The sequence below is a fragment of the Coregonus lavaretus genome, assembly GCF_964263955.1.
Source record: "Coregonus lavaretus genome assembly, chromosome: 21".
Taxonomy (NCBI): domain Eukaryota; kingdom Metazoa; phylum Chordata; class Actinopteri; order Salmoniformes; family Salmonidae; genus Coregonus; species Coregonus lavaretus.
Window position 1 is genome coordinate 8,892,483 of NC_140008.1, and position 127,908 is coordinate 9,020,390.

Below are 127,908 nucleotides of genomic sequence, written 5' to 3' on the forward strand. Positions count from 1 at the left end.
TGCATACATACAGTGAGGGAAAAAAGTATTTGTTCCCCTGCTGACTTTGTAAGTTTGCCCACTGACAAAGACATGATCAGTCTATAAATTTAATGGTAGGTTTATTTGAACAGTGAGAGACAGAATAAAAACAACAAAATCCAGAGAAACGCATGTCAAAAATGTTATAAATTGATTTGCATTTTAATGAGGGAAATAAGTATTTGACCCCTCTGTAAAACATGACTTAGTACTTGGTGGCAAAACCCTTGTTGGCAATCATAGAGGTCAGACGTTTCTTGTAGTTGGCCACCAGGTTTGCACACATCTCAGGAGGGATTTTGTCCCACTCCTCTTTGCGGATCTTCTCCAAGTCATTAAGGTTTCGAGGCTGACGTTTGGCAACTCGAACCTTCAGCTCCCTCCACAGATTTTCTATGGGATTAAGGTCTGGAGACTGGCTAGGCCACTCCAGGACCTTAATGTGCTTCTTCTTGAGCCACTCCTTTGATGCCTTGGCCTGTGTTTTGGGTCATTGTCATGCTGGAATACCCATCTACGACCCCTTTTCAATGCCCTGACTGAGGGAAGGAGGTTCTCACCCAAGATTTGACGGTACATGGCCCCGTCCATCGCCCCTTTGATGCGGTGAAGTTGTCCTGTCCCCTTAGCAGAAAAACACCCCCAAAGCATAATGTTTCCACCTCCATGTTTGATGGTGGGGATGGTGTTCTTGGAGTCATAGGCAGCATTCCTCCTCCTCCAAACACGGCGAGTTGAGTTGATGCCAAAGAGCTCGATTTTGGTCTCATCTGACCACAACACTTTCACCCAGTTCTCCTCTGAATCATTCAGATGTTCATTGGCAAACTTCAGACGGGCCTGTATATGTGCTTTCTTGAGCAGGGGGACCTTGCGTGCGCTGCAGGATTTCAGTGCTTCACAACGTAGTGTGTTACCAATTGTTTTCTTGGTGACTATGGTCCCAGCTGCCTTGAGATCATTGACAAGATCCTCCCGTGTAGTTCTGGGCTGATTCCTCACCATTCTCATGATCATTGCAACTCCACGAGGTGAGATCTTGCATGGAGCCCCAGGCCGAGGGAGATTGACAGTTCTTTTGTGTTTCTTCCATTTGCGAATAATTGCACCAACTGTTGTCACCTTCTCACCAAGCTGCTTGGCGATGGTCTTGTAGCCCATTCCAGCCTTGTGTAGGTCTACAATCTTGTCCCTGACATCCTTGGAGAGCTCTTTGGTCTTGGCCATGGTGGAGAGTTTGGAATCTTATTGATTGATTGCTTCTGTGGACAGGTGTCTTATATACAGGTAACAAGCTGAGATTAGGAGCACTCCCTTTAAGAGTGTGCTCCTAATCTCAGCTCGTTACCTGTATAAAAGACACCTGGGAGCCAGAAATCTTTCTGATTGAGAGGGGGTCAAATACTTATTTCCCTCATTAAAATGCAAATCAATTTATAACATTTTTGACATGCGTTTTTCTTGATTATTTTGTTGTTATTCTGTCTCTCACTGTTCAAATAAACCTACCATTAAAATTATAGACTGATAATTTCTTTGTCAGTGGGCAAACGTACAAAATCAGCAGGGGATGAAATACTTTTTTCCCTCACTGTACATGTATGAATGTGTGTGTGCACATAACTGAACCTTTCAAATATAAAAGATCGATAATTCACTTAAACATCTAATAACCATGGCTAGAAGTTTTTCTGGACCTTGTGACCAGAGCGGGAAAAACTCTGGCCCTAGCAATAACATTAGAGGCAATGCAGACCCGCCAAAGCCTCCATGTGTTCCCTCGTAACACGAACCACCAGAACTCCCGTTTATATTTTGATCCCCCCCCCACCCCCCCCTTCTTTTTTAAAGCTCCCAATTTTTCTAGCAGGTAGTCATTTCCAAGCTGACGTGCAACCAGACACACTGAAAGGCTCATGTCCAGAAACAACACACTCCTCTTACCTTCCCAAAACCCATTTTTCTCCTGTGACTTCTCAGAGGAAGGTAAACACCATTTTGCCGTGTCAGAAATGTGATTTAATTCTGCTGCGATTACAAGTTCAGCCGTCTGGCTCTTTTCTTCTCCCCCTCCCTCTTTTCCCACATCTGGATCCTAGTTCCTCATTTATTTATGTAGTATGCCTTGTTTTTTGTGGGACTTTAAAAGTTATTTCCCTTTTTCCCTTGGCAGTTTCTCCACCAATCTGATGAGGTCTACAATTACATTTCACCATAACTGGTGAACACGGCAATTACATGCTCGACCACAGTCTCTTCAAAATAGAGCGTTGCCGCTCATATGGCACACCGAAATAGAATCGTTTTCATGTCTGTTTGGACGGCTGCCCAGCTAAAACTATGCTCAGCCGCTTGACTGGGGGATGTGGGCTTTTTCTACCCAAGAAAAATCTTAGGGTGACAAATCCTGACCAAAGACTGAGGCAGTTGGGCTCCCAGTTCCTCGGTTGGGCTGCGAGGAGAGAGGAGTTTGCAGGGCAGGGGCAGAGGCTTGCGCCTCGACAATGAAAACTCCAGGGGACACTTAACCTTCAAGACACTGACTTGAGGCTGGGGTAAGTCTGGCAAACACTCCCTCCTATTTGCTCACTGGGAGATCACATAAGACGGAATGGGGGTCTTGTGAGGTTGTCTGTACGTCTTTAAGAGAGTAACTTCAATATAACTTAATGATGGGTTAAACTTGAGAGTTGTCTATTACTGCCTGGTGTCTGGCTCTTAGAATCATTCGCCTCTTGCACACTCACCACTAAGCTCATCAGTAGAAAGTTGAGCTCATGGCATCTCACTGTTACTGCTGTTACTGTGTTGGTTGATGCATAGACTGCTGGATTAAAAACAACCCAGCGCTGGGTAAATAGTGGACAGAACACACGTTGGGTTATTTTGATCCAGCCACATAGTTGGGTTGTTTTCTTTGAAGACAGGAGGTGTGGCTTATAGTAGGGGCCTGGCTTTCAGGTAGTTATTTTGGGCCACCTGTGAGAGTAAATTGCATTCCTGTTCATCATGTTAAGTTTGTACTCTGCAAATTTGATTTTTCCTTAAATATTTTTGCATATTACATTATCTAATATAAAAGTAATAAAATATTATTATTTCAATATTATAACAAAGTGGTAACTCCCCCAACATCGGGACACACATAGGTACTCTATGAACTCATACTCTTGGGTAAGCCTCACAAAAGTGTCACTGCTCAACATACAGATAACAATACAACAAAACATATGAACCGGAATGACATTTACTCTCACGGGTGGCCAAAAATAGTTATCTGAAAGCCACTCCCTTACTAAGCCGTGCCTCCAGCTCAATAACCCATCATCAATAACCCAACAACCCAACTGAGTGACCCAACTGGCTTGGTCAAAATAGCCCAACTTATGTTCTGTCCAATATTTACCCAAATTGGGTTGTTTTTAACCCAGCATTTTTTGTGTGTGAGTGAGACACATTACAATGGCATCTCCCATGGCAATGCTATCCTCAGGATATTTAAGCCCTAGTTCAAACAGCGCTCTATCGCCGCTCTGAACTAAAAAATATGTAACTTTCTCTTTCGAAGAGTGGGGATAGAGTGCCAGCCGAAACAATAGAGTGGGCCTCGGACTTTGATGAAAGTTTGGCAGCTTCTGCCTCTCTTTCGGTGCGGTATGGGTGAAGCGCACCTCTGTTTCATGCACCGCGCCAGAGCAGTTCTTCCATGGCGGGAAAAATGGTAATGCATGTTAATATACATTAATTGCATGCAAATAAAGGTTTCTTATCTACCACACCCACAACGGAAGCACAATCATGGCCTCGGATTCGCAAGTGGAGGGCTTCTCTGAGAGGTCGCTGTTATGCCTGTATTCGAACCCAAAACCAACGAGGAAGTCTGCTGCAGTTTTGAGAGCGGTTGTATGAAAACAATCAGTATTTCAAGCAAAGCTCTTAACCGTGCCAGCCTGTTCTTAATTTATATTCAGTTCGACTCACCATGAATTCGGCGTCTGAACAGTGCGTAACTAGAGGAGTTTGTGCCCGTCTGGGGCACTGTGGAAGCACTGATACCGATATCAAAGTCCCCTTTATCATAAGTTTTAATGTAGCAGTCAACTTTTTTATAATTTCAATGAGTCTATACATTTCAATTTCCCAAATCACAGACTGGTATCACAGTTGTAAATACTATGTAATAACATTGTATCATAGTGTACCTTCATTGTATTTACTCTGTACTTACAACTTAAACAATGTTATTACATGGTATAAGGCTATGCATTGCAAAGTGGAACAGATCATGTGGGACTATCGCTTAAATGTCGTAATGCCATTATTACCAGGCAACCCATCGCACCTCTACAATTTCTATCATGGTATTGTCATTCCGATGGGTGAAAATATGATCACTTGAGAACAGCGTGTGCAGCCTAAGGCAAGGAAAATAGCATTTTTATTTTTTACTTTCTCAAATCATCAATAGCCTGTAGTCACACCATGCAGCCCATATTTGTTTTGATTTCTAAGACATTCTAAGGTTTGTATCATTCACAACTAAAGTTGGCAAATAACTCTAAATCTAGCATATAGGACCTGTTTAAAATAATCACTTTTATGCTGAACATAGCAACTTCATATGCGCACTCGCTCCATAAATGGGCAAAATATCCTTTCTGTTTTATTCAGCTAAATTCAATTATATTCTTCTAACTATAAAATCATATGATATATACTGAACAAAAATAATAACGCAACATGTAATGTGTTGGTCCCATGTTTCATGAGAAGAAAGAAAAGATCCCAGAAATGTTCCACATGCACAAAAAGCTTATTTCTCTAAAATGTTCTGCACAAATTTGTTTGCATCCCAGTTAGTGAGCATTTCTCCTTTGCCAAGATAATCCATCCACCTGACAGGTGTGGCATATCAATAAGCTGATTAAACAGTGTTATCGTTACACAGATGCACCTTGTGCTGGGGACAATAAAAGGCAACTCTAAAATGTGCAGTTTTGTCACACAACACAATGCCACAGATGTCTCAAGTTTTGAAGGAGCGTGCAATTGGCATGCTGACTGCAGGAAGGTCCACCAGAGCTGCTGCCAGAGAATTGAATGTTCATTTCTCTACCATAAGCCGCCTCCAACGTCATTTTAGAGAATTTGGCAGTACGTCCAACCGGAGGTTGAATACCAGGCAGTTAGCAAGTTTGGTAAGCTACCAATGACCATCAGCAGCCAGGCCAGACCACTCAGTGGATCATTGACCAATATGTGCCAGGCCAAACCACTCAGTGGATCATTGACCAATATGTGCCAGGCCAAACCACTCAGTGGATCATTGACCAATATGTGCCAGGCCAAACCACTCAGTGGATCATTGACCAATATGTGCCAGGCCAAACCACTCAGTGGATCCGATTCCCTCTTTGCGTCAAACAGAAAATATGCTTTGTGTGAGGTTTTATCCAGAGTCATGCCTGGGCTGCAAACCACTGAGAGGCCATGGCTGGTTGGAGTCTGTAAATCTGTGCGTTGGGTGCCAGATTTGTTTGCTGTGGAAGATGACAATGATTATAGTGGGGCTGATGATAATGATGAATAGGCAACAATGATTGAGTGTATGTTCATGGTTGTGTGTTATTTGTATATGACTGGCTGCTTGCCTGAGGCCACATTAGCAGAGCGTCTCACTCTCATTCTTCTCTGGCCTGTTGAACAGCTGGGAAGGGGAGTGGCCTGCCTGACTAACTAACATGAACCCCACATGTAGGTGTGGCCCCTAGTTCTGACCCAGTGGAGGCTGCTGAGGGGAGGAAAGCTCATAATAATGGCTGGAACAGAGCGAATGGAATGGCATCAAACACATGGAAACCATGTGCTTGATGTTGTTGATACCTTTACACATATTCTGCTCTAGCCATTACCACGTACCAGTCCTCCCCAATTAAGGTGCCACCAACCTCCTTTGCTCTGGCCCCTGATTGTACTCCCATACTGTTTAATTAGCTTCTCTCTACGGGCGGGGTAATTGGTGGATTCCACTATAAAAAGCTCCTCTCTCCTCCTTCACAACCCTCCACCCATAGTCACCACCCATCATAAGAGGGCCATGATGAGGTAATGTTTTGTCGTCGCCACTGTCTGATCATGAGTATAGCATGGTGGGTGTGGCTGAGTCCAGTGACCACTGCTATGCAGTGCATTCGGAAAGTAGTCAGACCCCTTGACTTTTTCCCAAAATATATTATGTTACAGCCTTATTCAAAAAATGGATTAAATTAATTTCCCCCTCATCAATCTACACACAATACCCCATAATGAGTAAGCAAATAGGTTTAGATTTTTGGTGTGCACATAAAAATAAAAATAAAAAACGGAAATATACATTTACATAAGTATAACTGTGGGACCTTATATAGAAAAAAACAGATTTAATCAATTTTAGAATAAGGCTGTAACATAACAAAATCTGGAAAAAATCAAGGGTTCTGACAAGGGCTCTGAATGCACTGTAGTTGGAACCCATTAAGCTTCAGCTGATGCATACAGTGTGTGTGTTTGATAGTAATGTCTATCTTGGCTGGAAGCATTGTGCTTGATGTAGCTAAACTAGCTGGATCTGTACAGAGACATAACATATAAAACATATTAAAATATCCTTGTAAGTAAAATTATACTAAATATACTGAACCATTTAAGGCTGGTTTCCCCAGACACAGATTAAACTTAGTCCAGGACAAAAAAAGCATTCTTAATGGAGTTTTTTTGGGTCCAACACTAGATCTGTGTCTGGGAAAGCGGCCCATAGAGTTAATGTGTTATGATTAACTTCTGTTGTTTTCTTAACCCATCACCATGAATATGTATGATAACATATTGGCCTACAGTTAGCATTTTGCCATGCATTTTTCCACCAGTGGCTACATTCCATCTTTCTCAGTTGCTATTGTTGGTCTTTCCTCTTCTGTCTGCATCTGTGTGGCCAAAATGTGAGTCAAGGCGAGGTCAGTTCGGGTTTTCGTTCCCTACTGTCTGGAGTCCCTTGGTTTAATCCATCGCTCACACGGTGTCGGCCTGCTCTCCTCCTAACATTTCAAACCCAAGCTTATAGTGTGTTTTTCTCAAAGGAAGTCCAGGGCCTGTATTGACAAAGCGTCCCAGTAAGAGTGCAGGATCTAGGATCAGTTTTTGCTTTTAGATCATAATAAACAAGATTACATGGACAGGGAGGGACCTGATCCTAGATCAGCACTACTTTGAGATGCTTTGTGAATACGTCTTTTGGTTGATGAAGCTAGCCCCCCCCCCATGGCTTTTATAGACTCTAAATGAGGTCTCACAGATTTCTCCCTCAACCCGAGCCCAAAGGCAGAATACACTCTAAAACATCAAGGCAAGTCCTCTTTAATTTTCTCGAGTTGTTTTTATGGAAACGTCCACTGCCAAAAGAGTAAGTTCGTGCAATCCCTGATGAATTAAAACTGAAGTGGTTGACGTGTTTAAAGACACAGTCATGCTGTCATTAGTAACTTTAGTCATGACAACACTTTGCCAGGTTAGCAGGACGTCCCTACGTGACACTCCAGACACAAAAACAAAACTTTGTCTTCTGTTCACTTTCATTGAGCTTCTCCGTGGGACAATTGAAAGCAGAGACGATGGCCAGGCCCATTTCATGACAATTTTAGAAAATTCCAGGCAGACGGTAGCATGACACCAAGCACCATCAGTAGCTGGTGCCGGCCGACCCCAGAGAGGAAGTCAATGAGGTCAATGAGAGAGTTTCGAATTTGGTTAACAAAAAATATAATGGCTTATTTGCTCGAATATAAGTTTTGTAATGATTAGGTTGTTATGAGATTACTGATATAAGTAGGACACGTGACATACTGGCAACTTTGAGAAAAAACACTTTATATGGGAGTTGTTCCTTGTTCTTCACACGCGCATCTGCCCTCTCATTGGCTAGACTGGTCCCACCTGATCTTGCATCCTCCCGACTGCCTTCCATTTTTGAAGACATTTACTTTCATTGTTAGAGTGGCCACTTGGGTGTCTGATCAATATAATGGATAATCTGTGTCGACTTCCAGCTGTTGACCTTTTAACCTGGGGATGGAGTTCAATATACAGCCCTCCATAATGCCTGTCTCTGTCACTAATAATAAAACAAAAGTGGGCTAGCGTGACATGAGATAGTCTCCACTAACATGCTAACCAATCCGGCCCGCGGGTGGTAGAACGTTTTTTTTTAGAGGGGGAAAGAAACTTACTCTGGGGCCCAATGTGTCAGCCACTCTGGGGCAGGAGGCTGGGAGAGAAATCAATAGCAGGTCGGAGGAATTAGAGCCTGGACTTGGAGCTTCCTCGTCTGCCACCCCCCCTCTCTCTCTCCTTTCTCTCTCTCTACCTCGCCTACCTCTCTCCATACCTCCCCCCTTTCCCCCTCTGTCTCTATCTCCTTTCTCTCTCTAGCTACCTCGCCTGCCTCTCTCTATACCTCCCCCCTTTCCCCCTCTGTCTCTACCTCCTTTCTGTCTCTAGCTACCTCGCCTCCCTCTCTCTATACCTCCTTCTCTCTCCTTAAGCTCTAATTGGAAAGCTGGAAGAGGTCTATGGGCTGGAAGGTCTTTAGTGTTAAACTATTGGGAGATGAAGTAAGGGGACTTGAGTTGTGTGAGTGGGTGAACATATAAATCCATTGTGTGTGCAGTACAAATAAGGGTCATGTTTATCTATCTCCTCCTTACAGTCAGTGTCGATGCAGTGGAGGGTTCCTCAGGGAACCTTGTGAGGGAACTCTTAACTGCGTCACAAATTGCAGCCTATATCAGGGATCATCAATTAGATTCTTGAGCAGTTTGTCAGGGGGTCAGAACATAAAACCTTTCAAGCATACATTTGTATATGATCACATATACAGGTAACTGCCAAAATAATGGAACCACGAGTAAATGAGGGATACAAAGTATATTGAAAGAAGGTGCTTCCAGACAGGTGTGGTTCCTGAGTTAATTGAGCAATTAACATCCCATCATTCTTAGGGTGATGTATAAAAATGCTATGCAGGCAATTATTTTGGCTACAATGGCTATGCACCCATAGGATGAACAGGCACGAGTGGTCACTGAATGATTTGATGAGCATGAAAACGATGTAAACCATATGTCATGGCCGTCTCAGTCACCAGAGCTCAACCCAATTGAACACTTATGGGAGATTCTGGAACGGCACCACCATCAACAAAACACAAAACGGTGTTACATACCGCCAATGCAGTTCTTGACACTTGTAGAATCTAAGCCACGGTGCATTGAAGCTGTTGTGGCTAGTGGCGTCCTATTAAGACCCTATGTCGGTATTTCCTTTATTTTGGCCGTTACACCTGTGTCTCTATTATGCATGTGAATACTTTGGAACAGATTTCCAAAATTAAAATCACTTGGAGCTGATATGCTGGTGTTTTTACAGTCTTTTATGTGGGGCGCTCCTCACTCTCTCTGGTTTCTGTGGCCTCTCACCACTTCCTTAACGAGCCGGTCTATCCTTTAGCGATGTTTGCCATGATCTCCATTCATGCATAACCTCCTGGGAATGTGTCTGTTTTAACGTAGGGTTTTGATTTGGTGGTGGAATCACACCAACAAAAACACCTCTAGAATTCCACTTCAGCTCTGAAGTGATGCCTGTTTTTTTGGGGCGTGCGTAGGGACCCAGGTCTGGGCACAGGACTTCCCCCCCTCTCCACCTGCACACACACACACAACCCACCACTTCCTCTAATGTCAACCAGCTGTAGATTTTAGTTGCAAAGGATCGGTACTCCTCCACCCTCTCCTCCTCTTCTTTCACTTTCATGCCCTCAATCTTTCTGTGTGGCCCTTTAATGTAGGATTGGTTCCACACCCACTGAGGCACACAAACCAGTATCCACTCAGTGAATATTAATGGAATATGAGTGCTGTTATTTACGTCAAGGCAGGTGTCAGTTGGGGGAGAAGGCTAGACAGCAGGTTGTAAATCCGGCCTATGGATTGATTGCATTTGACTCCTGTGTTTTGTAGGTCCGTCATTCTCATATGAAAGCAAAGAAGAGAGGCAGCAGACAGGGGCAAAGCCATTGCTAAGGCACTCCATCTAACTGGAGAGCAGTGTCACGGAAACTCCAATGACGTCACTGGGAAGAGATTGGCGGTAGAAGATTTAACCAAAACACAGATTATCCATTATATTGATCAGATACTCAAGTGGCCACTCAAAAAATTTAAATAAATATCTTTAAAAATGGAAGGCAGAAGGAAGGAGGCAAGGTCAGGTGGGACCATTCTAGCCAATGAAAGGGCACAATGGTTTCCAGTAGTTACTACAGCCACAAATATATTTTGTAAAAATTCATGAAAACAAATATTTGCTCAACAGAACACATCAACCGGAATGAAATTTTCTTTCACGGGTGGCTAGCTGAAAACCACGCCCTTGCTAAGCCACGCCCCCAGTCTTCTGCTCTGACCCGGTGGATCATAGCTCAATAACCCAGCATCAACAACCCAACTTCAAGAAATCAATGGTTTGTTTGTAACCCAACCGGCTGGGTCAAAATAACCCAACATGTGTTCTGTCCAATATTTACCCAAATTGGGTTGTTTTTAACCCAGCATTTTTTGAGGGTACGCAGCGCCTCAGACTTGTTTACATAAGACAACACATTGCCAATGTTATGTTGAAATAACCCTTGGCCCTAATAGCTCAGACACACCGGTAGGATTGTCAAACGTTTGCCTACTCGGCAGTCAATGTCTTTTGAGTTCACACAGCAAAGACCTTAAAGTCATCAGCCACTCAGCCTTGTTCAAATACTCCTAACCAGAAGGTCGCAGTAGTGTTGTTTGGCAATGCATGTCTGTCTGTGTTGCTTAGTGTCTTGTCTAGATTCCAATGTTAGTTAACTAGCTAGCTGCACTAATGTTGCTATTTTGTAGAAAGCCCTTATTGACACTAGCCAGATGGCTACAGCTAGATAACTACCTAGCAAGATGAAGAAACAATTTAATTCACTCTCCATAATCCATAATGCCAGCCCTTAGCCAAATGTTTAGCGAACGTTAGTAGCACAACATAAATAGCTAGCTCGGCAGCTAACACAGGCAGTTGTTTCATGGAAACTAATCCATTGTGATTTAATTATAATGTCAATACTAGCAACAGTGGTTAGCAGGCTCGGAGGAAGTATTTAGTGTTGAGTGCATTGCGCCTGTGCACTTAGCTACCATTCCATAGCCTACATTGCCTGTTATAAGTGTGACTGGCTCATGACATTTAACCGTGGATGTACGGAGAAAATGCCCTCTTTTTTCCTTTTTGTTGTTATTCCTGTTGGCTCCCCCACGTGGGGTTTGTGTTCTCTGATTGGCTTAAGTTGTTAGCCACTGACGAGCAAGTACAAATGGCAGGTTCGTTGCTACCGGGTCCGCACACAGCAGGTACCGCTTTTGTTTTAGCAAGAGAAGGAATGGCCTCCCACTGTGATAAGCACCTGTTGGCAGTATCGGCAGTGAGATTCTCGGTGTGTTTCATGTTTAAGCCCTTTATGCCGTGGCCACTTGCTGATGTGTTTGATAGTGTCAATCACTCGAGTCTGCCCCTTTTTGGGGCAAAATGAGAATTGAGACGATCAGAGTGCACTTGTATCCCAACTGCAACTTGTCAATATTCCCAAAACCATTTGCGAGCATGTTGTGTCCCCCCTCGGCCTGTTTTGTAACATGATTCCCTATGAAACACTGCCAGACAGACACACACTCTGGTAGTAGATAGTGAGAAAGTTGTAAAAAAACAAAACGGCACCGAAGCGCACGTCGCCACTCGCTAGTGACTTGATAAGCTGATTATGGCCTGGCTGCTCAATGTGCCTGCTAACTACTACTTGCTAGCTACTACTTGCTAGCTTCACAAGCAGAGTTGGAACTTAGCTATATTTACAATTGTTTGACAGCTTGCAGATGAAGTTGTAGACATGTTTTTGATCTCAGAAATCAGTCCTGAGCTCACAGCCAGAATTTCCCGACTCGATAGACTGTATGCAGTGCACTGACAAGTTTTTCATGCACATTTTTTCACTTCAGAAATACTGCACCAAACACCTTAGCTAGTTGTTACACGACTAAGACCTCCTCTGCAAAAACGTGAAAATAATTACATATTTCTTTATTTATCTTAATTCTGACTAATTTAAGGAAGTTACTATTTTTAGGAAGTGGCCATGTTGATGCTACAGTGACTCAGGAGGGAACATACAGTACCTGCCAGGTATTTTCAGTACAAAAGGTGTCAGGCACTGTTACCTGGCCACATTTCAAAGCCATCTTATCTCCCCATTCGTCAGGTGATGTCTTCATGACCAAAGGCCTTAATACCAGAATGTTCCAAGTTGACAATAGTGCCCCACTACATGACCACGTGTTTAACATGCCTCCAATAAGGACAGTATGATAATAAGGACTATAGCCATGTGTTGTGTCTTCTCTGCCCCTTTTCATTATTAATAAGAAGCTCCTGCTAGCCTCTGTTGCTCAGGTGTCGGGTATAGCAGCGATCTCCATTTGTTGAAAGAGGCTCAGTATCCAGTTGCAGCCTAAGAGTGCGTCCCAAATGCCACTATTGCCAAGATAGTGCACTTTTTTTTTTTTTACCAAAGCTCTATGGGTCCTGGTCAAAAGTAGTGCACTATATGGGGAATAGGGTGACATTTGGGAAGCAGACAGACTTTCTTAGTGTCCTTGCGACTGCCGCTTAGAACCATTCGGGGCCTCTATTAGCTGTGTGTCTTAGCTGTGGCTCAATCAAGGCTTCTCTCATTCATCATATTTATGTATTTAGCCCACTATTGTTGATGGACGAGGATCTTAGAATGCATTTGGATATTTCTCTTGGCTTACCGGTCATCTTTCAGGAGGTATGGCAATTCTATCAACCACTATTTATAAAGTAAAGGGAAAAAAGTTATTGCTATTTTTTATTACAGACAGTAAAGTATTAAAATGACAGTGAGTTCGTTTTAGCAGGCTTGTGGTAAAGATATTGGGATATTTAGGGGCCAGAGTTTGATTTGGAAAAAAGGGGGGATCATTGGCTCTTGGTGTCTAAGCAGATGAGCTGGTTGGGAAACACTTGGAGATTACGCTCACTTTGAAGCGGAGGTTCAATCATTCTAAGCATATCTGTCCACGCTTGTTACCATGATGTTTAACAGAGCAGCTGACCTCAGAGCGCACTTGTGTGTGTGTGCCTTTGTGTGTGTGTGTGTCTGTGTAACCTGACCCAGCCTGATCTTATTCCCCGAGTTACATAACGAGTGCGGGTTGATATGAGATCTGATGGAGAGAGCAGAGCCCTATAGGCAGCAGACCACTGGTCCTCTGAGGGAGAGAACAGAGCACAATACAATTTTTTGCATATCAGGAAGGGTTCTTTACCGCTGTGATGGTTGTGAAGAAGCATCCAGTTCTTCTCCTCTTCACCATGTTTTCCTTTTATGGAAAACTATAGGCAGCAGACCACTAGTCCTCTGATATGATGCCTTAGGAAAGAATGCTCCCAGGCGCAAATACTTGACATGGTTTCTGGTAGACCACCATCGCTCTGACTTGGCCTTACAAGGAAGTTCTCTTATTTAGTCAAATCAATCTCTGACTGGAGCGTCAAGTCATCATCTCCCAAACTGGTGACTGAAAAGGCTCCAGAGGGCAATTAGGGATTATTGTGGCATGCAAGAGAAAACCAAACTGAGGGTCTCTCTCCAAAGCCGCATTACTGTGTGTTTTTACATTAGGGGCCTCTCAGACCCTGTGTGTGCGCGTTAGGGTTGGGCGATATTTGGGGAGACCTCTTCTACGATATGCTACTCCAAATATCGCGATATCCGATATAATCGTTTTGCGCTGTTAATGACAAAATAATTCCAGACTGAGCAATTATTGTGCTTATTAACAACATTATAGTACATTTTCATTAAATAATCTTAATGCGGCGAAAAAATAAGGCTTAGTTCATTAATTTTGACTTAAAACTGCAGTTTTGATTTGTAAAGTTCAAATAGAGTATTTCACATCACAATATATCGTGTGTGTGTTTCATGTTTTATTAGTCGTATGTACAGGATACACATGGTATATATTGTCCAACCAAATATTTACTTGCAGGTTCCTTCTTGACAATGCAACAACAATAAGAAATGATAAAAGATAAGAATACGAACATAAAGTAAATGGCTCAGTAGAATAGAATAGACATTTTAGCACCGGTATAATACAGGAAGGCACAATTTATAGCCCAATATTTACACATGTATCAGGGAAGGGGGGATTAGGGGGCAAGTCAATTGTTTAGTATTAGCAATAGTAAATAAGAGTCTGGTAGCAGCAGTTGTGATGTGTGTGTAGCATGAATGTATACTGTATGTGTGTGTGTGTATGTGTGTATGTCTGTATGTCTGTGTGTGTGTATGTGTTTATATAATATATTATGTATGTCTGTATGATATAAAAATGTCAATAGCAGAGAAAGGAATGTTAAATAGATTTCAGGAGTGAAGGCGAGTGGCCTGGCTGGTCTAGCAGTAATGCTGCAGTACGTCTACTGGCCTTTGATGCGACCTCTCTCGCTCTGTCTGTTCAATAAACTCTGAAAATCCCTTCGAAAATATACAGTGCCTTCAGAAAGTATTCAACCACCTTGACTTTTTCCACATTTTGTCGTCTTACAGCCTGATTTTAAAATGGATTGAATTGAGATTGTGTTACTAATCTAAACACAATATCTCATAATGTCAAAGTGGAATTTCGCTTTTAGACATTTTTACAAATTAATTAAAAATGAACAGCTGAAATGGATTGAGTGAATAAGTATTCAAGCCCTTTGTTATAGCAAGCTAAAATAAGTTCAGGAGTAACAAATGTGCTTAACAAATCACATAAGTTGCATGGACTGCAATTATAGTGGTTAACATAATTTTTCAAGCACATATTCAACCACAAAGACCAGCGAGTTTTTCCAATGCCTCACAAAGAAGGGCACCTATTGGTAGATAGGTACAAAAAAACAGACATTGAATATCCCTTTGAGCATGGTGAAGTTATTAATTAGACTTTGGGTGGTGTATCGCCCAGTCAGTACAAAAGATAAAGGCGTCCTTCCTAACTCCGTTGCCGGAGAGGAAGGAAACCGCTCAGGGATTTCACCATGAGGCCAATAGTAATTTTAAAACAGTTACAGTTTAATGGCTGTGACAGGAGAAAACTGAGTATTGATCAACAACATTGTAGTTACGCCACAATACTAATTTAAATGACAGCATGAAAAGAAGGAAGCCTGTCCAGAATAAATATATTCCAAAACATGAATCCTGTTTGCAACAAGGCACTAAAGTAATACGGCAAAGAATGTGGCAAAGAAATTAACTTTTTGTACTGAATGCAAAGCATTGTGTTTTGGGGCAAATCCAACACAACACATCACTGAGTACCACTCTTCATATTTTCAAGCATGGTGGTGGCTACATTATGTTATGGGTATGCTTGTCATCGGCAATGACTGGGGATAAAATAAAATAAATTGTTTTATGGAATAGCGATAAGCACAGGCAAAATCCTAGAGGAAGACCTGGTTCGGTCTGCTTTCCAACAGACACTGGAAGACGAATTCATGTTTCAGCAGGACAATGACCTAAAACACTAGGCCAAATCTACACTGGAGTTGCTAACCAAGATGACATTGAATGTTCCTTAGTGGCCTAGTTACAGTTTTGACTTTAATTAGCTTGAAAATCTATGGCAAGACTTGAAAATGGCTGTCTAGCAATGATCAACAACTAACTTGATGAATAAAAATATATATAATCCAGCGGCCTCATTTATCAATACTATATCTATATATTTATCATTTATCAATATGTAGAAACTATTCTAAAATACTACTTACGAACAGAATTTAGAATGGTCATACGCATAAAAAAAAAGTGATTTATCAAACGATCCTACTAGCGCCATACACACACCGGTAGGGGATAACCATTAATAAATACCAATTGTTCTCAGCCTGAGTGCTCGTGCCGACCTTGGCTGTTTGCATTTCGAAACGCCCCTAATTAACCCTATATGGTCAAAATCATCCCTTTAAAGCCTGTGGGGAATATACAACGGCACAACCCCAAAAAGTGAAGAAAAAAAAATTGAGGTGCTAGTGTCAGAGATTGAGTACAACCAAAATATTTTTATTAGGCTCGCTCAGTTATGGCTTGACCAGTAAAAATAAAAACATAGCTACAAAGAGAGGACCATTGGGACAATTCGAGTTGCTTTAGCAATGGCATATATACTTTAAATGAGTAGGCAACACTCACCAATACGCCATACATCCTCAACAGCTCCCTCCTGTAGGCATATAGGCCAACATTACTGTTCTGCAGAATAAACGAGTTGCGAGTTCCACCTGGCCAACTTTCCACCACATTCAGCAGCGTCTTTTACACATCACATAACCTATCACCTGCACATAAAGAGTCGAATACTTTTCTGTTCACATAGTTCGTATTTGGGAACCCATTGATGGCATCATGAAAAATAAACCCCTCTTGACTTCAACCTGTTGTGCGATGGTGTATAAAAATTGTATGTGTTACTGTTCATTTTGCTGATGATTGCATCCAAAACATTGGCTCATCGAGGGCTCGCTGAAAATGATGTGCATCGGAATCGCATGTTTGCCTTTTTAAAGTAGGTCTTAGATCATCACAGAAATCCTATAAGATTGGCTCATCAGATATCGTTTCCCAAAACCAATCTGTACTTTCTGCAGAAAAAGTCCCACCTGTTTCTAAAAACGCGCTCTCTGCGAAATGCAACATGTGCCATATCTTCAAACAGAGCAAGATCAGACATCTCTCATTCGATTTCCAATTATCTCAGTCTTTTATAGTCTTTCAACAATGGTTTCACTTTCACACGTACAGTACATTCGGAAAGTATTCCGACCCCTTCATTTTTTCCACATTTTGTTTATGTTACAGCCTTATTTTAAAATGGATGCATTTTTCCCTCATCAATCTACGCACAATAGCCCATAATGACAAAGCGAAAACAGGTTTTTTGAAAGTATTCAGACCCTTTACTATGAGGCTCAAAATTGAGCTCAGGTGCATCCTGTTTCCATTGATCATCCTTGAGATGTTTCTACAATTTGATTGGAGTCCACCTGTGGTAAATTCAATTGATTGGACATGATTCACAACCGGCCGTGATTAGGAGTCCCATAGGGCAGCGCACAATTGGCCCAGCGTCGTCCAGGTTTGGCCGGTGTAGGCCATCATTGTAAATAAGAATTTGTTCTTAACTGACTTGCCTAGTTAAATAAATGTTACACACATACATTTGGAAAGGCACACCCCTGTCTATATAAGGTCCCACAGTTGACAGTGCATGTCAGAGCAAAACCCAAGCCATGAGGTCGAAGGTATTGTCCATAGAGCTCTGAGACAGGATTGTGTCGAGGCACAGATCTGGGGAAGGGTACCAAAAAATTTCTGCAGCATTGAAGGTCCCCAAGAATACAGTGGCCTCCATCATTCTTAAATGTATGAAATTTGGAACCACCGAGACTCTTCCTAGAGCTGGAAGAGTACTGAGTAAAAGGTCTGAATACTTAATGTTTATTTTTATTTTTATACAATTGCAAAAAAATCTGAAAACCTGTTTTTGCTTTGTCATTATGGGGTATTGTGTGTATATTGATTGGGAAAAAAACAAATGTGATCAATTTTAGAATAAGGCTGTAACGTAATAAAATGTGGAAAAAGTCAAGGGGTCTGAATACTTTCCGAATGCACTGTACCTCTAATTTAACAAATTACTGTACTTTCTATAGATGTTTATTGTAACAAATGCACTGACGTGGTCAAATTAGATAGCATGTAAAGATATGTTGCATTCATGAATTCACAATGGAAATACAATGAAATAGATGTTTTGTTTTATTATTACTCTCACAATGTCACACATTTTCAACGTATATGTTCTCCATTCTATGCTTGACAAGCGGTTCCTTTATTCCACCACTTGGCACTGTGTGTACGCATGGTCATGGCTGTGTACGTAAATGTACGCACACTGACTCTCAAGCAAAAGTTCATTTTGATAAATCTCGCACTTTGCGTGGAAATGATCGCACGCATGGTTTATGCACAGAGTTGTGCCTACGCATGATTGATAAATGAGGCCCCCAGGTGTGCAAAGACTTAGAGACTTACCCAAAAAGACTCAGCTGTATATATTAGTGTTTTATTATTTTTTTAATGTATTTTGTGTAGATTGTTGACAAAAAATGACAATTCAGTCCATTTTAATCCAACTTTGTAACTCAACAAAATGTGGAAAAGGTCAAGGGGGTTGAATATTTTCCAAAGGCACTGTATATTTAAAGGGCCAATTGTTTTCAATTAAGATTGTCAAAAAGAAACAAAAATTGCTTTTTTCCAAGCATGAATTTAGCTAGGACTGTGTGAGTGGTCTGAGTTGGGAGGGGAAAACTGAAAACTAGCTGTTATTGGCAGAGAGATTTGGTGAAGACACCAGGCAGGCCAAAACTCCATCCCACCAAAACAGACTGAGACCGGGCCTTTAAACAAAATAAATTGAGAAACAGGATTATGCAGGTAAAGAGAGACTGCTTCAGAGTGAGACGAATATGAGATATCAGATGCAGCGATAAAAGGTCATGAGACCAAGTTGATGAGACAATCGTGATAACATAACACGTGTGAGATGAGAGATGTTGTCACACCCTGGCGCTGGGACTCTATATGTTGAGCCAGGGTGTGTTCATTCTATGTGTTATATTTCTATGTTGGGGGTTCTAGTTGTTCTGTTTCTATGTTGGCCTGAGTGACTCCCAATCAGAGGCAACGAGTGTCAGCTGTGGCTGGTTGTCTCTGATTGGGAGCCATATTTAAACTGTCTGTTTTTCCCTTTGTGTTTGTGGGTTCTTGTTCCGTGTTGGTCTAAGTTACCTAGGACGTTACGAGTCGTTTGTTGTTTTTGTTTACTGTCCGTGTTTATCGCTAATGATAAATAAACATGTTCGTTCATCACGCTGCGCCTTGGTCCTCCTCTCTTAACGACGATCGTGACAGAAGAACCCACCATACAAGGACCAAGCAGCGTGTCCAGGAGCAGGCAGACTGGACATGGGAGGAAGCGCCGGGAAAGGAGATGGAGAGGTTGGCGATGGCCCAGGTGGGCAAATCGTGGTCCTGGGAGGATATGCTCGGGGGCAAAGGGCCATGGGCTAGGATTAAGGCCCTGGCGAGAGAGGAGCAGCGGCGTCAGCAGTGTCATCGTCGGACGGACGAGAGGCAACCCCAAAAATTTTTTAGGGGGGGGCACACGGCATGGTCGGCTGGGCAGCAGGAGGCTGCCACAGGGCGATTTGGAGAGGAGGCCACCGGGTTTGGGGAGCCAGAAGGCAGGTTGGCGGAGCCTGGATGGAGAGCGGAACCAACTTCCCGTACTCAGGCATGGCAGCATGGGACTGGGCAGGTTCCGCGGTATGCGGAGCGGCGTTCTGTGCCACGAGTGGTCCGGCATAGTCCTGTACATCCTGTGCGAGCACCCCGCACGTGTCGTGCGAAGGTGGGTATGCAGCCAGGACGGAGTGTGCCGGCTCAGCGCTCGTGGTCTCCAATGCCTCTCCTCGGTCCCGGATATCCTGCGCCAGTGTCACGTGCTGTTATGCCAGTATGGGTACACAGCCCTGTGCGTCCTGTGCGGATGCCTCACACAGAGTGTGTGAAGATAGGCATTCAGCCAGGACGGGTTGTGGCCGCACTTCACTCCAGGTCTCCTATCCGTCTCCACAGCCCGGCCCGTCCTGTTCCGGCCCCTCGCACCAAGCCTACGGTGTGCGTCGCCAGCCCAGTCCGGCCTGTTCCTGCCCCTCGCACCAAGCCTATGGTGTGCGTCGCCAGCCCGGTCCGGCCTGTTCCTGCCCCTCGCACCAAGCCTACGGTGCGCGGCGCCAGCCCGGCCCGGCCTGTTCCTGTTCCTGCCCCTCGCACCAAGCCTACGGTGCGCGGCGCCAGCCCGGCCCGGCCTGTTCCTGCCCCTCGCACCAAGTCTACGGTGAGCGTCGCCAGCCCGGCCGGGCCTGTTCCTGCCACTCGCACCAAGTCTACGGTGCGCGTCGTCAGCCTGGTCCAGCCCGTTCCTGCCACTCGCACCAAGCCAGGGGTGCGAGTCGTCAGCCTGGTCCAGCCCGTTCATGCTACTCGCACCAAGCCAGGGGTGCGAGTCGTCAGCCTGGTCCAGCCCGTCGCTGCTCCACGCACCAAGCCAGGGGTGCGAGTCGTCAGTCCGGTGAGGCCCGTTCCGGCTCCATGCACCAAGCCAGGGGTGCGTATCGTCAGCCCGGTCCGACCCGTTGCTGCTCCACACACCAAGCCAGGGGTGCGCATCGTCAGCCCGGTCCGGTCCGTTCCTGCCTCACGCACCAAGCCAGGGGTGCGCGTCGTCAGTCCGGCACAACCCGTGCCTGGGTTACCGGTGCCTAATCAGGTACCAGTCAACTGCTCCACAACGGAGCTGAAGCTATCCGCTCATACTACGTCCAGTTCGGCTCCAGCCAGCGGGGCCAGACCGGACCAGGGGCGTTATGGGGGGATTACTGGAGGGTGGTGGGCAAGCCCGGAGCCAGTACCGCCGCCGAGGAGGAATGCCCACCCAGCCCTCCCCTGTTTTGCTCTGGTTGAGGAGCGGTCGCAGTCCGCGCCTTTAGGGGGGGGTACTGTCACACCCTGGCGCTGGGACTCTATATGTTGAGCCAGGGTGTGTTCATTCTATGTGTTATATTTCTATGTTGGGGGTTCTAGTTGTTCTGTTTCTATGTTGGCCTGAGTGACTCCCAATCAGAGGCAACGAGTGTCAGCTGTGGCTGGTTGTCTCTGATTGGGAGCCATATTTAAACTGTCTGTTTTTCCCTTTGTGTTTGTGGGTTCTTGTTCCAGTTGGTCTATGTTACCTAGGACGTTACGAGTCGTTTGTTGTTTTTGTTTACTGTCTGTGTTTATCGCTAATGATAAATAAACATGTTCGTTCATCACGCTGCACCTTGGTCTACTTCCTACGACGATCGTGACAGATGTGTGGGAGAGGAAAGAGGGAAATGGAAAGAGCGATAGGAGGAAAGTTCATACTTTGTGCGACCTGTCAGCTACAGATACAGGCAGACTTAACATGTCAGACATCCATCTTTCTCTTTGTCTGATGGCAGGCTCAGACTCTTTCTCTCTTTCATTCCATAATGGACCACTTAAGTGAGGCAGAGAGGGGCACATATACCTTACTTCATCGATGTCCCAATATGCGCCCTCTCTTGCATCCCTTCTTCTCCCTATTCACTCTAGTTTTCTTATGATGTCACCAATGCAACTTGGTTCACTATACACTACCTATCCTACCTATACTACCTATACTTTTCCATTCTGCGCCGTCCTGACATTCCTTCTCCCTCACTCCGTCTTTCTTTCTCTGTCCCCCTCCTGATTTTCCCTGTCCTCCCTTTCTCTTCTGCTCTGTTCCATCCTCCCACCATCTCTTCTCCCCCCCTCTCTCTCTGTCCCTCATCCCTCTATCTGTAAGTCTCCCTCGGAGAGAGAGAGCGCACTGAGAGTTGGCTTTTACCCGGCTCTGGGTGAACCCCTCCCCTCCCTGCTGTGGAGATGGAGCTCTCAGAGTAGGGGGCCCTAATTAGCCCTGACACTGTGTATAGTGACTCACTTCACACAGGTCCTTCCTCCCTCCCCTGTCCCTTTAGCTCTACAGGAAGCAGCGACTTTCAATAACAGCAACTTCACCCCCCAAAAACTGCCACCGACCCCCAATGCATTCTCCCACCCACTCATTCCCAGCATTGATCCGCGAGTGTCTCAGCCTCTCACACCTACGACACCCCTGAACTCTATCCGTCAGCATCCCCAGGCAGGCAGAGACATCTCTCACGTTTGACAACTTTTTGTGTCATTAGCTGCACAGTGAGACTGTCTGTGGTTAGTGCTATAGGACATAAACTATAATAGCTATCGAGTTATTGTTTGATTGCGATAATGGAATTTTAAAGGGTGCACTTCCAGGACTATAAAATAGGTACTTGGTGAAAATACAGTGAATATGAGGGTATAACCCTTTACATTAATTCCAAATACTTTTCAATTCGACCATATTTGAATACCATCAAATATTTAATAAACCCCTTAGGCGTCAGGTAAAATGTTCAATTGAATGGTGTATATCTCCTTCTTGTTTAGCACTGGGGTAAAAGGTGGTGCATTTCACATTCAGGATCTTTTGTGTTTTACCCAAAAGGCTCAGACTTTTCTGTCTCACATGGCTCCGGCGGACCTGCTCTCACTTGGGGCCAAAGCCAGGCCACTGGTACTTTTCAGCTGTCATTTACATAACAATGGCCAACTGTGGACTTTAACACCTTCTCACAAAGCAAATGTTTTGATTCTGCAGAGGATGTCCTCACTGTCAGCCCTATAGCTATGGAAACACAATTTCTCTAGTATAACATAAGGGTGTATACACTAGTGTAACACTGGTGTTACGGTCAAAAAGTAGCTTGTGCACCGGAAAAGCTGATTACATGAAGCTAGGCTGACTGGGAGCTGTCACTGCTTCCCGTCGTAGGTCCCTTACTCTGTTTGACTGCTCTGTCTGAAATGATTGAGCTGAATTTTGAAGGCTATATTATTTTGACAGACCAACTTAAAGTCCTCATGTGGGAGGTGGGAGAATTAATAAAACATGGCAGTGTTGCTATTTCAACACAAAGCCAAATTTAGACACACTAATACAAATAGGGAGACATGTTGAATGCACACAACTGATAGGCCAGTTCCTGGAATTCACATTGCACACCTTTTTAATGAGAAGTGTTGGATAACTTTTTTTTTCGAAATTCTACTTTATTTACTTTACTGTACTTTATTAGGTTTAGTTGACAGGGACAATGCACAATTACGTAATAATAATAATAATATGCCATTTAGCAGACGCTTTTATCCAAAGCGACTTACAGTCATGCGTGCATACATTTTTGTGTATGGGTGGTCCCGGGGATCGAACCCACTACCTTGGCGTTACAAGCGCCGTGCTCTACCAGCTGAGCTACAGAGGACTACTACGTAAATGTGCCAGAGTTACTCAGCCATCTAATTTTCCTGGGCAGGAAGATAAAAATACTTCCTGTATTTGGAAAGAGTGCTGTTTAAATATTTGTTTGATTGGTGTGTTTGAGAACCACTTTAAAAGTGAAGTTTAAATACACTGCTCAAAAAAATAAAGGGAACACTTAAACAACACAATGTAACTCCAAGTCAATCACACTTCTGTGAAATCAAACTGTCCACTTAGGAAGCAACACTGATTGACAATAAATTTCACATGCTGTTGTGCAAATGGAATAGACAACAGGTGGAAATTATAGGCAATTAGCAAGACACCCCCAATAAAGGACTGGTTTTGCAGGTGGTGACCACAGACCACTTCTCAGTTCCTATGCTTCCTGGCTGATGTTCTGGTCACTTTTGAATGCTGGTGGTGCTTTCACTCTAGTGGTAGCATGAGACGGAGTCTACAACCCACACAAGTGGCTCAGGTAGTGCAGCTCATCCAGGATGGCACATCAATGCGAGCTGTGGCAAGAAGGTTTGCTGTGTCTGTCAGCGTAGTGTCCAGAGCATGGAGGTGCTACCAGGAGACAGGCCAGTACATCAGGAGACGTGGAGGAGGCCGTAGGAGGGCAACAACCCAGCAGCAGGACTGCTACCTCCACCTTTGTGCAAGGAGGAGCAGGAGGAGCACTGCCAGAGCCCTGCAAAATGACCTCCAGCAGGCCACAAATGTGCATGTGTCTGCTCAAACGGTCAGAAACAGACTCCATGAGGGTGGTATGAGGGCCCGACGTCCAGGAGTTGGCGGATGCTTTAGTCCAGGTCTGGGAGGAGATCCCTCAGGAGACCATCCGCCACCTCATCAGGAGCATGCCCAGGCGTTGTAGGGAGGTCATACAGGCACGCGGAGGCCACACACACTACTGAGCCTCATTTTGACTTGTTTTAAGGACATTACATCAAAGTTGGATCAGCCTGTAGTGTGGTTTTCCACTTTAATTTTGAGGGTGACTCCAAATCCAGGCCTCCATGGGTTGATCAATTTGATTTCCATTGATAGATTTTTGTGTGATTTTGTTGTCAGCACATTCAACTATGTAAAGAAAAAAGTATTTAATAAGATTATTTCATTCATTCAGATCTAGGATGTGTTATTTTAGTGTTCCCTTTATTTTTTTGAGCAGTGTATATTAATAGAATAGCACAGAGCAACACAAAACAAATATCCCTGTTGCCCTTTTAGCTGCCTCTTATACCCAATCTTCTCTGCCAGTGCCAATGGGCTGCCATCCTAACTACCAGAGTTGAGCTCCAACAACGTCATAGCTTTCCACTTCTAAATGTGAAGCTTCTCAGTTCTCCCTTGCATGATGAATCGGGAGGAATTTCAACTAAACAAGTGAAGCTTAAGCGAACAGGCTAGCTCTGTTCCCATGTGTCCATCAGACCTCATTCAAAAAACACAGTTTTAGCACAAACGGAATTTAGAGATTGTCCTTAGCTGAAGTATTGTGGCACTTTCTATTTAACATTTCATTCACATACTTGTTCTCACTCTCTTAATCCTACGGTGATGTGTAAACTAGCTAGCTATGCTAGTTATCCCTATGGCTCCTCCTGGACACAAAAGCTGTGGAAAGCTTGGCTGCTCTGTAATATCTGTAATATCATCATGTGACAGGGTAGGAATCTTAGTTTTGGTCAGTGTTTCCCCTAGGACCCTTAATAAGGAGGACATTCAAAAAGTATAAAATCACCCCTTAGACCTGTGTAAGGGAGAACTCTTATACCTGAAGTTTGTAGAGACTGTGTGTGTGTGTGTGTGTGTGTGTGTGTGTGTGTGTGTGTGTGTGTGTGTGTGTGTGTGTGTGTGTGTGTGTGTGTGTGTGTGTGTGTGTGTGTGTGTGTGTGTGTGTGTGTGTGTGTGTGTGTGGTGTTGCGGTGTCTGAGAACCATGCTGTTTTAAATAACTGTTTGGGGTGTGGTCAATTGTACTAAGGTATGTGTTTACTTTGATTATCAGTGTTTGTTTATTCAAATTTGACAGACTATTGCTATAAATGGGCCCAAAACCTGTAGTTGGTGATGGGGAAACAAAGCGTCCTGAAGCACTGAGGCCTTCCAGACAATTGTGCCAAAAATAAATTAATTACGCAAGGCTTTGATCAACACAGTGTAGAGTAGTGGCACCTTGTGGTCAAAAGAATTTAGAGCAGCCAAATTATTATAGATGATGTCCCACACGCTGTAACGTGTGCACAGAGTAGCCTTTTTGTCTTCTACCGAAACCAATACCAAACCAATCAGGTGGTTGTTCGACGAAACAAAGCTTCGGACATCATTGATCATGTGCTTCTGATAAAGTGATACAAGCATCGGCACACACTTCGAATTAAACTGCTTAGCGATTTCGATGCATGCCTCGGAGCTCAGGTATGAAACAAAAAATCACTACCTGTAGTTTGAATATACAGTTATGTTACAGACATCATAATACTTATGCTAAGTGATTTCATACACATAATTTGCTCAAAACCAGCCAGCAGTTAACCCAGTCCATGGGCCTAATAGAAGCTATTTCATTACATTTTAGTCATTTAGCAGACGCTCTTATCCAGAGCGACTTACAGGAGCAATTAGGGTTAAGTGCCTTGCTTAAGGGCACATCGACATATTTTTCACCTAGTCGGCTCGGGGATTAGAACCAGCGACCTTTCAGTTACTGGCACAACGCTCTTACCCACTAAGCTACCTGCCGCCCTCTGTTAGCATTGGCAAGCCTTAAGATAACTCAAAACTAAAATACCACTGCTACTGTTATCTGGGGAATGCACCACTTTTAGACTTACTTGAGATATCAGCTGGAGGGAACCTGTAGATCTTTGCAATATTCTTAAACCTAGGGCAGGTTCTTTAGCCTACTAGCTAGCCCACTGATTATTTGGTTGTTTACTATTTGGTGTTAATCTGCTTAGCCACCTCTAGCGTAGCTAGCACCTTATTTTGATAGGCTGTCTTGATTATTTTCCCACAGTTTCCACCTGTGGAGCTATTGCAAGGTTCTGTCAGTATAATGTCATTGTAGACTCAGCATTATGACGGTTGCCACGAGCAGCACCGCAGATATTGAGATGAACGCGATGCACGACTTTGCGCTCACACAGTATCTGTGCATGGGCGAGCTTCACGCTTCTACAACATGGTAGGTACGGGACAAAAACAGCAATTTAGTCTCTGGCTTCTAGGCTCGTTGCTGTTGTGGAAATCGGTCCGATATTCTTTTGACTTTGTGCATTGCTGAGTCTACCTTTAATTATGTTAGCATTTGCCTAATCTCTCGTAGACAGACTACGTAAACATAAATGGTACCATAGATCTGTCATGACACAACGGGGCATGCGTGAGTTCAAATAAAATAAAATGTATTGGTCACATACACATGGTTAGCAGATGCTATTGCGAGTGTAGCGAAATGCTTGTGCTTCTAGTTCTGACAGTGCAGCAATATCTAGCAAGTAATATCTAACCGTTCCACAACAAATACCTAATACACACAAATCTAAGTAAAGGAATGGAATAAGAATATATAAATATATGGATGAGCAATGTCATTATCATTACATTTTACATTTTAGTCATTTAGCAGACGCGCTTATCCAGAGCGACTTACAGTTGGTGATTACATTTTTTTTTTTATACTGGCCCCCCGTGGGAATCGAACCCACAACCCTGGCGTTGCAAACGCCATGCTCTATCAACTGAGCTACATCCCTGCCGGCCATTCCCTCCCCTACCCTAGACGACGCTGGGCCAATTGTGCGCCGCCCATGAGTCTCCCGGTCGCGGCCGGCTGCGACAGAGCCTGGATTCGAACCAGGATCTCTAGTGGCACAGTTAGCACTGCGATGCAGTGCCTTAGACCACTGCGCCACTCAGGAGCTCGTCAGAGTGGCATAGGCTAAGATGCAATAGATAGTATAGAATACATTATATACTGTACATATGAGATGGGTAATGCAAGATATGTAAACATTATTAAAGTGGCATTATTAAAGTGACTAGTCTGTATGTAGGCAGCAGCCTCTCTGTGCTAGCGATGGCTGATTAACAGTCTGATGGCCTTGAGATAATAGCTGTATTTCAGTCTCTCGGTCCCAGCTTTGATGCACCTGTACTGACCTCGCCTTCTGGATGATAGCGGGGTGAACAGGCAGTGGCTGGGTGTCCTTGATTATCTTTTTGGCCTTCCTGTGACATCGGGTGCTGTAGGTGTCCTGGAGGGCAGGAAGTTTGCCCCCGGTGATGCGTTGTGCAGACCGCACCACCCTCTGGAGAGCCCTGCGGTTGTGGGCGGTGCAGTTGCCGTACCAGGCGGTGATACAGCCCGACAGGATGCTCTCAATTGTGCATCTGTAAAAGTTTGTGAGGGTCTTAGGTGACAGGGCAAATTTCTTCAGCCTCCTGAGGTTGAAGAGATGCTGTTGCGCCTTCTTCACCACACTGTCTGTGTGGGTGGACCATTTCAGTTTGTCAGTGATATGTACGCAGAGGAACTTAAAACGTTCCACCGTCTCCACTGCTGTCCCGTCGATGTGGATAGGGGGGTACTCCCTCTGCTGTTTCCTGAAGTCATCGATCATCTCCTTTGTTTTGTTGACGTTGAGTGAGAGGTTATTTTCCTGACACCACACTCCGAGAGCCCTCACCTCCTCCCTGTAGGCTGTCTCATCGTTGTTGGTAATCAAGCCTACTACTGTTGTGTCGTCTGCAAACTTGATGATTGAGTTGGAGGCGTGCATGGTTATGCAGTCATGGGTGAACAGGGAGTACAGGAGGGGGAACCCTTGTGGGGCCCCAGTGTTGAGGATCAGCGAAGTGGAGATGTTTTTTCCTACCTTCACCACCTGGGGGCGGCCCGTCAGGAAGTCCAGGACCCAATTGCACAGAGCAGGGTTGAGACCCAGGGCCTCAAGCTTAATGATGAGCTTGGAGGGTACTATGGTGTTGAATGTTGAGCTATAGTCAATTGAACAGCATTCTTACATAGGTATTCATCTTGTCCAGATGGGATAGGGCAGTGTGCAGTGTGATGGCGATTGCATCGTCTCAGCAGCATTAGTTCCTGTGCTTGGGTTTTTAGTCACTGGTTATTTGGACCAATCACGATTTCGCAGATGTTAGCATCTTTCAAACTTGGAAGGGGAAGGAACATTTAGCGATTTAGAGATTGTCCTTAGCTGAGAAACTTGCCCATGAATTGAAAAGAGAAAAGGTGGAGTTCTTCGTTCCAGTTCCGATCCTTGTTCTCTTAACATGTATGGACCCAGAACTTATTCGAGCATCTGACCAATTACACAAGACTTTAGTTCTGGGTTAACCGAGATTAGCATTGTCCAAATACAGTATCTTTGTCATTATGGCTAGCTTCACCTTTAGCACTGAGATACAAAGACCAGCATGGTGGGCATGCTATCACTAAACCTCCCATAGCACTTCAGTAGTCTGTTCCAGCATTGCTAGCTTTTGTTGATAGCATGCACTGTGACCAGGCTCTGTTAGCGCTGCCTGTGGGTCTCAGAGGACAGGGCCCACATTGAGACAGCCCACTGTGTCTAGACTAGAGCAGAGCAAGGTTCCGTCATGTTCCCACCACCCACCCAGCAATCCTTCCCAGGCCTTCCCCTCCCCATGACTGGCCTGTGGCTGAGGTTGTGACCATGGTCTCCTCCTGTGAACCTCCTCTCACAGCTCAATGAGAGGACTGGTAAGACACTATGCTGTCCGGTCAACCCATAATGGGCATATCAGGTCTATTTAAAGTCCAGGGAGGGCAGATAGCTGCTTTAGTTAGATACTGGGAACCCACTCTCCCAAGGGAAAACAGGGCTGTGAGGGATTGGTTTGAGGACTTTGTCTTGCACCACTCTGAACTTTGACCTTCACAACAAAAACGTTGAAACAGGGTTATTTTATTAGATGGTAAGTAGGTTTGCTTATTTCTTCTTAAACTGCACTTTTTGTCCGTGCAGTTTCTTGTTTTGTTATATGCTATTTTATTTCCTTTGGCAACCTAATGAGGAGCTATAAGGCTGTATTTTCCTTTGTGTTTTTGGCTTGTCTTTTTGGACCTGATTGCTGAATCCAGTCAGTGGTTTCATGCAGAGACTCAAAAGGGCTTAATGTTCCCCCACAATGCATTAAAAAGTCCTGAACATTTATTTTTAACTGAGTCTGCAATTACTAAGACCACAGACAATGTTTACACTATCTTTCACAAAATAAAGTAAAATAGCAATGACTATGTGTGTGTCAATTGTAAGGTAGCTCAGTTTTTAAATGGCCGACATTCAGGATTTCTATAGTAATCAGAATAATCCTACAGTTAGGTTGTAACCTTTTGTGAAGTGTATGTCACATAGTTTGTTGTCACATAGTTTGTTACCCCATACTGTTAAGGTACTTGAATATGTTATTGTGAATTAGCTAGATGGATCTCATGTACGATGCGAGGGCTGGACACTACATAAGACATCACACATGCACGCACACAAAGTGCTGCAATAAATTCAAGTGAACACCCAAGTGATTTCCCTCTGCAGTCCTTAAGATACACAAGCCACTTGGTGGTTATTTTACCCCACGTGACATGGCAAAAATAGAAGTGTCCTTTGTTTCTGCACCTAAGCCAACCACCTTCTCCATGGCAGAAAGACATTGGGGCATTCAGATTTCCTTCTAGACTTGAAAAGAACTGACCATCCCAGGGAGCAAGATTTGTCACTTTCATTTGCAGTCAGTAAAATGCCTTTATGTCAGAACTTTGACATGTTCTAATAGTAGCATGTTGTGCAAGTAACAACCTAGCGACTGTGGTAACACATTAAAGATATACTGCCATCTTCAGTGTCATCGCTCAATATGTCTTTATGTTTATAGAAACACTTATGTTGTATACAAGTATATTCACTGAAAGTATATTTTAAAGTTGGATTTTATTAAAATATAGGGTAAGGCTTAGAAGGATTATTCAACAAGAACATGAATTGAGGTACTTTTCAACGTTACTGCGTTATAACATAGTTATTACATAGTTACTAATAGTTACATAGTTACTAAGTCCTTTTAAGGAGTGCAAAAAATGTATAATCTGTAAAGCCATGAGATTGACTACAGGCTCAGCCATAAACATTGCACACTTCCTCACGCATCATTGGAGATCCTGGCCACCAAAGAGATCACTTTCAGTATGACGGTGCTTGACTTGCAACTTACATACGCACCATGAAAGCTGTGACTGGATTGCTTAAATCGGGCACATTAGACTTCTCCCCTCAATTTGTATGATAATGCAGATGAGTGTTTTAACGAGACGACTGTCTATTTAAATGGAATGTCTCTCTGTTTTGATTTTCATGACCTCCTGTAGCAATAGCACAATGGTTCTGGTCCTTTTTTCGATTGGATAACAGATGTTCCTTAAATATTGCTCTTAGAGAGCTAAAGGGGAATTGTCTATATGTAATATCAACATTGTGTGAATTGAATTTATTTAATGTGTATTGTGAATTCCATTCTATTATTTTCTGTTACTATGTAAAATGACTTGTGCAATATTAATATTAGCTATTAAAGAACTAGAGCAATATCTTTGTCTTGTCATCATGGGTTGTGGTATTGACTGCATATTCATTTGGCACCGTGATGCTATCAGATTTGCTCTCTCTAAGGTGCTTAGACTGCAGAGAAACAGCTCCCACTCTTTTAGTAGATTTCCCTAATTCTCTTGTGAATAACACAATCTGTCTCTTGTGAATAACACACTAATTTTGCTTGTTTGCCATTTCACACACTAAAAGAATACCAGGTAAGCTGTGTTTTGTACAGTGTATGCTCATATGACGGGAACAGAGAAGAATTAAATAAATGGTTTAAGGGGTAGCAGAGGGATACAGCCCTGCTCTTTTATACTTTATGTTAGTAACATCTATTGATTTCAATAACACTCTCTCTCACCATTTAATAAGGCAAACCACTGCAGCTAAGCCTGTTCCATGTCACATGTTTACTGTGAGGCCGGAGAAGTTTTGGCTACGACTATGTATCTACTCTATGTTCTAATCATAGTCTCACAGCAGGATGTCATTAACTAAATGGATTATGAGACCTGCCTCCCTCATGCCTTGACAGGGTTTTAAAATGGACTAATCTCAATGGGATACATCAATAAAAATGCAGAATAAAGTTGCAGGCACTTAAGCGTTAGCTCCCTTGCTTAGACTCAAAGTGGAGAGTCACTGGCTGGAAGCCAGCCAATAAATTAGAAGATAAGAAATATTACTCCACTGGCACAACAGGGCCTGTAGCAATATAAAACCGGGGCTTCATTGTTTATTGAATTACTCAGAGAGAAAAAAAGACAAGACAAGAATAGAAGGCTTGGATGTAGATCAATAAGGAGCGATTGTAGTGGATACGGTGCCGTGGCAAGCTACACTGTGACGAGGTGTGAATGAAGGAGTCAGGCGCAGGAGGTAAAACACAGAAGTCCAGAGTTTATTCCGTTTACATAAATAAAACGCACCCAGCGTCAAAACAAAACTATCACAAGGGAAATATTCCACCTTGGCAATAACAACAGGAAGAGTAGCTCAACCGAGCTACTCGCTCTCACAATGAACCAATCACTCACAAAGACAAGGGGAACACTTATACACATACTAATTAGGGGAATGAGCACCAGGTGTGTGTGATTGACAAGACAAGACATGACAAGTGGAGTGATGAGAATGTGATCGGCAGTAGCTAGTAAGCCGGTGACGACGAACGCCGAAACCTGCCCGAACAAGGAGGGGAGGCAGCCTTTGCGGAAGTCGTGACATAAACAGCCAGAGAGGCAGTGTGTGTGCGTCAGCACGTGTACATATGTCTGTGTATGATCATTTTAAGTGTTCAGGTCTTTCCATTAAAAAGTTTGATTTAGGATTCTAATAAAGTGTCAAATTGTCAAGCCGATAAATGTTGCGATAAATTGTGTATTACTCACTCTACATTAGTATATGGTGGAATAGATAGAAAACAACGCGTGCTTTTGTTTTGTATAATAATTATCATATCTATTGTTTTTTATTGTAGGTGCTGTGCTGATGTGGTATGGACACAGATAGAATGGCTAGTTCTCAGAGCTCCAGGATGGCTAGTTCTCAGAGCTCCAGGATGGCTAGTCTTCAGAGCTCCAGGATGGCTAGTCTTCAGAGCTCCAGAATGGCTAGTCCTCAGAGCTCCAGAATGGCTAGTCCTCAGAGCTCCAGAATGGCTAGTCCTCAGAGCTCCAGGATGGCTAGTCTTCAGAGCTCCAGAATGGCTAGTCCTCAGAGCTCCAGAATGGCTAGTCCGCAGAGCTCCAGAATGGCTAGTCCTCAGAGCTCCAGAATGGCTAGTCCTCAGAGCTCCAGGATGGCTAGTCCGCAGAGCTCCAGAATGGCTAGTCCTCAGAGCTCCAGGATGGCTAGTCCACAGAGCTCCAGACACAGTAGCTCTGTTTCATCATCTCCAATGAGGTAAGTGCACACAATTAACACTATGCCCATATGACATAATAAGCTTAGTCTGTAGCTATGGGACTGTCAGCCTCCTATGAGACAGACACACACATTCAAGCACGCACGGATCTACACATACACAAACAAACAGGCTAAACAAGGGCACAATAATGTTGTGTACACCAATGCTACTAATAATACTGATGCTGGTAAGAAATAACCTCAGCCTTTTATCTGCAAATGGGTCTAATAAGACATGGGCTATGTCCGAAATGGCACCCTATTCCCTAGGGGCCCTGGTAAAAAGTAGTGCACTACAGTGCCTTCACACCCCTTGACTTGTTGTGAACCAAGTTTGGGAAACCCTGTTTTAGGTTATTGTCCTGCTGAAAGGTGAATTCATCTCCCAGTGTCTGGTGCAAATCAGACTGAACCTCTAGGGTTTCAAATCAAATCAAATCAAATTGTATTTGCCACATGTGCCGAATACAACATTACCGTGAAATGCTTACTTACAGCCCTTAACCAACAATGCATTACTTTTTTTTTATAAAAAAAGTAAAATAAAACAACAACAACAAAAAAGTGTTGAGAAAAAAAGAGCAGAAGTAAAATAAAATAACAGTAGGGAGGCTATATACAGGGGGGTATGGGTGCAGAGTCAATGTGCGGGGGCACCAGCTAGTTGAGGTAGTTGAGGTAATATGTACAAGTGGGTAGAGTTAAAGTGACTATGCATAATTAATTAACAGAGTAGCAGCAGCGTAAAAAGATGGGGTGGGGGTGGGGGGTCAGTGCAAATAGTCTGGGTAGCCATGATTAGCTGTTCAGAAGTATTATGGCTTGGGGATAGAAGCTGCCTTTTGGACCTAGACTTGGTGCTCCGTTACCGCTTGCCGTGCGGTAGCAGAGAGAACAGTCTATGACGAGTGTGGCTGGAGTCTTTGACAATTTTGAGGGCCTTCCTCTGACACTGCCTGGTATAGAGGTCCTGGATGGCAGGAAGCTTGGCCCCAGTGATGTACTGGGCCGTACGCACTAACCTCTGTAGTGCCTTGCGGTCGGAGGCCAAGCAGTTGCCATACCAGGCGGTGATGCAACCAGTCAGGATGCTCTCGATGGTGCAGCTGTAGAACTTTTTGAGGATCTGAGGACCCATGCCAAATCTTTTCAGTCTCCTGCGGGGGAATAGGCTTTGTCGTGCCCTCTTCACGACTGTCTTGGTGTGTTTGGACCATGATAGTTCGTTGGTGATGTGGTCACCAAGGAACTTGATGCTCTAAACCTGTTCCACTACAGCCCCGTCGATGAGAATGGGGGCGTGCTCAGTCCTCTTTTTTTTCCTGTAGTCCACAATCATTTCCTTTGTCTTGGTCACGTTGAGGGAGAGGTTGTTATCCTGGCACCACACAGCCAGGTCTCTGACCTCCCTATAGGCTGTCTCATCGTTGTCGGTGATCAGGCCTACCACTGTTGTGTCGTTGGCAAACTTAATGATGGTGTTGGATTCGTGCCTGGCCATGCAGTCATGGGTGAACAGGGAGAACAGGAGGGGACTGAGCACGCACCCCTGAGGGGCCCCCGTGTTGAGGATCAGCGTGGCAGATGTGTTGTTACCTACCCTTACCACTTGGGGGCGGCCCGTCAGGAAGCCTGTGCTTAACTCCATTTGGTTTATTTTTTATCCTGAAAACTCCCCAGTCCTTAATGATTACAAGCATACCCATAACATGATGCAGCCACCACTATGCTTAAAAATATGGAGAGTGGTACTCAGTAATGTGTTGTATGGATTTGCCCCACATTTTTGGAGTATTACTTTAGTGCCTTGTTGCAAATGATGCATGTTTTGGAATATTTGTATTCTGTACAGGCTTCCTTCTTTTCACTCTGTTAATTAGGTTAGTATTGTGGAGTAACTACAATGTTGTTGATCCATTCTCAGTTCTCCTATCACAGCCATTAAACTCTGTAACTGTTTGTCACTATTGGCCTCATGATGAAATCCCTGAGCGGTTTCCTTCCTCTCCGGCGACGGAGTTAGGAAGGACGCCTGTATCTTTGTAGTGACTTACAGATAACTGTATGTGTGGGGTAAAGAGATGAAGTAGTCATTAAAAAATCATATCAAACACTATTACTGCACAAAGAGTGAGTCCAAACAACGTATTATGTTAAAGCTGCAATACATAACTTTTTGATGGCTGACCAAATTCACATAGAAAATGTGTTATAGATCTGTCATTCTCATTGAAAGCAAGTCTTAAGAAGCTCTATTTCTATGCTTCACGTTCGTATGTTTCATTTTAGCGTTTTTTTATTTTTGGGTTTGTACACCAACTCCAAACAGCTGAAAATATAATATTTTTGATTATGGAAAATATATTTCACAGCAGTTTAGATGGTACAAGTATTATCTACACTATACTTGCTTGTTTGGTCACAAACTGAAATTAGGCGAACTATTAGAATTTTAGCAACCAGGAAATGGAGGAACGATTTCTGCATAGTGCATCTTTAAAAAATTTTTTACTACTGAACTTGTTTAGGCTTGCCAAGAGATTTTAGCTTTTCATTTGTAATTCATTTGTACAAAATTTGAATGTGTACGCTGCTCGACACACCTCACCTCCGTTTCGTCCACAAAACAAAAACAATAACAAAGGTGCTGGGGCGGACAGTGGTGCCATTTCCCATAATCTAGATTCCATCTTTAACTGAGATAAACCCTATAAATTAACAGAGGATATTACTCCTGCATGCAAATGGTTTGGTTGGTCACCCTCTACCTCAGGTTCCAGCCAGATGTGTGGGTGTATTTGTGTGTGTGTGTGCTTTACAGATTTTATTTTATTTAACTAGGCAAGTCAGTTAAGAACAAATTCTTATTTACAATGACGGCCTACCAAAAGACAAAATGCCTCCTGCGGGGACGGGGGTTGGAATTAAAAATAAAAATGTAGGACAAAACACACATCACGACAAAAGAGACGCCACAACACTACATAAAGAGACAGCTAAGACAACAACACAGCATGGCAGCAACACAACATGACAGTAGCACAACATGGTAGCAGCACAAAACATGGCACAAACATTATTGGGCACAGACAACAGCACAAAGGGCAAGAAGGTAGAGACAACAATACATCACGTGAAGCAGCCACAAGTGTCAGTAAGAGTCTCCATGATTGAGTCTTTGAATGAAGAGATGGAAATAAAACTGTCCAGTTTGAGTGTTTTTTTGCAGCTCGTTCCAGTCGTTAGCTGCAGTGAACTGGAAAGAGGAGCGACCCAGGGATGTGTGTGCTTTGGGGACCTTTAACAGAATGTGACTGGCAGAACGGGTGTTGTATGTGGAGGATGAGGGCTGCAGTAGGTATCTCAGATAGGGGGGAGTGAGCCCTAAGCGTTTTATAAGCATCAACCAGTGGGTCTTGCAAACCAGAGATGACCAGTTTACAGGGGAGTATAAAGTGCAGTGATGTGTCCTATAAGGAGCATTGGTGGCAAATCTGATGGCCGAATGGTAGAGAACATCTAGCCGCTTGAGAACACCTGTGGTATCTAAATAATTATGCTAATTATGCTGTGAGGACAAGGAATCCGCTGACACTGTCCTCGATTATAATAGTTTGTTACATCGAAGATTTCAGCCCCAATTTACAGACTTCTGCAGACATCTGGAGAACAACTGACCCAATCTCTAATATGTTGTTTCTCTCCGTCCTTTGTTTCAACCATGGTATTTATATCCTATGCCCTATGTAACATAATATGGGTGTTTTCCCATAAACCAATCCCAGGAGGCCACCTAATAGACTTCCTCTAACACACCATTTGCAAACATCAACAAAGTCATAAACTGTTTAGACACTACATATTTCCCCCCTTCGAGACTAATTAAGTCTCGAAAACAAAAATAATAGGATTATGACAAATAACAATTTATCTTATTGAGTTACTTTAACAATAAACCAAATTTTATGGAGAGTAAACTAATTTTTCTATGGAGTGTAAATACATTTCTATGAAATATGAACAAATCTTTATGGAGTGTGAGAGCGAAAAACCTGTCTGGCAGCTTTCTTTCCAAATATCCATCAATCAATCAAGATAGTAAAATTCTTTCACGGCCCCTATGCCCCAGGCGACCACCTACAGTGGGGAAAAAAAGTATTTAGTCAGCCACCAATTGTGCAAGTTCTCCCACTTAAAAAGATGAGAGAGGCCTGTAATTTTCATCATAGATACACGTCAACTATGACAGACAAAATGAGAAAAAAAAATCCAGAAAATCACATTGTAGGATTTTTAATGAATTTATTTGCAAATTATGGTGGAAAATAAGTATTTGGTCAATAACAAAAGTTTCTCAATACTTTGTTATATACCCTTTGTTGGCAATGACACAGGTCAAACGTTTTCTGTAAGTTCACAAGGTTTTCACACACTGTTGCTGGTATTTTGGCCCATTCCTCCATGCAGATCTCCTCTAGAGCAGTGATGTTTTGGGGCTGTCGCTGGGCAACATGGACTTTCAACTCCCTCCAAATATTTTATATGGGGTTGAGATCTGGAGACTGGCTAGGCCACTCCAGGACCTTGAAATGCTTCTTACGAAGCCACTCCTTCGTTGCCCGGGCGGTGTGTTTGGGATCATTGTCATGCTGAAAGACCCAGCCACATTTCATCTTCAATGCCCTTGCTGATGGAAGGAGGTTTTCACTCAAAATCTCACGATACATGGCCCCATTCATTCTTTCCTTTACACGGATCAGTCGTCCTGGTCCCTTTGCAGAAAAACAGCCCCAAAGCATGATGTTTCTAGCCCCATGCTTCACAGTAGGTATGGTGTTCTTTGGATGCAACTCAGCATTCTTTGTCCTCCAAACACGACGAGTTGAGTTTTTACCAAAAAGTAATATTTTGGTTTCATCTGACCATATGACATTCTCCCAATCCTCTTCTGGATCATCCAAATGCACTCTAGCAAACTTCAGACGGGTCTGGACATGTACTGGCTTAAGCAGGGGGACACGTCTGGCACTGCAGGATTTGAGTCCCTGGTGGCGTAGTGTGTTACTGATGGTAGGCTTTGTTACTTTGGTCCCAGCTCTCTGCAGGTCATTCACTAGGTCCCCCAGTGTGGTTCTGGGATTTTTGCTCACCGTTCTTGTGATCATTTTGACCCCACAGGGAGAGATCTTGCGTGGAGCCCCAGATCGAGGGAGATTATCAGTGGTCTTGTATGTCTTCCATTTCCTAATAATTGCTCCCACGGTTGATTTCTTCAAACCAAGCTGCTTACCTATTGCAGATTCAGTCTTCCCAGCCTGGTGCAGGTCTACAATTTTATTTTTCTGGTGTCCTTTGACAGCTCTTTGGTCTTGGCCATAGTGGAGTTTGGAGTGTGACTGTTTGAGGTTGTGGACAGGTGTATTTCATACTGATAACAAGTTCAAACAGTTGCCATTAATACAGGTAACGAGTGGAGGACAGAGGAGCCTCTTAAAGAAGAAGTTACAGGTCTGTGAGAGCCAGAAATCTTGCTTGTTTGTAGGTGACCAAATACTTATTTTCCACCATCATTTGCAAATAAAATCATAAAAAATCCTACAATGTGATTTTCTGGATTTTCTTTCTCAATTTGTCTGTCATAGTTGACGTGTACCTATGATGAAAATTACAGGCCTCTCTCATCTTTTTAAGTGGGAGAACTTGCACAATTGGTGGCTGACTAAATACGTTTTTTCCCCACTGTAAGTACTCCAGATCAATTCATAAATCTTTATCATTGCATTTTAAACTATGATACAATTGAATACATATGAAAGCCTCAGAAAACAAAATACAATCAAAAAATGTCCACATTCAGGCTGGTCGACCCATCGGACCCTCCTGTGGATTCTCTCTGTCCCTGCCTAGACCCAATATCCCTAAGCATCCACGAAATAAACAAAAACATCTGAGATCCCCACATGTACCCAACAACAGAAACCATCATTCTTCAAAAATTTATACAGAAAGAATATGACACAAATTATGTATTACACATGCAAATATGTCTATATATCATTGCAGACACTGGAATGTAGTCCACCACACTGCATCTCCTCAGCAGTGTCGACTTTCAATGAAACGTCGATGATGGAATCTGAACATTTCCACACCTTCCTTGTTCCACTTCCTCCAGTCCATTCATATTGTCCATGTTTGAGTAGATTGAATCCCCTCTACACATTCCCCCATATGCTTCTGGAAGAAAATAAAACACCAACCAGTATCTTTTGCAAAACAACACATGCAAATTAAAACATCAATATCAACAATAATATAAAAATGATATATAAAATGAATCACATTCCATTTCCCCCCTTTGATTCATAACAAAATACTAAATATCACTGCTCCCACTGGGCCTAACTGATCTTGCAACCAAGCCTTCGCTGACCATCCAGCTCCTTCAGATCTACCAAACGCATCCCTTATATTCTTCAATGCATCTATAACACTAGTGATATTATCAGAACTATCGGGAATCAAAGTATAACAATCATCCCCCGTCAAGTTCATAGCCAAACATAATCCACCTTGTTTTGCTAAAATATAGTCAAGAGCCATGTCATGTTTCAACAGCGTCAGTCTGTGACTTCTTTGAGTATTTGACAGAAGGTTAAACCCTCTTATCGTTTCATTTGCAAAACCCTGCAAAGTATAGGTAATATTATCAATCTGCCAAAAATGTTACACCATACCATGGAAAATGTCCAAGTCCCCACTTCTCTCCTAGACTTATCCTCCAATGGTAGGCTTCCAGACTATGAAATTTCGCCATATCCCTTTTCACCCTATTTCCAAACCTAGAATCAGATTTATCTGTTTCCGGTGCTTCCCCTCTTTTAATGGTAAAAACCTCATATGGAAGCTTCAACGTCGACATGTAACAACATCCTGTCCATCCATAGGGTAAGAATATATATGCTGTATCACCACAAACCCACCAAATATCTCTAAAATTCCCAATAGTCACATTACCAGGCAAAAGCTGATCTTTCACCATCAAAGTCCTGCTCTTCTTACTAACTGGAACATAAAAAGTTACATTATATTTCTCATTACTAACCTTACGTTCATGCTTATCCAAAGTCATCATATAATCATCACAATCTGATATTCCCATAAACATACCCTTTCCATCATATGTTTTATTTGAACAAAAACAGCTTTTAGCCCTCACGGGTTTCACCTCCAATGCTTCAGGAATCGCTGTTAACTGATTTTCCTTCCCATCTAACAAATTCACATAGGGTAATTAATTTAACCAAGAACACTTAAACCTAGGCCTAAACAAATACTTCGACAACGACATTATTATATCTGTTAATGATTGTTGCTGATACAACAGCCATGACAAAGCATAAGATAGAGGTTGAGCCACCGTCTCTAAGATTGAACCCCATGTGCCTGGTGCTGTAATTCTCAACAGACATGGACCCTCAAGATTCCTCACTGATCTTACAGAATGAGTTAACTGCTGGAACCATAGATTCCTACCTGCCCATCCATCTTTAATTTGCAAAACAGAAGAATCAAATCCATATGCCTTCCATTTAGTTTCTCTCTTCCCTAACGAGCGGTATTGATCAGATATATCTTATTGTCTTCCATAAAAATCACAGAACTCATCCTGTACCTCCAGGATAGTATTCTGCACTATTTCAGATGAATCTACATCATTCTCTACTACCATCTGCTCTCCTATTTCAACACTATCCTTACTACCATTCACAGCACTCTCCATCCTTATCCTAAACTCCTTAGTCACTCTTACTACATCCTTTAGTTTCAGAAAAGTTGTTGTTGGTGTCTGTGTCACATTTCCTAAATTTGTTATTGCCTTTGTAACATTAATCTCTTTCAAAGTTACTGTTAAAATAGTTGCTTTAGTTGATGTATTAACACTCTTAATTATTTCCAGTGGGAAAGTGACAGATGTCCTCTGTGTATTATTTACTGTTGGAGTGGCTACTGTAATATACTTCTCCTGAACTCTAAATTTCCCTTCACCACTGTTCTGTCTCGTGCACTTACATGGGAGCTGAGCTGACTGTCCTAGAGTTACTTCAACCCTAGTTTTCGTAACGCTTTTAGTCTGACTTTTTCCCCATTTTTTTCAAAAACCATTTCACTGATTTATCCACAAATTCCTTTCCCGCTAATTTGAGGATATGTGAGCCGGGCCCCTATAAGGGTTCACCGGTCCTCCAGATGATCTTGACTGGCACCTGCTTATGACTTTACACAAGAACTTGGCAACCGATTGAGCATCTTTTAGCTTAGTTGGACATCCTATGCACCTCTTGGTGTAGGAATGTAACCAGGAAGAACAGTCACACCCCTGAAAACATAATTTTTCAGACAGATTGTGCACCTGCCTATGACATAGTCAACCTGTTCAAGCAAATATGGTTCCCAAAAACCATACTCCTTTGTGATCTTTCTCCTAACCTCCCCCCTTGCAACATTAGCTAACCCATGTGCTTCCTAAATCATCAGACCTAATAGGTCTAGAGGCGCTACTATCAACCCCTCATGGTTTCTCCAATGACAACAAACATTCTGGAACTTGTTGCAACATCTCCTCTTTCATAGGGTCTTAATCCATCTTCGCACTGCAAATAGATTCATGTGTCATCCGTACAGCTTGTGGCTCTCCTTGTCCTTGAGCCGAAATCATGATTTTGAGAAATCGCTGATCTTCACTCTTCCAAATCGCCGAATTCTCTTTCATCGGTACGAAAACAGCTTTCTCTGCTTCTGTCATCATTTCTCCTATTTGCTTCTGCTCATAGCCTTCAGAAACCAACAAGGTCACATGTGGCACACTCTTCTCAATCTCCAATTCTTTATCCAGATAATCGTCTGTGTTTATCTTCATAGCTGCTCCTTGTGGTCCTAAAATTATGCAACATGAGCTGAGTTGAACTTTCTTTGGTTGATGACAACCATTCCTCTGAGTTCGATTGGGCAGCATTCTTGAAATACTTGAGCGTACAATGAAATGGATATTCCGGAAGCCTCGCATCTGGCATATTTGCCACAATAAATTTCTCACATATCTTAGCCTGCTTCAAAAAATCTTCACTGAGATTTCCAATCCAGAATACTGTAGAAGAATCCATCTCTGTCATCATCAACAATTGGTAAACCTTTTCCTTTGGCACTTCTACCAGACAGCCGTCTGGTGTACATGTTATTGTACCGTTCAACTTACACAATGCATCTCTTCCCAACAATGCAATAGGTGTATGTTCTGATACCAGTATGGGTATTGTAATTTTCTGATTGTTATAGCAGAGCTCAATTGGTTCCGTAAGAGGAATCAGCTGTTTCACTCCCTCAAATCCGATTGTCCTAATTAGTTGATTGGACATAGGGAGATGTGTAGCATCTTCAGGCCGAACACAGGTAAAAGCAGCTCCGCTATCCGCCATCACTTCCAATGGTCGGTTGATTATTTTCACCTCAATTGTAGGATCTTTTTCCGGTCCTGATGCTACCAGCTAACACCCCCCTTTCGGATCTCCTGGGCACCCCTAGAATCCTTGCTCCGGGCCCCTATAAGGGTTCACCGGTCCTCCAGATGATCTTGACTGGCCCCTGTATCTTCCTCTGAAATTCCCTCTGATGTTTCCTCCTGGCCCATTACACTCACGGGCAAAGTGACCAACCTGTCCACAATTATAACACACTTCTGAAGATTGCTGGAAGTATGGCTTGAATCTTCCTCCTCTTCCTCTTCCTAAGTCTTCTCGTCCTCTTCCTCTCCAATTCTGTGTCTGTCCAGAGACTGGCTGTGGATATGAAGCAACTGGTACCGCTATTGGTGGCTGGTACAATTGTGGTTGGAACTGGTCCGGTTGAAGCTGTGGCAGTGATTGTTGATTTGGTGCACACTGATTCTGCATAACCAAAGCTTGTTTCTTCTCCTTCTTATTCTCCACCAGTTGCATTTGATTGATTTTTCTGAGAGTTTCTTGGTCCTGTTCTTTCTGGTTGTGTTCCTTTTTCCTGTACAGATCCACTTGATGGGCTATATGATCTGTATAGACACCTTTTGTCATGCTTCCAAGTCCAACCACCTCTGCCAGTTTGCTCCTTACTGGTGAGGGCAGTCCCATCTGCAGTTTAGCTCTCAAAATGTACTGCTCAATTTGACTCACATCTGGATCATTTCCGGTAATATTTCTCCACACTTGATGAACTCTTGACACATAGGCTCTCGGATTTTCTTGCTGTCCTAGTGGGTCAATCAGAATGTTGTCAGGATGCACATTTGTTGGAAACGTATCTTTCAGTGCTCTCCACAGCCGATTTCTACTTGCAGCCAACAATTCAGGGTCATTCACTGCGGTCCCCACATATCTATTAAGTCCAGCTCTCTGAAAAATGTCTTCCATATCTGGAATCCCAAGGAGATTAGCCAAAAGTCTCTTAATGTCTCCTATGGCAGACTGTGTTCCCACCGTAATTTCTTCCAATTTTGAAATCCAAGGATATGCTGCATCTTGAAGAGTAGGCAGCTTCTCAAATATATCTGACATATCCGTATTCTGCAAAGGCTTATACTCTAGGTTCTGTCCTCGAATTATCACTGGCATCATCTTCTTACTTGTGCTCTCTTTCCTTGGCCTCAATGTATACTTCTTCTCCAATTCTTGGGATCCTTTTCTCAGCAGTTTTTTCTTCTGTATCTTCAGCTTCTTGAGTTGTTCTTCCAGTTCTCTTACTTCTTCTAAATTATTCGCCTTATCCAGGCATGATACGCATCGGTCTATATCTCTTTCTATTTATTTTGTGCTAATCATTGTAGGATAAAATCCTCTTGAATATGAAGCACCTTTAATCTCCAAATCTTTATCGCTGTCTTCATCTTCACTTTCATCAGAACTCGAATATCTTGTATCCTCCTCCTTCAAACATCCATCACCCCTTCTTTCCGCTCTGGCCAACCTCCGTCTGATCACAGGTTCATATCCACCCATGATCTCTTCTGAATCACTCTGATCATCATCATCATCATCTTCAAGTTCCATCCTCCTGAACCTCACTCCACCCTTAGTTTCCAGACATCTCGTTTTCTTCTTACTTTTGGAGTTTGGATTCATCTTTATGGTCGTTTCTGCTTGTCCTCTCTCTATTATTCGTTCATCTTCATCTCTGATGCAATAATCACCCTCCTGAATGATCATTGGAAGCTGAGGATAGACGTCCTTAAACTCTACTTCTTTCTCGTAAGGTGGGGGTCTTTTTGCTGAATCCGTATGTGAGAAAGGTGTATTGACTTCTGCCATTAGTCTTTCTGTCACCTTCACCTCTTTTACCATTTTCTCTATACCTCCGTTTCTTTTATCGTTGGTATCTTTTATCAGTTTTTGTCCTTCATTTTCAAACAGCTTAAGAACACCCAGCTCTCTTTGTCTCTTTTCTTTACGTTGTTCCCTTTTTTTCCCCTTCTTTTGATCTGCCTTATACATTGACAGAAGCACTTTCATTATGTTGATGACGTCAGGGTTAAGAGTCCCTTCCACTGGCCATGGTTGTTCAATGTCAGGCCAACGTTTATTCCATTTTCCAGATAACCTTGCAATACCATTAACTAGAGGATTACTATTTTCTACTACATCAACAGGAGTTATTACTTTCATAGTTTTTATGTCCTTTTTCCCCATTGTAACAACTCTTTTATATTCCTTTATTGTGAATTATTTTATTATTTTAGACTATGTAGCTTATGTTTCCCTCCCTTTTTTTGTGGGTTTATTATTAATTAATTAATTAATTAATCAATCAATAATTAATGTATTTTTTATTAATTTATTTATTTTTATTAATTTATTTATTTTACCAAATTATTAATTAGTGGCAATCTTACCACATCCGATCAGGAAAAGTAAAGGAAAGTAGTCAACTTCAGAGCAATCCAAAAAAGAAAGACCTCTAATCCAGCAACACTACAGCACCCACAAACCAATTGCTTAATAAGCACCCAATTACCTTAATTTTACAGAATAATGTCAGTGCTGGATTTCCAACACAACTCTAATCAAACCAACTCATGCACAAAAAACTCCAATATGCAATTCTTAATTACATCAATTGATCAGTCTGTTGCCAAGTCCCTGTCAAATTGTCACAACATGAAATATGCTAGGCACACAAAATATCCTCTAATGGGAAGGTAAGTTTTGTGAACAGAACAGTACTAGCCTTAATTTGACTTGATCCGTTGCAGCACACACTGTCGCGTGACGCACTTGTCAGCACCTCCTCTCTCTCTCTCTCTCTCTCTCTCTCTCCTCCTTCTCGTCTCTCATATGACAGAATAACAAAGGAACAGACAAGAATTTAGTATTTTATGCACTCACTGGGTTATTTCAACCATGCAATACCCCTTTAGTCATACTTATTTTCACACTCACGCTAAGAAATAAGCAAACAGCTTAACTCAGGAATATTATAAATAGCTCAATAACATTTTATTTTATTTATTTATTTAATTATTTTTATTTTTAATCCGTCACCATATCTCTCATTTATAAATTCAATAGATCTCAATCAAATAGTTTCATCGTTAAGCAACAGCCGATTTAACAAACAGAATACTTTATTCGTGTGTAAGTCTGCCCCTCCTTCTCTGTCTGCATGTCACAGCAGCTCAGTGCAGGCAGGGGAGTGGCGTATTTGCTCTACGTAACTCTAAACTCATAAAATCCCACACATGCGCAGTTTATTCACCAGTGCGATTTCAGAGTGAGAAGAGCTCCCAAGCAGCACTCTCCAAGCTAAACAACAGAAAGTAGACAGACCAGCTGTCCCTCCGTTATTTCCCCAACACAGACAAACAGTAACACTTAACAGAACTCACAAACCAACGCAAAACATAGAACATAAATCCCACTTTGAAGTTTCTTAACTTCACTTATCCTAATCTGCAGATTTATAGTTATTTTCTTATCCATTACAAAACATCTCTATACACTCTTGAAACAAAAATCCCTGTTCTCAACCAAAACATATATATGTATATATCTCTAACATAAATCGTATCCTAACATGAGTTGACACACAGTTTAAACACAACAGAGACGTCTTTATTTAAAAAAATAATAATTATCCCCCACACACACACAATTCAAGAGGAATGCATCCGTTCCTACGGTCCTCTAAAGCATGCTACCGTCGTTCCTTATTTTTCATTGTTCCTAAATTTATGCTACCTCGAGTTTGCAGATATTCAATGAGAGGTTACTTCGAACATATACCTCGTCAACTATAAGTCGAGGGGTAACTTTCAACCGAATGTATCTACCACAAACCCCAATTCCCAGAACTGACCTCAAAAATCAACCTAGTGAGTTTTCAGGATTTTCGGCCCATCCTAATGATCGCCTCGTTTGAGGGCTTTCCATAGATCAACGACGTCCTAATTAGTATACATTTTTCCTTGGCCTTATTCCTTCATTGTATTCTTTTTGAATTTTATTCAAGCAAAATATCCCTGTGTCCAGTACTTTCAATTCCTATAGACACTCCCCCCTGTTTGCGTTGTTGTCAACGCAAACAAATTTAGAAATTTAGAACGGACTCTTATCCCACAGCAAATAACAGCAAAGTGCACACATAAGTCTTTCAAACTGTACATCTCCTCAGCGCACACACCCACATAAGCAAATCTCACCTTATGTGCCGGCGTCTTGAGCGGGAGTCACTTCGTAGCTCATGAATGGAACGCTGGAGAGACGCAACACGTCCCAAAGGTCCTCGGATCAAGCCTTGGGGTACTCCCTTGGTGACAGGCAGTGGCTGAGACAGCAGATGTTCTGACTTTATACACTGCACTATTTGAGAGAGGTAGTTAGCAAACCAGGCCAAAGACCCCTCAGAGACACCAATACTCCTTAGCCGGCCCACAAGAATGGAATGGTCTACTGTATCAAAAGCTTTGACCAAGTCAATAAAAATAGCAGCACAACATTGCTTAGAATCAAGGGCAATGGTGACATCATTTAGGACCTTTAAGGTTGCAGTGACACATCCATAACCTGAGCGGAAACCAGATTGCATACCAGGGAGAATACTATAGACATCAAGAAAGCCAGTCGATTATTGCTAAGTTTTTCGGAAGACTTTTGATAAACAGGGCAAAATACAAAATTGGCCTGTAACAGTTAGGATCAGCTTGATCTCCCCCTTTAAATAAAGGACGCACCGTGGCTGCCTTCCAAGCAATGGGAACCTCCGCAGAGAGGAGAGACAGGCTAAAAAGGTCATAGAGAGGCTTGGCGATGATAGGGGCAGCAACCTTAAAGAAGAAAGAATCTAAACCGTCTGACCCAGATGGTTTTTTGGGATCAAGTTAAAGGAGCTCCTTTAGCACCTCAGACTCAGTGACTGCCTGGAGGGAGAAACTTTGTAGTGGGGCAGGGGAAAAAGAGGGAGGAGCATCGGGGCTAGTCGCATTAGAAGGGCTGGGAGATGACGTTATGTGTGCTAGCGTGCATAGGATTACTGTGCGAGGTGAGCAGTGGCGGCTCCTGAAAAAATTCTCAGGAGGGGCAATTTTTCTGATGATTTAGGTGACCTACACACATTTTAAAAAAGATATGTCCAGCAACAACATGAAGACAGGGGCAGCATATAAGTCAATACCAGAAGCATTTATTGACTGATCTGGGGAGATGGATTCCAGTTTCTGTGACAGATTATAAATAATCTCTGATGCCTTTGTTATATTAGCTTTTGGTTGAATGTACTGTCGTAGTAAATATATAATGTTATAGCTTGGTCTGACTAAAATCTTGTGCATGACCCATTTTGTGTTGGGCCTTTGTATTCAATACAATGAACAAGAGTCCTATCTTGTCAGCCTTGTCAGCAGGTGGCTAAGGATAACACCCACGCCATAGGTCTCTCAGTTCTTCCAACTCACGAGTTCTTGCCCTGAGGACACACACACACCCACACACACACACACACACACACACACACACACACACACACACACACATCATCACTGATAAACACACACACACACACATCATCACTGATAACAAACACACACACACACACACACACTGATAACAAACACACACACACACACACAAATCCTCTTCTCTTAGGCTGAACATCTGAAGACAGAGAACCCGACTCAGAGCCAATGCAACAGTGACACTAGCCTGGAGGTGACATCGCCCAACTCATCAGGACCAATCAGAAGATCAGAACTACTAGATTCAACCTACTTCATTTTATTGTATAAAATGTCAGCACACAATGTTTAGGGGCTCTTCTGATAAACTCCCTACGAGTTTGACGAACGGGTCCGTGCACGCGATTCCAGATATCTTTACCTCTGAATAAACTGCCTTATATTATACAATTATCCACCTTGTCCAAAAGTCTCTACTTTTTCTCCGTTCTCCAGTAAACTTGTTTTATCAACAATAGTAAGGTTCAATGACACAGAAAGCAGTTCAATGTCGGGGTACAGAGTCGCTCTCTTACCAGGATCGCGGTCCGCTCTGACCAGGGTGAAGGTGGCCGGCTCCACCTCTCTGTCCGGGACTCTGTCATCCAGTCAAGTCTCCCAGCTGTATTGGGATTCCGCTGCCAGCAGCGTTTTCATTATTTAGTCCGTTCGTAGCGGGTATGTACACGATCAACAAGATCAGTCCAAAACCGAAGATCAGTCCAAAGCAGAATGTTTGCAGAATGTTTGTAAACTAAGTCTACAAATTAAAAACATAAAATAACGCCACACTGCAGGTCGCAACATAGACGCTGGTAGCCGCCATTGTCTTAGTTACGTTCAACGTTACGTCACGTATGACGAAAGCGCGTAAGTGCATGCACACAGACACCCATAGAGAATGTATTGAAAGCTTTGAAATGTGAAAAAAATAGATTTTACATGACAGGCTATGAGAGACTTCTGGGCGATTTTCAACCTGACTGAAATCGCCCAAAAAACGGGCGGGGCCATTTGAAGCACGACTTTAGCCTGATTTGACATTTAGTGGCTGGCAGATCAGACGTGAACACTGATAACTGCTGTTGCCGTGATATAATTGATTAGAAAAAAAATCCCTTCCTTTTCCCGTTTGGCAGTGCGTCGCCCATATCGCCCTATTGAACAAGCCGTCCATGGAGGTGAGTATATAGCGCCCATTACAGCTGTCAGTCTGCTCTGCGCTGAAGGAAACATCTGGAAGTCTGATGTCTGCCCGGACCTCAGATCTCAATCACCGTCTCTTAGTCTAAGGCAGGGCATTTTTTTCCCCCATGTGCTCCTTCAGGAGGAGTGCATGCTGCAACCTCGATTATCAAAGCACAACAGGCTGTAAGTCACATTCAAAAGTACTTGACTTACTTCAGGATTCCTTTTGAAGCTCCTAGTGGAGAAAACAGCCTCACTTAGAAGTCTGGATTGGTCAAGATTTGGGAGCTGTGACAAGGCAAGTCGTCACCTTGTGCACTTAAAGGCTTTAAAAACACACTCTGTGTAAAACCTTCTAAATCCCCAAAAACTGAATTTAAAAGGAGTAAAACCTCTTACATATGCTTCATCTCATTTATATATAAGTGATATAAAACAATAAAACAGATTGACAGTCAGTTGTTCAGATGTTTAACCTCCAACACATTCTTCTTCAATTAGGTTTTATGGAGGTTTCTTCAATTAGGTTTTATGGAGGTTTCTTCAATTAGGTTTTATGGAGGTTTCTTCAATTAGGTTTTATGGAGGTTTCTTCAATTAGGTTTTATGGAGGTTTCTTCAATTATGTTTTATGGAGGTTTCTTCAATTAGGTTTTATGGAGGTTTCTTCAATTAGGTTTTATGGAGATTTCTTCAATTAGGTTTTATGGAGGTTTCTTGAGTTGAGTTTGAGTTTGAGTTTATTTTTACAGGGACAGTGCACATTAATCAACGTTTCAGTAAAAGTGCCGGTTTTAGCCAGCCGGCTAATTTTCAACCGCAGTCCCTGGGCAGGTTATTAAAAACAATTACAATATAGACAATAACAACATAGAACAAGACATAGCATACAGACATAGCAACATAGGACAAGCAAGACGTAGCATACAGACAGAGCAACATAGAACAAAAAGCAGCAAGACAAAATTCATAAAAGCAACAAAGTGTTTCCACACCTCACAAGTTACAGACAACAGACATGGAAAGCGGCAACACACAGCTAGGGACCATGTTCACAAATCTGATTGACCTTTAGCCATGTCTTCAAGCATTTTGTGAAAGTGTGATATGTGGTGCAGTTATGTGTGTCTGATGGCAGTGTATTCTAGACATGGGAAGCTCTCACAGAAAAAGCGGATTTACTAAAGGTGCTTTTCCTTAGGGGAACTACACAGTCACCTCTCATGGCAGACCTTGTGGATCTGCTGCCATATGTTTGGGTTTTCTGTTTAACAAAAATACTGAGTGGAGGGGGAGCCAAGCCATTTAGGATCTTGAATACAAGACATGCATCGGTGTATTGCACAAGATTTTCCCAACTCAGGAGCTCATGCTTTCTAAGGATGTGACAGTGATGATGGCTATTGGGCTTCCTATCAAGCACTTTGAGAGCCTGTTTGTAGACAGACTGAATAGGTCTTACTGTTGTACAGCAAGCTTGGGCCCAACTAGCCAAACAGTATGTTAAGTGGGGGACTATCATAGATTTGAAGTACAGTTTTGCTACCTCTGTAGTCAAACAATTTCGTATAAATCAATTAGGTTTTATGGAGGTTTCTTCAATTAGGTTTTATGGAGGTTTCTTCAATTATGTTTTATGGAGGTTTCTTCAATTAGGTTTTATGGAGGTTTCTTCAATTAGGTTTTATGGAGGTTTCTTCAATTAGGTTTTATGGAGGTTTCTTCAATTAGGTTTTATGGAGGTTTCTTCAATTAGGTTTTATGGAGGTTTCTTCAATTAGGTTTTATGGAGGTTTCTTCAATTAGGTTTTATGGAGGTTTCTTCAATTAGGTTTTATGAAGGTTTCTTCAATTAGGTTTTATGGAGGTTTGCGTCCAATGTTGCATTGCCGCCACAAACTGGACTGTTGTAATATATAAAAAACAAAATATAAAAACTTACCCTACCATCTAAGGGCCAGATCGCAATTTACTGGGGGGAAGGGGTGGTCCAAAATAGGGGAGGGTTGTCAAACTTATTAACAAATTAACCTTCTTCTGTAAGTCTATATCTGAAAGTAGCCATCTGTCATAAAGAAATGCATGTCGCTGGCATATCTCTTATCTCTCTCTCTTGGGATAGGCCTAAGCATCTCTTCCTTTACTGTATATAAACAGGAGACTTTGGGAAAAGGCCAGGCAGATATTTTTTTATTATTAATCTGGAACCTCCCAGCTTAACCACCGCTATTTTCCAATGTGGTGTAAATTTTTCATGTGTATTTAATGTTCTGAACCCAATAGGAATACATCCTTTTCCTCTGGTGCTCCAAGCCACAACGGCCTTCAAAATCTCAGCTCATTCAGCCCACATTTTCCCTTCGACTGTCCTTTTTGAATGTGGTTCTACTGTGGTATCTGCAGAATATTTACACTGAACAAAAATATACATGCAACATGCAACCATTTGAAAGATTGTACTGTGTTACAGTTCATATAAGGAAATCAGTCAATTGAAATAAATACATTTCATTCAATTCTCTGGCAACAGCTCTGGTGGACAGTCCTGCAGTTAATTCCACGCTCCCTTTAAAACTTGAGACATCTGTGGCATTGTGTTGTGTAACAAAACTGCACATTTTAGAGAGGCCTTTTATTGTTCCCATCACAAGGTACACCTGTGTAATGACCATGCTGTTGAATCAGCTTCTTGATATGCCACACCTGTCAGGTGGATGGATTATCTTGGCAAAAGAGAAATACTCACTAACATGGATGTAAACAAATTTGTGCAAAACATTTGAGAGAAATAAGCTTTTTGTACATATGGAACATTTATGGGATATTTTATTTCAGCTAATGAAACACGGGTCCAACAATTTACATGTTGAGTTTATATTTTTGTTCAGTATAAATGTGGTGCCAGACGTTACATGGTGACATTCATGCAAACCAGGCATTGACACACACATGGTACAATAGAGGTTCTTATTAGCAGAGGTGTGGACGAGTCACATGACTTGGACTTGAGTCACACATTTGATGACTTGAGACTTCGAGCATCAAGACTGAGGACTCAACTTTTACTTGAGATATTTGACTTGAAATTATCTGGCCAGGTTTTGTCACTCATTTTGTGGCACACTGTGGATTACTCTCCACGCAGCCAGAGACAGTAGCCGCAGCATGCGCTTGCAAAATATATAACGTGCAACTGATTGGCTAGTGAAACGCACACTTGGCCCTCTGATTGGACCAGCAAAGTGTCAATAAACACAGGTCGGGTGAGCTAGCGCGTGGTTCTCAAAGTGGGGAGTAGTGATGGGAAGTTCAGCTCTTTTTACTGACTGATCTTTTCGACTCGTACAGTCAAAATAAATAATATTTTCACTAATTTCATTCATTTGAGTCAGTAATGCCCAGAGCATGCAGGACCCCCTACCAACGAACGATGAACAGACAACTCAAAAGAGTCATGGTTTTACAAGCCTCTCGTTCATGTTGTTAACCACAGGGAACTTATTGGAGCTGTCATTTATAACTTGTTAACATGTGCTTTAACAGACTCTAGTCCATTTTTCGATTGTATCTATTTGGGATTGGAACCAAAAACCTTCCCATTTCAATCCCTTTGCTGCCCCGGATGTGATTTAGCTGTTATGCATTCACACAACACAGCTAAACTAGCCACATTTAATTCAATCTCCGAAAATATTTGTAAAACAGCCCAATGCATCAGTGAGTTACTGTAACGCACCAGGTGGAAGTTTCAAAATCGGTGCTGATGGTCTCTGTTGTGTTTTTGTGAAAAAAGTTACCTGGATCCATTCTCATGGTGTGAATGAATCAGCTGTAGCCTTCAGCATTCTATAGGGATTCATGTTACACAAAAACAAATGAGTTTCTCCTGTCCAATAATTCGTGCTGCCCTTGAGCGACGATAGGTGGTCTTCCCAGCACCGCTAGGCTTTACTCATCTCATCTGCTAATCGACGAAGCACCCAAGCATCAAAAGATAGTGATATACGCGCATCTGCAACTAAAAATAGTGTAGGTAGCATTGCCCTTGAAAGGTTAACTTATTTTTCTCTCTGTGCCTGAATGTGTCCTGACCCATAAACGGAGCATCAGCCACACCGGAGAGAATGCTAACGACATAGTAATGCTATGCTAGTACCGGACAAGGAAGCTTTATTTAGCTCTCGAAACACTGCGACTCACTTTGTGCGATGATGATGAATTCCCTCAAGAGTTACGTGAACAGTAAAGAAAACGTTTTCTTGGCCCCAATCACTTGAGGGTGATCTCCCTCTCTCTGCATCTGACGGGTTGTCCCGAGACCAGTGTTGCCAATTTAGTGACTGTCGCTATATTTAGCGAGTTTTCAGACTTCTCCAGAGACTTTCATTGTTAAAATAGCCTAGCGGCAAATTCAGCTACTTTTCAGGATGCCTTTGGGGAGTTTTGCCACTGAGGGTTTCTATGGCTTTGATAGCATTTAGCGACTTTTCCCACTCAATTCTGCCGATAACAAGAGTGCCATCAGGCCAGTGTAGGGAATATCTTCGAGATATAGAATACAATTCTGCTGGAGGTGTCGCATCAACCTGCGCAGATCCATCAGATGAGACATCCACACACAGTTTTGGCCCCAGCCATAGGGCTATATACAGTAACAGTGACCTCTGTAGTGGCCAAAACTACTCTTTCCCATAATACAAGCCTATCTATAGAATGACAGCACCAGCAGTTACCTACCAACAGCTGTCAGACATGTTTAAATTTGATTAGTTTTATCAGCGTTATTTAGACGGAAGACTAAATGCGGTAGCAAGCTCTATAACTAGCTAATGTTAGCATAGAGGTAGCAAGCTGGCTTTCACTAACCCTGTTCACTTCAATGCTCACTGAAACCTGTGATAATGGTCGGTCTCTGCTGGTGCTGCTGGCTGTTTGAGATGCTTTAGAACAGCGATTCTCAACTGGTGGGTCGCGACGGGTTTTGAATTGGTTGCGAGTGTCAGAGTAAAAACAAGAAACCCTGAAAAATACTCCAGTACAAACGATTAAAACCAGGTAGAAAGTGTGTAGAAATGATAATGAACCTACATTTCTTTTATAATTGTACCTCTAATACACCAGTCCGAACAATTAAAACCAGGTAGAAAGTGTGTAGAAATGATAATTACCTTTTAAAAATTTGTATAATTTTACCTCTGAACTATTTTTCTTCAATCACAGTATTTTCAATATAGTTATTAACGGATTTGGTTGATTTTGTGGTCTCAAACCTTAACATTGTTAATGAAGAATACATATATTTTTTATCAAGAATATGGGCTAAATGGAATTATTGACAATAGAAAAGGTAGGACTGTTGTAACCTTGTCATATAATTGGTACATTTACTATCAATATAGCATTAAAATAGTTACAATATTACAATATTATAACAATTTATTTAAGAGTTTGTAATTAGGGAATGTTTTCTTTGGGGGCTCTAAATTACTATTATATGCGTTTCTAGCATTGAGAAATAGGTGCTACACTCCCTTTAACATGGTGAGATTGTAGACTCCTAATGTCACGCGACGTGTATGCGGTCAGCGAAGTCAAACGCAGGACACAGAGCGGCTGGCAACGTACTTTTACTGAACACAGTAATTAACGTTCAAAAACAACAAACCTCCAAACAGGGAGGAAAACACAAATACCCGTAATACAAAGCAACTGCCGAAATGACAAAGAACAATCACACACAATAACCAATGAGTGACAGGGGGTAATATAGGGAATACAATCCAACATAATGGGAAACAGGTGTAAACAATAAAGACCAAACAAGACAAACACAGAAACATCGATCGGCAGTAGCTAGTACTCCGGGGACGACGAACGCCGAAGCCTGCCCGAGCAAGGAGGAGGAGCAGCCTCGGCTGAATCCGTGACAGTACCCCCTTGACGCGCGGCCCCAGCCGTGCGCCGACCCCGGCCTCGGGGACGGCCAGGAGGACGCGGAGCAGGGCGAGTCGGATGACTCCGGTGGAAATCCCTCAACAGGGAGGGATATAGGACGTCCCTCCTAGGGACCCAGCACCGTTCCTCCAGACCGTACCCCTCCCACTCCACGAGATACTGCACACCCCCCATCCGATGCCTCGAATCCAAGATGGAACGGACTGAGTACGCCGGACTCTAGAGGTGAACTGGGGACCCCGATCAGACACTATATCCTCAGGCACCCCGTAGTGCCGGAAGACGTGAGTAAACAGGACGTTGGCCATTTGTAGGGCTGTAGGGAGACCTGGCATAGGAATGAGATGGCAGGCCTTAGAAAACCGATCCACAACGACCAAGATCGTGGTGTTCCCCTGGGAGGGGGGAAGGTCCGTGACAAAATCCACCGATAGGTGAGACCACGGCCGTTGTGGAACGGGTAAGGGTTGTAACTTCCCTCTGGGCAGGTGTCTAGGCGCCTTACACTGGGCGCACACCGAGCAGGAAGAAACGTAAACCCTCACGTCCCTAGCTAAAGTGGGCCACCAGTACTTCCCACTAAGGCAGTGCACTGTCCGACCAATACCAGGATGACCAGAGGAGGCTGACGTGTGAGCCCAATATATCAGTCGATCACGGACCTCGAGGGCACGTACTTCCGTCCCTCTGGACACTGTGGGGGAGTAGGGTCGGCACGTAACGCCCGCTCGATGTCCGCATCGACCTCCCACACCACCGGTGCCATCAGACAAGACTCCGGAAGTATGGGAGTGGGCTCAATGGACCTCTCCTCTGTGTCATATCGTCGGGACAGGGCGTCTGCCTTAGCGTTCTGTGACCCTGGTCTATAAGTGAGCTTAAATACAAATCAGGTAAGAAACATGGCCCACCTAGCCTGACGAGGGTTCAGTCTCCTCGCTGCCCGGATGTACTCCAGGTTACAACGGTCAGTCAGAATGAGAAAAGGGTGTTTAGCCCCCTCAAGCCAATGCCTCCACACCTTCAGGGCTTGAACCACCGCTAGCAGCTCCCTGTCCCCCACGTCATAATTGCGCTCCGCCGGACTGAGCTTCTTAGAATAGAAAGCACAGGGGCGGAGTTTTGGTGGCGTGCCCGAGCGCTGAGACAGTATAGCACCGATCCCCGCCTCGGACGCATCCACCTCAACTTGGAACGCCAAAGAGGGATCCGGATGTGCCAGCACCGGAGCCGAGGTGAACAGGTCTTTCAGATGTCTAAACGCCCTGTCCGCCTCAGCCGACCACTGCAAACGCACCGGGCCCCCCTTTAGCAGGGAGGTGATGGGAGCTGCTACCTGTCCAAAGCCCCGGAAAAACATCCGGTAGTAATTGGCAAAACCCCAAAACCGCTGCACCTCCTTCACCGTGGTGGGAGTCTGCCAATTACGCACGGCTGAAACACGGTCAATCTCCATCTCCACCCCTGACGCGGACAACCAATGTCCCAGGAAGGAGATGGACTCCTGGAAGGACAGACATTTCTCCGCCTTCGCATACAGGTCATGCTCCAACAGTCTACCAAGCACCCGACGCACCAGGGACACATGCTCGGTTCGTGTAGCGGAGTATATTAGAATGTCATCAATATACACCACTACACCCTGTCCATGCAAATCCCGGAAAATCTCGTCCACCAACGATTGGAAGACTGAAGGAGCATTCATTAAACCGTATGGCATGACGAGGTACTCATAGTGACCCGAGGTGGTACTGAATGCTGTCTTCCACTCATCTCCCTCCCTAATGCGCACCAGGTTGTACGCGCTCCAGAGATCCAATTTTGTGAAGAATCGCGCCCGTGTAATGACTCCGTCATATTAGCAATCAGAGGGAGAGGATAGCTGTATTTGATTGTAATCTGATTGAGACCACGGTAATCAATACACGGGCGTAAAACCCCATCCTTCTTCTTCACAAAAAATAAACTAGAGGACGCAGGGGAAGTGGACGATCGTATGTATCCCTGTCTCAGAGATTCGGTGACGTATGTCTCCATAGCCGCCGTCTCCTCCTGAGACAGAGGATACACATGACTATGAGGAAGCGCAGCGCCTACCTGGACGTCTATTGCACAATCCCCCTTTCGATGAGGTGGTAATTGAGTGCCAAATCGGCATACTCAGGAGGAATGTGCATGGTGGGAATTTGGTTTGGACTTTCCACCGTCGTTGCCCCTACGGAAACACCTACACACCGCCCGACACACTGATCAGACCATCCCTTGAGAGCCCTCTGTTGCCATGAAATGTTGGGGTCATGAGATGTTAACCAGGGAAGCCCCAACACCACGGGAAACGCAGGAGAGTCAATCAAATATAACCGTATAATCTCCTCATGGCCCTCCTGCGTCTTCATCTTAAGTGGCGCTGTGACCTCCCTAATCAATCCCGACCCCAAAGGGCGGCTATCTAGGGCATGGATGGGGAAGGGCACATCAACTGGTACAATAGGAATCCCTAACTTATACGTGAACCGGCGATCGATAAAATTCCCAGCTGCGCCTGAATCTACTAGCGCCTTATGCTGGGAGTGAGGAGAAACCTCGGGAAACACAACTTGAATACACATATGTACAACAGAGAGCTCTGGGTGAGTTGGGTGCTTACTCACCTGGAATGACTCATCAGTGCGCTGCCTACTGCCTCGATTCCTAGGAGACCCTCCCCAGCACCGTGGTCCTCTGCGGCCACAGTTGGTGCAGGGGACGGCCTCTCTCCTGGTCTCTCTCCTAGTCTCCCTAGCACCAGCACCCCTGAGCTCCATAGGGCTCGGCTCGGAAGTGCTGGGGGATGGAATGGACGGCCCCGACTCCGGACGTCTGCGGGTAGCCAACAGGGTATCTAGGCGAATCGACATGTCCACCAGCTGATCGAAGCTTAGGTTGGTGTCCCTGCAGGCCAATTCCCGACGCACGTCCTCCCTCAGGCTGCACCTGTAGTGGTCTATGAGGGCCCTCTCATTCCATCCCGCGTTAGCAGCCAGAGTCCGGAAGTCCAGTGCAAACTCCTGCGCGCTCCTCTTCCCCTGTCTGAGGTGGAACAGACGCTCACCCGCCGCCTTCCCCTCTGGGGGATGATCGAACACCACCCTGAAGCGGCGGGTGAACTCTGCATAGTTGACTGTAGCGGCGTCTATTCCACCCCACTCGGCGTTGGCCCACTCCAGCGCCTTGCCGGACAGACAGGAGATGAGGGCGGACACGCTCTCGTATCCCGAGGGCACCGGGTGGATGGTTGCCAGGTAAAGTTCCACTTGGAGCAGGAAACCCTGACACCCGCCGCGGTGCCATCATAAGCCCTCGGGAGCGAGAGCCGAATCCCACTGGACCCCGGAGGTGAAGCGATGGGTATAGCTGATGGTGGTGGTATCGTCGGAGGAGGTGTGGGCAAGCCTCCTCTTTCCCATCGCTCCATGGTGTTCACCACCCGTTCCATGGCGGTGCCGAGAGCCTGGATCATGGCCGCTTATTGTGTTACGCGCTCCTCCATTGATCCAGCTGGCACCGCCACTCCTGCTGACTCCATGTCTAGGTGTGTGATTCTGTCACGCGACGTGTATGCGGTCAGCGAAGTCAAACGCAGGACACAGAGCGGCTGGCAACGTACTTTTACTGAACACAGTAATCAACGTTCAAAAACAACAAACCTCCAAACAGGGAGGAAAACACAAATACCCGTAATACAAAGCAACTGCCGAAATAACAAAGAACAATCACACACAATAACCAATGAGAGACAGGGGGTAATATAGGGAATACAATCCAACATAATGGGAAACAGGTGTAAACAATAAAGACCAAACAAGACAAAAACACCGAAACAACGATCGGCAGTAGCTAGTACTCCGGGGACGACGAACGCCGAAGCCTGCCCGAGCAAGGAGGAGGAGCAGCCTCGGCTGAATCCGTGACACCTAAATTCATAGTGCACGAATTGATTGTTTAGGTGATTTTACAGATGGCTAATATTGACTTTGGTATAATGTATAATATTATATATTATTTGGTATTATGTACAGTACCAGTCAAAAGTTTGGACACACCTACTCATTCAAGGGTTTTTCTTTATTTTGACTATTTTCTACATTGTACAATAATAGTGAAGACATCAAAACTATGAAATAACACATATGGAATCATGTAGTAACAAAAAAAGTGTTAAACAAATCAAAATAGATGTTATATTTGAGATTCTTCAAATAGCCACCATTTGCCATGATGACAGCTTTGCATACTCTTGGCATTCTCTCAACCAGCTTCACCTGGAAAGCTTTTCCAACAGTCTTGATGGAGTTCCCACTTATGCTGAGCACTTGTTGGCTGCTTTTCCTTCACTCTGCCGTCTGACTCATCCCAAACCATCTCAATTGGGTTGAGGTTGGGGGATTGTGGAGGCCAGGTCATCTGATGCAGCACTCAATCACTCTCCTTCGTCTGACTCATCCCAAACCATCTCAATTGGGTTGAGGTTGGGGGATTGTGGAGGCCAGGTCATCTGATGCAGCACTCAATCACTCTCCTTCTTGGTAAAATAGCCCTTACACAGCATGGAGGTGAGCCTAAACCAGATGGGATGCTGTATCGCTGCAGAATGCTGTGGTAGCCATGCTGGTTAAGTGTGCCTTGAATTCTAAATAAATCACAGACAGTGTCACCAGCAAAGCGCCCCCACACCATAACACCTCCTCCTCCATGCTTTACAGTGGGAACTACACATGCGGAGATCATCCATTCACCCACACCGCGTCTCACAAAGACACGGTGGTTGGAACCAAAAATCTCAAATTTGGACTCCAGACCAAAGGACAGATTTCCACCCGTCTAATGTCCATTGCTCGTGTTTCTTGGCCCAAGCAAGTCTCTTATTCTTATTGGTGTCCTTTAGTAGTGTTTTTTTTACAGCAATTCGACCATGAAGGCCTGATTCACACAGTCCCCTCTGAACAGTTGATGTTGAGATGTGTCTGTGACTTGAATTCTGCATTTATTTGGGCTGCAATTTCTGAGGCTGGTAACTCTAATGAACTTATCCTCTGCAGCAGAGGTAACTCTGGGTCTTCCATTCCTGTGGCGGTCCTCATGAGAGCCAGTTTCATCATAGCACTTGATGGTTTTTGCGACTACACTTGAAGAAACTTTAAAAGTTCTTGAAATGTTCCATATTAAAGTAATGATGGACTGTTGTTTCTCTTTGCTTATTTGAGCGGTTCTTGCCATAATATGGCTATCTTCTGTATACCCCCCACCTTGTCACAACACAACCGATTGGCTCAAACGCATTAAGAAGGAAAGAAATTCCACAAATGAACTTTTAAGAAGGCACACCTGTTAATTGAAATACATTCCAGGTGACTACCTCATGAAGCTGGTTGAGATAATGCCAAGAGTGTGCAAAGCTGTCATCATGGCAAAGGTTGGCTATTTGAAGAATCTCAAATACACTGCTCAAAAAAATAAAGGGAACACTAAAATAACACATCCTAGATCTGAATGAATGAAATAATCTTATTAAATACTTTTTTCTTTACATAGTTGAATGTGCTGACACCAAAATCACACAAAAATTATCAATGGAAATCAAATTTATTAACCCATGGAGGTCTGGATTTGGAGTCACCCTCAAAATTAAAGTGGAAAACCACACTACAGGCTGATCCAACTTTGATGTAATGTCCTTAAAACAAGTCAAAATGAGGCTCAGTAGTGTGTGTGGCCTCCACGTGCCTGTATGACCTCCCTACAACGCCTGGGCATGCTCCTGATGAGGTGGCGATTGGTCTCCTGAGGGATCTCCTCCCAGACCTGGACTAAAGCATCTGCCAACTCCTGGACAGTCTGTGGTGCAACGTGGCGTTGGTGGATGGAGCGAGACATGATGTCCCAGATGTGCTCAATTGGATTCAGGTCTGGGGAACGGGCGGGCCATTCTGCGTAGGACCTTTAAATGACCGCATTTCCAAGAATTTGATATAATCCTCAAACCCATTCAAAAGATTAGGGGACTGACCCCAGAAGTATACACAATTTGAATCCCATTGAGAGATTAATTTACTAATCGAAATACTATGAGTTGACATTATTGAAGCCATTTAGTGTCTGTTGTCTAGTTGTGTTTGTGTATTGTTAAATAAAAAATAAACAGAACTTACTCATTTTGGCAGAAATCTGGGTGTGGCCATCAGTACACACTTCAGTTAGTGGGACCATGGGTCAGCAACTTGTCCATTGTCCTTATAAAGCCCTCTTTCTCCATTCTGCAGGAGCTCCGCTGGGTTTCCCTTTCGTGGATGGTCACAACTGTCACAATTTCCTGAGCTGAACTGAGCACAATGGCCAGGACTATCCATTCGACCATCACTTGCAACAAAATATCTACTGTGTGCAATAAACACATTGTCACCCTGAAGCAAGTAACATCACATCAAGTTTATTTCACATTTTCATAACACAGCACTATACATCAGGCCCAAAATTCCATAATTTCCCAACCTTACGAAAATTATGAATAATTGTTCGTACTGCAAGAACATTCTAAGAGTGTAGAAACTAGGGGTGTACCGAGTAGTTGGACAAAACTAGTATCGTAACAGATTGGCAATTTTCTGGATATGATTTTGATCCGAGTATTTTTTGTAATTATCTGTGATCGGAAAAAAATTAATTTTTGTGTGACAGCAGGCATCTTTCTCATGTCAGTCATTCATGTGCGAGGTTCTACATGGTCTAAATAACTAAACTGTCTGTCTGTAAAGAGAAGGACGGGCTGTACGTTGATCCTGCTGCTCTGATTGGATAGAACTGTATTTCTCTGTCCACTCACTTCATAATTTCACCTGATCAGTTTTCCTCGCATGTTTTCAGTCTGATCATTGAGATTGCTGCTGTTTGCTATCAATATGCATAATATCTAACAAGCGGGGCAAGGGTAGGGAAAATAAATGAAACGCTGATGCCCATTCTGACTGAGTGACACCAGAGATCCCAATGTCCTTGGTAGAGTTTCTGGTTGTAGTGCTGGTTAGAATGGATACCTCAGATATACCAGCGGTTGTCGGAGAGGGATGTCCTTCCCAACTCGTGTCTTTAGTGAAAGTTCTCTAGACGACTTTACATGCCAGCTGCAGACTGAGATGATAAGGTCTAGTGCATTGTCTTCTTCTTCACCTCGTGTAGAGGTTGAGAGTTTCAGAGTTTCTCTATTTCAAACGTCTCACGTTTTCTGGTCTTGTAGAAATTCAACCATTTGCAACGTTTAGCTCACGCTTCACATCTGCTGGTCTGTAGAGTTTCAACCATTTTAAGCCGTGGGGCTTGCTGGTCTAGTAGAAATTCAACCATTTGCAACATATGGTTGAAACTCAACAAAGAAGAGAACTTCAACCATGCTCAGATGAAAAAGAGTTTAGTAGAGAGATCTATCGGAGTCTTAAAATCCAGATTCAAATGCATTGACTGCTCTGGGGGCGTTCTTTTATACACCCCAGAAAAACATGGAAGACCATAACCTCAGCATGTATCTTGCACAATATTTGCTTAAAAAACAGGATACCAGACATTCCACCAGCTGTACCTGACCAGGATGTTGCCGCTGACCACAATGCCGATGGTAGATACAATGCTGGCCAACAAGCAAGGAATGACCTCATAAGGAGGAAATTCACATGACAAAAAGGAGGTCTGTATGATATCGAACCAGATTTATTTTAGGATATCCATCTTCAAGTCTTCTTCGCTTCTCCATGGCAAACTTCTCCTTCTCCAGGGCTAATGTCTCTCTATCTGCATTCAGCAGATCAGCTCCTCCTGCGCAGGCCCGTGACTTCCACAAGGAGTGTCCTCTGGACAGCCACCATCTCCTCCGCACCAGCAGGCCTCCTTGCCCAGGGTGGCACTGACTCATACATTGGAGTGTCGTGATGGATAAGGATCTGAGACAGGCACATCTCCTCTGTGTCTTAAGTGATGATCTGTTGAGAAAATACAATTAATCTATTATGGGAATGATGTGTTGTAGGACATAGGACAATTCTAGAATAATAATAAACATACAACATTTGAAATTCAAACAAACACCTACCTCTGCTTGCTCTTCTATCATATGATCCTGATGATCCATGGCTCGCTCCCACATCGGGGTACAGGGGCATATGGATGAGGTCCTGTCTGTTATTTCTGTAAGGAAAGACACATTGTGTCAACATGACAACAAAGTTTCAAAAGTTGTAGGCCTAGTTACTGCAGCTAACTCTGTTACTTAATATGATGAGAGAAGTAAACTAGTGTAAAATTACACAAACACGACTGGATACTTTTGTAACCATGAACGTTTTCTTGCGTCACTGCCAGTTGGCTTCCGGACATTTCAATACAGCAAGAAAACGAATTAAACGTACATTATCTAGCTAGTAATTAACAATATATTACAATAATCATGTTATATAGCTAACGGTAGCTTGTCAATTTGCAAAGAATTTAGCTAACGGTAACAATGTTGGCTAATTAACTTACCCGTCGCACAGTCTTCCGAGGCGATACCCGACTGCAGTCCCTCTGCCACCGTCTTCCTATCATGGACAATACCTTCTTGTCCAGCTGGTCCACATGAATGGTCAATACCCCCCCCCCCCCTCTTCTTAGCAGCAGCCGACTTGATGTTGGACCACTTTTTTTTTTACGCTGTCGGTCCCTCTCTATACCCCCCACCGCAGAGACGGCCAAATCCTATAATCTGTCAATGCCACATAAGAAGATATTTAAGTTCTTACAAAATACATTTACAAAGTTCATAAGAAAACTATGAATTCATAAGAACATTTTGAGGAATTGCACTCCTTATTTTATTTTTTTACTTACGAAGCTATAATAACGAATTCCCCTCGACCACGCCCACAAATTAGGGAAAACCAACATTCTTTCCTATTGACTCCAATTGTAAAAGAGGCAACTTTGTCGTAGATTTTTTTGTTATACAGAAATAACAAAATATGTAAAAAAGCTGCTGTGTTGTTCAAACGTACATGTAGCCAGGAAAAAATCCAGACCTACGGTTCGCAATGGTCCCACGTAGGGATATAGAGCCTGCGAGAAGAGCCCTGTGGCTTCAGGCTCTTCGGCGTGGGGACGGGGTGTCCAAGTAGGCTACATGTAGCTATGTGTGTGGAAAACATTTCATTTAAGACATTTAATTTGTTTAGTACAGTCTGTTTGTAACCAACTCATTACTTGTAGCTGTATAGTCTGTTTGTTTGAGTTGTTGGTCTTGGCTAGCTTAATGTTCCAGTTGATAGCTAGCAACCACTCACTCAACCACTCACTCAAGTGGCTGATAGCATCGTCATGAAAAGGGGCATAAGGGAAGCCTTACAATATTACGTTTTTCTAAGTAGTGAGAACACTAGGGAGCAGGCAACGTTGAAAAGTAATCTTTAGACATTTTGACCTTTTCTTCAATGTAGTTTTGTAATTGACTAAAACAAGCAGACAACAAGAAAATTGCATTTGAAAAAGGTCATTTTTTTGCTGTGAGCCAATGGGGTTACCTAGGTAACCACAGGTTGTTTTCCCCACAAGTGGACAGGATCGCGACGTTCTATCTAATATCGACTCAGACTATGTTTGTTTTTAACGTTTTTAACACGAACGTTCCATTTGTAAGTTTCTGTTGGTTCTTGGCAAAACTTAAATGGATGCGGCAAGAAGAGCAGCTGGAACAATTCTGGATGATTTTGTTTATTTGGGTCCAGATCCTATTGAAGCAATGATCCCGTACTAGCAGTCGCTATTGATGGGATTGAAGATGAGTCTGGGAGAATACTGAATTATGTGGAGGAGATGATCCCGACATACAGTGACCTCTCCTTTCGGGCTCACTTTCGGATGGGTCGGGAGACCTTCCAGGTAATTTGTGATACATTTAGCATCAGGTGTATTATGTATCATATGTGCCTACTCCTCTTAAATAATGCCTGAAGGCTGTCTGATTTCCTGAATAAAATGTAGCATACTTCAAACAAGCCCAGCCTCAATGATCAAAAATATAAACGCAACATGTAACAATTTTAAAGGTTTTACTGAGTATATTAAAGTATATACAGTGGGGAGAACAAGTATTTGATACACTGCCGATTTTGCAGGTTTTCCTACTTACCAAAAAAAAAAAATCCAGAAAATCCAGAAAAATCCAGAAAATCACATTGTATGATTTTTAAGTAATTAATTTGCATTTTATTGCATGACATAAGTATTTGATCACCTACCAACCAGTAAGAATTCCTGCTCTCACAGACCTGTTCGTTTTTCTTTAAGAAGCCATCCTGTTCTCCACTCATTACCTGTATTAACTGCACCTGTTTGAACTCGTTACCTGTATAAAAGACACCTGTCAACACACTCAATCAAACAGACTCCAACCTCTCCACAATGGCCAAGACCAGAGAGCTGTGTAAGGACATCAGGGATAAAATTGTAGACCTGCACAAGGCTGGGATGGGCTACAGGACAATAGGCAAGCAGCTTGGTGAGAAGGCAACAACTGTTGGCGCAATTATTAGAAAATGGAAGAAGTTCAAGATGACGGTCAATCACCCTCGGTCTGGGGCTCCATGCAAGATCTCACCTCGTGGGGCATCAATGATCATGAGGAAGGTGAGGGATTTCGTCACGGTATCTCTGTGCATTCAAATTGCCATCGATAAAATGCAATTGTTTTCGTTGTCCGTAGCTTATGCCTGCCCATACCATAATCCCACTGCCACCATGTAGCACTCTGTTCACAGCGCTGACATCAGCAAACCGCTCACCCACACAACGCCATCTGCACAGTACAGTTGAAATCAGGATTCATTGATTTCACCTGTGTTTGTTACTCACCTGGTCTCATTATCTCCTTATTTAGTTCAGTTCATTCTGTTTGTGCCTTGTGAGGTATTGTTCTTTTTGACTCTACTAAGCCTTTTCCTAGCTCGTTTCTGAGAACCAGTTATAGCCTTCAGTCCTAGTTTTTGATTCTCCTGCCTGTTTGCCTACCTGTGTATGACCACTGCCTGTCTGTGACCACGATTCCTGCCTTTTGCAAAGGCGGAATGAACACCTGCCGCGCTCTGTACGTGAATCTACACCTTTTTCTCCCTGAGTATTCATCACAGCGACAAAGTTGCCTCCACTAACAATCAATGTTACAGCTGAGTAGCTGTTCTAAGTACTGTCTCTAAGAAGGTGAATTTAAGTGGGACCATCCTATTACTCTCTTCAAACCATCGTCTACTACACTGCTCTCATCACCCCACAGGGGATCATCGACCCTCAGAAGACCACTTCCAGAACGAGTGAAAGTAAACAGACGACTAAGAAGGACATTGTGACCTCTTGTGGACAATCTGAACCTTACATCTGAGCCTTACATCTAAAAGGCCATCCGAAAAGAGAAGGCCCAATCAACCCTTCCCACGAAGGCATGGGTCCAACAGAGACGACGAAGACAAACACGTAAATACATGCATTACTTATTACCAAACGGGCGGCAGTTCTGGCAAAGTATTAGGATTACTGAGTTTAGGTCCATGTGTCTCTAAGTGTTCTCTCTCTCTCTCTGTCTCTCTCTCTGTCTCTCTCTCTGTCTCTCTCTCTGTCTCTCTCTCTCTCTCTCTCTCTCTCTCTCTCTCTCTCTCTCTCTCTCTCTCTCTCTCTCTCTCTCTCTCTCTCTCTCTCTCTCTCTCTCTCTCTCTCTCTTAACTCGCCATCTTTTGTAACAAGTGTCATATTGTGTTAGTCTGCTAGGGACCCGTTTTCATTGTATTAAGTTTCTAATCCCTACCTATACCGTGTTTGTATCTAGTGTTATCATTTTTAATTAGTTAGTAAATAAATAATTAAATCAATTTGTGTGGTACGGAATGATCAGTAAGACCCGGGTTCGTGCAGACTTAAAGAGCCTACGACTTTCAGAATGAGACTGATATGAGGTAAATTATTAATAAATGATAAGAGATATCTTGATATCTTTAGAGTTAATTCGGGAAACGGTAACTCGTCAAACAACTTTTCCTGTGGTGCCCCAAATTCCTAATCAGTTAATTGTTACATTATTAATTTAATCTAGTAACAATTAAACATAGTAGGTAATTTTTCGATAAATAATAGTCATCACAATAATGAAAGGCACGTCACGACAATACGGTGATGGCGGCAGATGAATGGCACGACAATGGGCATCAGGATCTCGTCACGGTATCTCTGTACATTCAAATTGCCATCGATAAAATGCAATTGTTTTCGTTGTCCGTAGCTTATGCCTGCCCATACCATAATCCCACTGCCACCATGTAGCACTCTGTTCACAGCGCTGACATCAGCAAACCGCTCACCCACACAACGCCATCTGCACAGTACAGTTGAAGTCAGGATTCATCCATGAAGAACACACTTCTCCAGCGTGCCAGTGGCCATCGAAGGTGAGCATTTGCCCACCAAGACCCTGGTGAGGACAACGAGCAAGCAGATGAGCTTCCCTGAGATGATTTCTGACAGTTTGTGCAAACCCACAGTTTAGCCAGCTGTTCAGGTGGCTGGTCTCAGACAATCCCGCAGGTGAAGAAGCAGGATATGCAGGTAGTGGGCTGGCATGGTTTCACGTGGTCTGCAGTTGCGAGGCCCCGGTTGGACATACTGCCAAATTCTTTAAAATTACATTGGAGGCGGCTTATGGTAGAGAAATGAACATTCAGTTATCTGGCAACAGCTCTGGTGGACATTGCTGCAGTCAGCATGCCATTTGCACACTTACTCAAAACTTGTGACATTCTGATGTGTGACAAAACTGCACATTTTAGAGTGGCCTTTTATTGTCCCCAGCACAAGGTGCACCTGTGTAATGATTATGCTGTTTAATCAACTTCTTGATATGCCACACCTGTCAGGTGGATGGATTATCTTGGCAAAGGAGAAATGCTCACTAACAGGGATGTAAACAAATGTTTGCACAAAATTTGAGAGAAATAAGGTTTTTGTGCATATGGAAGGTTTCTGGGATCTTTTATTTCAGCTCATGAAACATGGGACCAACGCTTTATTTTGTTCAGTGTACTATAGTACATAACGCTCATTTTCTCAAAAGTGAGGTTACAAGTTTATCAACTTTCAAAGCAGAATTACTTTCCCATTGTTCCTCAACTGTAGTGTATGATATACAATTTTCTAGCTCTGAGTCTCTACTTTTATCCAATGTAAAAAACACAATTTCAAATTTTGCTACATAAGACCGAATTTAAAATGTTTTCGAATAGTTTGCCTGATTTCAGTTTGTGTCAAAACAAGCAAGTATAGTGTAGAGAATCATTGTACCATCTAAACCGTTGTGAAATATCTTTCCATAACCAAAAATATTGTATTTTCAGCTGTTTGAAGCTGGTGTACAAAAGTAAAAGACGTAAAAACGACACTTAAGAACGGGAAGTATAGAAATGGCGCACATAGAACAGATCTACCGCTTCTTAAGCTTGCTTTAAATGACTGACAGATCTATTACTCACATTTCTATGTGCATTTGGTCAGGTCTCCCAAAAAGTTACATCTTGCAGCTTTAACAAAATTAGCTAACTGGCTATTTACGTTCCTGTCCAAAAGGGCAATGGCTTGACAGAGAAACCTCAGACGATTCCTGCGGTCCAGGTCAGGGATCCCTCCTGTGTAATGCACAAAGCACCTGGAACAGGATCACAGCTTCGGTTTGATCATATTGATCAAATAAATCGATATGGTAAAAAAAATATATGCTACAAAAAAAGTGATAACAAAAGTTAGCTAGCTAGGTATTGGCAAGAAGAATAATCTGAAGTTTGCACAAATATAATTATTTATTGATACAATTGAAACGAGGCCTAGTTGTGTCCGCAACCCGACTAGATTGTGAATGACTCTTGGCGGAATGCTTTGCTAGACTGCCGTGACGCCTCGATCACACCTACGGCGTCATTGCACAAAATGCTACATGATCTGGATATGTGTGCAACAAAAGTTCAACATTCACCTTCTGCTATCATTTCTGTCAAGCTCTCTACGCATACAGATAAATTCAACGTATGCCACACACAACACACTGCAACTGCCTCTGCAACGCAATGCTGCGTTCCATTGGAAATGAATGTACATCTGGTGTACCAAAATGCAATGACGCTGTCGGTGTGATCGAGGTGTGAGGGTGATAAGCACAATATTGTTCGCAAACTGCAGCCCCCTAAACGATTCGTTCTTGAGTTCGAGTTTGTTGAGCAGAGGCTGTGTATGTTTTGGTTCTCCAAAGTTGTGTCCAATATAACATTTAATAATCAATTAATTGCATTAATTATTGCAGCATGCAATAAATTATCAGTATATTAACATGTATTTTTCTTCTCTATGCTCATGATCCATTCCCATGCGCGCTTATGACACAGTTGGTACTTGGTGGTTGGAGCACATCTCTGGAGCTGCTGAGCCGGAGAAGCGTGTATTAAAGGCGCTGCATGGTCAATCCGTGGTCTGCATTGGGCCATACAGCATTTACTATGACTCGGCCTCTGTAGAAGTCAGAGGAAACATACTTTTTTACACTTTGCTGAGCAGCGCAGAGCTGTTGTCTGTTGTCAATTTGTTTACAGTAAAATAGCATTGTATCTGGTCAAACACAATTTTTTCCAAAACTTTTCTAAGGGTTGGTAACAGGATGATTGGTTGGCTATTTGAGCCAGTAAAAGGGGCTTTACTATTCTTGGGTAGTGGAATTACTTTTGCTTCCTTCCAGTCCTGAGGGCACACACTTTCTAGTAGGCTTAGATTGAAGATATGGCAAATAGAAGTGGCAATATCGTCTGCTATTATCCTCGACAATTTTCCATCGAAGTTGTCAGACCCCGGTGGCTTGTCATTGATGATAGACAAAAATAATGTTTTCATCTCTTCCACACTCACTTTGCGGAATTCAAAATTACAGTGGCTTGTCTTTCATAATTTGATCAGTTATACTTGGATGTGTAGAGTCAGCATTTGTTGCTGGCATGTCATGCCTAAGTTTGCTAATCTTGCCAATGAAAAAAGCATTAAAATAATTGGCAATATCAGTGGGTTTTGTGATGAATGAGCCATCTGATTCAATGAATGATGGAGCTGAGTTTGAATTTTTGCCCAAAATGTAATTTAAGGTTCTCCAAAGCTTTTTACTATCATTCTTTATATTGTTTATCTTTGTTTTATAGTATAGTTTGTTCTTATTTTTATTCAGTTTAGTCACAGTACGTTTGCCAATCTTTTGTGCAGCCAGACTTATTTGCCACTCCTTTTGCCTCATCCCTCTCAACCTATAAATTTTTCAATTCCTCTTCAACCCACAGGGATTTAACAGTTTTTACAGTCATTTTCTTAATGGGTGCATGCTTATTAGTAACTGGAATAAGCAATTTCATAAATGTGTCAAGTGCAGCTTCTGGTTGCTCTTCATTACACACCACAGACAAAAAAATATTTTTTACATCAACAACATAGGAATCACTACGAAACCTATTGTATGACCTCTTGTACACTATAATGTAAATGTTATCTGTTACTAGCAAGTTATTGATTTCATGAACCTTGTTTCTTAAGCTACATATGTTTACGTGGGCTATTTTTAGCACTTTTCTGGGATGCTTGATTGTTTTCATTGCTTTACTGGGAAGCTTAGCAGAAGTAGACATGCTCATGTTATTTATGTTAGTGCAGGGTGAGCTGCACACAGTGGACTTCCTACTAGCGCACACCGTCTCAGTGCTAACAGTATAACTCTGGTTCATAGGCACATGATTACTGCGTACAATAGCTGTAGGATCAGCAGAGGCACTCAGGGCAGTTAGAGGGACATAAATTAGGTTACTTACATTGTGTATACCAATGGGATAATGTACATTTGCTGAAGCATTATGACAACTCAGCGACACAATGGTAGGGATTAACTGAGTTGGGCAATGGTCATTGATAAGTAATTGTCTCAAGTCAGCCTTATAATGCTGTGAAAGGATCCGGGATCCCAAATGATTTGGGTTGATCACATCCTCCTTATAAAACGTGTTTTGTTTCCAAAAGGTATCGAAATTGTCAACAAAGGTTACACCCATTGAGCTACAATAATCATGTAGCCAGTTGTGAAGAGAAAGAATCCTGCTAAAGCGTTCAATGCCACGATACAGAAAATTGTTACTATCTCACCATGTAAAATGTCAGATTCACACAGGACTAAAATTATGGATGTGGTACAGTTCTTGTTTTCTTGCACGAGAACAAAACACCGTAATATTAGTCTCGTCTGAATCTGCCATGTCGGTAATTTTTACTTGGCGGGAAGGTTATTATTCTAGCCCCTAAAACCTACAATTTTTCGGCAAACTCCAAGGTTCTCTGATAATACTTATCCTGTGCAAATCAACATCCCTGTGTTTTGAGGGATATTACATAACAGGTGCTGCACAAAGTTTGAGTAAGAACATGTGAAAAAATGTATGCTTTAAACAAAGTGCTATGGACGTAGCCTACAGATGAAGGATCTGTCTTGTCATATATCAACTTTTACAGTGTCTATTTCTCTTTTAAAAAATTAAGCAGATGATATTGTGCCAATGAATTGATAAGTTGCCAAATACGTCAGTTAATTAAATGTCTGCATACAGTTCATGATTCTTATTGATATCATTTTAACTTTCTCCGAACTGAAAGCCAATATTAGGCTATCCCTAGACAAGTTGAAATATCTTCACGCCTAGAACTGTCACGATCGCCAATAAAGTAGGACCAAAGCGCAGCGTTGGGAGTGAACATGATGACTTTAATGTAGAAATGACGACAAAACAAAACACGATCCGTAACGTCCTCAGTACACTGACTGAACATAGAACAAAAACCCACAACTAACACAAGAAAACCTACATCTTAAATATGGCTCCCAATCAGAGATAACGAGCCGACAGCTGACACTCGTTACCTCCGATTGGGAGTCATTGAATACAAACAAGGAAACACAACCACAACCTAGAAATAGACACAACAGAACTCCCCACCTAGAAATAAACGTGACAGACATGCAACCATAAAACATCACCCAAAACCCAACAAAACAACATACACCCTGGCTCAAATACACAAGTCCTGGAGCCAGAGTGTGACAGTACCCCCCCCTAAAGGTGCGAACTCCGGGCGCACCAGCATACAGTCTAGGGGAGGGTCTGGGTGGGCGTCTGTCCACGGTGGCGGTTCTGCCCCTGGTCGTGGTCCCCATCCCACCTTAGTCACCACCCGCTTCCCTAGCCTCCTCCACATTACCACCCCCCAACTACACCCCACTGGGTTAAGGGGCGGCACCGGACTAAGGGGCAGCACCGGACTACGGGGAAGTACCGGACTAAGGGGCAGTACCGGACTAAGGGGCAGTACCAGGCTGAATGGCGGATACTGGCTGGACGGCTCTGGTGGCTCCTGGCTGGTCGGCTCTGGCGGATCCCGGCTGGACGGCTCTGGCGGATCCCGGCTGGACGGCTCTGGCGGATCCCGGCTGGACGGCTCTGGCGGATCCCGGCTGGACGGCTCTGGCGGATCCCGGCTGGACGGCTCTGGCGGATCCCGGCTGGACGGCTCTGGCGGATCCTGGCTGGACGGCTCTGGCGGATCCTGGCTGGACGGCTCTGGCGGATCCTGGCTGGACGGCTCATGGCTGGCTGATGGATCTGGCTGCTCATGGCTGGCTGACGGATCTGGCTGCTCATGGCTGGCTGACGGATCTGGCTGCTCATGGCTGGCTGACGGATCTGGCTGCTCATGGCTGGCTGACGGATCTGGCTGCTCATGGCCGGCTGACGGATCTGGCTGCTCATGGCTGGACGGCTCTGGCGGATCCTGGCTGGCGGAAGGCTCTGGCTGATCCTGGCTGGCGGAAGGCTCTGGCTGATCCTGTCTGGCAGAAGGCTCTGGCTGATCCTGTCTGGCGGAAGGCTCTGGCTGATCCCGTCTGGCGGAAGGCTCTGGCTGATCCCGTCTGGCGGAAGGCTCTGGCTGATCCTGTCTGGCGGACGGCTCTGGCTGGACAGGGCTGACGACGCACCCCGTAGGCTCGGGGCGTTGAGCAGGGACAGGCAGAACCGCACTGGGGACACACACCCCTGGCCCTACACGGGGATCAGGAACGGGCCGGACCGGACTGGAAACACCCCCCAGTACCTCTCGCCGTGCCTCCACACTTTCCATCCCCTTCGTAACCAGTGGCCCCCTTAAACTGGCGGCCATATCTGCCAACCTCTTGCACTCCTCCGGGCCGTACACCTTCTGCCCCGACGTCGTGAGCCCCCCCCTAAACATTTTCTGGGGGTCTCTCCTCTCGGTGGACCAGGCCTCCATAGTCCTCTCCCAACCTTCACTCTTCTGGCTCCACCACCCGTTATCCAACTGCTGCTTGGTCTCGTTGTGGTGGGTTTTTCTGTCACGATCGCCAATAAAGTAGGACCAAAGCGCAGCGTTGGGAGTGAACATGATGACTTTAATGTAGAAATGACGACAAAACAAAACACGATCCGTAACGTCCTCAGTACACTGACTGAACATAGAACAAAAACCCACAACTAACACAAGAAAACCTACATCTTAAATATGGCTCCCAATCAGAGATAACGAGCCGACAGCTGACACTCGTTACCTCCGATTGGGAGTCATTGAATACAAACAAGGAAACACAACCACAACCTAGAAATAGACACAACAGAACTCCCCACCTAGAAATAAACGTGACAGACATGCAACCATAAAACATCACCCAAAACCCAACAAAACAACATACACCCTGGCTCAAATACACAAGTCCTGGAGCCAGAGTGTGACAAGAACAGCCTCCAGGCTTCCATCATAACGGTACATTTTGAAAGAGAGAAAACATTTTTTTACAGGGAGGCAGTTTCGTAAATCGAATCCAGTCCAAATCGTCCTCTGGAAAAACAGACATGCTGTGGTAATAATGACATAACCAATGTTTCTATAGTAATATAGTAATCCGGTGCGAATAGGGTTTAGTGATTTTTATATAGAATCACAGGGACGATGACCCTTAATGAATCCTCCCCCTTTTCATGTATCTCAGCCCATAGTTTTCCAGGCTCCGGTAGCTGGCTGACACCAGGGCCCTATTTCTCCAGCACTGTATTTCTGTCAATTCGTCTTTGAGTGTGTTTACTCTCAAACCACTGTGCAAATGACTCTCCCTGGTCCCCCAGGTGACTCTCCCTGGTCCCCCCAGCCTCCAGAAGAGAGCGACGCCTCATCTTCACAGTCCCCAGTCAATGATAACACAGCTGCGGGCATGGTAGACCCTGTCCTTAGCCTCGAATGTAAATATTTGTTATCTCTTGCAAACTAGAGTGGGCTATTTCACCCCTGTTTGGAAAACAAACCTATTATAACAATGATTTGCTTCAGCGGAGGGAGGGTCGTTTTACTGGAGATTTTGTATGTGTACATTTTTGTCATTCTGGAAAGGAGTTTTTTTACTCTTATGCTGTGTCTTTGGGCCATAGTGGGTTTTTAAGCAAATCACAGACTGTTCATTGATCACATTTCCTGAATGAACCTTAGAATAACTTCAGATCACATGATGATAATCACACATTTTAGCAGGAATTATATATAGTCAGCAAACTTTGGGCTGATCATTGCCAGCATTAGATGTAAACATGGCATGAGTATTGCACTTGACATCCAAACGTGGACAAACATTTTATTTTTTGTTTTTCTTATACAAAAATGAGTCATGTTCACCTGGTCAAATGTTGCTAGGGCATCTGCATGGCTTGTGAAAGAAATGGTGGGCAATTAAATCCCCTGACCCTTCCAATCTCCCTGTCACCTGTGACACATGACAAATTAGTGCCCACCGTCGAGAGGGGGACCCAGGTGGGATGCTGCTCACCTGATTGCTGGGGTGACCTACTGGGTTGCAGTTTTCAGCAGCCATGGCTGTGTCGTGTCTGCATCATGAAGATGGGTGCACCATCAGACCATTAGCAGGTGGGCACACAAATACACACAGCTCTCCGGGGCCAATTAGCTAGGGACACTATCTGCATCCACAGCTCTATCTGGACCATCAAAGGAAACATTTTATTTTTAACTTTTGTATGACAAGGTGCAGCAGAAATGAAAAGTTCACATGAGGAAAAAAGGCCCAGCTCTTGAGTTGAGAGAGTGAGAGCTGCTTTATTTTCCTCAAGAGCTGCTCCTATTTTCCTCATGTCTCTCCCAATGGATGAAATCAATCACATGATACTTATTGAGAGTGTGACCTTTGACCTTGAGAGTACCACCCCTGTTAATTAGGAAGCAATGGAGAGCCTCTCTCCTCTCCAAATTGAGTGGGTTTGTGGGATAGGTATTTGAACTGGTGAACCTCATTACTATGGATGATGTCTGAGATCTCTACCTACAGCTTATTTACCATAATGCATCCCCACATCATCCCAACTCTGCACTGAGGAGAAGAGTGGAAGGGTGGTGGAGATGTCGATTCTCCAAGTGCGAGAGTAGAGTTCTGATTTTTATTTGGTTGACATGGCTTGGTTTATATGTGTGTTTGTGTGTGTGTGAGAGAGAGAGAGAGCGAGCGAGAGAGAGAAAGGGTTGAGAAAAAGGGAGAGAAGGGGAGAGAGAAAGAGAGAGAATGGGAGCGAGAAAGGGAGAGAGAGAGAGAAAGGGATTATGCCTATAGTTGTGTATAGTTGTTTTAACCATTATCTCTTATCAAACTGTACATATTCTAATAGCCATATTCCAATGGGGATATATTCAGTTACGTCTCTTTGGATGATGACTCATTTCAGTCCTCCTAAAACAATAGTCTGGGGAAATAAGATACCTCACCACTGCTGACCTCATAAAACCAATGGATGATTTTCTTTAGTAAACAGACACTCAATACTGGCTAATATTTTGAAATACTCTCGATTGGAATTGTGCCTTCTCAATGGCGTAACGATGTTTACCTAGGTCTGAGTTAAAAGCTGAAACTCGATACGTGCGCAAAGACAGGAGAAAGGTGATGTTCGTTCATAAGGGGCAATAACAATCATGGCCAGAGAATAGATAATCATTACCATGGTCCCTACCGCAATTCAGCTCTGAAAAAGGCAGGCTTTGACTATTGAAATTTGATTTTTGTTTGTTTATAAGTGGCACATTATGAAGCTTCCTTTTGTGACCGAATGAGAATGGGGTATTATTAGAGATCTCTGTCAACACAAGAGGCAGAGATTCCATCCTGATTCAATATCCAGTTTTACCCGTTGACTCTGTATTTTCCATGGATGCCAGATAGCCTGAGTTTAGCGTAGATTAGAATATAGATTGGTGAACCTCCACCCCCTTGTTTACTCAAAGCAGAGGAGGGTGTTGTAGCGATCGACCTCTCAGCCTCCTTAACGCTGGGTTGATTTCACTCATCCAGGGAACCTCCCAGGAAGCCTCCAGTAAGCCCACATTCATTAGGTTCAATAAACCTGAAGAGAAATAAGTGTTTGGTCTGTTCGACCCAGTGGATAATGCAGTCTCTCCACCATGGTGAAATTATAGGTTTGACTAACGATTCCTAACACCACCAGTTATTGGTGGGTAATTGACCTCACTCCCACACTATTGATTTTGAGATCCCTGGGTTATTCATTTAAAAACTGGGCTGCTGTTGGGGAAAGCAAATAAAGGCTAGTGCAGAAATGATGAGATCTCATTTCATGGGCAGTTAACTAGATGTTGTGTATGGATATGTAAGAGTCAACTTGGTCTCACAAGAAACATAAACAATGTCCGATTCGCAATAGCCTATTTTACAGTAAATGCAAGCGCGACAGGTCAACATTTTAGTATAAGGTTAGGTTTAGGCATGCTAGCGAATGGTTAATGCAATGGTTAGGCTAAAGGTTAGAAAACAAAAACACCTGGATTCGAACCGTATCGGCCCGTGTGAGGATATTCCAGTTTGCTTGTTTCATTAGAGTAGCGATATTGGGACAAGTTACAAATATGTCTCAATGCTGTCATCTCTGTTATGACCACCCAAAGTAAATGTACATGTTCTAAACTCATCTTACCTGTGTGTGTGTGTGTACTGTATCATGTGTGTGTATGTGCATGTGTATGTGTGTATCTGTACGCACGTGTGTGGGTATGTGCAGCAGGATGCACTCGCTCCAGGTGGACTCGGTGCAGCGCTGGATGGAGGACCTGCGTCACATGACGGAGGTGGAGTGCATGTGTGTTCTGCAGGCCAAGGCCATTGGCGTGGAGGAGGATGCCCAGGGCGAGCTCATCGTGGCCACGGGGGACCATGTGGCCCGCGACAACCTGCAGACGCTGCTGCGGCGGGCGCTGGTGGTCAGCACGGAGCTGGGCAAGATGTTCCAGCGGCTGGAGAAGGGCCGCTGGCAGCGGGTCCACAGCACGGCCGTCCGGGCCAACTGCCACGTGCGCTCGCTGGTGCACGAGTATAGCGCCGCCCGCAACACCCCCTCGGAGATGCAGAAGGTAAGAATGGAGGGAGAGGTGGACTGGTTTGGGTTGGAGGGCGGAGGATGGAGGGAGAGGTGGACTGGTCTGGGTGGGAGGGCGGAGGATGGAGGAAGAGGTGGACTGGTCTGGGTGGGAGGGCAGAGGATGGAGAGAGAGGTGGACTGGTCTGGGTGGGAGGGCGGAGGATGGAGGAAGAGGTGGACTGGTCTGGGTGGGAGGGCGGAGGATGGAGGGAGAGGTGGACTGGTCTGGGTTGGAGGGCGGAGGATGGAGGGAGAGGTGGACTGGTCTGGGTGGGAGGGCGGAGGATGGAGGGAGAGGTGGACTGGTCTGGGTGGGAGGGCGGAGGATGGAGGGAGAGGTGGACTGGTCTGGGTGGGAGGGCGGAGGATGGAGGGAGAGGTGGACTGGTCTGGGTGGGAGGGCGGAGGATGGAGGGAGAGGTGGCCTGGTCTGGGTGGGAGGGCGGAGGATGGAGGAAGAGGTGGACTGGTCTGGGTGGGAGGGCGGAGGATGGAGAGAGAGGTTGACTGGGCTGAGTGGGCATGCAGAGTAGGGATTAATATTTTCCTGAAAATCTACCACGTTTCAATACCGGGAATAATTCAAATTTATCAAGAGAGTCCCTGGAAATACTGCAAAAATCTGGAGTGCCAATTTAAAGCAGTTCAAAACCAATATATCATCACTATGCCAGGGTTAAATAAGAGGAGCACTGCGTCACATTGTTGGCTTGGCTGCGCAACTATGTCAAGATTTCAGGGCAAATTAAACTGATATTTAGTAATAATAGAGTAACTATCTTTGATCGCTAATTACATTGTTAATTAATTCAGCACATTTCAGCAGGAGGCTATCTCGACACAGAGCGCACCCCGAGTATAGCGTTGTCAAATCATACAAACTTTATAACAGCAGTCAAACAAAAGTTTCTCTACTGAAACTCTCATATGGGCAGCAGTACGAGACAGTGCAGAGAAGTGGGGGAAATGTTATAGCTGTATTTGACATGCATAGGCGAAAGACGTGCTTTGATAATGCAACCTATGGATTACAGAATAAAGTTAGGAATTTTTATGCGAGACAGGAGTCAGGATTTTCGGTTTCAATGTTATTGAGACTGGATAGGAAAATAGCCTAGGCTCTAGAAGATAGACTCTTCCTTATTTTTTGCTGAGATCCGCCAAAGATGAAACAGTGCCACTGGTTGCCCCAGGCACATTTGCTATTGTTTTGTTTTGAAAAGGATGAAATGAGCATCCAGCAAAGTAATAAACCGTAGAACATACTCTGCTGTTTGCATGTGCAATGATGTCAGAGGGGGAAAAACGGTTAGTTGTTTGAAGTAACAAAAAAGTTGTAATATTAATTGTTTGAAGTAACATCTTTGTTGTTATAATATTAGTTGTTTGAAGTAACATCTTTGTTGTTGTAATATTAGTTGTTTGAAGTAACATCTTTGTTGTTGTAATATCGTAAACGGACGTGACCGTTTCACCACAACGGATTCCAACTATAAGGAGTTTTTAGCTACTTCTCTGCTGTAACATTTGAACATTGGCCGCATGTAAATAGTGTCTATTATTGGTCACATAAGCTATTCATGCCAAGAGCAAAATTCAGACTAAAATAATATGAAAATGAGTCTCTGAGAGCCACCTGTCTGGTTCCATCTTGGACGTGCTGTTGAAGACATTAGCTGCCTCTGATGAGCCTCTCCCTTCAGCAGTTCGTGCAGGTTTCCCGTCAAGTGGAATCACAGTTGCGCCTTATTATACGGAGTACTCACTTTATCCATTTTAAAATGATGCTGTGAAAGTTCTGCTTCTGTTACATATAGCTGCTCATACCACAGGACATTTTGTGCAGTTCTCTGTGTGTACATAAAGGGATGACCACTAACTGGAGAATGGCATTGTTTTCTGCTTTGTGTGGGTGTTCTGCTGTCTGTGTGTGTCTAATGTTTGTCTCATTGTAACTTGAAATGTGTGTCTCTCCTCTTTGAGTGCAGTATGAGAAGTCTTTGCTTGAGAAGTGCATGGAGCTGACCACCATAACAGAGAGGTAAAACATTCATACAAAACTTGAATAATGTCACACACATTTGAATACAGTAGCTCAATAAGTGTTTATGTTCATGGTTTATCAAAACCGTTTCTTCTACAGATGCCTTCATACTGAGGACGAATTCTTCCTAAAGTCCATGAGGGAGGCCATTAACGAGATTCTCACTGATGTCAGCGATTCGTTCAGCCACATGATTGACATGGCCCTGGCCAATGAGATCCAGGTATGAGGCTTTGACCACACTCTCTTTTTTAGTCATAATTATGCACCGTGTTCATGCATCTGAGTGTGGCTGTAGCCTTACTCATTCTTGATGTGTTTGATAGACGCACACACACACACACACACACACTCATACACACACACACACACACACACTCATACACACACACAGTCCACAATCAAACCCATTCCTGAGCAGCCTGTAAGTCTACATGTTGTATTGTTATACTAAAAACAAATTAGCACAGTTCAGGAAGGGTGAGTTCAAAGGTAAACATTTGCCCAGTTTAATATAGCCACTATAATAGGTGATTACATCATTCCTGTATCGTTGGTTTAGACTAATGAAAACAAATAGAGATTTCATTAGACTTTCTACTCTATTTAAATGATCACAACAGTATGAACTGCAGTATGAACTGCAGTGGTGTAAAGTACTTAAGTAGAAATACTTTAAAGTACTACTTAAGTCGTTTTTTGGGGTATCTGTACTTTACTTTACTATTTATGTTTTGAACAACTTTTACTTTTACTCCACTGCGTTCCTAACGAAAATAATATACTTTTTGCTCCATACATTTTCCTTGACACCCAAAAGTACTTGTTACATTTTGAATGCTTAGCAGGACAGGAAAATGGTCCAATTCACGCACTTATCAAGAGAACATCCCTGGTCATCCCTACTGCCTCTTATCTGACGGCCTCACTAAACAATGCTTATGTCTGAGTGTTGGAGTGTTCCCCTGGATATCCCTACATTTTAAAAACAAGAAAATTGTGCCATTAGGTTTGCTTAATATAAGGAATTTGAAATTATTTATACTTTTACTTTTGATACTTAAGTATATTTTAGCAATTACATTTACTTTTGATACTTAAGTATATTTAAAACCAAATACTTTTAGACTTTTACTCAAGTATTATTTTACTGGGTGACTTTCACTTTTACTTGAGTCATTTTCTATTAAGGTATGTTTACTTTTACTCACGTATAACAATTGGGTCTTTTTTCCACCACTGATGAACTGGTAATAACGAATTGCATATTGAGTTCAATAGAAAATGTAACGATATTTTGATAATTAAATTATGCTCAGTTTAAATATCCACAATAGAGTCATTAATTAGTTCTAATATTGAACTTCTATATCGTATAACTTCAAAACTTCCTCCTTTCATTGAAATTTCGCTTGCTGCTTCCCTTTCTGAAAAGAGATGTCTCAATGGTATCTCAGTGGTTTTGTCATGGCTCTTGTGTGTGTGTGTGTGTGTGTGTGTCCCGGTCCTCTCCAGATCCTGATCAGGCAGATTGAGTCATCAGACAGTGTGTACACCATCAGCAGTGCCATCAGCAACCTGCTCTCCCTCACCCAGGACGGCCTGCAGCTCTGCAGAATCATCGCCAAGGTGAGACACACCCCCTCAGACAGACACACCACTCTGTCTGGATACACGTAGGATGACGCTCCCTGCTACATTTTTTTAATTTTAAAATGTAACCTTTATTTAACTGGGAAAGTCAGTTAAGAACAAATTCTTATTTACAATGACGACCTACCAAAATGCAAAAGGCCTCCTGCAGGGACGGGGGTTGGAATTATATATATAACATCCCCATATTCATCTCTCTCGCCATCCACTTCCCCATACCTCCACATGAACCATTGGCCAAATCCCAAACAGATCCCTGGGCCCCTGTAAATCCCTGTTCACTCTTCCTTGCAGATCGGAAAGGAGCTAAGGATCGGTTTGGGATTGGGCAATCAGTCCTGCCCACCTACCACCCACCCACCATACTATACATATATAGTAAATCTCTATAGCTACAGAGTCATATGCTCTAAGAGATAAGAGGGGACAGGCCAGACACTATGTCCCTGTGGTCATTAGAGGGGACAGGCCAGACACTATGTCCCTGTGGTCTTTAGCCAACCAGATGCTTCCAGGATGCTCTTGATAAGACTCTTCCGGGTGGGAGACTCAGCCCATAAACTTAACACACACACACATACACACACATACACACACACATAAACACACATGCATACCTTCCTTGTTGCCAGATGAGATCAATAGTGTCATTTCCCATTAGGACTGGGCATTGATCACACAGACTGCCTGCCTCTGTTTTACCTATCACTCCCCTCAACCTTCCTCGTACAGCATCTCTCTCTCTCTCGCTCTCTCTCCCTCTCTCTCTCTCTCTCTCTCACTCTCTCTCGCTCTCTCTCTCCCTCTCTCTCTCTCTCTCTCTCTCTCCCTCTCTCTTGCTGTCTCTCTCTCTCGCTCTCTCTCTCTCTCGCTCGCTCTCTCTCTCTCTCTCTCTCTCTTGCTCTCTCTCTCTCTCTCTCACTCTATCTCTCTCTCTGTTTCTCTCTATTGTGAGAGGGTGGTTGGTTAAGAAATCGGGCCTCCCGAATGGCGCAGTGGTCTGAGGCACTGCATCGCAGTGCTTGAGGCGTCACTACAGACCATCGGCAGTGCCATCACCCGGGTTCGATCCCAGGCTGTGTCACAACCGACCGTGACAGGGAGTCCCACAGGGTGGCACACAATTGGCCCAGCGTCGTCCGGGTTAGGGGAGGGTTTGGCCGGGGGGGCTTTACTTGGCTAATCGCGCTCTAGCGACTCATTGTGGCGGGCCGGGCGCCTGCAGGCTGACGTTGGACGTGTTTCCTCCGACACATTGGTGCGGCTGGCTTCCGGGTTAAGTGGGTGTTAAGAAGCGCATTTTGGCATGTTTCGGGGGACGCATGGCTCAACCTTCGCCTCTCCTGAGCCTGTTGGGGAGTTGCAGCGATGAGACAAGATCGTAATTGGATCGCAATTGGGTTCGCATACCGCCCCAACAGATCCACAGATGACGCAATCTAAATCGCACTCCACACTGCCATTTCCCACCTGGACAAAAGGAACACCTATATGAGAATGCTGTACATTGACTACAGCTCAGCATTCATCATGATAGTGCCCACAAAGCTCATCACTATCAAATCAAATCAAATTTTATTTGCCACACCCGCCGAATACAATAGGTGTAGACCTTACAGTGAAATGCTTACTTACAAGCCCTTAACCAATAATGCAGTTTTAAGAAAAAATTTGTTAAATAAAAAATTAAAATAATTAAAGAGCAGCAGTAAAATAAAATAACAGTAGGGAGGCTATACTTTATACAGGGGGTACCGGTACAGAGTCGATGTGCGGGGGCACCGGTTATTGAGGTAATATGTACATACATGTGGGTAGAGCTAAAGTGACTATGCATAGATAATAAACAGAGTAGCAGCAGCGTTAAAGAGGGGATGGGGTGGGGGGGGACAATGCAAATAGTCTGGGTAGCCATGATTAGCTGTTTAGGAGTCTTATGGCTTGGGGGTAGAAGCTGTTAAGAAGCCTTTTGGACCTAGACTTGGCGCTCTGGTACCGCTTGCCGTGCGGTAGCAGAGAGAAAGTGAGAATAATAAACAAACAACTCAAAATTTACAAATAAACATTTCTGACATTTAAAAAAAAATCTGTGACCAATATAGCCACCCTTCTTTTCAATAACAGTCATAAGCCTTCCATCCATGGAGTCTGTCAGTTTCGTGATCTGTTGATGATCAACTTTTTGTGCAGCAGCAACCACAGCCTCCCAGACACTGGTCAGAGAGGTGTACTGTTTTCCTTCACCATAAATTGACCGTTTAAGAAGGGACCACAAGTTCTCAATAGAGTTTAGGTCAGGTGAGGAAGGGGGCCATGTCATTATTCTTTCATCTTTAAAGCCTTTACTTGCTAGTCACGCAGTGGAGTACTTCGATGCATGCGATGGAGCATTGTCCTGCATAAAAATCATGGTCTTCTTGAAAGATGCAGACTTGTTCCTGTACCACTGCTTGAAGAAAGTGTCATCTAAAAACTGGCAGTAGGTTTGAGAGTTGAGTTTGAGTCCATCTTCAACCTGAAAAGGTCCAACTAGCTCATCTTTAATAATACCAGCCCATACCAGTACCCCACCTCCACCTTGCTGGCGTCTGAGTCGAAGTGGAGCTCTGTGCCCGTTACTGATCCAGCCACGGGCCCATCCATCTGGTCCGTCAAGAGTCACTCATCTCATCCGTCCATAAAACCTTTAAGAAATCTGTCTTCAGATATTTCTTGGCCCAGTCTTGACGTTTCAACTTATGTGTCTTGTTCAGTGGTGGTCGGATTTCAGCCTTCCTTACCATGGACATGTCTCTGAGCACTGAACACCTTGTACTTCTGGGCACTCCAGGTAGGTTGCAGTTCTGGAATATGACAGCACTGGAGGATAATGGCTTCCTGGTAGCGTCACGTTTGATTCTTCTAAAATCTTTGGCAGTTAATTTGCATCTTTTCTTCTCAACAAGGTTCTTGCAACCCTGTTGACTATTTGCAACAAAACGTTTGATGGTTCTGTGATCACGCCCCAATATCTTAGCAATTTCAAGAGTGCTGCATCCCTCAAATACTTTTTAAAATTTTTGACTTTTCAGAGTCAGTTAAATTAATTTTTTGGCCCATTTTGCCTGAAGAAAAGAAGCTGCCTAATAATTATGCACACCTTGATATAGGGTGTTGATCTCCTTAGGCCACACCCACCCTCATTACACAAATACACATCACCTGATATGCTTAAATCCAATAAGCAATCCAGTTTATACAGCTTGGAGTTGGGAAATATGCATAATAATGCATAATAATGATGATATGGTCAAAATACTGACCTGCCTAATAATTGTGCACACATAAAAAATGTTAGGATACATGTGAAATATTTCAAATTGGCCTAATAATGTATTTAATCATTTTTTATTTCATACATTTTCTTCTTTTTACATTCAGACCCCTTGACTTTTTCCACATTTTGTTACATTACAGCCTTATTCTAAAATGGATTAAATAAAAAAATGTGCTCATCAATCTACACACAATACCCCATAATGACAAAGCGAAAACAGGTTTTTAGAAACGTTGCACATTTATTACAAATAAAAAGCAGAAATACATTATTTACATAAGTAATCAGACCATTTGCTATGAGACTCGAAATTGAGCACAGGTGGATCCTGTTTCCATTGATCATCCTTGAGATGTTTCTACAACTTGATTGGAGTCCACCTGTGGTAAATTCAATTGATTGGACATGATTTGGAAAGGCACACGCCTGTCTATATAAGGTCCCACAGTTGACAGTGCATGTCAGAGCAAAAACCAAGCCATAAGGTCGAGGCACACATCTGGGGAAGGGCATCAAAAAATATCTGCAGCATTGAAGGTTCCCAAGAACACAGTGGTCTCCATCATTCTTAAATGGAAGAAGTTTGGAACCACCAAGACTCTTTCTAGAGCTGGCTGCCCGGCCAAACTGCGCAATCAGGGGAGAAGGGCCTTGGTCAAGGAGGTGACCAAGAACCCGATTGTCACTCTGACACAGCTCCAGAGTTCCTCTGTGGAGATGGGAGAACCTTCCAGAAGGACAACCATCTCTGCAGCACTCCACCAATCAGGCCTTTATGGTAGAGTGGCCAGACGGAAGCCACTCCTCAGTAAAAGGCACATGACAGCCCGCTTGGTTTGCCAAAAGGCACCTAAAGGACTCCCAGACCATGAGAAACAAGATTATCTGCCTGAATGCCAAGCGTCACGTCTGGAGGAAACCTGGCACCATACCTACGGTGAAGCATGGTGGTGGCAGCATCATGCTGTGGGGATGTTTTTCAATGGCAGGGACTGGGAGACTAGTCAGGATCAAGGGAAAGATGAACAGTAGAGAGAGATCCTTAATGAAAACCTGCTCCAGGGTGCTCAAGACTTCAGACTGGGGCGAAGGTTCACCTTCCAACAGGACAATGACCCTAAGCACACAGCCAAGGAAACGCAGGAGTGGCTTCGTGACAAGTCTCTGAACGTCATTGAGTGGCCCAACCAATCACTTTTTTATTTTTAATAAATTAGCAAAAAATAAACATTTCACTGTTAGTCCACACCTGTTGTTTACGAAGAGTGTGACGAATAACATTTCATTTGATTTAAAGCACCTCCTTTCTACCTTTGTCATTTCTATTTTACTGTAACAGTACCAGTTACCAGTCTCCTCAAAAAAATATATTATTTATCTCAAGGGACTTCCTGGTCAAATAAAGGTTCAATTAAATTAAGTAAAAATAGCTAACCTGCGATGGCTAACAACACCTGCGTCAAAGAAAAATTATGAAAGCATAACAGGACTCCTCCATGAGATTGAAAATAATAACTTGTTTTGGGGCTTTAGAATGGTTGAAAAATGTAATGAAGAATACTGCTCAGGGATTGGCTAAAAGGGATGATGCTTTGGTCTTCTAGGGACTGTATTGCGTGGGCAGAGCAGGGAAGAGCAGTTAGGGTAGGGGGCAGGACGATTAGCCACTCCAGGCTTGGCTGTGGCACTATCTGTGCATGTGACGTACCAGCAGCTCCTATAATGGGTCTTATTAGAATAATGGTGGTAGTTACAGGACCTTTTCTTGCAGGTCATTCTATCAATCTCCATTGGGAATAGAATTCTGTCAGCAAGTGGTTTTGCAAGAGGAAATTACCGAATATGGACACTACGGACTGCTTATGTTTGTTTAGGGCAATTCCACGTTAAGAGTGATGCTGAGACTCAGATTTCTCACTTTAAAATGTATGCCAGACAAAAATCTATGATTGTAAAGTTAAACAAACCATACAACTCTATGCACAAGGACTACTTTTAACAATTTCCACAGTACATTTTACAAAAACACATTTACTTGAAGGACTTTTTGCAGATGCAAAGATTGGAAACAGAATGACGTTTTGTGCTGTATGTGCCGTGGAATTTCCCTTTACCCTAATCTGCATTGCAAAAGAGATAAACAACCATTAAGGGTAGCATATCAAACCCTTGTGCTCAGAACTTCACAAGAGAATAATGATTAACAAGTGTATTAATCAAGACACTATTAAAGGTGCACTATGCAGAAATTGCATCATTTTCTGGTTGCTAAAATTCGAATCGTTAGCCTAATGTCAGTTTATGTGACAAAACAAGCAGTCATTTTTGTAGAGAATCATTGTACCATTTAAACCGCTGTGAGATATATTTTCAAAATATGGTCAAAAATAGCTTCTTAGCAAAGATACATTTCTCAAGCATGAATTCTGCTAGGACTGTCTGGGAGGGGTCTGAGTGAGGAGGGGGAAACTGAAAACGAGCTGTTATTGGCAGAGAGATTCTTTCTTGTTGGTCTATTAAATAATTTACCGCCGGGTGATGTCACCAGGAAGGCCAAAACTCAACCCTACCAAAACAGGCTGACATTTCAGGCAGTCTTTTTTAAACAGCTCTTACACTAGGGCATTATCATATATATTTTTTTTACAGTTTCACAATATTATTCCAACCTCATAGTGAGGAAATATATACAGTGGGGAGAACAAGTATTTGATACACTGCCGATTTTGCAGGTTTTCCTACTTACAAAGCATGTAGAGGTCTGTAATTTTTTATCATAGGTACACTTCAACTGTGAGAGACGGGATCTAAAACAAAAATCCAGAAAATCACATTGTATGATTTTTAAGTAATTAATTTGCATTTTATTGCATGACATAAGTATTTGATACATCAGAAAAGCAGAACTTAATATTTGGTACAGAAACCTTTGTTTGCAATTACAGAGATCATATGTTTCCTGTAGGTCTTGACCAGGTTTGCACACACTGCAGCAGGGATTTTGGCCCACTCCTCCATACAGACCTCCAGATCCTTCAGGTTTCGGGGCTGTCGCTGGGCAATACAGACTTTCAGCTCCCTCCAAAGATTTTCTATTGGGTTCAGGTCTGGAGACTGGCTAGGCCACTCCAGGACCTTGAGATGCTTCTTACGGAGCCACTCCTTAGTTGCCCTGGCTGTGTGTTTCGGGTCATTGTCATGCTGGAAGACCCAGCCACGACCCATCTTCAATGCTCTTACTGAGGGAAGGAGGTTGTTGGCCAAGATCTCGCGATACATGGCCCCATCCATCCTCCCCTCAATACGGTGCAGTCGTCCTGTCCCCTTTGCAGAAAAGCATCCCCAAAGAATGATGTTTCCACCTCCATGCTTCACGGTTGGGATGGTATTCTTGGGGTTGTACTCATCCTTCTTCTTCCTCCAAACATGGCGAGTGGAGTTTAGACCAAAAAGCTCTATTTTTGTCTCATCAGACCACATGACCTTCTCCCATTCCTCCTCTGGATCATCCAGATGGTCATTGGCATACTTCAGATGGGCCTGGACATGCGCTGGCTTGAGCAGGGGGACCTTGCGTGCGCTGCAGGATTTTAATCCATGACGGCGTAGTGTGTTACTAATGGTTTTCTTTGAGACTGTGGTCCCAGCTCTCTTCAGGTCATTGACCAGGTCCTGCCGTGTAGTTCTGGGCTGATCCCGCACCTTCCTCATGATCATTGATGCCCCACGAGGTGAGATCTTGCATGGAGCCCCAGACCGATTGACCGTCATCTTGAACTTCTTCCATTTTCTAATAATTGCGCCAACAGTTGTTGCCTTCTCACCAAGCTGCTTGCCTATTGTCCTGTAGCCCATCCCAGCCTTGTGCAGGTCTACAATTTTATCCCTGATGTCCTTACACAGCTCTCTGGTCTTGGCCATTGTGGAGAGGTTGGAGTCTGTTTGATTGAGTGTGTGGACAGGTGTCTTTTATACAGGTAACGAGTTCAAACAGGTGCAGTTAATACAGGTAATGAGTGGAGAACAGGAGGGCTTCTTAAAGAAAAACGAACAGGTCTGTGAAAGCCGGAATTCTTACTGGTTGGTAGGTGATCAAATACTTATGTCATGCAATAAAATGCAAATTAATTACTTAAAAGTCCTACAATGTGATTTTCTGGATTTTTGTTTTAGATTCCGTCTCTCACAGTTGAAGTGTACCTATGATAAAAATTACAGACCTCTACATGCTTTTTAAGTACGAAAACCTGCAAAATCGGCAGTGTATCAAATACTTGTTCTCCCCACTCCCCTTTATTACTTTTCAACCCCGCCATCCTTTCCCTACTTGGGGTAAATTAGTGAACAACAATGCCCAGGCCTCTACTTCCAGCCTATACTTACTATCTACACCTTATGGACACAGTCAATTTTACAATAATTATATTTTATTTGTTTTTGCTCCTGAACTTCTTCTACTCTCAACCTCTCCGATCATTTGCTTGATGTCCATCCGGTTTGCTTCTATATGCCATATCTTTCTAACTGTGCTCTTTCCCAAAAGCTCCCAACATACAACCTATATACTTATTATGGACACAGTATGCTTACATTATTAATTATCTTGTTATTATTTGTTGTTATTTGTTATTAGTCCCATCCTTCAACTCCATTCAATACCTCCCATCTATCTCTTAACACCATCCATATAGGATTTCTATTTGCCATATATATTTCAACCGTACTGTGATGTTTTACAAAAGTTCTGAACCTTTCTATTCTCATTGCATCTACAGATTGTGAATTAAAAGTAAACATTTTTGCTAAAACTATTATTATATTATTGATCGATTGACTATGACTTTTCAGATCACCCAGTAATGCTATCTGCAAAGTTAGCTCCAGGTAAATATTGCAATCCGTTAGCCATTCCTGGACCTGTGTCCAAAAACAAGCTACAAATGGACAGAACCAAAACAAATGATCTAATGATTCTGTCTCTTCACAGCAAAATCTGCAGAGCTGGGAAGATTGTATCCCCCATATAAATAACATTCTATTGGTAGCAAGAATTTTATATAATAATTAAAATTGAAAGATTCTAATCTTTGAATCCGGTGTCGTTTTGCGTGTCAGTTCATAAACACTATGCCATGGGATCGGTACGTCAAAAATCTCTTCCCAACTATTTTACAATCTATATGGGACGGCTGTCAATCCTTTGGTCCTTAAGTGAAACTGATATACTTTTTTATTTATCACAGTTTTCCTTAACCAATTATGTTCTTTAATGCAAGGCCGACAGACAAGTTCCTTACTTTCTCCCCCTTCCACTTTCCTCTTCCACTTTTGCGGTAAGGCTGCAATTATTTGGTTGTAATTTTGGGTAGAGCAGACATTTCCATATGTTTTTGTTAGCTGCATGTGCGACATACCGATGATATCATTTACGAAGATTATACCTTTTTTAAACATTCTGTCAAAAAAAAAGTTTTTTTGTCAATTAGTATATTTGAATTTAACCACAATATTTGTTGCATTATTTGTTCTGGAGTTTCTGGAGGATTCAATTGAAATTGCAACCAACTTTCTATGACTTGTTTTAGAAATAGTGATATTTGGGAGATGATTTCCTTTTCAAATAACTGAAAATGAGTTGTTGTAATCTGAATAAAGGGAAAAAGGCCATTCTTGAACATTGGGTGAGACAATCTTACTAATTTGCTTGAGATCCACTTCGGATTTAAGTATAACTTTTGTATGACTGAAGCTTTTAGTGATAGGTCTAATGCTTTAATATTTAATCATTTCTGTCCTCCGAATTCATATTCATTATATAAATAGGCCCTTTTAATTTTGTCTGGCTTGCCGTTCCAAATAAAATTGAATCTTTTTTTCTCATATAATTTAAAAAACTGTTTGCTAGGCGTAGGCAGGACCATAAGCAAATAGGTAAGCTGGGATAATACAAAAGAGTTAATCAGTGTGATTTTTCCACAAATTGACAGGTATTTACCTTTCCATGGTAGTAAGATCTTATCTATTTTTGCTAACTTTCTATTAAAATGTATTGAAGTGAGATCATTTATTTCCTTTGGGATATGTATTCCGAGTATATCCACATCAACATCAGACCATTTTGTTGGTAAACTATATGGTAATGTAAAAATTGTATTTTTTTGCGATCCAATACGTAATATAGTACATTTGTCATAATGTGGTTGTAATCCAGAGAGGTTAGAAAATGTATCTAGATCCTCTATGAGGCTGTGGAAGGATTCTAGTTGTGGATTTAAAAGAAAACATGAATCATCAGCGTACAATGACACCTTTGTTTTTAAGCCCTGGATTTCTAATCCTCTGAAATTATTATTGGATCTGATTTTAATAGCTAACATCTCGATGGCCACAATAAATAGATATGCCGATAGTGGACAACCTTGTTTCACTCCTCTTAACAGTTTAAAACTTTCGGAGAAATAGCCATTATTTACTAATTTACACCTAGGGTTACTATACATGATTTTGACCCATTTTATAAGAGATTCTCCAAAATTGAAATGCTCCAGGTATTTATATATAAACCCCAGTCGTACTTTATCAAATGTCTTTTCGAAGTCTGCTATGAATAGCAGGCCTGAGTCTCACTTTTACACATATTAGTGTGTAGCCCAAACTGTTTGGACGCTACAAACAAAAGTTGGCAGATCGGCTGTACCAACTGCAGACGAGTCCCAAGACGCTTGTGGGAGTCGTAGAGCAAAATGGTCATAATAGTTTGTAGGCCAAACCGTTTGGACGCTACAGACGTTTTTGTGAGAAGACCGATTTTCTGGATGTCTCATGGTCTGACAAACACCGCTCTAGCTCTGTCACCTTTCACCGCAGATGCGGAAGTGTTACATAGCCGGATTGAGACTCATCCATTGCAAAAACAGATATATCTATCTTAAACTGACAGATTTTTATGGGGATGTTTTTATTGTGTGGGCGCGGATATCGACCTTAGCGTTAACGTGAGTCATTGGCTAGCCTGTCAGGTTGGTAAGCCTACTGTGCACTGTTGGCTGAACTATTCGGCCTGGTTGGATAGTCCATTGTTGGCAAGTCTATTGGGCACTTTTGGCTATTGGAAGGTTTGAGTTAGCACAGTCTGTTTGGCTTGAAGGGCTATCAATTTGACATAAGCTCAGGCTAGCTTATTAAGCACTGAGCATTGTCTGCAATGCTAATGTGAATGCTGATGCTAATGGTGTTGTCTTTTTTGTCTGTCCACAGGAGGGTGCTGTGGTGGCTCTGTTTAAGATCTGCCGGCAGGACTGCTTCAGCGACCTCTACGCACACGCCCTGAGGGCGGTGGCTTCAATATGTTGCGTGGAGGAGGGCATCAACCAGCTGGAGAAGGTAGTGTAGTGCAGCGTTTATATGCGTAGACACTAGCGCACACACACACATTCAGAGGTTGGTAGTCACCGATGAGGGCAGTGGCATTATGTCCTGCTCTCCAGAAAGCTGCCAGGTGCTGGGTGGAGGTACTACTGGTGTCTGATACACAAACAAACAGATTTTCACAGAAAAATCTGGATGCAGATACAAACTGACACACTCATACAACCATAAAACCATATAACCGTATAACCATACAACCATACACTAAAACTCATTTACTAATGAGCAGCAGAAGACAGACAGACAGACCAGCAGACAGATAGACAGACAGTCATCATTCCATTGGTCTGCTGGAGTGAGAGCTTTGGTGCGAGATGTTTAGTCTTCCAGTGGGCAGGTATAAATGCTCAACTACTACACTGGGGCTGTAGGCCTCACAAGCACAGGTGAAAAAATGCTAACAATGAGATTAGCGAGAGACTTGGCCACTTCAAGCTCTGAGCAGGAGCTCAAGGATACTGTAAAAAGTAGTGTTTGTTTCACTGCTGGCCATGGTCTCCTTGCAGGCTGATTGATGTAACCTTGCATTTCAATTTGCTCTGCAAGCAAGAATTTGAGGTTGTTAAGAGAGTATGGTGTGTGTGTTTGAGTGCGTAGTGTGCACGCCTGCAAGTTCTTGTGCCTCAGTAGGCCTATATAAACAGAATCTTTTCAGTGTGTTTTTGTTTCTTCTTTTGAGAATAAACAAAAAACACAAAGCACCTCTACCCAATGGCACCCATGAAAGACAAATACAACCCCATTCACTGATTAATGACGCCACACCGGCATCTGTGTCTGCTCAAAGAGAAGCTTGGAGAACGGAGGCAGTCAGGTGTAGAAACGCCAGACAACATAGGCATGACAGTGGGTTCCAGATTAGATCCTCCGGGGGGAACTGTCGCGGAAGTGGATGCTACGAACCGGACACGAGCCATCGCTCAGCCGCGACAACCACATCTGTCGCAGTTGCCGAGTGATGGCGGAAAGGGGAGGATTCACTCCTTGTGTCTCATTGGTTGGAAACTGTTTGTTTATTTCTTTTGGGGCATGTGGTTAAAACAGTACGAGCGTGATGAAGTTGAACCTCTATGGTCGTGTCTACTGCACTCTGAAAACAAAATGCACATTGACAAAAAGTGTCCTACAGTACATGATATTTGAGTAGCTTAACTTTGGTATAAAGTTATTATATGCTATATACCCCTTTCAAAAAGTAGGTAGACATATGTTATTATTATTAGGATACAAAACTTGTATGAGTCAAGTCAAGTAAGTGTCTTCTTCCACACGATTATTAAACATTTTGGAAGACATCCGGAGTAGACCGGGGGGCAAAATATGAATGAGAAGTTATCTCAGTGCAGCATATTTCGGGGAGAGGGACGGGAGTGGGAGGAGGACGGAAGAGTGGATTGTTCCTCGTCAATGGGCCGTGCCGGCACACTGGTGATGTTTTAGGAGACAGAAATACAGAGTTGTCCTATCGTCAAGCTCATAGTGATGGTCTTCAGGAAATGACTCTGACAGGTGTGTCTAGGATGGATAGTTTGTATGAGCTCACTCGAAACAATTCTACTCACGCTGAAAGTTTGTAGACTTCTTTTCACAGTGAGCCAGAAAAGCAAAAAGTGACAATTATTGCAACGTTTTTCTGTTTGGGTGCTCTGTATTGTAAAACTGGTCACTTCCATTACAGACTTGACGGTCAAATCCTTCAAAAGGTAAAGTTATACAGGTTATTTGTTTTTAGGTAAAATCTTTTGCTAATATTAATAAAAGGTTTCGTTTTATTCCACGGTATATTTGGGCACTAATACTGTATATGCAGGGTCACCGGCACTACTGCTCAAAGATGCAAGGTCTCAAAGGTACTGTATATTATAGTAGTGGGGAGTGCACCAGAGTTTTGTCTGTGCAACATTGCCACAGTGTGGATAAATATTTTATTTCCAAACATGGATGAAAAGGTTCACTGTATAGGCACACTTATCACTCTACTCAACTTCCTTGGGTTTACTCTCTCTCTCTCTCTCTCTCTCTCTCTCTCTCTCTCTCTCTCTCTCTCTCTCTCTCTCTCTCTCTCTCTCTCTCTCTCTCTCTCTCTCTCTCTCTCTCTCTCTCTCTCTCTCGCTCTCTCGCTCTCTCGCTCTCTCTCTCTCGCTCTCTCACACCTCTGCATGTACACAGAAACATGTTATGTGTGTATTTTAGTTTGCCTACCCCCAAACAACCTCTCCCCAACACATGCACATCACAGCACATGCACATCCACCCACACTCCTTGGCCATCTTAAACAATGTCCAATCAGAAGTCCGATAAAAGCGGTGGGGCGGGTGAAGATCCACACTTTTTCTCCCATCGTGACTAATTATAAAATCGCAAAGCCCAGCGCTTTTTCTAACGTCATAAAAACAGCTTTTATTGGATTACTCCTGTTTCACTTAAATATATTAGGAGACAATTAAAGACATTGGGTCTGCACCAACGAGGTGACAATTTTGAGAGACACGTGAATCACATTCCCCCAAACCTGATGTGCACGTGTTGGGGAAACGGCAGGCGAGATCTGAGAGCCCTCAGCCCATAAAAGCAACTCCAGTCCCAGAGGGAGATGGCCGTAAAATTGGAGTGGTGTCGTTTAATCGTGATGGCTTTATGGGCAGAGCTACTAAGTCTCACCCGGGTTGGCCCCGGACACTTAACCAGGGTTGCACCCCAGGACACTTAACCAGGGTTGACCCCGAACACTTAACCAGGGTTGACCTGGACACTTAACTATCTGGCTGGACGCCTAAAAATAGAACCTACTATAGAGCGATTATTTGATGAATCAAAGGCGGCTGTCAAGCCAATGAGATGCTCGGGGCTTGTTACATCATATACTGTATATGGTTGTCCTTTTTATTTTGGACTTCTTCAATGAATTCCAAATGGACTTGTGTGTGTTGTACTGTGTGTGTGTGTGTGTGTGTAGCCTGGTGGTCCAGTGTGTTTGTGCTTTCACCAACTCGCCTCTGTTCGTTGTCATACAAAATAATGTATGTAGGGCTTGACAACCATAGAAGAGTTGACCACAGCATATACAATATGTGGGTCTAAGGCTAATGTGTGTGTGTGTGTGTGTGTGTGTGGAATGTGTTACGTTCTGAATTCCCTCAGATAAAGTTTGATGCCATTAAACCAGCTGCTACGTTGTCTTGTTATCCTTATGTCTAGTATGAGACGATTCGATGTAACAGGATGTGCTTGTCATTGCGTGTTAATGCGTATGCATCACCCCTCTTATAGGTGGATGGGATCCTGTGCCTGGCGGACATCCTGACCGATGAGAACAGTGCTGAGGCGGCGAGGGCAGAGGCGGCGGCGGTGGTGGCCCAGATCACCTCGCCCCACCACACCTCCACCCAGCACTTGGGCAGCTTCCTGGAGAGCATGGAGGACATTGTCACTGCTCTCATCAGTGAGTGCATGGCTGCTGCACTGCAGGGCTTTGATATGGCTAGATCAGTGTGTTCATTCTGAAACACTTTAAAGGCCCACTGTTTAATATACGAAAAACAAGAGAACGGCAGCTCCTTCACTTAGTTTTGGGATGGGGGCTGCGGAAATGTAACCACTCGAAAAGGTGGAGCTATGAATGTAAAGTCCATGAGGTCCAGGTGATTTTTGAAGATAAATGTGTGTGTGTTTGTTTCCTCAAGAGTTGTGCGCGAGTGCCTCCTGTGGTGAGGTCTTCCTCCTGGCGTCTGCTGCCCTTGCCAACATCACATTCTTCGACAGCATGGCCTGTGAGATCCTCCTCCAGCTCAACACCATCCACATCCTCCTCCAGGCATGCAAAGACCGCCAGAGAGTGGATACTCCCTACTCTAAAGACCAGGTAGAGGACACGCTGATCTATAAATAATTTAGATCCGGTAGAGTGATTGGTTAAAATGCTGCGCTCATGAGTGCAAAGTTTGAGGTCGGGAGAGGGAGGGGACCTACCCTGTTACATATGTAAACACCTTCATGCAAACACGCCCGCCATATCTTCCTAATTTCCTAAGAGGACATTCCATAAAAACAGATTTACCATAATTCAAAGTAGAGTTTGAGTAATTCATGCCCAGCACTGTCATATTTTACCAGGAGGCGTGCTAAAATGTGTTGAGCGTTGTCAAATCTCTGGTATGCCCTGTTGACTGTGGTCTTTTTAGGTGGTTACCATCTTGGCAAACCTCTCTGTTTTGGAGCAGTCTGCACCTGAAGTCCTGCATGAGAAGGGTACGCAAAAACCTGTTTTTAAATTTTTTAAATTTTAGTCATTTTAGTAATTTCTTTTTTTTCTTTTTTTTTTAACCAGTTTTTGATGTATGTGAATGAGGCTAACATCACGATTAACATCTCCACACATATGTATTTACTGGTCATGATGAAGAAATTGATTAATATCAAAGGAGGGAGATGACAGAGATGACAATCACACAGGACAGCTACAGAGAAAAAACATGTTATTGCAATTCTGTTATAATCCTCAAGATGGCAACGTAAACCCACATTTCTGCTATGTTGCCTGTTTCTTCAACCCTCTTAGTCTCTGTCCCCTGACTCTTTCTTGTTGATGTTGTGTATTAAGTCCCTGACTCCGTGTTTGTTTTGTCTTTTTTCTCTCGTCCTCTGTCTGTCTGTGTGTTGTTGTCTACGTCCTCTGTCTGTCTGTGTGTTGTTGTCTTCGTCCTCTGTCTGTCTGTGTGTTGTGTCTACGTCCTCTATCTGTGTGTTGTGTCTACGTCCTCTATCTGTGTGTTGTGTCTACGTCCTCTATCTGTGTGTTGTGTCTACGTCCTCTGTCTGTCTGTGTGTTGTGTCTACGTCCTCTGTCTGTCTGTGTGTTGTGTCTACGTCCTCTGTCTGTCTGTATGTTGTGTCTACATCCTCTGTCTGTCTGTGTGTTGTGTCTACGTCCTCTGTCTGTCTGTGTGTTGTGTCTACGTCCTCTGTCTGTCTGTGTGTTGTTGTCTACGTCCTCTGTCTGTCTGTCTGTCTGTCTGTCTGTCTGTCTGTCTGTCTGTCTGTCTGTCTGTCTGTCTGTCTGTGTGTTGTTGTCTACGTCCTCTGTCTGTCTGTGTGTTGTGTGTCTGCTAGGTGTTGAGAGACTGCTCCAGCTGCTGGGTGAGAAGCCGTCGTCCTCTAGTCCATCGGAGGGCGCCGCGTGCGAGCGGGTCCAGCAGAAAGCCGCTGTCACACTGGCCCGTCTGAGCAGAGACCCGGACGTAGCCCAAACAGCCATCCAGCTGCAAGGTAGAGGCCCTCGCTCTGGGGTTAAGTTTTTCATAGGTACAGATCTAGGATCAGTTTCCCCTCCCCAAATCCAAATCCTAACCATTAGTGGGGGAAATGCTAAACTGACCCAAGATCAGTGTCTAGGGGCAACTTCCCCCTACTCCATAGGCCGTCAGCTTCTCTGCTACCTAAGCTTATAGCATTTAGACCACTTCCTCAGTATCCTGTCTCTTCTGAGTTGCATTCAAGATTTCGACTAGGATGACCTTTCTTTGAAGTATAACGCTGTAAAACGTTATCTTAAACAGCATTTTGGTGTGATGAATGCATGTGTGTCCAACTCTCAGTAGAAGTTCACTCTGGGGTGGAAATCTATTCATATAGGGACTGATTTGACCTGAGGAAATTCTTCCCTTTCAAGCCTTTTTTACTCTCTTAATCACAGTAGTCATAGTAACCACAGGAGGTTGGTGGCACATTAATTGGGGAGGACAGGCTCATAGTAATGGCTGGAACAGAATAAATGGTAGCAAACACATTGTTTCCATCTGTTTGATACCCGAGTAGCGCAGTGGTCAAAGGCACTGCATCGCAGTGCTAGCTGTGCCACTAGAGATCCTGGTTCGTATCCAGGCTCTGTCGTAGCCGGCCGCGACCGGGAGACCCATGGGGCGGCGCACAATTGGCCCAGCATCGTCCAGGGTAGGGGAGGGAATGGCCGGCAGGGATGTAGCTCAGTTGGTAGAGCATGGCGTTTGCAACGCCAGGGTTGTGGGTTCGATTCCCACGGGGGGCCAGTATGAAAAATAAAAATAAATATTTGCACTGGATAAGAGCGTCTGCTAAAATGTAAATTTAACTCCATTCCAGACATTGTTATGAGCCAGCCTCCTATGATAGGAACTTTGTGTAGGTCAATCAACAACACAATTTCCAAACTAACCATTGTCTTCCATTTCTCCAGCTGTCCCTCGACTAATCGAACTGTGTCGCTCACCAGCGGAGAGGAACAACAGCGACTCTGTACTGGTTGCATGTCTGGTAGGTATATTTAAACAAGTGTTTGTATGTGTGAATGTGCATCGTATATATTTCCCATACACATGTGCTACACTTTTTCTAGTGCATAAGTGTGTCTAATAACTTAGAATTAATTAATGAGAGGTTTATGTCCATGGGGCAAAGTTGAAAGACACGGCAGTCCTTGCATCTGAACCAGTCTTCTCATCATAAGGAGATCCCACTATGTAATGAAGCAGGGTATGTTTAAACATGCACATATCATACATATTCCTGTTCATCCTTTATCATTCAGACAGCCTGATCTTAATTGACAAGGCCAGATCACGGGCTAGATAAAAGGGCTCTAGGTCTGTGTAAAAGAGTCAGAGGCTTAATTAATACTGCTGGACGGATCTTGCACATAAGGGCTCTCTCCTTCACTTTTTTACACTGCTTGTTGTACTCATGTAAATTTAATAGGATTATTTTTTATCACTATTGCCAGGGGTTAAACAGAGATTTTGTAGGTGTTGAACCAGCCTTCAAAGAGGGTTGGCTTTCAGAAAACATTTAGTTAACTAATATGTAAATATTTGGCATTTCCCTGCTGGAGTGGAACTGTAGTCTTGTTTCATACCGCCATGCTCCCTCTCAGTTGTAACACAGAATACTGAAGCAGTCATGCACTGCACAGTGTCAGTCAATCCTCAACCCATCAACAAGTAGCTGAAGTACTTATATCTGATAATCAGCAAATCTAGATCTGTAGTCTATATTGATCTATATATACTGTATAGTGATCAATATTGATTTATTCAGTGCCGTGCTACGTCATACGCTACAGTGCAGTCGTTTGAATAGGTGTTGAGTGTCTTCACTGATCCATCCCTCTCCCTGTGCTCTGCAGGCTGCCCTGAGGAGGCTGGCGGCGGGGTGTCCAGACAGCATCGAGGCCGCCGACCATCAGCAGCTGATCAAGCCCAGACTGGTGGACTCTTTCCTGCTGTGCTCCAACATGGAAGAGAGCTTTGTATGAGAAGAGAGCTTTATAGGACTATTCAGAGCGGAAGGGTTGGGTGCACAGACACTGGAGGAGTCTCAGTGACCACTCACTCTGCAGGCTTTTGTTCCAGCCTGAGACTTAAAAGCATACAAGACAAAGGAAGGGTTGCTGAAATCAGTCCCTATACCCCAAAGCACGCATTGAGTGTATACCCAAGAATCTGAGCATAAACGGAATTGCCGTTAGTAATTACAGAACTGCCATTCTCGAAGTACAAAACAGCGAAATTCGGGGACATGTACATGATGGCAGCATTCACGAAATGGTATCAATTGGTTGTAACTCATCTCATAGCAAAATCTCCTTAGCGTTTTTTTAACATCCACAGTGTACATGTGACCACCATTCATCAATAAAAAATTAATCAGTGGGTGTTGGAAATGTAAAAAGTGACTAATAATGAATCAAGAGCCTTTTAAAAAGTGTTAGGCTCCTAACACTGTCGGTGTTGGAAATGAACAGCTTGTTGGTCAGTTCCTTAGTCATTTTTGGTCAGTCAGTTTGTCAAAGATTTCACTTACTATTTTACATTATTTTGTGTCAGCTGCCAATTTAATGGGTTGTTAAAATATTACAAAATGATATTGTGCTCTGTTACTTTCGGATAATAATCTGTTTAATGAGTTGTTGGTGGAACATACAGTATTTTCAAGGTATTTGATTACATTATCTAATTTCACTCTCTAGTTCAGGGGACGTAATAAAATAGGTTACTGATTTTAGTGGCTGTTGTGAGCGGAATGCGACTACTAAAGGAGGTTTACCTGGAAACAAAGTGCTTTGAAATCTATAATATTGTATCTGTATTTCTCGCCTTGGATCTCAAACATTGTATTTGCTACAAAGAAACATAAATGGGTTCTAAACCACAATTTCTTGGTGAAACTATAGTTTTTGATTTTTTAAAATAAATTACTATTATAATGTATGGCATGCATATACTGTAATAAAGGGAAGCATATCTTATAATGGAATGTTGTGTTTTTTGTCACTGTCAAGACAAGTATCCATTCAGAAAGGGACCCCAGTGGAACTAGGCTTCACTGCTGTGCTAAATGTGACCAGAGAAAACTGAGCGAAAACAAGAGCATCATGCCACACCAAAGGTAGAACTTGGCTCATCACAGCGAGACCACGTCAGAGGAGATTACTGTTCAATAATCAATGATGCCTTGTGTCCCTTCATAAGGCCTAATGAGGGCCCAAGGTCCGTAGCCATGCTTCTCTCACGAGAGCTGCTACAATGCCTGACATACAGTACATCTCCAAGGAGCAATGCTCCAGTTTCTTCCTTTATCACCAACAAAGATGGTGGGGGATGAACAAAGCCTTTGTCCGAGGCTCAGAGAGAGAGACGGAGTGGGTCCAAAGGTCCACTAGTGGCTTTGAACTATCAGGTCATGGATGCTTCAGAACCATGGGGACATGCACCATTCCTCCACTAGTACAGTATTATGGTAGTGGAGAGAGCTGCACGCTTTGTATTGTCATGTGTTTGATGAAAGTTCTCTCAACCTTTTCCTGTCCTTGGAGAGACAATTGAGGCCTTTCTCTCTGTGTCTGTTGCCTCATTTCACCTTAGGGCACAGGCTCAGCTCCGACTCTTTGCTGTGGCCCAGCGTGGAAACAATCAAGGCTGTGTGTGGTGTCTGCGAGGAGGCATAGGGCTGTGTTCAGAGAGCTTTGTGATGGACTCGGCTCCTGCTCTCTTTGTTGGAACCAAATGAAATATGTAGAGAGTGTGAGAGAACAATACACAGAGGAGAACAGGACACAGAGGAGAACGGGACACAGAGGAGTCCAGGACACAGAGGAGAACAATACACAGAGGAGAACAGGACACAGAGGAGAACAGGACACAGAGGAGAACAATACACAGAGGAGAACAGGACACAGAGGAGAACGGGACACAGAGGAGAACAGGACACAGAGGAGAACAGGACACAGAGGAGTCCAGGACACAGAGGAGCTGAAAAAACTGGTTCTGTGATTGGAGCTATTTTTGCCAGGACCACAGCCAAGTATTGTAGCCTACAGGAAGTGAATTTGTGTTTTCTACAGGATATACCACCCCCACCTACCGTCAACCAGTATGAGACTGACATTCAGGGCTCGTTTCAATCCATATTGCGTAAGTTCAGCATTACAGCGTGATTGAAATTTAAAGGCAATGTTCCCGCATTAGCGGAGACTGCATTCACGGTAAACCCTGCAGATGCCGGCTCGATAGGAAATTACCTTTAAATTAATCAGCGATACAGATTGAATAGAGAATTTTCAGTCGAGGTTGAATAGATGCAGTGAGACACTTTCCCAGCAGTCTGCAGCGAATGTCAGGAAACATTTCAACAGGGATGATATAATAGGCACAGAGGGAATCAGAACTCCTAAAACAGCACAATGAGGAACAGAGTCAGAGTTGGAACAGGCCCAGTCAGACTGCAAGGCCAGTGTGTTAAAGCTTAGTGAGGGACTTGACCATATGAAATTAGAGAAGAGAACAGAGCCAATGAAAGTTATGACTTCTTTACTGAGGAAAAATATACTTACTATGACTGTGATATTTGATTGTCTCACCTAGCTATCTTAAGATGAATGCACGGCAGGTAGCCTAGTGGTTAGAGCATTAGGCCAGTAACTGAAAGTTTGCTGTTTCAAATCCCTGAGCCAACAAGGATGTGTCCTTCAGCAAGGCACTTAACCCTAATTGCTCCTATAAGTCGTTCTGGATAAGAGCATCTGCTAAATGGGTTAATTTAACCATCAGTTGAGTTTATATTCACTTTCATGCTGGGTTGACCCAACAGATGTGCATTTTTTAACGTAATCCATAGGTTATTTTAGGGAGGCGTGGCTTATTGGGGGCATGGCTTTCAGCTATGTCTTTTTGGCCACCCGTGAGAGTAAATGTAATTCATGTTCATCATGTTAGGTTTGTATAAAGCAAATAAAAATGTCCCTTCACTATTTTTGCACATAACATCATTATTTAAATATCATGACAAGGTAGTAACTAAACCAACAATGGGATGCACAGCAGAGCTTTTGAAAGCATCTTTATGCTACAAAAGTGTCAGTGCTCAACCTTTACATGTGTCGAGAATACAGCAGAACAGATTAACCAGAATATTTACTCTCATGGGTGGCCCAGAAAAACTCTTCTGATATGGCCCGGTGGATCATAGCTCAATAACCCAACTACAGTAAGTGACACAACTGTGAAAAATAACCCAACATGTGCTCTGTCCATTATTTACCCAGCGCTGGGTTGTTTTTAACCCAGCATTTTGTAGAACAGAGATGGGCAACTGACGGCCCGCGCACCTTTTGAAGGCCTTCGGATTAATTTCCACCCCCCCCCCAAAAAAAAAAATCAACTTACTGTTGCGAGTTAGAATAGTAAAATACACAAGGTAACATTTCGAAATGTGGTTGTGCATCAGCGGTTTTCCTCTTGTTATGTCAGTCACTGATAGTCAATTAGCCCATGTCAGCCAACATTTTGTAGATTGCTTAGTTAGTTTAGCGGCCAGCCATCTAAACTTGTTATAATGGTCGAATTACCAATCGGGGGGCCCCCATTGATTTTGTTAGTCAGTCTCACTTTTTTCCGGCTGAGGCAGAGATGGATATACTTTTATGCCTGATGCGTTAGGTTAAATACACACAGACCACATAGACCGCATGAGAGAGAAATGTACACAACACAATGACGAGAGAAGGATAGAGACAGTTCGTGAAAGTATGTCTTATCTACTTTGAAGAACTAGTAAAATGATTTTGTCAGATAGCTCTGCAGCATGTTTAGGCAGGCTAGCTAAATAAGATGACTAAAGCCAGTACAGTATAGGGAGCCAGACACTGCTACTGCCTGAGCAGAGATTAGATGATGACTTTAAGGAATGAAAAATAATAAAGTAATCAAATAAAAACTAAGTAATATACACAACTGAAATATTTAATTATTTCATAGTAATTTCCTATTTTTTATTGATGTCTATCCAATGCAGACCTGACAGAGACAATGGAATATTTTCAATGTTTTGGCAATTGAATGTTCAGTATTTTTGGCTTTGGAATTTTCATTTAAAAAGGTCAAAAATATTTTTATGTCATTATTTCACAAAGCATTTAATGTAAAAAAAAACAAAATGAAACCGAAATCGAAAAAACGTCCTAATTTTTTCATAATCTATCCGAAACCGAATCAACCTAGAAAAAACGAATCACTCAGCACTACCCCATGGCAGAATGTGTAGAATTGCACGAAATGTTTACACATTCTCCCCGCTGTCAAGAGGGGGGAAACTAAAATGTTTTGCTCGCGAGCAACTGCGGCCTCTCATGATGAGTTCAGATTTTTTGTGGACCCCACCCCCCCATCAAAGTTGCCCATCCCTGTTTTAGAGTGTACCATGTGCACTGTAAAACCGGATAAGTTCTGGCTACTCAAACACGTTTAGAAACGTATAGTTAATAGCTGAAGTGAGCAGTACTACCGTCATATGAGTAATACAAATGCAGTTTTTTTGTAAGGTATACTTAAATTTAAAGCCTCACTAAGCCACGCCTCCAATAATTTCCCAGTGTGCCTTGCCTTTTCGATTGAATTGTAGAGTTACCACCCATGACTCTATTTGTTTGTGACAGAGAAATGGTTGTTGAATACCTTTCTTTGAATATTATCATAATAAGGCCTTATAAAGTTGCCGTAACTCATAGTTTCCAGGCCACATCAGGCCTGCAAGTAGGGTTGCAAAACCTATTCCAGTAGTCTTCCAACAAAGATTTCTGGGAAATGTCCCAGAATTTTACAACCTTAACTGTGAATCAAATTATGCTGGCTTACGAAGTGATATGTACTTCCTATTGGAATCTAGTCAGCATTAGGCTATACGACAGTGGAAATTTGAATTCACCCGCAACCTGCATTCATAATGACTGCCAGGGTTAAGAACAGTGGGAGGAAACTACCTAGGCCGTTTAAACTGAAACAACTATTTTAGCTTCCGCATTGTCTCCGTGCTGCTCTGCTGTTTGTTGCTACTTGGCTACCTGCCAAACTATTCACGTTTTACTTTTAATAAACGTTTAATCAATCTCTGTGTTCAACAAATTTACCAACTTTTTAGTTTTGTCCTCACTCATCTTTTTTCGTTAAACTTTTTCACCCCGGACGTTTATCCCGAGACAGAAGAGTCATTTTCCTGTGCGTTTTAGCTGCCAACTTTACGTTATTTTCCGTTTTTCCATCGCAACTTTTTTTCCCTTATTCAACTTTTTCACTCCGGACGCTTTATCTGGACATGGCTCATCAACATCTTCAACAGCCGAAGCTAAGTAGTAACATTAACATGATGTCTTTTAATTGCAGTCGCTGTACTCATAATATACAGGAGAATTCTCGCCTTACGGCGAGAATAGCTGTGCTACAAGCCCAGCTTCAGACGCAATCGTTAGGCAAGAGTATTATCAGTGTAGGAAAGGAAGAAACAGCGTCTGTGCCACCAGTAAGTACAGACAGTAACGTTAGTATAACTCCCCCCGCACAGTCCCTGCAGCCGGACAACTTTCTCATGGCTTCTGGAGGGAAATACTGTTGGAATGCTCAACCGGTGTCGCTCATTCAGCCGACAGAAACCTTCAACCGGTTTTCCCCATTATGTAGCGAGTCGGAGTCTGAGTCTGAGTCTTCTCTAGTCTCTACTCCTCCCGTTACGGGGTCTGAGACGCCGAAGGCTCCCACCATTAGCTCTGACAAATTGAAAACCCTAGTCATTGGCGACTCCATTACCCGCAGTATTAGACTTAAAACGAATCACCCAGCGATCATACACTGTTTACCAGGGGGCAGGGCTACCGACGTTAAGGCTAATCTAAAGATGGTGCTGGCTAAAGCTAAAACTGGCGAGTGTAGAGAGTATAGAGATATTGTTATCCACGTCGGCACCAACGATGTTAGGATGAAACAGTCAGAGGTCACCAAGTGCAACATAGCTTCAGCGTGTAAATCAGCTAGAAAGATGTGTCGGCATCGAGTAATTGTCTCTGGCCCCCTCCCAGTTAGGGGAAGTGACGAGCTCTACAGCAGAGTCTCAGCACTTAATCGCTGGTTGAAAACTGTTTTCTGCCCCTCCCAAAAGATAACATTTGTGGATAATTGGCCCTCTTTCTGGGACTCACCCACAAACAGGATCAAGCCTGACCTGCTGAGGAGTGACGGACTCCATCCTAGCTGGAGGGGTGCTCTCCTCTTATCTACCAACATAGATAGGGCTCTAACTCCTTTAGCCCCACAGTGAAATAGGGTGCAGGCCAGGCAGCAGGCTGTTAGCCAACCTGCCAGCTTAGTGGAGTCTGCCAATAGTATAGTCAGTGTAGTCAGCTCAGCCATACCCATTGAGACTGTGTCTGTGCCTCGACCTAGGTTGGGCAAAACTAAACATGGTGGTGTCCACCCTAGCAATCTTATTAGGATAAAGACCTCCTCCATTCCTGCCATTATTGAAAGAGATCGTGATACCTCACATCTCAAAATAGGGTTACTTAATGTTAGATCCCTCACTTCAAAGGCAGTCATAGTCAATGAACTAATCACTGATCATAATCTTGATGTGATTGGCCTGACTGAAACATGGCTTAAGCCTGATGAATTTGCTGTGTTAAATGAGGCCTCACCTCCTGGTTACACTAGTGACCATATTCCCCGTGCATCCCGCAAAGGCGGAGGTGTTGCTAACATTTACGATAGCAAATTTCAATTTACAAAAAAAAAAATGACGTTTTCATCTTTCGAGCTTCTAGTCATGAAATCTATGCAGCCTACTCAATCACTTTTTATAGCTACTGTTTACAGGCCTCCTGGGCCATATACAGCGTTCCTCTCTGAGTTTCCTGAATTCCTATCAGACCTTGTAGTCATAGCAGATCATATTCTAATTTTTGGTGATTTTAATATTCACATGGAGAAGTCCACAGACCCACTCCAAAAGTCCTTCGGAGCCATTATCGACTCAGTGGGTTTTGTCCAACATGTCTCTGGACCTACTCACTGCCACAGTCATACTCTGGACCTAGTTTTGTCCCATGGAATAAATGTTGTAGATCTTAATGTTTTTCCACAAAATCCTGGACTATCGGACCACCATTTTATTACGTTTGCAATCGCAACAAATAATCTGCTCAGACCCCAACCAAGGAGCATCAAAAGTCGTGCTATAAATTCTCAGACAACACAAAAATTCATTGATGCCCTTCCAGACCCCTTCTGCCTACCCAAGGACGTCAGAGGACAAAAATCAGTTAACCACTTAACTGAGGAACTAAATTTAACCTTGCACAATACCCTAGATGCAGTTGCACCCCTAAAAACGAAAAACATTTGTCATAAGAAACTAGCTCCCTGGTATACAGAAAATACCCGAGCTTTGAAGCAAGCTTCCAGGAAATTGGAACGGAAATGGCGCCACACCAAACTGGAAGTCTTCCGACTAGCTTGGAAAGACAGTACCGTGCAGTACCGAAGAGCCCTCACTGCTGCTCGATCATCCTACTTTTCCAAATTAATCGAGGAAAATAAGAACAATCCAAAATTTCTTTTTGATACTGTTGCAAAGCTAACTAAAAAGCAGCATTCCCCAAGAGAGGATGGTTTTCACTTCAGCAGTGATAAATTCATGAACTTCTTTGAGGAAAAGATCATGACCATTAGAAAGCAAATTACGGACTCCTCTTTGAATCTGCGTATTCCTCCAGGGCTTAGCTGTCCTGGATCTGCACAGCTCTGCGAGGGCCTGGGATCGGGAGAGACACTTAAGTGTTTTAGTACTATATCTCTTGACACAATGATGAAAATAATCATGGCCTCTAAACCTTCAAGCTGCATACTGGATCCTATTCCTACTAAACTGCTGAAGGAGCTGCTTCCTGTGCTTGGCCCTCCTATGTTGAACATAATAAACAGCTCTCTATCCACCGGATGTGTACCAAACTCACTAAAAGTGGCAGTGATAAAGCCTCTCTTGAAAAAGCCAAACCTTGACCCGGAAAATATAAAAAACTATCGGCCAATATCGAATCTTCCATTCCTCTCAAAAATTTTAGAAAAAGCTGTTGCGCAGCAACTCACTGCCTTTCTGAAGACAAACAATGTATACGAAATGCTTCAGTCTGGTTTTAGACCCCATCATAGCACTGAGACTGCACTTGTGAAGGTGGTAAATGACCTTTTAATGGCGTCAGACCGAGGCTCTGCATCTGTCCTCGTGCTACTAGACCTTAGTGCTGCCTTTGACACCATCGATCACCACATTCTTTTGGAGAGACTGGAAACCCAAATTGGTCTACACGGACAAGTTCTGGCCTGGTTTAGATCCTACCTGTCGGAAAGATATCAGTTTGTCTCTGTGAATGGTCTGTCCTCCGACAAATCAACTGTACATTTCGGTGTTCCTCAAGGTTCCGTTTTAGGACCACTATTGTTTTCACTATATATTTTACCTCTTGGGGATGTTATTCGAAAACATAATGTTAACTTTCACTGCTATGCGGATGACACACAGCTGTACATTTCAATGAAGCATGGTGAAGCCCCAAAATTGCCCTCGCTAGAAGCCTGTGTTTCAGACATAAGGAAGTGGATGGCTGAAAACTTTTTACTTTTAAACTCGGACAAAACAGAGATGCTTGTTCTAGGTCCCAAGAAACAAAGAGATCTTCTGTTAAATCTGACAATTCATCTTGATGGTTGTAAAGTCGTCTCAAATAAAACTGTGAAGGACCTAGGCGTTACTCTTGACCCTGATCTCTCTTTTGACGAACATATCAAGACTGTTTCAAGGACAGCTTTTTTCCATCTACGTAACATTGCAAAAATCAGAAATTTTCTGTCCAAAAATGATGCAGAAAAATTAATCCATGCATTTGTTACTTCTAGATTAGACTACTGCAATGCTCTATTTTCCGGCTACCCGGATAAAGCACTAAATAAACTTCAGTTAGTGCTAAATACGGCTGCTAGAATCCTGACTAGAACCAAGAAATTTGATCATATTACTCCAGTGCTAGCTTCCCTACACTGGCTTCCTGTTAAGGCAAGGGCTGATTTCAAGGTTTTACTGTTAACCTATAAAGCGTTACATGGGCTTGCTCCTACCTATCTTTCCGAGTTGGTCCTGCCGTACATACCAATACGTACGCTACGGTCACAAGACGCAGGCCTCCTAATTGTCCCTAGAATTTCTAAGCAAACAGCGGGAGGCAGGGCTTTCTCCTATAGATCTCCATTTTTATGGAACAGTCTGCCTACCCATGTGAGAGACGCAGACTCGGTCTCAACCTTTAAGTCTTTACTGAAGACTTATCTCTTCAGTAGGTCATATGATTGAGTGTAGTCTGGCCCAGGAGTGTGAAGGTGAACGGAAAGGCTGGAGCAACGAACAGCCCTTGCTGTCTCTGCCAGGCCGGTTCCCCTCTCCACTGGGGTTCTCTGCCTCTAACCCTGTTGCAGGGGCTGAGTCACTGGCCTGCTGGTGCTCTTTCATGCCGTCCCTGGGAGGGGTACGTCAATTGAGTGGGTTGAGTTACTGACGTGATCTTCCTGTCTGGGTTGGCGACCCCCCCCCCCCCTTGGTTTGTGCTGTGGTGGAGACCTCTGTGGGCTATACTCGGCCTTGTCTCAGGATTGTAAGTTGGTGGTTGGGGATATCCCTCTAGTGGTGCGGGGGCTGTGCTTTGGCGGAGTGGGTGGGGTTATATCCTTCCTGTTTGGCCCTGTCCGGGGGTTTCTTCGGATGGGGCCACAGTGTCTCCGGACCGCTCCTGTCTCAGCCTCCAGTATTTATGCTGCAGTAGTTTATGTGTCGGGGGGCTGGGGTTAGTTGGTTATACCTGGAGTACTTCTCCTGTCTTATCCAGTGTCCTGTGTGAATTTAAGTATGCTCTCTCTAATTCTCTCGTTCTCTCTTTCTCTCTGAGAACCTGAGCCCTAGGACCATACGTCAGGACTACCGGGCATGATGACACCCTGCTGCCCCCAGTCCGCCTGGCCTTGCTGCTATTCCAGTTTCAACTGTTCTGCCTGCGGCTACGAAACCCCTACCTGTCCCAGACCTGCTGTTTTCAACTCTAAATGATCGGCTATGAAAAGCCAACTGAGAGACCTGAGCCCTAGGACCATACGTCGGGACTACCGGCCGTGGTGACTCCTTGCTATCCCCAGTCCGCCTGGCCTTGCTGCTATTCCAGTTTAAACTGTTCTGCCTGCGGTTATGGAACCCCTACCTGTCCCAGACCTGCTGTTTTAAACTCTAATGATCGGCTATGAAAAGCCAACTGAGATTTATTCCTGATTATTATTTGACCATGCTTGTCACTTATGAACATTTTTGAACATCTTGGCATGGTTCTGTTATAATCTCCACCCGGCACAGCCAGAAGAGGACTGGCCACCCCTCATAGCCTGGTTCCTCTCTAGGTTTCTTCCTAGGTTTTGCCTTTCTAGGGAGTTTTTCCTAGCCACCGTGCTTCTACACCTGCATTACTAGCTGTTTGGGGTTTTAGGCTGGGTTTCTGTACAGCACTTCGAGATATTAGCTGATGTAAGAAGGGCTATATAAAATAAAATTGATTGAGTAACAGGTGCAAAAATTCAATGATTGGATTAGTTTAGAAATGTTTTATCTTTGTGTAGCTTAACATTTAAATCAATCAATCACTTAATGTACATGCAAAAACACAGATATTAAAAACAATTCCCCCAAAATCTACCTGCAGTAGAGCACGCTGGGAAAAAAAAGTTAATTTGTAATCATATCTTTTTAAAAATTGAGTTGATGTGACTTCTCATTTAGTTTTGAGACAGTACCACATACACATTTTAAGTAATAATTCATTTTCATTGATAATGCATTATTTGAGTGCAACTTACTAGAAGTATATGAGTTAAAAATGCCTTGGGGTTTACAGTGTGTGACATGTAGTACCTCAGTCCAATAACAGTCTACACAGCAAATTGGCCAGTGTTACCTAGTGTTGATTTTTCAGTGTAACATTTCTAGTGTTGATTCAGGAGTTACATTAACTCTGTGTTAAATTAACACTCAGTGGTGTAAAATAACCCTGTGTTGGTGTTAATAACCAGTGTTAAACCAAAACCGCACCCATCATTATCATATTTCCCAGCATGCTCTATTGCAGGTTGATTTTTAGAATTGTTTGTTTTGGGGGCCTCCCGAGTGGCACAGCGGTCTAAGGCACTGATCAGTGCTAGAGGCGTCACTACAGATCCGGGTTCGATCCCGGGCTGTGTTGCAGCCGGCCGCGACCAGGAGACCCATTTTGATGAGATTTTCACACTTGCTAGAGAGGAGTTCTTTGTTTATGCCCATTCAGCATTGTTCACATCTTCTTAAGCCTTATCCCTTCCCATCTTTTAAAGAATTCACATGTAAACGCATGGCCAACCGTCAGCATGGTCAACCCCTCCATTATCTCAGCCAATCATGGCTAGTCAGGAAGGACCCTGTCTTTCTGCCTATATAGCTCAGTATTTTCTCCTTGGCTAAGCTCATAATTTAACATTTCTATTCATATTTACGGATCCCATACACGTTTGTAATTAAGGCATATGAAAGTTCACATGTTCAAGAAGGCATTTATGCAACAACAAAAAATATACTAATATATTAAAGGGCCCTACTGTGAAGTAGGACCTAGCGTCAAATGCCCCCGATCCTGTACCCAGTCTACGTTGAAAATCTCCTCTGACAGGAAGTGGGTGTAGAATATGAAATCTTCATCAGATGCACAGAATCTGTGCACTTGTACCTAGGAGTGGATTATTCCCAGGTGCTGGACTTGAGCTTCTACCTCTTTCATCTGTTCTGGTGCAGCATCCAATGCACCTGTTGTTAAAAGAGACTTGATTAGATTCCCTTGATTTAGATCCTATTTCAATTCTGTTTGGACATTGTTCATAATGTCTACATCAGGGGCAGTGGTGAAAACAATAGGTGACCTTATTAAAGCCTAAGCTGAGTTTACTTGAGTTAGGCTAACTCTCCACTCTGGTAGGGCTGGTGTATATTTAAGCAATCAGGCCCCAGGAGGTGTGGTATATGGCCAATACACCTCGGCTAAGGGCTGTTCTTATGCATGACGCAACGCGGTGTGCCTGGACACAGCCCTTAGCCATGGTCTATTGGCCATGTATCACAAACCCCCGAGGTGCCTTATTGCTATTATGAACTGTGTTACCAACATATTTAGAGCAGTAAAAATAAATGTTTTGTCATACCCGTGGTATACGGTCTGATATACCACGCTTCTCAGCCAATCAGCATTCAGGGCTCGAACCACCCAGTATATAAATGTATATATACACTGAGTGTACAAATCATTAGGAACACCTTCCTAATATTGAGTTGCACCACCCTTCAGTACAGTCTCAATTCATCGGGGCATGGACTCTATAAAGTGTTGAAAGCATTCCACAGGGATGCTGGCCCATGTTGACTCCAGTTCTTCCCACAGTTGTGTCAAGTTGGCTCGATGTCCTTTGGGTGGTGGACCATTCTTGATTCACATGGGAAATTGTTGAGTGTGAAAAATCCAGCAGCGTTGCAGTTCTTGACACACTCAAACCGGTGCGCCTGGCACCTACTACCATGCCCCATTCAAAAGCACTTAAATATTTTGTCTTGCCCTTTCACCCTCTGAATGGCACACTCTCAATCCATGTGTATGTGTGTCTAATGGCTAATTATTCATTTGGTCATGTGCTTAAAAAGAACGTACATAAAACATGAATACGTAGAAAAAAGAACACAGAAAAATGTAATTATATTTTCATAATGTTTGAAAGTTGCAGCATCTTTAACGTAGCTGATGTGTATTGAAATAGAATAACATGAATATTATAATGCTGAATATGTCAAAAACAGGTTCTGAGATCCCAGGCCACCACACAGACAAGGTTATACAGGTTTCAAGGGTTTTTATTTAAACAATAATCTTGGGTTCACACCATTCACACCAACCATACATTCAGTTCCAGAGATAGCCCTTGCTGCTGGAGGGTAGTTAAGATGGCCACCGCCACCACCCGTCAGTTGGTACATTTGTTTGTTTGTTGGTAGTCGATCCTCATCGTCTTCCGCCACTGTCCCTGTCCCCAGTGATCCTCTGCTCGCAAACACACGTGACCGCCCTCCTTGTCAACATACCAACCATTTGAGCTATCGAAAAAGAACTAATTCAATAGCTCCATCGATGACATTTCAAACTAGCAGTTGAGTGAGCTTATGGTACGTTCTTAACTCTGTTACCTATGCACCTGGAGGAGTCGCCAATTCCCGTTGAGGCAGATCTTCAACCCAGTTATTCTAACGAAACCGGGACAGGACAACTCTGATCATCAGTCATTTGCACCCAGTCGCAGCAGTGTAGTCGGTTTGGTTGAAATGTAAGCTACAAACAAATGTATCCCAGAGTATCTTAAATGTAAGGCCTTCAACCCTTCTCATAGCACGAACCCATCTTTCCGCTCTTCCGTGTTGCTCGGGAAAGCATGGAAACTTAGGTACTGCTGCTTTCCTGTCCGGTTTTGCGCCCCCTCGGGCTCGTGCGGTGGATGAGATCTTTGTGGGCTATACTCAGCCGTGTCTCAGGGTAGTAAATTGGTGGTCTGTTGATATCCCTCTAGTGGTGTGGGGGCTGTGCTTTGGCAAAGTGGGTGTGGTTATATCCTGCCTGGTTGGCCATGCCTGGTTGGCCATGCCTGGTTGGCCATGCCTGGTTGGCCATGCCTGGTTGGCCCTGTCAGGGGGTATCGTGTGTCCTCCGACCCACCCCTGTTCAGTCTCCAGTATCTATGCTGCAATAGTCCATGTACCGGGGGGCTAGGGTCAGTCTGTTATATCTGGTGTAATTCTCCTGTCTTATCTGGTGTCCTGTGTGAATTGAAGTACGCTCCCTCTAATTCTCTCTCTCTCCCTCTCTCCCTCCCGGAGAACCTGAGCCCTAGGATCATGCCTCAGGACTACCTGGCCTGATGACTCCTGGCTGTCCCCAGTCCACCTGGTCGTGCTGCTGCTCCACTTTCAACCATGCTTCTATATCTGCATTGCTTGCTATTTGGGGTTTTAGGCTGGGTTTCTGTATAAATATAAATATATTTGATTGATTGATGTAATTAAACACGTAGCGCTAGTGTTTTGACATCCGGCTCGGAATTATGTTTCGAAACATTAGTGTCCAATGGTCGATAAAGTGTCAAGTGCAAGTGTTGAAAGTAGTCTTCTGTCATTAGCCCAAATATTGGGAAGCATTTGTGTCCAGTCTCAAACTTGAGACCAATTACGCCATGTTTCACCATTGGTTTGACGGCTAATTAAAAGATTAACATTTAGTTTATTTAGTTTAACTTGGGTCCTTGATGGTATTGTTGCCATATGAGAACCCAGAGGGATTTTAATTGCTTATATACATTTAAACATCAACACTGCATTAATAGGAACATTTATGTGGTCACAGTGTTTGGTCAGGGTCAGTAGAGGGTAAAACCTTGCACGTAAATGCACAGCATATTCTGTAATTGTTGTTTTGCTGTTTTTATCTCCGTAAAAGTTTTGGATTTGCAGGGTGACTGAAAAAAATTATTGCAAGTCCCTTTTGGAAAATACATTACATAGCAATGGCAGTATATGTTTGTTCTTGAAATATTACTGGTGCTATGCCCGAGCATTGCAGCCTGTCCTACTCCTCTAATTGAAATGACTGGACTTCTGGCGGAATGCACACAAAATATGCAGGCTGTGTGTCCCTGTCGTCATACTACACAGTTTGGGTTTCTTAAAATTCTCCTAAACTGAAGCAACATTTCAGTTTGCGTTTGGTTCAGTAAATTCCTAATGGACTGCCTTGAATATTTGTGATTGTTGCCTGAGTGCTTCTTGAGTGCAAGAGTAGACTAGCATGGGGTCTGGCTGTAAGGTTTGGAATTGATTCTGAAATAACTCTACATTGTATTCACTGATTAACTTTAAATGTGTGCTGTACTGTGTCACAAAAAGTGTACCTTAATTGCTTAACAGTTTCGTCAAGTACTGGAAGAAAAAGAAAGGGAATGATGGCCACTACTCAGTAAACAACTTACTTTTACTATCAATAAAAAAGGGAGGAGCTTCTTGATTTAAAAAGCATTTATTATATTGCCATTTCTAAAGAAATATTAAAAACAGCAGGACAAACCAAAGCCAAGGCGTTTCGGCCTGCCTTTGACAGGGCGTAAAGTTTTGAATGAACTTATGGGGGCTCTATAAATCACCTTTAACCTTTGACCAATCAGATTGTGTGCCCGGAACTACCCGTTTCATACCAGGTGTTTTAAATGTTGTTATTGGAAGGAGTCCACTGCTGTGGGACTACTGTAAGTTTCAGCAGAGAAAGCTGTCTCACCGAACACATCTCATCTGAAATATCTAAATAAAATTACTCCCCACACAAGACACACCGCTAGTCCTCAAGTAACTAACGAAACACCTCTAATCAAATGAGTAACAAAGAACAATCTGGAAGCAGTGTTTAATGACATCTAGCCAGGCCCATTTTATTATTTCACTATTCCCACATTCATCTGTTCTTCACCAGACCACACCCAAACCCTCTAAACCTTGTCCTTCCCTTGGTAGTCTGTCCCTGGGCCCCTTAAAAGACCACCACAGCATGTCTCCTCCACTTAGTGCTATCCCCCCAGAACCAACCCCTGAACAAAGGTTTTCACCCCCCAATACAAGGCCCTTGCTTCCCTCTCGTTCGTTCACTCTAACATCCCGGAGGATTTGTGTTTCCTTGGCTTGTTTGCCTGCATCAATGCTTACACAGTGACTGAATTGTAATTTAGCTTCTGGATTGTTGTTCTAACTGCTTACTGTAGGGTATTCTTTTGAATACCAGATATGGTAATAATGGCTTTAAACTAGTGACTACTGCTTGGCCTCCATTTTGATTAGTGACAAACCAACATGTTTTTGTTTGAAGTACAGTACAAACTGTAGCAGGAAATAGTCAGCCATTTTGATAAATGCATTAACACCGTTAACATTTGACAAGTATAGTTTTTCGGGAAAGGTTTTACAGTAGCCAATTTCTTCCCCATTTATTGAGCCCTGAAAAGCAACATCTCTCTGTCTGATACGCATGTGACAACCCTCATGTCCTGATTTGACATCTGAGATTAAACATTAAAACGTTCGGATTGTTAGTTGGCCCATGCCGTGTGTTAAATGGAATGGTTGCGTTTCTGAGAATGTGACCTAAATCCTGCTAAACCGCTGTCAAAATAAGTAACATACAACCAATGGATATAGTCTGAGGACGTCATTTGACATTAAAGATAGACAACAGCAACTCACTTGACTTTGGTACAAAACAGTCCATTATATCACAGGTAGTTAGAACAGTAAAGTCTATTATATCACCAGTGTTGGGGAAGCTGCTCTGATAAAATAATTGACCAAGCTACCAAATACTTCACACTGGAAGAAGTTAAGCTACACAAAAGCTACCCTTAAGAAAAATATAGTTTACTTAACTAAAGTTATTTTGAAAAAGTAGTTCTCTACATCTAAGCTATTTCGTGAAAAATGATCATGTGTAAATCTGAAATGTCATAGACTACAAATCGCAAGAACAGATCACTTTGGGCTCATATGTTAACAGAATGTGGAATTTTCCCTATTAAACACAAAAACGATGTTTCAAGTGAGAATTAAGCAGGTATGATGCCGACAAAAATAAATACATTATTGCACAGCAAATTCTCCAGTGTTAAATCAACACTGAGAGTGATACATTTAACACTGGGCCAGTGTCTATGCGGGTCCACACTTTTCATTGTTAAATTAACACTGTGTTTAGTGCTGACGCTGATACCCTTTGTCAGTGTTAGGGAATTAACACTTTTAGTGTTTTGCAATAACACCTCCCATGGTATTTTTAACACTAGGAAGTGTATATAGTTTGCACCAATGGTGTTATGCAATAACACCTCATATAGTATTTTTAACCATTACGCAAAGAGGTTCATATCTCTTGACAAGGTCACTCTTGACAAGGACATTACAAAATATTTTACTGCCACATGCTCTTATTTAAGCATTTACAAAGACTTCAGGACTGGCAGCAGACATGCACTAACTTTAATTAATTAACATACCCATACACCACTTAAACCGGTACAACAGTGGTTTGTACCGGTTTAACCTCTTAAGGATCGGACCCTTTTTTTTCGCCTAAAATGACATACCCAAATCTAACTGCCTGTAGCTCAGGACCTGAAGCAAGGATATGCATATTCTTGATACCATTTGAAAGGAAACACTTTGAAGTTTGTGGAAATGTGAAATGAATGTAGAAGGATATAACACATTAGATCTGGTAAAAGATAATACAAACAAAAAAACATGCGTTTTCTATTATTTTATTTGTTCCATCAACTTTGAAATGCAAGAGAAAGGCCACAATATAATATTGCAGTTTAGGCGCAATTTAGATATTGGCCACTAGATGGCAGCAGTGTGTGTGCAAAGTTTCAGATTGATCCAGTGAAGCATTGCAATACTGGACTATTTTGTATCAAGTCTGACCAAAGGTGCCGAATTGGTCAATTGATACATATTGGTACATAACTATAGAGAACATACAAAAATGATATGGTAATACAAAATGTAAGTTTACACACTCCCAGGAATGTCATACATGATGGATTATTAGCTTATACACTAACTTTCACACATCTAGAAGGGCGGACGGGGTGGGTGTGGAGCCAGAGACAGCAAGGGTTCAAACTATAGATCCCAGTTCCTACATTTCAATATAAAAATGGATTTTATCTAACAAAACTATGCTACATTTTGGAGGGCGAGGGAGTGCTTTGTGCGCGTCTCTGTGTGTGGAGTAAAGGGGGTCTCAAGTTTTTTTTCCTCTGGCTGCACATGTAACATGCTGGTAGAAATTAGTTTCCCTGCATGAAAGTCCCCTGCCACTAGGAGCGCCACCTCTGGATGAGCATTTTCTTGTTTGCTTATGGCCTTATACTGCTTGTTGAGTGCGGTCTTAGTGCCAGCATCGGTTTGTGGTGGTAAATAGACAGCTACAAAAAATATAGATGAAAACTCTCTTGGTAAATAGTGTGGTCTACAGCTTATCATGGGATACTCTACCTCAGGCGAGCAAAACCTTGAGACTTCCTTAATATTAGATTTTGTGCACCAGCTGTTATTGACATACACAAAAAACGAATAATGTATGCACGCATGACTGTAAGTCGCTTTGTATAAAAGCGTCTGCTAAATAGCATATTATTATTATTATTATATAGACACAGACCATCACCTCTTGTCTTACCGGAGGCAGCTGTTCTATCTTGCCGATGCACGGAAAAACCAGCCAGCTGTATGTTATCCATGTAGTCGTTCAGCCACGATTCGATGAAACATAAGATATTACAGTTTTTAATGTCCGTTGGTAGGATAGTCTTGATCGTAGCTCATCCAGTTTATTATCCAATGATAGCAGGTTGGCTATTAGGACGGATGGTAGAGGCGGGTTACCCATTCGCCGTCGGATTCTTACAAGGCACCCCGATCTACGTCTCCTATATCTCTGTCTCCTCTTCATGCGAATGACAGGGATTTGGGCCTTGTCCAGTGTCTGAAGTAAATCCTTCACGTCCAACTCGTCAAAGAAAAAATCTTCGTCCAGTACGAGGTGAGTAATCACTGTTCTGATATCCAGAGGCTCTTTTCGGTCATAAGAGACGGTGGCAGAAACATTACGTACAAATAATACAAAAAAACACACACAATAGCACAATTGGTTTAGTTGCCCGTAAAACGGCAGCCATCTCCTCCGGTGCCATTTTTATACAATTACTATTGGAATCCAGCCAGAGTTAGGATATCCAACAGTTGGAATTGTATTAATCTACAACCTGCATTTAAAATGACTGTAAGAAGACTACCTAAACCATTTCAGTAAAGGGTGCAATACATCTAACTAACTGATTGGATTAGTTTAGAAAAATGTATGTTATTTATCTTTGTGTAGCATAAGATTAATCAATTAATCAATGTACATGCAAAAACAGATATTAAAAACAATCCTAAAGATGTCTACCTGCAGTAGAGCATGCTGGGAAATATGATAATGATGGGCGTGGTTTTGATGAGAATGTTTTACTCTCCACAGAGTAAAACTGACACAATCTCACTCTCACATTCAACACTGGTTATTAACACCAACACTGGGGTTATTTTACACCACTGAGTGTTCATTTAATTCCATTTATTCCTGTGCTGCCGCTCCATATCCTGGTCTGTGAGCGAACATCAATACCACCGACTCCGTCGTCCCTCAGCTGTTTCCGCTTTTCTGCCCCGCGATGGAACATGACACTTACGTTACCGTCTCCATGTTAATCACTCTCCTACAAAAAGACAACTAGCCAGTACAAGAGGAGGGGGACCATTCATTTCTCCCCCTGACAGCAGAAATTACACTGAACAATATTATAAATGCAACATGCAACAATTTCAAAGATTTCATGAGTTACAGTTCATATAAGGAAATCAGTCAATTGAAATAAATAAATTAGGCCCTTATCTATGGATTTCACATGACTGGGAATACAGATATGCATCTGTTGGTCACAAATACCTTAAAAAATAAATGTAGGGGCGTGGATCAGAAAACCAGTGAGTATTTGGTGTGACCACCATTTGCCTCATGCAGCGCGACACATCTCCTTTGCATAGAGTTGATCAGGCTGTTGTTTGTGGCCTGTGGAATGTTGTCCCACTCCTCTTCAATGGCTGTGCGAAGTTGCTGGATATTGGCGGGAACACGCTGTCGTACACGTCAATCCAGAGCTTCCCAAACATGCTCAATGGGTGACATGTCTGATGAGTATGCTGGCCATGGAAGAACAAGGACATTTTGATGAGGTGATGCCGGAGGATGAATGGCACGACAATGAGCCTCAGGATCTCGTCACAGTATCTCTGTGCATTCAAATTGCCATCGACAAAATGCAATTGTGTTCAATGTCCGTAGCTTATGCCTGCCCATACCATAACCCCACCTCCACCACGGGGCACTCTGTTCACAACGTTGACATCAGCAAACCACTCGCACACACGGCGCCATACACACTGTCTGCCATCTGCCCAGTACAGTTGAAATCAGGAGTCATTGTTGAAGAGCACACTTCTCCTGTGTGCCAGTGGCCATCGAAGGTGTGCATTTGCCCACTGAAGTCGGTTACGACGGCAAACTGCAGTCAGGTCAAGACCCTGGTGAGGACGACGAGCATGCAGTTGAGCTTCCCTGACAGTTTGTGAAGAAATTGTTTGGTAGTCCCCTGTAGCTCAGTTGGTAGAGCATGGCGCTTGCAACGCCAGGATTGTGGGTTCGTTTCCCACAGGGGGCCAGTATGAAAGTGTATGCACTCACTAACTGTAAGTTGCTCTGGATAAGAGCATCTGCTAAATGACTAAAATGTTGTGCAAACCCACAGTTTCATCAGGTGGCTGGTCTCAGATGATCCCGCAGGTGAAGAAGCCGGATGTGAATGTCCTGGGCTAGCGTGGTTACATGTGGTCTGCGATTGTGAAGCTGGTTGAACGTACTTCCAAATTCTCTAAAACAACGTTGGAGGCAGGTTATGGTAGAAAAATGAACATTCAAATCTCTAAGCAACAGCTCTGGTGGACATTCCTGCAGTCAGCATGCCAATTGCACGCTCCCTCAAAACTTGAGACATTGTGTTGTGTTACAAAACTGTGCATTTTAGAGTGGCCTTTTATTGTCCCCAGCACAAGGTGCACCAGTGTAATGATTATGCTATTTAATCAGCTTCTTGATATGCTACACCAGTCAGGTGGATGGATTATCTTGGTAATGAAGAAATTCTCAATAACAGGGATGTAAACAAATTTGTGCACAACTTTTGAGAGAAATAAACGTTATGTGCGTGTGGAACATTTCTGGGATCTTTTATTACAGCTCATGAAACGTGGGTCCAACACTTTACATGTTGCGTTTATATTTTTGTTCATTCAACACAGCTGGTCTGGAGGACTAGGGATGTACAGTAAGACATCTGTAGAAAGTGTGTGTGTGTGTGTGTGTGTGTGTGTGTGTGTGTGTGTGTGTGTGTGTGTGTGTGTGTGTGTGTGTGTATGTGCGTGTGTGTGTGTGTGCGTGTGTGTGTGTGTGTGTGTGTGTATATGTGTGTGTGTGTGTGTGTGTGTGTATATGTGTGTATGTGTGCGTGTGTGTGTGTGTGTGTGTGTATGTGTGTGTGTGTGTGTGTGTGTGTGTGTGTGTGTGTGTGTGTGTGTGTATGTGTGTGTGTGTGTGTGTGTGTGTCCTGCTGCTCTAACATAACATAAATGGGTGAGCGTTTTAACACTGATAAATATGTTATAAACTAAACAGTGTAATTACACATTGAACAGTTCGAAGGTAAACCACTTTGATTTGTTGTCCGTTAGTATTGCTCTTTGTCAGGAAAAGGGCACTGTAAGTGAACAAGCATAAGGGAACTGTTTTCCTGACTAGCTTTATTTTCTGCACTATTATCCACAATTTGTCGTGACTAAATATGAACAGTAAATATAACAGAAATGTATGTGGACTTTTAACAGTTATTACGTGGACACTTGATAATGTTTCTAACATGTATGGTTTTATCAAACGAGAGGGGGCCATTGAGGCTGGACTGTGATTTTCTTAGAGATTAAAGTGAATATGTAATTAACGCTCCCTATAATTGCTATCAGACATTCTTTTCATTTGAAGACGAAATGATTCATGTTCTCTTTCAAACCAAGGTCAGATGCCCAGTCATTCATATTTAATAAAACAGGATCAACACACAGGCTGGCTGGCTGCTAAGCGAAATGTCAAGGTATCTTATGCTCTATCGGTCATCTCTAAATTCAATGAATACACAAAATACTAATCACAAGAAATGGCATATCAAAAGTACACTCAGCATGCAGACCATTTTTTAAATCAAAATAAAATCTAACTTGATGATGGAGTAGGAGTTGTTGCTTATCCACACGGTCGTGGGTGAACAGGGAGTACAGCAGGGGAGCATGTGTTGTTGCTTGTCCTGTACGTGTGCATATTAATATGCATTTATGGGCCTGTCTTAGTGCATTATGAGACATCTCACAGTGCAAAACTGTCTATTTCAGTGCACCGTATAGTGTGCTAATTTCCCCTACTTAGGACTAAAAACAGTAGCCAGACCTCAACTCTCCACTACTCGCTATAAAACTAAATTGGGGACTCATCTGGTGACGTGGTTATGGTGGCTGGGTCTCCGACAGATGATTTCTGCACTAACCCACTGCCTTGTTCCATTAACACAACCCCAACCGCTCTACTGCTTCCCTCGCATTTATTAGCATTCAAAGTCCAGGGAAGTCTCTGCTAAAACGTTTTCCTAACATGGAATATATAAACCAGGGATTATACAGTTTTATGGGCGAATATAAGAGTGTTACCGAAGTAGGTTTAACAAGACTAGCTGTGGTGAGGGATATGGCTGCTTCTAGCAATGATCAGAACTGATTCACAGAGGATACCAAGCATGAGTCCCAAATGGCACCCTATTCCCTACATAGTGCACTACATTTTTTGGGTGATATATATATATATACAGTGGGGGAAAAAAGTATTTAGTCAGCCACCAATTGTGCAAGTTCTCCCACTTAAAAAGATGAGAGAGGCCTGTAATTTTCATCATAGGTACACGTCAACTATGACAGACAAAATGAGAAAATAAAATCCAGAAAATCACATTGTAGGATTTTTAATGAATTTATTTGCAAATTATGGTGGAAAATAAGTATTTGGTCAATAACAAAAGTTTCTCAATACTTTGTTATATACCCTTTGTTGGCAATGACACAGGTCAAACGTTTTCTGTAAGTCTTCACAAGGTTTTCACACACTGTTGCTGGTATTTTGGCCCATTCCTCCATGCAGATCTCCTCTAGAGCGGTGATGTTTTGGGGCTGTCGCTGGGCAACATGGACTTTAAACTCCCTCCAAAGATTTTCTATGGGGTTGAGATCTGGAGACTGGCTAGGCCACTCCAGGACCTTGAAATGCTTCTTACGAAGCCACTCCTTCGTTGACAGGGCGGTGTGTTTGGGATCATTGTCATGCTGAAAGACCCAGCCACGTTTCATCTTCAATGCCCTTGCTGATGGAAGGAGGTTTTCACTCAAAATCTCACGATACATGGCCCCATTCATTCTTTCCTTTACACGGATCAGTCGTCCTGGTCCCTTTGCAGAAAAACAGCCCCAAAGCATGATGTTTCCACCCCCATGCTTCACAGTAGGTATGGTGTTCTTTGGATGCAACTCAGCATTCTTTGTCCTCCAAACACGACTAGTTGAGTTTTTACCAAAAAGTTATATTTTGGTTTCATCTGACCATATGACATTCTCCCAATCCTCTTCTGGATCATCCAAATGCACTCTAGCAAACTTCAGACAGGCCTGGACATGTACTGGCTTAAGCAGGGGGACACGTCTGGCATTGCAGGATTTGAGTCCCTGGCGGCGTAGTGTGTTACTGATGGTAGGCTTTGGTTACTTTGGTCCCAGCTCTCTGCAGGTCATTCACTAGGTCCCCTATCTGGGATTTTTGCTCACCGTTCTTGTGATCATTTTGACCCCACGGGGTGAGATCTTGCGTGGAGCCCCAGATCGAGGGAGATTATGAGTGGTCTTGTATGTCTTCCATTTCCTAATAATTGCTCCCACAGTTGATTTCTTCAAACCAAGCTGCTTACCTATTGCAGATTCAGTCTTCCCAGCCTGGTGCAGGTCTACAATTTTGTTTCTGGTGTCCTTTGACAACTCTTTGGTCTTGACTATAGTGGAGTTTGGAGTGTGACTGTTTGAGGTTGTGGACAGGTGTCTTTTATACTGATAACAAGTTCAAACAGGTGCCATTAATACAGGTAACGAGTGGAGGACAGAGGAGCCTCTTAAAGACGAAGTTACAGGTCTGTGAGAGCCAGAAATCTTGCTTGTTTGTAGGTGACCAAATACTTATTTTCCACCATAATTTGCAAATAAATTCATTAAAAATCCTACAATATGATTTTCTGGATTTTTTTTTCTCAATTTGTCTGTCATAGTTGACGTGTACCTATGATGAAAATTACAGGCCTCTCTCATCTTTTTAAGTGGGAGAACTTGCACAATTGGTGGCTGACTAAATAATTTTTCCCCCCACTGTGTATATATATATATATATATATATATATATATATATATATATATATATATATATATATATATATATTCAGTTTCAGATTATTACACATTTCATGATTTACAATTTCAGATTACTTAAAAGTTGCATACAGTAAGATGGGTCCCTATAGGTCCTGGTCAACAGTAGTGTACTATAGGGAATAGGGTGCCATTTGGGAAACAGCCTAAGATCCTTGTAGAAGCTGCTGTTAGCATTAGATCAGAGCCATGCTTTCTGTGGGGGACCTCGTGGACTGTGGTTTGGATGGCACTCCAATGACGAACAATGTTTAGAGCTACAGCATATGGTAAAAGATGACGGAGAAGGCTACAGTACAACATGACCTCAACGTTTCAGTCCTCTTCTGCTTTACATTTGACGTTGACTGTTTCTCCAACATTTGATGTGTATCCTTACTCTTGACAGTCAAGTCAATTGATTGGTTAAACATTGCCTACACACTTCCATTACACACTGGATACAATACACACACACACACGGCCCTCTGTGTTTTCTTACCAGGCATAAGAAAGGGCCTCACTGCATCCACTTATCCCCATAACAATAAGTTATATGCTTTTCTAATGAAGAATGTTACTCATTTATAAAAAAATATATATAAGAATTTCCCAAATGTTTCATGCTTCTAGTTTCCCAATCTTAAAGCAGCGACTTCTACAGTGTGAGTCCACAGAAGAATAGGTACGCTTTGTCCCCTATGTCACCCTCTCCACATAATCAACTGACAGCAAGACAGTGTCATGTCTTGGTTTGAAGAGTAAGCCATATTAAATGGCATAACAGGCAGCATTAGACCCTCGAAATACCAGTGTACACCCACAGTTATTACCATGCCCCCTTGAAACAAAAACAAAAAAGCCATTTGTCTGGGAATAAAATTGGATACCATCCTGTCTGAAAGCCGACTCCGTTTGTCTCTAACAAACGTTAGCGGCGACGGCAAACAGTTTGACACACTTCCGTAATATGCGTGTGAAGGCGAACCATCCTTTGGTAATAGCCCCTCATTGTTGGCTCTATTCATACCGGTGTGTGATTGAAAAGAAAATTGAATGCCTTGTGATGTGATAAATGTGTCTATTACTGCATATGCACACAAAATGTCTGTGGAAAATTACAGACCAAGACTTTCGGAGGGAGGACATATTGGATTCTATTTGAGCTTAAATATAAATATACTGTACAGCCGGATGAAATGAGGCCCGTGCTGCATGATTTCTCATAGGCACATCACAAATGAAAGCCCTTGACAGCCCCAATTGTAAGACTATATAAAAAGGTTAAATGTCTCCATAGTGCTCTGTACTGTAAATAGCTGTTTGATAATGGACACCGTCTAATGTTTGCCTACGGTAATAAAAGGGAAGATTTCCTGTGAATAAGTTCTGAGACGTCCTTCCTTCTGAGAGGAAAAATAAATGGAGATATGTGACTACAGTATGTGGCCACTGTTATGACAAAGGCCATCTTGGATGTTCTCAATTATAAGAAAATCTATATAAGTGTCCTTTCTGCACATCTTACAAAAGCATCTTTGTGATTCAACAGAACTTCATGTTAATTGAAGCCCTGATGCAATCAAACATTTATTCATCAGCTTAAGTATATGTCCGCAATCCAAATAGCACTCTATTCCCATAAGGCTCTAGTCAAAAGTAGTGCAGTATGTAGGGAATAGTGTGCTATTTGAGACACATGCCATGTGATTAATGCTAACCATGTAAGCCTATATGATGTTTGGTTCAGAACATACTAAGTTATCTTTAGGTTGATGGTTTGGTCGGATAAGATAAGATTAGATCATCTTTATTGTCCACCGTTGAAGTTATGATCAGAAATATTGTCTTAATGTTTTACTGGCTCCTGATAAGGAATTGTTATTGTGATAAAATCTTATAAAATACTTTTGTTTTGAGGAAACGCTGAGGTTATTGCTATGACGTAGAAAAATACCAAATGATTAATTGTTAGTAAAAATGGGGCTAGTTTGTATAAGTCACACACATGGGTATGCACACACCATCGAGCATAATTTACTGTAAGTAAATTTAGGCTTTCTGTAGACGTTAATTTGAAAGAGATTTTAGTGACCCGAACAATTAAGGAAGACTTGGGTAGTCAATCAATGAGTCATCTTGCTTTACATTTTTTCCCAACTGCTTACACACAAAATCTTTTCATGTCACACGATTTTTGAAACCTCTCACTCAAAGTGCAAAACTACACACAAAATCTCCAAAACCATAAGCTATTTCTCAGCCTTTGACTCAGTTGTCAATTGCATAAAACACTTTTTTCAAAACACTACACACAATTCTCTACCTAAAACACAAAAATCTAACAGGAAGTGACTTGCTTTCCTTTTCCAAACACAACCAATCAAAATGCTACACTTATTCACCAGGTCAAACACACTCTCCTCACATGTTCAAACACTAATTGCTTAACTGATCACTAACCAATCACTGCTTTACTGTAGTATAGGACTGTTTTGAACAATGGATGCCAACAATGGACAGAGAGCAAGAGGAGTAGGAGGGAGAGGCAGGGGACAACAACGAGGACAAATTCAAAGACGAATAGTTGGAAGAGGAGGAGTAGGAGGTAGAGGAAGAGGAAGAGGAAGAGGAAGAAGAGGACGAGGGCAAAGAAGAGAAAGAAGGAGAGCCATCTCTGATGAGATTAGGGCAACACTTGTTGATCATGTGATCAACCACGGTTTGACCATGAGAGAGGCTGGACTGAGAGTCCAGCCCAACTTGAGTCGATTTACAGTGGCGTCCATAATTCGACCTTCAGAAATAAGAACAGGTATGCAACTATCTAATTACTATTTTAGCATTACAGTAATGTACTGTAAAATACGTATGACTGCATAGTATTGCATAAACATTTGTAACTCTAAGCCATCCATTTACTGCACTGCATTGAATGAATGAGGTTGGTTATCATGCTGTACTACATTTTTGTGTACATTGTTTACAGTTCCTATGCTGAACACATACTGTGTTTGAATTCTGTACAGAGTGGAAAGGCAAAGACATCATGGAGGACGAGGACGCTTGTTTACAGATGTACAAGAGACTGCAATTATAAATATGGTTTTGGCCAACAATGCAATTAGGATTTGAGAGATAAGAGAGCATATCTTGAATAATGACACCATATTTAACAACATCAATGCTGTAAGCCTGTCGACCATACAACGCATCCTCCAATGGCACCAAGTGACGATGAAACAACTTTGCAAGGTGCCATTTGAGAGAAACTCTGACAGAGTCAAGAATCTGCGACATGACTTTGTAGAGGTATGTATGCAACACTACTTCCAGTACTTCAGACATACCATATTTACTCATCTGTATATCATTTTGTCTGTTACAGAGAGTATTGGAGATGGATGCCCATGTACATTTATTTATGTGGATGAGGTTGGCTTCAACCTCACCAAAACCAGGCGCCGCGGAATAAATGTAATAGGACAGAGGGCAATTACCAATGTCCCTGGACAGCGTGGGGGTAATATAACTATGTGTGCTGCCATCACTCAAAACAGAGTCCTCCATCACAATGCCACACTGGGTCCGTACAACACCGGCCATATCCTCACTTTTCTGGATGCAATTTACACAATGCTTGTGTAGATTTGTGGTTATATGGGACAATGTTAGTTTTCACCGGGCTGTTCTGGTCCAAAACTGGTTTGCCACACATCCACAATTTGTAGTTTTGTACCTACCCCCATATTCACCTTTTCTAAATCCCATAGAGGAATTATTCTCAGCCTGGTGCTGGAAAGTGTATGATTGCCAACCCTATGCCCGCATGCCGCTTCTCCAGGCAATGGAGGACGCATGTGGGGACATAGAGGTTGCCTCTGTCCAAGGTTGGATACGCCATGCTAGGAGATACTTCCCTCGATGTTTGGCAAGAGAAAACGTATCTTGTGATGTGGACGAAGTATTGTGGCCAGACCCAGCCCGGAGAAGAGATGAAGCGTAGCTTAGCACTGGTGACTGCCCCCCCCCCCCCTACCATTTCCTGGACTGCACCCCCGGGACCCCCCACACACACAATTGTGTTCTTTACTGTATTCTAAAGAATATAATTTTGGTTTACATATGTTTATGGTTTTGTTGTATGCTACTGTATACAACAGTAATGTTTGGCCTAATAAATATTTTCTGTTTCTACATTGCATTGGTGTTTACAGTGTACTTGTTACCCCTCTCAGCAGATTACTTTCA

At 43.0% G+C, this 127,908-nt stretch overlaps 1 protein-coding gene across 1 annotated transcript; it reads left to right on the plus strand.

The window, feature by feature from the left end:
- Window positions 1-77,185: 77,185 nt before the first annotated feature.
- Window positions 77,186-100,259, plus strand: LOC311148824 (protein inscuteable homolog; the record flags this gene model as incomplete). The annotated part of the gene is made up of 11 exons (XM_084185819.1): window positions 77,186-77,530; window positions 79,527-79,579; window positions 79,682-79,805; window positions 81,098-81,211; window positions 91,809-91,934; window positions 95,251-95,422; window positions 95,664-95,842; window positions 96,162-96,228; window positions 97,090-97,245; window positions 98,192-98,268; window positions 99,137-100,259. 11 exons carry the CDS (start codon window positions 77,186-77,188, stop codon window positions 99,263-99,265), a joined length of 1,542 nt encoding a protein of 513 aa, XP_084041945.1. The 3' UTR covers window positions 99,266-100,259.
- Between the last annotated feature and the right edge of the window lie 27,649 nt (window positions 100,260-127,908).